Here is a 135,417-nt window from a genome sequence, read left to right as displayed (position 1 = left end):
ATTAGAAGATCGTCTTTTATTGATCCCATTGTCGTCATACTTACTATTTTTAAAACCTTTGGATTTTCCACATTCATTCGAAATAGGATTTGTATGCTCCTGCTGGCCTGTGCAATGAATGCAATTACATTATATTCTGATAAAAAAATATATCACCATATAAAATCCTTACCTCTCTAGTAACTCCATTACATGCCGATATTGCTAAAAATATCATAATGCAAGGAATATTCCAGGTAAAACAAGTGAAGGTTACTATAACAACTGCCAAAATGGATACATTTAGAGGAGGTTTTCGTGATAGTAACGATAGTACATAAAATGGCCCTGAAGCAGCGGTTATGGCTATAAAAGCTATAATGACCAATAGTAGAAAGCCAAAATGTTGATTTATGCCACCATAACAAATTGCCAAAAGTTCAATACGTTTGGTCAATAATCGCTGTAGGGTTTTTATCTCTATCGCTTGGGGATGGATCGACACAATTTCCAATTGCTTATTTAAATACTTCAAAGCTACTTCCATCACTTTGACCACACTAAGATGCATTAAGATGACAATACCAGCTGTCCAAGTAGAAGTGACAAAAACCAAGCTGTATGCTATAGCCGTGAAAAGGGTTTGCTTGAAAAACACCGTCACATAGACACAACTACACAGCAGACATATCGAAAAATACGCACCATAGAGGCCATTATGAGTGGTGTTGATTTTTTTTAGACCCTTGCATTCATGCTGGAACTTCAGAATTGCTTGAATAAATCTCAAATTATCTTCTCGTTTAACATAGCAATAGCCATAGACGAAGAGTTGTAGCAGACAGGAGCATTGAAAATGTATTATGAAAAATTGATCACCCGTTCGATTGTATTCCTCAAAATAGAGCTCATTTGCAAAGATAAAGCCACAAATGGACATATTGATGAACGTAATATACACCAGCACTAATGTGGCTAAAGCCTGTAATCCATGCTTTTTGGTAACGATTAATTTGACTCCTCCATCATTGTGGCTATATGTGCAACACATTAGGCCGAACAATTGCAAAGTTTTAATGTGAAAATGCAGATATCGCACTGAAGACATGTTGAGTAATACTGAAATAATTTTTTGGTTCTTTTTTTCTTTATTTGAACAGCAATAATAATTGTTATTGTTTCACCTTGACTTCTTATTTAATTATTAATTAGTAGAGGTAGATATAATTTATTAATTAATGAACTCATTATGTATGGCTATTGGACAATAACATAAAAGAGGGTCGTTGCAGAAGTTTTGAAAGTTACATGGAATGTTGCCAGTATTTTTGCAGATCTTGTCAGGCAATTCATTAAAAAAAAATCCCTTATTAATAAAAAAAAATTTATGGAAGCGAATCCGATGATCAATTTTTATGACGCAGATATGTCTGCCTTAAAATGAATTTTAAAACAAAACAAGTATATGCGGCCGTAAGTTCGGCCCTTATATACCCTCCACCATGGATTGCGTAGAAATTTCTACGAAAGACTGTCATCCACAATCGAATTACTTGGGTTGTGGTATCTTGAAACTTCTTAACATCGTTTTCTAAATTGTGAGTTAGTCCCTTCGTGGTATATAAAGGGTGGTTAAATTGTAAGGGCCGATGTTAAATGTGAACCACACCTAAACGCCAAGTTTTTTTTTCCGAATTTTATTTGACATTTCTCTATTTCAACGTGTTAAATGGTTCCAAGAAATGGCAACAGTGGATGATCAAGAAGAAAATCATCTTCAGTGATGAGGCACATTTTCACCTCAGTGGATTCGTCAATAAACAGAATTTCCGCATTTGGGCGAATGAGAATCCAAGAGTGATTGTCGAAAAACCAATGCACCCACAAAGAGTGACTGTTTGGTGCGGTTTATGGGCGGGCGGGATCATCGGGCCGTATTTTTTCCAAAATGAGGCCGGTCAGGCAGTTACTGTGAATGGTGTTCGCTATCGTGAGATGATAACGAACTTTTTATGGCCCGAATTGGAAGATATGGATGTGGACGATATGTGGTTTCAGTAGGACGGTGCCACTTGCCACACAGCTAACGAAACAATGGCTCTTTTGCGCAACAAATTCAATGGCCGTGTTATCTCACGTAATGCCGATGTCAATTGGCCGCCAAGATCATGTAATTTACACCGTTGGACTTTTGTCTTCGGAGTTATTTGAAAGAAAAGGTGTACGTCGATAAGCCAGCAACAATTCAAGAGCTAAAGGATGAGATAATTCGGCACATTAACGGCATAGAACCTCCATTATGCCTCAGCGTCATCGAAAATTTGGACCATCGGATGAAGGTGTGCCACCGAGGTCGCGGCGCCCATTTGGCCGATATATCATAATAAAATAAAATTACAATAATTTCCTAAATAGTTTGTGTTTTATTCAAAATCAACAGCGGGCCTTGAAATTTTACGCAACCCTTTATTAGACAAAAAAGTTATGTATAGGTAAGTCTACAAATAATTACGAATCGATATGAACTTTTTGTACGATACGTAGAGAACCAGAATTGAAATATGGGGGTCGCTCATATGGGGGCTATATTCAATTATGAACTTGATATGGACCAATTTTTGTGTGATTGGGGATCGATTTATCTGAGGGCTATATATAACTATAGACCGATATGGACCTAGTTAGGCATGGTTGTTAACGACCATATACTAGCACAATGTACCAAATTTCAACTCACTCGGATGAAATTTGTTCCTCCAAGAGGCTCCAAAACCAAATCTCGGGATCGGTTTATATGGGGCTATATATGATTATGGACTGATATGGACCACTTTTGGCATGGTTGTTAAATATCATATACGATCACCACGTACCAAATTTCAAGCAGATCGGATGAATTTTGCTTCTCCAAAAGGCACCGGAGGTCAAATCTGGGGATCGGTTTATATGGGAGCTATATATATAATTATGGGCTGATAGGAACCAATTCCTGTATGGTTGTTGGATACCATATACTGACATCACGTACCAAATTTCAACCGAATGGGAAGAATTTTGCTCTTCCAAGGGGCTCTGGAGGTCAAATCTGGGGATCGGTTTATATGGGGCCTATATATAATTATGGACCGATTTCGACAATTTTTGCATGGGAGTTTGAGGCCATATATTAACACCACGTACCAAATTTCAACTGAATCAGATGAATTTTGGTCTTCCAAGAGGCTCCGGAAGTCAAATCTGGTGATCGGTTTATATGGGGGCTATATATAATTATGGACCGACGTGGACCAATTTTTGCATGGTTGTTAGAGACCATATACTAACACCATGTACTAAATTTCAGCCGGATCGGATGAAATTTGCATCTCTTAGAGGCTCCGCAAGCCAAATCGGGGGATCGGTTTATATAAGGGCTATATATAATTATGGACCGATATGGACCAATTTTTGCATGGTTGTTAGAGACCATATACTAACACCATGTACCAAATTTCAACCGGATCGGATGAATTTTGCTCCTCCAAGAGGCTCCGCAAGCCAAAACTGAGCGTCTGTTTATATGGGGGCTATACGTAAAAGTGGTCCGATATTGCCCATTTGCAAATCCATCCGACCTACATCAATAACAAGTACTTGTGCCAAGTTCAAATCGTTAGCTTGTTTCGTTCGGAAGTTAGCGTGATTTCAACATACGGACGGACATGCTTAGATCGACTCAGAATTTCACCACGACCCAGAATATATATACTTTATGGGGTCTTAGAGCAATATTTCGATGTGTTACAAACGGAATGACAAAGTTAATATACCCCCCATCCTATGGTGGAGGGTATAAAAAAAAACTATATGGATAACATTTTGGATGTGCTAGGTTAGGTTTTAGAGGGAGACACCAATCCGTAGAAAAGGAATTAGTTTCCACTAACCCCATATTGGTCCTTTTTTGTTGGTCGCTCGTAGTTGTTTCTCTCCTCATCATCAATTTATCTTCCTCCGTCAGGATTGATCCCATCATATTTGCGTTTCCAAACGAATTTTCTAGGTCTTCCATCCAGAAGACTTGATAAAGTCAGGCATATCTTTAAGATTACAATCCCGTACATTGGTAATATCCCGAAATAAAAATGAGCCCAGTATCGTGTTTTTTCTGAATGATAATTGAGGACACTGGCATAGAAAATGGTAAGAGTCTTCCGTTGCCTCCGGTTCCCGACACCATCTATAAATATCATCAGTCATTAATCCCATCTGATGCCTATTATTGGTCTCAAATCCTCTCTATGTATCACCATCAGAAATCCAGAGTTCCTACGAGTGTAACCGTTGTGCGACTTTAGTGGCATTTAGCAACCTTTCGGAGGTCATGCGACTTTTTGTTCGACTTTTTTTAAAACATACAAAATGTGTGACTTTAGTCGCACAAAAGGGAAGTGCAATGTGGAACGCCGTTCGAACTCGGCTATAAAAAGGAAGTCCTTTGTCATTGACATTAACATAGAATCGGGCAGCACTCAGTGATAAGAGAGAAGTTCACCACTGTGGTATCACAATGGATTGAATAGTTTAGGTGAGGCTGAAATATCGGGCTGCCACTATACCTAACCTAACCTAAGAGTTTGCCACTTTGAACTAACCTAAGTATAGCATATGGCCTGAATAAGAATCAGAAGAAGGCAAAAAACAAATGCCTACTTACCAGGAAGACCAGGACGGTCCGATATGTCGAACCCAAGTTTTTGGGCAATATCATATTAGTATCCGATAGGAGTAGCCTTAGACAGAAAACAAAAGAGGAGGCTTATATGCGGTGAATACTATGAAGAAGAGCAGTAAGATCTATATCCTGAACCCAGAAGAACGGTGGGAGTAGCAGCGGATGAAGCAGCAAACTATACTGGTATATTCAATATCACTATGAACGCTAAGTGTAAGTTTCTAGTGCGGGATCAGAGGGAAGTATACTCAAAGTATATATATTTTGGGTCTGTTAAAATCACGTTAACTTTCGGACGACACACGCTATCGCCTTGAAACATGGCACAAGTAGCTCAACAATCAATAACATATATAGTTTATGGAGCCTGAAACCAATATTACAAATGGAATGATAGTTATGATAGATGAAGTTAGTATCCCCCATCTGTGATTGATTTTTGTTTGATTAAAATAAATTAAAATTATTTCTATAGAAATAAAATGATGACAAAATTTTCAATAGAAATAAAATCTTGACAAAATTTTGCATAGTAATAAAATTTTGACAAAATTGTCTATAGAAATAAAATTCTTTATAGATTATTTTTGGGAATCGGCCGATATGGACCAATTTTGGCATGGTTGTTAGCGGCCATATACTAGCACAATGTACCAAATTTCACCACGTACTAAATTTCAACCAGATCGGATGAATTTTGCTCCTCCGAGAACTCCGGAGGTCAAATCTGGGGATCGGTTTATATGGGGGCTACATATAATTATGGACCGATATGGACCAATTCCTGCATGGTTGTTAGGGACCATATACTAACACCACGTACCAAATTTCAAACGAATCGGATGAATTTTGCTCAACCATGAGGCTCCGCAAGCCAAATTTGGGGGTCCGTTTATATGATATCTAACAACCATGCAAAAATTGGTCCACATCGGTCCATACTTATATATAGCCCCCATATAAACCGATCCCCAGATTTGGCTTGCGGAGCCTCTAAGAGAAGCAAATTTCATCCGATCCGGTTGAAATTAGGTACATGGTGTCAGCATATGATCTCTAACAACCACGCAAAAATTGGTCCACATCGGTCCATAATTATATACAGCCCCCATATAAACCGATCCTCTGATTTGGTTTGCGGAGCCTCTAAGACAAGCAAATTTCATCCGATCCGGTTGAAATTTGGTACATGGTGTCAACATATGATCTCTAACAACCACGCAAAAATTGGTCCACCTCGGTCCATAATTATATATAGCCCCCATATAAACCGATCCTCTGATTTGGCTTGCGGAGCCTCTAAGACAAGCAAATTTCATTCGATCCGGCTGAAATTTGATACATGGCGTTGGTATATGGTTTCTAACAACTATGCCAAAATTGGTCCACATCAGTCCATAATTATATATAGCCTCCATATATAAACCGATCCACCGATTTGGCTTGCGGAGCCTCTAAGGGAAGCAAATTTCATCCGATCTGGCTGAAATTTGGTACATGGTGTTAGTATAGGGTCTCTAATGACCATGCAAAAATTGGTCCACATCGGTCCATAATTATATATAGCCTCCATATATAAACCGATCCCCCGATTTGACCTCCGAAGCCTCTTGGAAGACCACAATTCATCGGATTCAAAATTTGGTACGTGGTGTTAATATATGGCCTCAAACACCAATGCAAAAATTGGTCGAAATCGGTCCATAATTATATATAGCCCCCATATAAACCGATCCCCAGATTTGACCTCCGGAGCCCCTTGGAAGAGCAAAATTCATCCGATTCGGTTGAAATTTGGTACGTGATGTTAGTATGTGATATTTAACAACCATGCCAAAAGTGGTCCATATCAATCCATAATCATATCCCGAGATTTGGTTTTGGAGCCACTTGGAGGAGCAGAATTCATCCGAGTCAGTTGAAATTTGGTACATTGTGCTAGTATATGGCCGTTAACAACCATGCCTAATTAGGTCCATATCGGTCTATAGTTATATATAGCCCTCAGATAAATCGATCCTCAATCACACAAAAATTGCTCCATACCAAGTTCATAATTGTATATAGCCCACATATAAGCGACCCCCATATTTCAATTCTGGCTCTTTACGTACCCTGCAAAAGTCCATATCGATTCGTAATTATTTGTAGACTTACCTATACATACATAACTTTTTTGTCTAATATATATCATGTATGGACTAACTCACAATTTAGAAAACGATGTTAAGGAGTTTTAAGATACCACAACCCAATTAATTCGATTGTGGATGACAGTCTTTCGCAGAAGTGTCTACGCAATCCATGGTGGAGGGTACATAAAATTCGGCCTGGCCGAACTTACGGCCGTATATACTTGTCTACAATAAAATTTTCATAGCATCACTTTTAACAATGGACTTTTTCTCTGTGTACTTACTTCAGTACACACTCAAGAGACAAAATCCCATGAAATTTTATTCACTTTCCGCCTAAAATACCACATAGATTTAAATAGCTAAGTAAATTTTTAAAAGATCTCTGAATAACTGTTATTGGTTAAAGTTTAAGTAAAATCGATAAGTTTCTGGTTAAATTATTTGCACATGTGACCTTCAAGAATTACCACAATCGTTTTTTTATAGAAATATCTTAATTATTTATTTTTTGCGCCTCTAAAAACGTGAACAAAACACTTTAAATATTTTAATTAATCATGATAACATGCAGTAGCCAAAATAATGGATGATATCTTTTGTTAAAAATTTGCATGGAAGATTATATTTTATTTTATAATTTATTCAAAGAAAAATTTATAAAACCCCCCCAAAAAAAAAACGGAGAAAATAAACCATTTTATAAATCGAGCAATGATTACTGGCCATAAATAATAGAGTGATTTGGCAAAAACAAAAATACCTCTCCATCAAGATAACTTGGAGGTACTATTCTTGGACTTTATTATTGGACACTTAAGTTAATTACGCATGATAATCTCAGTGCCGACAAGCATATATCAAATTTATTTCACATTAAAACATAAATATAGAACCCAATATAATCTTATCGAATTTCCGTTCCGAAAGGAGTATAAAGTTTCACCATGAAAATTCACTCGCGTGATTTTCTTCAGTAATTTGACATACATACTTCATAGGCGGCTATAAATAAAATAAAAATAACATTCGTATATAGCATGAGCGATATTTGCTTGAAAATAATTCCAAAAGATTGCATATTTTTGATTTGTCATTTTATAAATTCATCACATTGAGTGGCATTCAAGTTTCAGTTGCTTATCTATAAAATCTAGACAAGTGTGTCAACTCATTTTCATGTTAGAGTAGTTGACTGACTATAAGTGTGTTACAATGTCTAGGTAACTATTGGAAAATTTCTTGTGCTAACAATTCATTTGGCGTCGTTAGGAAAAGTGGGATCTTGTTTCTGAACTTTGGACATCATTGTGTTGACATATCTGACAAGTTCTCCCTGCAATCTCAGTATTCTGAAGACAATGTTGTAATTTAATCCATCATTTATTTACAAAATAGCACACGCCTGTATTGTGAAAGAAGGAGTGGACAGTTCTTCGAGTAACTGAGTTATATTTCAAGTTCCGGTACTGCAAATAATTTAAACAATATGCATTGCAATTTAAAATAATGACCATTATCGTTTTTATTTGGCAACAAAGAAATATGGGCCATGGAGAAAGTGTAATTCGATGAAATTTATTTCTTAAAGCTACGAAATCAATAAGGATTTAAAATCAATCTTCGATAAACAGATAATTTATATCTCCGCATACTATGTAAGATAGGGTTATACAAGGGTTGCTCTTTATATTTCGGGACTAAAGAACAAAAGCTAACATTAATCATTGAACATAGCTTTATTGTATTTCAAAATATTCCCCATTTAGATCGATACAATTTTGCATACGTTTAAAAATCACATTTTCCAATCTGATTGAGATATCTCCAAAACATGTATACTGAACGCATCCCAGCAAAAAATGGAGCACTATTCAGCAGGATTGTAAGGCAGAGAAGCAGTACCAACTGCTTACAAAACAACCGAATCAGCGCTGATTTTTGTGGGCGATGTCCCGATTTAGAGCAACTTCTACATAGCGCTGATATAATTGCTCATTTTAATAGAAATATTGCCCAGAAGTGATATATAATCTTGTGTATAGCATTGTTGGCGTGAAGGAAAACAGCATTACCTTTCTTGCACCTATACTGCATGAATTGGTTGCAATAACGTAAGCGAATGATCATAAACTAGTTTGATTACTCGTTTACGGTATTGCCACCGATTCATGCAGTGTGGATGCACTGCCTAATTTATTGTATATCAATAAACGCAACTAAACTCTTACTGCTGAAGTATTTTTTGCTGGAATCAAACGCTCCGTCTGGTGTCGTAAAACGTTGGCCTAAAGGGTGATACGGTCAAAATTTGGTCAAGGGAAAAAAAATCAAATTAAATTTCTTTTTCAAGTTCAATTAGTATAAAATTCAGGAAAAATATTCAGTTAGGCTTTCGCTTTTCGAAATCCGAATTGCCGGGCCTCACGCTTGACACCTGCCGTCAGATTTTGTACAGCCACCTTGTCCACCTTCTTCGCCGCAGAAAGCCAGTTTGCCTTGAACTGCTGCTCGTCCTTAGCAGTTTTTTTGGTCTTCTTTAGGTTCCGCTTGACAATAGCCCAGTATTTCTCAATTGGGCGGAGCTCTGGCGAGTTGGGAGGGTTCTTGTCCTTGGGAACCACCTGCACGTTGTTGGCGGCGTACCACTCCATGGCCTTTTTACCGTAATGGCAAGATGCCAAATCCGGCCAAAACAGTACGGAACAACCGTGTTTCTTCAGAAAAGGCAGCAGACGTTTATTCAAACACTCTTTCACGTAAATTTCTTGGTTGACAGTCCCGGAAGCTATGATTTTCATAGCTGCTTTTCAAGCCACAGGTACAGATGGCTTGCCAAACCAGATATTTCTTGGCGAACTTTGACAGTTTTATGTGCTTGAAAATATCTGCTACCTTTCCCCTTCCTTTTGCCGTATAAAACTCCTGTCCCGGAAACTGCTTGTAGTCGGCTTTGACGTAGGTTTCGTAGTCCATTACCACGCAGTCAAACTTCGTCAGCATCGTCGTGTACAGCCTCCGGGATCGCGCTTTGGCCGTCGTATTTTGTTTATCATCGCGATTTGGAATCACTACCTTCTTGTAAATCGATAGTCCGGCTCGTTTTTTGGCTCGATGCACGGTTGTATACGATACACCCAGCTTATTTGCGGCATCTCGGAGAGAGAGGTTAGGGTTCCGCTTGAAACTACCGGCAACTCTCTTTGTCGTCTCAGCGGCTTCCGGTTTTCGATTTCCCCCCGATCCAGACTTCCTGGCTGTCGACAAACGTTCCCCAAACATTTTAATTACATTTGCAACGGTTGATTTGGCAACTTTTAGCGATTTTGCCAGCTTTGCGTGCGAGTAGCTCGGATTTTCGCGATGCGCGGGCAAAATTTTGATACGCTGCTCTTCTTGCTTGGACGGCATTTTGACAACTGAAGAGTGAATTCCAAAATCAAAATAGGAGCAACATTCTACACACACACACCTTCAAAATGAGGGGTGTTCAGGTTTTTTACATGCAAAATTGAAAGAAATACGTCAAGTTTATATTGACCAAATTTTGACCGTATCACCCTTTGTCATCGGAAGTCATTGGGTGCCAAACCAGGTCTATACGGCGGGCGATACATCAAATCGATGTTTTGAGTACTCAATAATGTAGTTGTTCGAGCCGATGTATGAGACCTCACATTGTCGGGGTGAAGAGTGAATCGCCGTTGGGCGGTTGGATTTCCTGATTTCTAATTGTACGATTGCGATATGTCCAGTTTTCCGAAAAACAGGAGATCATTTGGTTGGAAGTGCTTCGGGCGTGAGTATTATTAGTTTGTTTTTTTTTATTTGGCTCATTTTGCAACACTCATGCTATCGATTGCTTTTACGTTTCATCGCCTGTCACGATGTCATAGTTCTCATATTTGTGGATCATTTCTTTTGACCAATCATGCAATATTGAATGTATGCTGGTCCAACTAATACCTCAGGTCGCCTCAATTTCACGATATGTCACATGACGAACTTGTAATAACAGTTGGCGCGCAGCATCAATGGTTTCTGGAACAACAACTGATTTTGGACGAATTTAAGAAATTCGTCTTGGAGTGAAATACGACCTCGCTTGAATTTACCATACCATCGATAAACACTGATCCTTGACGCAACTTCATCGCCAAAATTGAATAAAGATCATCTCATCATTGTCATTGAGTTAATCCACGTCGAAAGTTGTAATGAATATTCGCACTAAAATGTTCACAATTTAGTTACATTTTTCGGACAAGATGAATCTTCAAAGTTGCTGTAGACAACACAAATAGCGCTCATATGTCAAAATGTTGTAAAACGTTGAGTATGTATAACCTCAAAAGTGTCAAAATTTACCCCAGTTGCGCTTTTTGGTATACAATAAAGTAGGCAGTGCATCCATACTGCATGAATCGGTGACAATAACGTAAACGAGTAAACAAACTAGTTTATGATCATTCGTTTACGTTAGTGCAAGCAATTCATGCAGTAGAGATGCATGAAAGGTAGTACTGTTTTCCTTCACTCCAACAATGCTATACACAAGATTATATATCACTTCTGGGCAATATTTCTATTAAAATGAGCAATTATATCAGCGCTGTGAGATAGATCGTCTTTTGTGAAGCAACTTTTGTTATTGTGAAAAAATGGGAAAAAAGGAATTTCGTGTTTTGATAAAATACTGTTTTCTGAAGGGAAAAAATACGGTGGAAGCAAAAACTTGGCTTGATAATGAGTTTCCGGACTCTGCCCCAGGGAAATCAACAATAATTGATTGGTATACAAAATTCAAGCGTGGTGAAATGAGCACGGAGGACGGTGAACGCAGTGGACTCCCGAAAGAGATGGTTACCGACGAAAATATCAAAAAAATCCACAAAATGATTTTGAATGACCGTAAAATGAAGTTGATCGAGATAGCACAGGCCTTAAAGATATCAAAGGAACGTGTTGGTCATATCATTCATCAATATTTGGATATGCGGAAGCTCTGTGCCGCGTGAGCTCACATTTGACCAAAAACAACAACGTGTTGATTCTGAGCGGTGTTTGCAGCTGTTAACTCGTAATACTCCCGAGTTTTTCCGTCGATATGTGACAATAGATGAAACATGGCTCCATCACTACACTCCTGAGTCCAATCGACAGTCGGCCGGTGAACCGTCTCCGAAGCGTGGAAAGACTCAAAAGTCCGATGGCAAAGTAATGGCCTCTGTTTTTTGGGATGCGCATAGAATAATTTTTATCGATTATCTCGAGAAGGGAAAAACCATCAACAGTGAATAAGAAAAAAGTGTTGTTCCACGAAGACAACGCACCGTGCCACAAGTCATTGAGAACGATGGCAAAAATTCATGAATTGGGCTTCGAATTGCTTCCCCACCCACCGTATTCTCCAGATCTAGCCCCCAGCGACTTTTTCTTGTTCTCAGACCTCAAAAGGATGCTCGCAGGGAAAAAATTTGGCTGCAATGAAGAGGTGATCGCCGAAACTGAGGCCTATTTTGAGGCAAAACCGAAGGAGTACTACCAAAATGGTATCAAAAAATTGGAAGGTCGTTATAATCGTTGTATCGCTCTTGAAGGGAACTATGTTGAATAATAAAACCGAATTTTGACAAAACAAGTAAGGAAAGTCTAAAGTCGGGCGGGGCCAACTATATTATACCCTGCACCACTTTGTAGATCTAAATTTTCGATACCATATCACATCCGTGTTGGGGGCTATATATAAAGGTTTGTCCCAAATACATACATTTAAATTTCACTCGATTTGGACAGAATTTCATAGACTTTTACAAAATCTATAGACTCAAAATTTTAGTTGGCTAATGCACTAGGGTGAAACACAATTTTAGTAAAAAAAATATGGGAAACATTTAAATCTGAAGCAATTTTAAGGAGCTATGTCTAAATCTGAACCGATTTCAACCATATATGGTACGAATAGTAACAATGCTAATTCTACTCCCTGTGCAAAAATTTCAATCAAATCGGAGCAAAACATTGGCCTCTGTGGTCATATGAGTGTAAATCGGGCGAAAGCTATATATGGGAGCTATATCTAAATCTGAACCGATTTCAACCAAATTTGGCACGCATAGCTACAATGCTAATTCTACTCCCTGTGCAAAATTTCAATTAAATCGGAGCACAACATTGGCCTCTGTGGTCACATGGGTGTAAATCGGGCGAAAGCTATATATGGGAGCTATATCTAAATCTGAACCGATTTCAACCAAATTTGGCACGCATAGCTACAATGCTAATTCTACTCCCTGTGCAAAATTAAATCGTGGCTTCTGGGACCGTATTAGTCCATATCGGGCGAAATATATATATGGGAGCTATATCTAAATCTGAAGCGATTTCAATCAAATTTTGCACACTTGACTTTACGACCAAGTGTTATGTTTGTGCAAAATTTCAAGCTAATCAGGGGAAAATTCTGGCTTCTGGGTTCATATAAGTGCATATCGGGCGAAAGATATATATGGAAGCTATATCTAAATCTGAACCGATTTCTTCCAAAATCAATAGGATTCTATTCTGAGTCAAAACACATACTTGTGCCAAGTTTGAAGTCCATTGGACTAAAACTGCGACCTAGACTTTGATTACAAAAATGTGTTCACGGACAGACGGACATGGCTATATCGACTCAAGAGCCCACCCTGAGCATTTTTGCCAAAGACACCATGTGTCTATCTCGTCTCTTTCTGGGTGTTGCAAACATATGAACTAACTTATAATACCCTGTTCCACAGTGTGGAGCAGGGTATAAAAATGTGTTTTTCTTTGTTAGACCGGAGACTTATCAGTCAACCTGTTAGTGCTCCATTTTTGGCTGGGACGATAGAGTTGTCATTTGGCAGATTACAACACATGTAAACCAATTTCATTCGATCCGCTTGGGACGAATCGTGGCAAATAACATTTCCTCGTTAAAGTCAAATGTCTTTGAAGTAATGCAATTTTTTCCTTGGAGTAAAAAATACATTTTGAATTTAAGGAAATATTCTTTAAATGAGCGGATATATTGAATTTTTGGTATAAAATAAAAACCAAATGAAATATGAGCTAATGCGCAGTTCGGACTATACTTAAACTTGTAGGAAAAATTACGTTCCAAAATCGAGAAGTAAAAAATACATTTTGAATTTAAGGAAATATTCTTTAAATGAGCGGATATATTGAATTTTTGGTATAAAATAAAAACCAAATGAAATATGAGCTAATGCGCAATTCGGACTATACTTAAACTTGTAGGAAAAATGACGTTCCAAAATCGAGAACGGATGGTAACGAAATGAAGCAGAAGCGTTAAAGAAAACTCAAAACGGAATACTTTGGGTTTCATCCAAAGACGTTCGCGATTTAATTAATGGCCTTAGTTTTTCTTTGACCATGAAAAGTCTTGAAATAATCGTAAAACGTTTTTATGTCAACTCCTTCGGTTGTGCAAGGTGCTGTATTGCCAACGCCTATGGAGCATAAAACCCAAGTTCGAGTCATGGTAGTAGAAATTATTTTAAATGTATAAATATATTAGAGGCTGATATGTATTGCAACCAATTTCAGATTGATATCATTTCTAAATCGCTCGTGAGCTGAGCATATAGCGAGAACGGAAGCAATACAGGTTGAAAAATTAGTTTGGTCTAAAGCCATTGAAGTTCTAAAAAGTGCGTCAACTCACTGATGTACAAAAACAATCTAGAATGGAAAGAGCCAAGGAGGAAAATTTACACCATTTATTGGCCACCAGAACTCCGATGGTATGGTGTGGGCCGATGGTCGCTCCCCGCTAGTATTCATAGCCCGGGAAGCAAAATATATGCCGAATATTATCGTAAAAATGTCCTAAAGACAGTACTGAAGCCCTGGGCAGACAAACTTTACTTCCACAGACCATGGACATCCCAAAGGAACTCAACACAATCACCAAAGCACCCATTAACCAATAATGGCTTAAAAAGGAGGTTCATCGCTTCATTTCTACCGCACAATCCAAAATCTTCTCATCTCAAGCCGTTGGACTTTTGCGTCTGGGGAATTTTGGAGAGTAATGTTTGTACTAAAAAATACCAAAGTGTCCATCATCTCAAGACGGCTCTTCGCCTGGAATGGTCCAAAATATCACAAAGATTCTTTTGTTCAGCATTAAGAAAGGGTTGTACGGCTACAAAAGAAATACACCAATTACAAATCTATACAGGACATTCATATACATTTCCACGATATTTTAATTATGAACTAGAAAATAACCCTATTTTCACTGAACCAGAAGAACAATAGCGAATGGAATGTGTCACATTTTTTATAAAGACCATTAGTTAGTCAAATAAATCACTTATCCTACAGTACAGGTGGATTTGTTTTCCTTCTGTTATATGTAGACATTTCTACGTTACTTATCACTTCAGATATCTTCTATTAGAATAGTAAACTTAAACGAACAATTTCTTGTTACTTAAGCACAAACAATAGATATTACTGCAAACATATAACAAATATATGATATTTGTAGTTGAATATAGTTGCTAATAAATAATGAATATATAATATTCCGCATTCTGAAAACTAACAAATATTATTCACTAAATATCATAAAAAAGTTACAATCTAATAACAGTAAACGGACATCTGGGAAAACAAACAGTAAGATAGGCGAACAGACAAATCTGTCTGTCTAAATTGATAATTTACAATATCAAAATGTTAAACTAAGTTAAGGTTTATCACTTGATGGGAATCTGTGCACGTAATCATATACGACAACTAACAGATTAGTACACATTTTACAAGTTTACATTTACAGCCATCACTCAAATGTGAAAATGCAATGAATTACAGCCCAGATAAAACTGAAGTTAGTTACTTACATACAATCAAAAATGATCCATCCATTACCATCTTCGCAGTAGAAAAACAAAAACATAAATATCACATTGAATGGAAATTTTCAAGAAAATTATTCATAGCAGAAAATAAACAAATACATAATGACACATTTATGATCGATAGAGACGTATTTAACTATTTGTTTGTTCAATTCTTTATTTGCATAAAATGATAATGAATACGGCTGCGGCTCTTTGTGATTTTGTGACATTTAGATTTTTTCGAGATTGAATTTGCTAAACAATTATCAAATACAAATATAATGAGAATGGAACAAATTCGAAAGGGTCAATTAAGTTCATTTCACATTGCCTAGAAAAAAAATTTTGGGAAAATTTTCTATAGAAATAAAATTTTGGCAACATTCTCTATAGCAATAAAATTTTCTATAGAAATAAAATTTTGACAAAATTTTCTATAGAAATAAAATTTCGACAAAATTTTCTATAGAAATTAAATTTTGATAAATGTTCTATAGAAACAAAATTTGGACACAATTTTCTAAAGAAATAAAATTTTGACAAAATTTTCTACAGACATAAAATTTTGACAAAATATTCTATAGAAATAAAATGTTGACAAAAATTCCTATAGAAATAAAATTTTGACAAAATTTTCTATAGAAATAATATGTTGACGAAATTTTCTATAGAAATACAATTTTGATAAATTTTTCTATAAAAATAAAATTTTGACAAAATTTTTTATGGAAATTAAATCTTGACAAAATTTTCTATAGAAATAAAATTTTGACAAAATTTACTACACAAATAAAATTTTGACAACATTTTATTTTTATAGAAAATTTGGTTATTTTTTTCTAAATTTTATTTTTAAAGAAAAAATTTTCAAAATTTTATTTCTAACGAAAATGTTGTCGAAATCTTATTTCTATAGAAAATGTTATCGAAATTTTACTACTATAGACAAAATTTTCTATAGAAATAAAATGTTGACAAAATTTTCTATAGAAATAAAATTTTGACAAAATTTTCTATAGAAATAAAATTTTGACAAAATTTTCTATAGAAATAAAATTTTGACACAATTTTCTATAGAAATAAAATTTTGACAACATTTTATTTTTATAGAAAATTTGATTAATTTTTTTTTCTAAATTTTATTTTTAAAGAAAAAAATTTCAAATTTTAATCTCTATAGAAAATGTTATCGAAATGTTACTACTATAGACAAAATTTTCTATAGAAATAAAATGTTGACAAAATTTTCTATAGAAATAAAATTTTGACAAAATTTTCTATAGAAATGAAATTTTGACAAAATTTTCTACATAAATAAAATGTTGACAACATTTTATTTTTATAGAAAATTTGGTTAATTTTTTTCTAAATTTTATTTTTAAAGAAAAATTTTTCAAAATTTTATTTCTATAGAAAATGTTGGCCAACTTTTATTTCTGTGGACAAAATTTTCTAAAGATATAAAATTTTGACACAATTTTCTATAGAAATAACATTTTGGCAACATATTCTATTGAAATAAAATTTTGACAAAATTTTCTATAGAAATAAAATTTTGACAAAATTTTCTATAGAAATAAAATGTTGACGAAATTTTCTATAGAAATACAATTTTGACAAATTTTTCTATAGAAGTAAAAATTTGACAAAATTTTTTATAGAAATTAAATCTTGACAAAATTTTCTATAGAAATAAAATTTTGACAAGATTTACTACACAAATAAAATTTTGACATTTTATTTTTATAGAAAATTTGGTTATTTTTTTTCTAAATTTTATTTTTAAAGAAAAAATTTTCAAAATTTTAATTCTAACGAAAATGTTGTCGAAATTTTATTTCTATAGAAAATGTTATCGAAATTTTACTACTATAGACAAAATTTTCTATAGAAATAAAATTTTGACAAAATTTTCTATAGAAATAAAATGTTGACAAAATTTTCTATAGAAATAAAATTTTGACACAATTTTCTATAGAAATAAAATTTTGACAACATTTTATTTTTATAGAAAATTTGATTAATTTTTTTTTCTAAATTTTATTTTTAAAGAAAAAAATTTCAAATTTTAATCTCTATAGAAAATGTTATCGAAATTTTACTACTATAGACAAAATTTTCTATAGAAATAAAATTTTGACAAAATTTTCTACATAAATAAAATGTTGACAACATTTTATTTTTATAGAAAATTTGGTTAATTTTTTTCTAAATTTTATTTTTAAAGAAAAATTTTTCAAAATTTTATTTCTAAAGAAAATGTTGGCCAACTTTTATTTCTGTGGACAAAATTTTCTATAGAAATAAAATGTTGACGAAATTTTCTATAGAAATACAATTTTGACAACATTTTCTGTAGGAATAAAATTTTGACAAAATTTTCTATAGAAATAAAATGTTGAAAAAGTTTTCGTTGAAAATAAAATTTTTGAATAAAAGTTTCTATGAAAAATAAAATTTTGACAAAATTTTCTGTAGAAATAAACTTTTGACAACATTTTCTACAGAAATAAAATTATAAAAAAAAAAATTCTATAGAAATAAAATTTTGACAAAATTTTCTGTAGAAATAACATTTGAACAAAATTTTCTATGGAAATAAAATTTCGCCAAATGTTCTGTAGAAATAAAATGTTAAGAAAATTTTCTATTGAAATAATATTTTGATAAAATTTTCGATAGAAATAAAATCTTTTTACAAAATTTTCTATAGAAATAAAATGTTGACAAAATTTTCTATAGGAATAAAATTTTGAGGAAATTTTCGATTGAAATAAAATTTTGAGGAAATTTTCTATAGAAGCAAAATTTTGATAAAACTTTCTATAGAAATGAAATCTTTACAAAACTTTCTATAGAAATGAAATTTTGACAAAATTTTCTATAGAAATAAAATTTTGACAAAACCCTCTATAGAAATGAAATTTTGACAAAACTTTCTATAGAAATGAAATTTTTACAAATATTTCTATAGAAATAAAATTTTGACAAAATTTTCTATAGAAATAAAATTTTGACAAAATTTTCTATAGAAATAAAATTTTGACAAAATTTTCTATAGAAATAAAATTTGGACAAAATTTTCTATAGAAATAAAATATTGACAAAATTTTCGGAAAAAAAATAAATTTTGATAAAATTTTCGGAAAAAAAAATAAATTTTGATAAAATTTTCGGAAAAAAAAATAAATTTTGATAAAATTTTCTATAGAAATTAAATGTTGACAAAATTTTCTATAGAAATTAAATTTTGACAAAATTTTCTACAGAAATAAAATTTTGACAAAATTATCTATTGAAATAAAATTTTGAAAAAATTTTCTATAGAAATTAAATTTTGACAAAATTTTCTATAGAAATAAAATTTTGACAAAATTTTCAACAGAAATAAAATATTGGAAACATTTCATTTTTATATAAAATTTGGTTAATTTGTTTTCTAAATTTTATTTTTAAAGAATTTTCTATACAGTAATCCCTCGATTTACGTCGTCTCGGTTTACGTTGTTTCGATTTACGTCGTCAAGTTTTTTGTTCCATCCAACTTCGATTTACGTTGCCATTCGATTGACGTCGTCGATTTTTTTGCCAGCTTTATCAGAGACTCCTTCCATTAGTGAAATAAGTACCAACGATGATGACATTGCAACATTTATTACTGAAATTCTTACCGAAATTCGTCAAACTCTGATTGACATTGCATATATACGCAATTGTCGAAGTGACGATGTTTTTTTATATGTATATAACGTAACGTTTTTTCATTTGTTTATGAACTTAAGTTTTAAACCCTGATATTTTGGAATAATGAATTGTTTTTTATGCCTGCTTTATGGATATATATTTAATTATTTATTTTTTATGGATAAAAGACTGAATTACTTTTATTCTTCAAGTTGTTTATTATGTACACCCATATACATACATAATTAAATGGACTCAGGAGTAAGTATGAGCAAGTTTTAATTCGTTTTACGTCGTTTCGATTAACGTCGTCAAATTCCGGAACCAATCACGACGTAAATAGAGGGATTACTGTATAAATAAAATTTTGACAAATTTTATTTTCATAGAAAATTTGGTTAATTTTTTTCTAAATTTTATTTTTAAACAAAAATTTTTCAAAATTTTATTTCTACAGAAAATGTTGACCAAATTTTATTTCTATAGAAAATGTCAAAATTTTATTTCTATAGACAAAATTTTCTATACATACAATACAATTTTGACAACATTTTCTGCAGGAATAAAATTTTGACAAAATTTTCTATAGAAATAAAATGTTGAAAACATTTTCGTTGAAAATAAAATTTTTGAATGAAAGTTTCTTTAAAAATAAAATTTTGACAAAATTTTCTATAGAAATAAAATTTTGACAAAATTTTCTATAGAAATAAAATTATAAAAAAAATTCTATAGAAATAAAATTTTGACAAAATTTTCTGTAGAAATAAAATTTTAACAAAATTTTCTATTGAAATAAAATTTTGAAAAAAATTTCTATAGAAATTAAATTTTGACAAAATTTTCTAGAGAAATAAAATGTTGACAAAATTTTCTATAGAAATAAAATTTTGACAAAATTTTCTATAGAAATAAAATTTTGACAAAATTTTCTATTGAAATAAAATTTTGAAAAAATTTTCTATAGAAATAAAATTTTGAAAAAATTTTCTATAGAAATCAAATTTTGACAAAATTTTCTATAGAAATAAAATTTTGACAAAATTTTCTATAGAAATAAAATTTTGACAAAATTTTCTATTGAAATAAAATTTTGGAAAAATTTTCTATAGAAATTAAATTTTGACAAAATTTTCTACAGAAATAAAATTTTGACAAAATTATCTATTGAAATAAAATTTTGAAAAAAATTTCTATAGAAATAAAATTTTGACAAAATTTTTTATAGAAATTAAAATTTGACAAAATTTTCTACAGAAATAAAATTTTTACTAAATTTTCTAAAGAAATTAAATTTTGACAAATTTTTTTATAGAAATAAAATTTTGACAAAATTTTCTACAGAAATAAAATGTTGGAAACATTTTATTTTTATAGAAAATTTGGTTAATTTTATTTCTAAAGAAAAAATTTTATTTCTATAGAAAATGTTGTAAAAATGTTATTTTTATAGACAAAATTTTCTATAGAAATAAAATGTTGACGAAATTTTCTATAGAAATACAATTTTGACAAACATTTTTATACAAATAAAATTTTGACAATATTTTCTACATAAATAAAATTTTGACAACATTTTATTTTTATAGAAAATCTATTTAGTTAATTTTTTCCTAATTTTTATTTAAAAAAAATTTCAATATTTTATTTCGATAGAAAATGTCAAAATTTTATTTCTATAGACAAAATTTTCTATAGAAATAAAATGTTGACGAAAGTTTCTATAGAAATATAATTTTGACAAAATTTTCTGTAGGAATAAAATTTTGACAACACTTTCTTTAGAAATAAAATTTCGATAAATTTTCTAGAAATTAAATGTTGACAAAATTTTCGTTGAAAATAACATTTTTGAATAAAATTTTCTATAGAAATAAAATGTTGACAAAATTTTTAATAGAAATAAAATTTTGACAACACTTTCTATAGAAATAAAATTTCGCCAAATTTTCTATATAAATAAAATTTCGCCAAATTTTCTAGAAATAAAATGTTGACAAAATTTTCTATAGTAATAAAATTGTGAAAAAAATTTTCTATAGATATAAAATTTTGACAAAATTTGCTATAGAAATAAAATTTTGCCAAATGTTCTGTAGAAATAAAATATTGACAAATTTAGCTATAGAATAAAGTTTTTATGCTTGCAAATATGTTTAGGCAGTAGCCGACTATCAAACCTTTTTCGGAAGGTTCAAGTGTGGTTTACTTTTGGGTTTAGTGAACTGCCTGAATTTATTCTGATAATTGGTTGATAGGTTTGCTGCAAGTAGAGGATGCTGATGAGGAATGTGGCAATTCCGAAACAGCTGTACATCCAACCATCTTGCAGTCTATAGGGCTTTGCCCAAATAAATTTGACAAGCATACTTTTCCTCTGTTGGTTAAGCTACACTTGTAGTTTAGTCAATGCATTTTAAGCTGAGATCAAAAACAACAATAACGATTGAAGAGAAACCAACAATAACAAACAAAACTAATGAAAATTTTCTATAGAAATAATATTTTGACAAATTTTTCGATAGAAATAAAGTTTTTTACAACATTTTCTACAGAAGTAAAATGTTGACAAAATTTTCTATAGAAATAAAATTTTGACAAAATTTTCTATAGAAATTAAATTTTGACAAAATTTTCTAAAAAAAAAAATTGTGACAAAATTTTCTATAGAAATAAAATTTGGACAAAATTTTCTATAGAAATAAAATTTTGATAAAACTTTCTATAGAAATAAAATGTTGACAAAATTTTCTATAGGAATAAAATTTTGAGGAAATTTTCGATAGAAATAAAATTTTTAGAAAATTTTCTATAGAAGTAAAATTTTGACAAAACTTTTTATAGAAATTAAATTTTGACAAAACTTTCTAATGAAATGAAATTTTGATAAAATTTTCTATAGAAATAACATTTTGACAACATTTTTTATAAAAATAAAATTTTGAGAATTTTTTTTTTTATAAATTCAATATCTTTCAAAATTTTAATTTTCGTGTCAGGTCATTTTGTAGAAGTAGTAACTATACCTTCTTGGCGTAATCTTAAAACGTAAAAATTAAAAAATGCATCACGTTTACAATCCATGGGATATTTAAATTTATTTAATATTTAATTTCGGCAGAAAATATTGGCACGATTCCTTTGTGTTTCTAAGAAAATTAGATCCCCATACAGTGTCTACACGAAATTTGCCAAACAATTAGCAATCAATGGCTATGACAATGAAATGTAAAATTTGATCGCATCACACTAAGGGTCAGTGAAACCAAATAAAAATATTTGTATTGCAATTTTTGTCCATTTGAATAAATTAAGCCATCAATTGAATAAAAGACAATTTCGTTTGATATAATCAAGTATTTAAACAATTTCATTTGATAAATCAAATATTTGAAAAAGATGATGATGATGCACCCATTAAAGAGAGCAAAATACTGCAAATCAATGAATTGCATACCATGTGATTTGGTTTTGTAGAACAAAAAAAAAACAAAGTCTAAAATTGTCAAACAACTAGGAAGTTAAGTCGCATAAAATGTCCGATTTTAAAGAATCCTACAATGGAAAATTTTGTTGTTTGCATGCAATCTGCATCTGATTGAGACATATTAGCATATTCGGTTTATAAATATTCAAATTACATTGCAGCTGCATCTTCAGACAGAGGAACCTACCCTAATATTCTCTTTGTACACTGAAAAAAATTTGACCGGTTTCAAAGGTTTTGTCTTTACACTTATGGGTTTGGTATTGATTCCGGGCCAAAGAAGCGAAGAATTCGAGTAAGGTTACATTTAAGACCCAATTCTCTTTTAAATTTGAGTTTCGCGTAGTTGATGCTAGGAAACAAATTTGAATTCATTCGTTTTCTCTGTTCTTTTTTTCATGTGTTAACGACAATAAAATTTTCAGGAAATTTGCTATAGAAATAAAATTATAAAAAAAAATTCTATAGAAAAAAATTTTCTATAGAAATAAAATTTTGACAAAACTTTCTATAGAAATAAAATTTTAACAAAATTTTCGATAGAAATAATTTTTTTTTTGACAAAATTTTCTATTGTGATATGATTAAAGTAAACAACGTATTTAAAATAAAGTGCTGAAAGACATTTCCTATTTTGTAATTCTATTTTGCTTTGTAGTCTAGATGCAAAAAAAACCAATTTGACCTTAGTCAATCAAAATTTTCTTTCATGTAAAGAGGCCTATTTTAAGTCAAATCACCTAATTATAAATACAAAACCAAAAAAGCAAACAACAAGTATATACAGCAGTAAGTTCGGCCGGGCCGAATCTTAAATACCCACCACCATGAATCAAATATAATAGTTTACTTTGAAAACTCTTCGTCGTAGCGGATTACTTGATAATATATAGCATTTCGGGGGCTTGATGACAAATCTTCTCCCAAACAGATCAGTTTAACCAGCCCGCCTCCCGAAGATAAATTTAAAGTTTCTACCTATGAAGACCAGATCAGATTCTGGATTTATGAAAACCAATTTTGTTTGAGTTTTAGAGAAATCATAAACATATCGTGTATTTGATGAAATAACGCCATGATATGAAATCTTAAATCTGTAGATTTTTTCCACCATTATTTAAATGAATACGATGAGTAAAATCTGGAAATTTTAATTTCAGTTTCAAGCAATTTTCATGATCAGTGCGACTGCTATATCCTGAAAGAAGTGTTTTATTTTCTGAGGAACGACATTTTAGACAAGCAAAGTTGGCTTTTGACACACATTTTAGAGACAATCGTTGAATCACTTATCAAAAATTCGGACTAGTTTGCTCTAAACGAAAATACTTTATACGAAAGGCCAATTTCGTTTGTCTAAAATTTCATTCCGGAGGAAAATATTTTTCTTTGGGTGTACTCTCAAGAAGTGAAATCGGCCTATATCGATGCCTTACCAAATGGACCGGTACAAATAAATGCGATACAGATTTTTGAGAGTCTAAAATTCCAGTATATTTAAATTTTTGTGCAAATCGGATAAAAACTACGGTTTCTAGAAGGCCAAGGAGTTAAATCTGGAGATCGGTCTATGTGGAGGCTACACTAAAACATGGGTCGACACACACCATATTCGGCTTACCTGTTTGTAGTCAGCCGGATTCCAGAAGTCCTAGAAATAAATTCGGGAGTTGTGCCTATATGGGGCTATACCAAAATATGGACCAATACTCACCACCTCTTAATGTTCCTCAAATACCAAAACATGGACCGATACGGACCATTTTCGACAGACCTCTTTATGGTCCTAAGATACACACAAAATTTTTTTTTCTGGTTCAATCACGAAATTAATTGATCCAATTAATTTTTTAATTGAAATGTCTTCAATCACAGAAATGATAGTCTCAATTAAAAAATTAATTGAAGGCCAATTAAAAAATTACTTGATCCAATTAAAAAATTAATTGATACTATTAATTTTTGTGAGTGATTTTTGTTTCAATTAAAAAATTTGTTGAATCAATTAAATTTTTAATTGAATATTTTTATACCCTCCACCATAGGATGGGGGTATATTAACTTTGTCATTCCGTTTGTAACACATCGAAATATTGCTCTAAGACCCCATAAAGTATATATATTCTGGGTCGTGGTGAAATTCTGAGTCGATCTGAGCATGTCCGAACGTCCGTCCGTCCGTCTGTTGAAATCACGCTAACTTCCGAACGAAACATGCTATCGACTTAAAACTTGGCACAAGTAGTTGTTATTGATGTAGGTAGGATGGTATTGCAAATGGGCCATATCGGTCCACTTTTACGTATAGCCCCCATATAAAGGAACCCCCAAATTTGGCTTGCAGACCCTCTAAGAGAAGCAAATTTCATCCGATCCGGTTGAAATTTGGTACATGGTGTTTCTATATGGTCTTTAACAACCATGCAAAAATTAGTCTACATCGGTACATAATTATATATAGCCCCCATATAAACCGATCCCCCGATTTGGCTTTCGGAGCCTCAAAGAGAAGCAAATTTCATCCGATCCGGCTAAAATTTGGTACATGGTGTTAGTATATGGTCTCTAATAACTATGCAAAAATTGGTCCACATCGGTCCATAATTATATATAGCCCCCATATAAACCGATCCCTAGATTTGACCTCCGGAGCCCCTTGGAAGAGCAAAATTCATCCGATTTGGTTGAAATTTGGTACGTGATGTTAGTATATGGTATCCAACAACCATGCAGGAATTGGTTCATATCAGTCCATAATTATATATAGCCCCCCTATAAACCCATCCCCAGATTTGGTGGTGTTATTATATGGTATCTAACAACCATGCAGGTATTGGTCCATATCAGTCCATAATTATATATAGCCCCCATATAAACCGATCCCAAGATTTGGTTTTGGAGACTCTTGGAGGAGCAAATTTCATCCGAGTCAGATGAAATTTGGTACATTGTGCTAGTATATGGCCAATATAAGGGGGTTAACAACCATGTCTAACTTGGTCCATATCGGTCTATAGTTATATATAGCCCTCAGATAAATCGATCTTAATCACACATAAATTGGCCCATATCAAGATAATAATTGTAGCCCCCATATAAGCGACCCCCATATTTCAATTCTGGTTCCTCACGTACCGCGCAAAAGTCCATATCGATTCGTAATTATTTGTAGACTTACCTATACATAACTTTTTTTGTCTAATATATACCACGTATGGACTAACTCACAATTTAGAAAACGGTGTTAAGAAGTTTTAAGATACCTTGCCATCGGTAAGTATTACCACAACGCAAATAATTCGTTGTGGATGACAATCTTTCGCAGAAGTTTCTACGCAATCCATGGTGGAGGGTACATAAGATTCGGCCTGGCCGAACTTACGGCCGTATATACTTGTTTAAAACTCAATTAAAATTTTAATTGGAAAAATTTTCGTGAATTTTTTTTCTGTGTACGTTTATATTTCTAATTTCCGGCAAATTGGATAAAAACTACGGATTCTAAACGCCCAAGAAATAAAATCGGTAGATCTGTCTATATGGGGGCTATACCAAAATCTGAACCAATAGGCACCATTTGCGACACACCTATTTGTGATCTTAAAATACCTCTAGATTTTCAATTTCAGGCAAATCGGCTAGAAAATATAGTCTCTAGAAGCCCAAGAGTAAAATCGAGAGATCGGTCAATATGGGGGTTATACCAAAAAATGGACCGATACGCCTCAATTTCGGCACACATATTTGGGGTCCCAAAATACCTTTAGATTTCCAATTTCAGGCAAATCGGGTAATAAATACAGTTTATAGAAACCCAAGAATAAAAATCGGGAGATCTGTCTATATGGAGGCTATACCAAAACATGAACCTATGGGCACTATTTTCGGCACGACTATACCTAAACATGGACCGATACGGACCATTTTCGACACACCTATTCATGGTCCTAAAATACCTCTAGATTTTCAATTTCGGGCAAATCAGATAGTAAATACAGTTTCTACACGTCCAAGAAGCAAAATCGGGAGATCGGTCTATATGGGGGCTATACCAAAATATGGACCAATAGGCACCATTTGCGACACACCTATTTGTGATCTTAAAATACCTCTAGATTTTCAATTTCAGGCAAATCGGATAGAAAATACAGTTTCTAGACGCCCAAGAAGCAAAATCGGGATATCGGTCTATATGTGGGCTATACCAAAACATGGACCGATGGGCACCATTTTCGGCGAACCTTTTTATGGGCCCAAAATACTTCTAGATTTCCAATTTCAGGCAAATCGGACAGTAAATATAGTTTCCAGAAGCCCAAGAAGCAAAATCGGAAGATCGGTCTATATGGGGGCTATACCATAACATGGACCGATGGGCACTATTTTCGGCACACCTTTTTATGGACCTCAAGTACCTCTAGATTTTAATTTCTATGGTTTTTATAAGCCCAAGACCCCAAATCGGGAAGTCGGTTTATAAGGGGAACTATATCAAAACTTGGACGATATAGCCCACCCCCGAACTTTACCTGTCTGCAAACAAAAAACTAATCTGTGCCAAATTTCAGGATGATAGCGCCATTATTGAAGGCTGTAGCGTGATTACAACAGACAGACGGACATGCTTATATCGTCTTAGAATTTCTCTCTGATCAAGAATATATATACTTTATATAGTCGGAAATCGATATTTCGGAATGACAAACTTATTATACCCCCGTCACCATTCTATGGTGGTGGGTATAAAAAAACATATTAGAGATAATTGTTGGGGTAAATCATCATTGAAATCGCTAATTAGAATTTCGTGACTAATTGTTCCAAAAGAATCGTAATCTGTAAGGCATTTGACAAACATGTAGGTCGTATTTTCCCATACGTCAAAAATATAAATACTTAGTTTTTGATAATATAAGAATTTGTACAGTATAAGTTTTTTTAAAACCATTTAGGTCTTACTTTATTTGAGATTGATTTTTCCTTATAAACAAAACATACACGCAAAGAAAAAAAAACATTTGAAAACCCAAAACGTTTTGCTTTTGTTAGATAATCTACTGGGACCATCTCTGAAAAGAACTTCGGGTTGTCTAAAATTTCGTACCGAAGGAAAGCAAGTTTTCTTTGAGTGTTGAGGTTAATGAACTCAAGCTTTTTTTTAATGGTATTTAATCTTTACCTTACTTAACACTACGCTTTCCAGATCTGACATTATACGAAAAAAAATTTAAAAAAAAATCGTTTTCTTTATTTAAATAAATTTATTTTGAAGAAGCAGCACATTTGGCATGGAATCAATACCAAAATGCTTAATCCTAATTTCGATTTTTGGATCGAAATAAACTTTGTGAGTGCAGGGCTGTATCAGCGAAATCAGTTTACCACGACCGCACTTACAGTGTCATATCATTTCATGAAAATTGACATAACCAAAACAAAAAGTGGATTCTTTAGTCCTGTTAACGTATACTTTATCTTCCACTAAAGGAGGAATTGAAGCAGAACATTAAATGGCAAGATGTCGGACGTTTCCCGTAAAGAACCCATTGTTTTTTGATACTATGAATTCGAATTCAATTCTGACCATAAAAAAAATCATTAATCGTCCATTCATTGTAACCTTTCCCAGACAAAAAACGTAGCCAAAAAATTAGTGAAAATGTGCTTTTTGGATCCGGAAGTGGTGCAAAATTGGCGCAGAAGCGATGCATTTAACATGGGCTTGTCATAGGAAGGATGTCCACCATTTCCACAGCCGTTCCACTGAATTTAAATAATTTGTACCATTTTATTAATCCTTACTTTGTTTTTAACATATTTGAAACAAAAAAAGTTAAACTTACCCTATAAAAATATGAAAAGAACTAGTTATAAACAATTGAATTAAAAGAACTTCCTGAGTGGTTAAAATAAAGAACATCTTTGGAGGACATATTTTGGAAATGCTTTTAAAGTTGTGCTCTTAGAAGTACTTCCAAATTTTTTTTACTGGGTTTCTACCTTACCTTCGTAAAAGTAAGGTCCAAAGTAGCGAGCCATCGTGGTGCAATGGTTAACATGCCCGCCTTGTTCAACGCAGACACCAAAAAGTTTTTCAGCAGTGGATCATCCCACCTCAGTAATGCTGGTGACATTTCTGAGTGTTTCAAAGCTTCTCTAAGTGGTTTCACTGCAATGGGTAACGCCGTTCGGACTCAGCTCTAAAAAGGAGGTCCCTTGTCATTGAGCTAAACATACACAGCAAAAAAAAGAGCTTCGAAAAAAGTAGTTTGGTTTCCCAATTTGTGATCCAGAAGTAGTGCAAACTTGGATTATCTCCAATGAATTCGACATGGGCTTGTCATAAAATGGAAGGACTCCATTTTTTGGATCCTTTGCATTGCTTTAGAAGTTTTGCCTTGGAAGTTCATTTGTATGAAGAAATTATAAAAAAACAAGTACATACGACCGTAAGTTCGGCCAGGCCGAAGGTTATGTACCCTCCACCATGGATTGACTGAAGACTGTCATCCAAAATCGAATTACTTGGGTTGCGGTAACACTCGCCGATGGCAAGGTATCTTAACACTTCCTAACACCGTCTTCTAAATTGCAAGCTAGTCCATCCGTGGTATACATTAAAATAAAAAAGGCCTTTAAATACGTATATAATTAAGTTTGACAGAATTGTTTACAGAAATAAAATTTTGACAAAAGTTTCTATAGAAATAAAATTTCGACAACATTTTCTATAGAAGTACAATTTGGACAAAACTTTCTATAGAAATAAAATGTTGACAAAATTTTCTATAGAAATAAAATTTTGACAAAATTTTCTATAGAAATACAATTTTGACAAAATTTTCTATAGAAATAAAATTTTGACAAAATTTTCTATAGAAATAAAATTTTGACAAAATTTTCTATAGAAATAAAATTTTGGTAGATTATTTTTGGCTCGAGTGGCAACCATGATTACGAACCGATATGGACCAATTTTTGTGAGGATTGAGGATCGGCTATATATAACTATAGACAGATATGGATCAATTTTGGCATGGTTATTAGTGACAATATACTAACACCACGTTCCAAATTTCAACCGGATCGGATGAATTTTGCTTCTCCAAGAGGCTCCGGAGATCAAATCTGGGGAACGGTTTATATAGGGGCTATATAAAATTATGGACCGATATTGGTCCAATTTTTGCATCGTTGTTAGAGACCATATAATAACACCACGTACACTCAAAAAAAAGTGAACTCTCTATTTCACTAAAGCCAATTTAGCTTTATTTTAGTTCATGCAATTATTATGTTTGGAGAAAGTTTCCTTTACTCTAATAACTTTTTGTGTAAGTTAGTTAAATTAACTAAAACCGATGAAAAAAATACACTCAAATGAAGCATAAAGATAAACCAAATTCGTGTCTTCCACAAAATAGTTCAGAATTTCTTTAAATTTGTAAATTTTACGAAAAATGCGTCAATCATGAACTTCGTATGTCACTAAAGACATTCTTGAAATTTTGAACTCCACATTTTTCCTTCCAACTACAAAATGTTATTTATCAAGTGAAAAAACTTAGTTATGTCTAATAAATTTTCTTGAATTTGTCGAAAAATATTTACTTATTTTTATGACATCAGCGTGATGCCAACATTTGTAATACTGTTTAGTTGAATTTTTCTACAAATATTCAAAATTTTCTAAAATTAACCGAAAGTTTTCTTCCTGGTGGGTTCACTGTTTTTTCAGCGTACCAAATTTCAACCGGGTCGGATGAATTTTGCTCCTCCAAAAGGTTCCGGAGGACAAATCTGGGGATCGGTTTATATGGGGTATATATATAAATATGGACCGATGTGAACCAATTTTTGCAAAGTTATTAGAAACCCTGTACCAAATTTCAGCCGGATCGGATGAATTTGCTTCTCTTAGAGGCTCCGCCAGCCAAATCTGGGGATCGGTTTATATGGGGGCTATATATAATTTTGGCCCGATGTGGACTAATTTTCGCACAGTGGTTAGAGATCATATACTTACACCACGTACCAAATTTCAGCCGGATCGGATGAATTTTACTTCTCTTAGAGGCTCCGCAAGCCAAATCTGGGGATCGGTCTATATGGGGGCTATATATATATATATATAATTATGGACCAATGTGGACCAATTTTTGCATGTTTGTTGAAGACCATATACTAGTACTATGTACCAAATTTCAGCCAGATCGGATAAAATTTGCTTCTCTTAGAGGCTCCGTAAGCCAAAGCTGGGGATCAGTTTATATGGGGGCTATATATAATTATGGACCGATTTGGACCAATTTTTGCATGGTTGTGAGAGACCATGTACAAAACACCATGTACCAAATTTCAACTGGATCGGATGAATTTTGCTCCTCCAAGAGGCTCCGCAAGCCAAATCTGAGCGTCGGTTTATATAGGGGGCTATACGTAAAAGTGGTTGGATATGGCCCATTTTCAATACCATCCGACCTACATCAATAACAACTACTTGTGCCAAGTTTCAAGTCGATAGCTTGTTTCGTTCGAAAGTTAGCGTGATTTCAACAGACGGACGGACGGACATGCTTAGATCGACTCAGAATTTCACCACGACCCAGAATATATATACTTTATGGGGTCTTAGAGCAATATTTCGATGTGTTACAAACGGAATGAGAAAGTTAATATACCCCCCAGCCTATGGTGGAGGGTATCAACTCAGGGACCCGTCCTGAGCAATATTGCCAAAGACACCACAATGGGGCACAGGGTATAAAAATTTGTTTTCCAATTTCACTTTTTATTTTTATCAGTATTTTTTGTTACACTCTTATTTTCTTATTATCTAATTTTTACAAATTGAAAAACTTCTTCGCTTCCACCGGGGGTTGAACCTGGGTCTGTTGGCACCATAACAGAACGCCTTAGCACACTCAGCCACAAACGCCATTGAACACGATGCATCAAAACGTCTATTCAAATGTTTGTGGTATGAACCTAATATGACACTACGACATGACATTCTAACTACTTCCTGAGTTGTTCCATGGCTGAATAAGAAGATTAAATCATGGGCCCATATGATAACAATTTTTTTATTTCGACAAAATTTTAAGTCGCCAAAATCATATATTTATGGTGGTTGCAGCTCTAGCAAATGCATCTAGCTGGAGAATTATTCGAAGACGACTTTAGTATCTTGATAACATATCCCAGTCCCAAAATACCATGCACATCAGTTTTTAAACTGCATCATGAACAGTTTTTGTTAATAGCTGGCGAACTTTGGTCGGTAATATAGTCTTATTTGTCTCATATCGGCGTTCCCCGGATGAATTATTGACTTCACAAGAACTCATTGGTGACGCAATTAAATTTGAACCTTCACTTTTCTCTGGATTTGAAGTATTTTTTTTTCAGGACAATTGAAAGAATAAATAATTGCCACTTTTATCAATACCATACGATTCTTTTATCAGCTGATTTTGACTTCTTAAAATTGTAAACACAACATATTGACATTTTTGTTTTCGTAATCGTGATTCAAACTCTTTATTCAGCCATGAGTTGTTCCTTATTATTATTATTATTATTTATTTTTATACCCTCCACCATAGGATGGGGGTATATTAACTTTGTCATTCCGTTTGTAACACATCGAAATATTGCTCTAAGACCCCATAAAGTATAGATATTCTGGGTCGTGGTGAAATTCTGAGTCGATCTAAGCATGTCCGTCCGTCTGTTGAAATCATGCTAACTTCCGAACGAAACAAGCTATCGACTTGAAACTTCGCACAGGTAGTTGCTATCGTTGTAGGTCGGATGGTATTGAAAATGGGCAATATTGGTCCACTTTTACGTATAGCCCTCATATAAAGGGACCTTCAGATTTGGCTTGTGGAGCCTCTAATAGAAGCATATTTCATCCGATCCGGCTGAAATTTGGTATATGGTGTTGGTATATGGTCTCTAACAACCATGCAAAAATTGGACCACGTCGGTCCATAATTATATATAGCCCCTATATAACCGATCCCCAGATTTGGCTTGCGGAGCCTCAAAGAGAAGAAAATTTCAATTCAAAGAGAAGCAAATTTCATCCGATCCGCCTGAAATTTGGTACATGATATTGGTATAGTAGTAGTAGTAGTAGTAGTAGTATTCTTTATTTATGAAAATGTAACAGTTAACGAACTATTGATTTTAAACAATTAAATACATATCGTTTTTGGACTTATGTGTTTTTTCAAGCTAAAAAAGAATATATATATATACGGCTCTGACAAGTGTGTCGTCGGCCGTTACCAATTCTTTTGCAATAAAACATTATAGTATATGTTTTTACCAATTAAAGTTACATACATTATTAATAAAATTCATTAATTATAGCTGCTCTGTACTTCATTGCTAGTTTTAAGTAGATTAAAAGATCTTTCCAGCCGTTTGCTTCTTGTCCATTTAATATATTAAGAATTTCATTTTGGGATAATAGATCTGTCCCGAATATTTGCCGTCTAATCTCTACAAAGATTGGACATCTCCCAAGGAAGTGTTGTATGGATTCCGTTTCCCGAAGATTGCAAATCGTACATAGTTTTATCTCTTCATTTGATGTGAACTTGTTGCCATTTAAGTAAAGCATATCAGCTCGTGCTCTCATTATCAATGTTATTTCTTTCTGATTGTAAGATCCGTTTAAGTATGAACTTCCCTTGCTAAAATCAAGGAATCTGTAAATTCTTGTACTACTTCCCATTGCGTTCTCAATTTTATTCAATCTATTAACCCAGCTATGCGTTTGGACCAGTCTGGAACAAATGTGGCGCCACATCAAGTTGGTTGTATTAAGTTCTAGGTTTCCTTCCCCAAGATGTGATAACAGTTCATTTATCGTTTTTGCCCATGATAAATTCTTCTGCAAAAGGATTTTACTGAAGAAATTCGGTAATCTATCTGCCTTGTATTCAAACAATGTTCTGTAAATGTATTGCAGATGGAGTTGAAGTGTGTACATGTGAGCATCTTCAATATTTGTTTCAAGATCTATTACATAGTTTGGTGTATTTTCTGGGAGTTTAAGTACACGTTTTATGAAAAATCGCTGCAATTTATCGACTTCCTCGAAATGTGTATAACCCCAGACCTGTGCAGAATATGCTTGAATTGATCTGCAGACTGCAAGGTAGATTTCCCATTTCATTTGCAAATCAATACTATCTATTTTTAAAAAGTTCTTCCATGTGGAGTTTATTGCGCTTTTTGACTGGCTAGTTCGGTTATCAACGTGACTCTGAAAGCTTAGCCTTGACGTGAGTACCACTCCGAGGTATACGTATGATTTTACAATCTCAATTTCCTGTCCATTGAAATACCACTTTTCTTGGTTTGATAGTCGTCCCCCATTTCTGAAAATCATAATTTTGGATTTGTCGGTATTGACTTCCATGTTCCACATTGTACAGTATTCTTCAAGTTTTAGGATCATGTTTTGCAACTTTTGTATCTCATCGGCCATGATAACAATGTCGTCTGCATACATTAAAATTCGAATATTTTTACCTCCTACGAATATCCCATCCTCCAAATATTCGTGTAGGTCATTTATATACAAGGCGAAGAGTAAAAGTGACAAAAGACATCCTTGCTTGACGCCCGAGTTTGTGTCGAAATATGTAGATAACTCCTCCCCATTCCAGACGGCAGATCTTGTGTATTGATATATGCTTTCTATCATTCTGACAAATTTATATGAGATACCCAATGAGTAGAGTTTGTATATGAGTGCTTTCCTCGATACTTTGTCGAATGCGGCTCTGAAATCGACAAAAAATGCGTATAGCTTTTTCTTCTCTGCTAGTTTTATAGCTGCTATGGCGGTCAAATTATATATATTGTCTACCGTTGAATAGAATTTTCTGAACCCCGCCTGGTATTCTACCATAACTCTATTTTCCTCCACCCAGTTGATTAGTCTATTGTTCAATATTCCCATGAAGATTTTGGCTGCAGCATTCATAAAAGATATCGCCCTGTAGTTTGCAGGATCATCGACATTTCCCTTTTTATGAATTGGAAATATTGTTGTCTTTACCATAGATTCCTCTACATAATTCCTTCTATATGTACTCGTATATACCTTGGATAGTTGTAGTAAGAACTCATCTGTAGCGTTTATATAAAATTCATAAGGTACTCTATCCTCTCCAGGGGCCTTATTGAGCTTGACTTTTGACAGCATGTCCTTGACTTCTTCTAGTTCTATATCTCTATCCAACTGGTCGTTATGGATCATAACAGGGGCATAATGAAAATCTGAGGAAGCTTTTGCAGGGTTTAACAATTTAATGAAATGGTCTCTAAACAATTCCGCGGTTATTGCTTTACCAACTCGAAATTCTTGGTTGTTAATTTCTTTTACTAACTTCCACCATTCTTTTGTGTTGCTGATACTATTTATCTTTTGGTTTAGATATGCGAGGTATTTCTTCTTAGCAGATTGACATATTTCCTTGTATTGACTCCTGTACTTCAGATAAGTTTCTTTACATTTTTCATTTTTAGTTGTTCGATATTTATTTAAAGACTTGAATACCTTTTTTCGAGCCCAGTGGCATTTTGTATCGAACCATTTGTGTTTGGGAGAGAATCCTGGAATATATGATGACTCCGTAGAAGACACTATAATATCTGTAAGCTCTTTTATTTCAGTATATTCATTTTGCTTTGAGAGGTTTATATTTAAGAGTCTCTGGTAATCAGATTTATTAGATGTTTTCCAAGAGAGTTTCGGCAACAGACTAAGTTTGTTGTATTTTTCATTATTTCCAATCTTTATTTCCAATATTACAGGCAAGTGGTCTGACCATATTTGTTCATCTACCTTAAACGACTGTACTAAGTCCAACAACTCTAGCGATGCTGCACAGATATCATTTACGGAAGAGCCTATTGTACTGATATATGTGAATTGTCCATCTTCATCGCCATTTGTCTGTCCATTTAAAATTCTAAGATTGAAATTATTACAGAAATCCATATATTTTTTCCCTCTAACATTAACTTCCTTATCCATAGATTTCCTTTCTTTAGTGCAAGCGGACCAACTATCTTCACATATTGGTGCAAAGCACTGCTGTAATTCTCCCAGTCTGACATTCACATCTCCCACCAGTACGGCATTATCGACTTCGAATTCACACATATTTTTGTTTAGGGTCGAAAATTCATTGTCCCAATCCGCACTTCGAATGTAAAGAGGTACAATTGCCAGTTCTTGTCTACCACAATACAAGTTAATTATCAACAATGTATCCATTTCCTTGAATTCATACTTAATATCTCTTTCCTTTACTTTTTTATTTACTGCCACCATGATTCCACCAGATGCTCTTCCAAATTGACTAACCTTCTTTGCGTAAATCCATGATATATCAAAACCCTGTATATATTTCTCAACTCTAGAGTGTTTTCCTTCTATTATATGTGTTTCTATTAATATGATTATATCAAAGCTCATTATGTATTGGAAAAAATTAGGTTACAAAAATTTATTTTCAAGCCCATTTACATTATATGATATGATTGTTAAAGGTTTTAGATTGATTTCTTCGTTAGATGGACTAAAGTATTTTAAAAGTTTTTTGAATTTACTTTCTCAATAATTGTATTTAAAATCTCTGTTTGAATTTCTCCACCGTATAACAGCCTCAAAACCGTTTCAGCTTTTTCTTTGCCACAAACTAATTCGTTTTGGGAATTCCAAGTGAACCATTTATCATTGATTTTCAACCTGTCATCCCTAACCATTATCTTCAGTTTTTTACATTCATTCCATATTAGTTTTTTGATGGACAGATTATTTATTTTGTTACGCTGACGCCTTGGGTTTAAGTCTCGGCTTATTGATATTTTGGATCCTGCTAAATTTCCGGTAGATCCTAGAATACGGGACACCGTTGTGTCTGAATCGAACTCAGCAATCACTGTACAGGTTTCATCCGATTTTGATAGCACCCGCGCTGAGACCGTGTGGGCAATCACCTTTAATGTCTCCGAACAAATTTTTTTCACAGACTCCTCTGCGCTTTTCTCAAAGTAAATCCCTTTAAATATTAGTTTAGTGCTTTTAATTTGATTTTCAAGCCATTTTATTTCATCTTCAGATTGTTTATGATTGCTTCTAAGTAAGTGAAGTTCTTCTTTCAACTTTTTATTTTCTTCTCGAAGTTCTTCCAATTCAGCAGTAGTTGAAGCTATGCCAGCTTTTACTTCCTCTATATCTGCCTTAGTAGGCAGGGCTTCTAGCTTTTCTTCCAACAAACTGTTCATCGTAGCCTTCATTAGATTCATCAACTCCGCCACTTCCATATTGCCAACAGGTTTCTTCGCCATTTTTTCAAAATCTGGAGAAGTTTCTACCAACTTTCGTTTTGATTGCTGGGATACAGGCGTAACGGACATATTTTGTATTTATGAGGGGATAAATTACTGCTGGCAACACCAACAGCACGACGATCGTTTCCAACGTATCGTACGTAACGTATTCTTACAGTAATCAGTTTATTTGTTTCGTTGGCAACACTTGTCAACTAATATGTCAATTTTGTTTTGTTTACCTTTTTATAGATTGAATCGGGTAACATTGAGTGATTTTGTAGATTTCCAACGAGAATTATTATTTTATGTTATAAATGACGCCAAAATTATAAATATTGTTATCAAAATAACTCGAAAATTCTGCCGCGCACACTCTGTACTCCTTTTGCCTCTCCAGTATGTACCACGGACTATATTTGCCAAAGGATTTCAATAGCCGAAAAGGCCCAAATTGGGGAAAAATCCAAAAGTTATCGCAGCCGCAAAAAAAACGTGTATGTACTCAAGAATGACTATATATATATTGGTATATGGTCTCTAACAACCATGCAAAAATTTGTCTACATCGGTTCATAATTATATATAGCCCCCATATAAACCCATCCCCAGATTTGGCTTGCGCAGTCTCCAAGAGAAGCAAATTTCATCCAATCCGGTTGTAATTTGGAACATGGTTTTAGTATATGATTTTTAACAACCGTGCCAGAATTGGTCCATATCGGTCCATAATTATATATAGCCCCCATATAAAACGTTCTCCAGATTTGACCTCCGGAGCCTCTTGGAGGAGCAAAATTCATACGATCCGGTTCAAATTAGGAACGTGGTGTTAGTATATGGTCGCTAACAACCATACCAAAATTGGTCCAATCACACAAAAATTGGTCCATATCTGTCCATAATCATGGTTGCCACTAGAGCCAAAAATAATCTACCAAATTTTATTTCTATAGAAAATTTTGTCAAAATTTTATTTCTAGAGAAAATTTTGTTAAAATTTTATTCGGTTCATAATAAAATTTTCATCATTGTCAAAATTTTATTTCTATAGAAAATTTTGTCAAAATTTTATTTCTATAGAAAATTTTGTTCAAATTTTATTCGGTTCATAATCATGGTTACCACTCGAGCCAAAAATAATCTACCAAGATTTTATTTCTATAGAAAATATTGTGAAAGGATTATTTCTATAGAAAATTTTGTTAAAATTTTCTTTCTATAGAAAATTTTGTCAAAATTTTTATTTCTATAGAAAATCTTGTGAAAATTTTATTTTTTTTAAATTATATTTCTGTAGAAAATTTTGTCAAAATTTTATGTCTACTTTGTCAAACTGAATTATATACGTATTGGATCGATCTTTTTTGATTTAATATATACCACGTATGGACTTACATAAAATTTAGAAAATGTGGTTTAGGAGGTTTTAAGATACCTTGCCATCGGCAAGCGTTGCCGCAACTTAAGTAATTCGATTGTGGATGGCAGTGTTTAGAAGAAGTTTCTACGCAATCCATGATGGAGGGTACATAAGCCTCGACCTGGCCGAACTTACGGCCGTATATACTTGTTTTTTTTTTTTGTTGGGCATTTATTTTTGTATAAATATATTTTTCCATTCAAAAACAACAAAAAATTACAAAAAAAATACAAATTAGGACAATAATTTGCAAAACCATCCCAAAAGAACTTCAAAAAAAAGAACTTGAAAAAGTCAAATGGCAAAGGTTCAAATCCCAGCGGGTATGTATTTTTATACCCTCCACCATAGGATGGGGGGTATATTAACTTTGTCATTCCGTTTGTAACACATCGAAATATTAATCTAAGACCCCATAAAGTATATATATTCTGTGTCGTGGTGAAATTCTGAGTCGATCTGAGCATGTCCGTCCGTCCGTCTGTTGAAATCACGCTAACTTCCGAACGAAACAAGCTATCGACTTGAAACTTGGCACAAGTAGTTGCTATTGATGTAGGTCGGATGGTATTGAAAATGGGCCATATCCAACCACTTTTACGTATAGCCCCCAATCCGGTTTTCATCCGATCCGGCTGAAATTTGGTACATGGTGTTAGTATATGGTCTCTAACATCTAAGCAAAAATTGGTCCACATCGGTGCATAATTATATATAGATCCTATATAAACCGATCACCAGATTTGACCTCCGGAGCCCCTTGGAAGAGCAAAATTCATCGGATTCGGTTGAAATTTGGTACGTGATGTTAGTATGTGGTATCCAACAACCATGCATGAATTGGTTCATATCAGTCCATAATTATATATAGCCCCCGTATAAACCGATCCCCAGATTTGACCTCCGGTGCCTTTTAGAGAAGCAAAATTCATCCGATCTGGTTGAAATTTGGTACGTGGTGGTAGTATATGATATTTAACAACCATGCCAAAAGTGATCTATATCAGTCCATAATCATATATAGCCCCCATATAAACCGATCCCGAGATTTAGTTTTGGAGCCTCTTGAAGGAGTAAATTTCATACGAGTCAGTTGAAATTTGGTACATTGTGCTAGTATATGAACGGTAACAACCATGCCTAACTAGGTCCATATCGGTCTATACGAGTAGTTTTAACAGGTTGGCTGACAAGTCCCCGGTCTGACACATAGATGGCGTCGCTAGTATTAAATGCATATTATTTTTATATAGTACCAACCTTCAAATGATTCGTGTCAAAATTTGACGTCTGTAAGACAATTAGTTTGTGTCTTTTGTGAAGCAACTTTTGTTATTGTGGAAAAAATGGAAAAAAGAAATTTCGTGTTTTGATAAAATATTGTTTTCTGAAGGGAAAAAATACGGTGGAAGTAAAAACTTGGCTTGATAATGATTTTCCGGACTCTGTCCCAGGAAAATCAACAATAATTGATTGGTATGCAAAATACAAGCGTGGTGAAATGAGCACGGGGGACGGTGAACGCAGTGGACGCCCGAAAGAGGTGGTCACCGACGAAAACATCAAAAAAATCTACAAAATGATTTTGAATGACCGTAAAATGAAGTTGATCGAGATAGCAGAGGCCTTAAAGATATCAAAGGAACGTGTTGGTCATATCATTCATCAATATTTGGATATGCGGAAGCTCTGTGCAAAATGGGTGCCGCGCGAGCTCACATTTGACCAAAAACAACAACGAGTTGATGATTCTGAGCGGTGTTTGCAGCTGTTAACTCGTAATACTCCCGAGTTTTCCGTCGATATGTGACAATGGATGAAACATGGCTCCATCACTACACTCCTGAGTCCAATCGACAGTCGGCTGAGTGGACAGCGACCGGTGAACCGTTTCCGAAGCGTGGAAAGGCTCAAAAGTCCGCTGGCAAAGTAATGTCCTCTGTTTTTTGGGATGCGCACGGAATAATTTTTATCGATTATCTTTGAGAAGGAAACAACCATCAACAGTGACTATTATTTGGCGTTATTGGACCGTTTGAAGGTCGAAATCGCGGCAAAACGGTCCCATATGAAGAAGAAAAAAGTGTTGTTCCACCAAGACAACGCACCGTGCCACAAGTCATTGAGAACGATGGCAAAAATTCATGAATTGGGCTTCGAATTGCGACTTTTTCTTGTTCTCAGACCTCATAAGGATGCTCGCAGGGAAAAAATTTGGCTGCAATGAAGAAGTGATCGCCGAAACTGAGGCCCATTTTGAGGCAAAACCGAAGGAGTACTACCAAAATGGTATCAAAAAATTGGAAGGTCGTTATAATCGTTGTATCGCTCTTGAAGGGAACTATGTTGAATAATAAAAACGAATTTTGACAAAAAATGTGTTTTTCTTTGTTAGACCGGGGACTTATAAGGCAACCTGTTATATAGCCCTCAGATAAATCTATCCCCACTCACATAAAAATTGGTCCATATAAAGTTCATAATTGTATATAGCCCCCATATAAGCGACCCCCATATTTCAATTCTTGCTGCCTACGTACCGTGCAAATTCCATTTCGATTCGTAATTATTTGTAGACTTACCTACACATACCTTTTTTGTCTATATATTAGACGTATGGACTAACTCACAATTTAGAAAACGATGTTAAGAAGTTTCAAGATACCAAAACCCAAGTAATTCGATTGTGGATGACTGTCTTTCGTAGAAGTTTCTACACAATCCATGATGGAGGGTACATAAGATTCGGCCTGGCCGAACTTACGGCCATATATACTTGTTTATTATTTTTTACCTTTTTAATGATTTTTTTATTCTTTTTTGGCGAAATTTAATTGTCCAAAACTTAAATTTTCACTTAAAACGCTCTAATTCCGTATTTTCTAAGACTGCATCGGAAGTGAAAGAAAAATCGATAGCGTATCCCGGAATGCGCTTTAAAAGAAATGTTTGTGGACTTGTCCAAAAGGACTGCATCGAACGTGGAAACAAATTGATGGGGGATTTCGGGATGCGCTTTAAAAGAAATGTTTGTGAAACAACTTCCGATTTTTGTGCTGGGTAATCCAAAAGCCCTACATTCAGAGTAAGAATTTGCATAGTTCCTACATAACAAATGTCAATTAAAAAAGCTTAAAAAGTGACATTTAACGAGATACCGGGTGATTCAAAATAACATATCATGTTGGAAACCCCTTGTTATAGATCCCAGGAAGATACTCGACCTTAATATTCCCAAAAAATATAATTTTTCTTTTCTTACGTCGTTGTACCGTACAACACATCTCCTTTATTATATCTATTAAAAGATATGAACTATACGCCAAAATTGTGAATTTGCCAAAAAGATTTTGTGCGAGATTTAACTATAATACTTTCACCGAAAATTCTTGTACCTGTCGTCTTGTCCAGCGTCACAGCTTGCTACGAAATAAAATCAAAAATATATTTTATTATGGTGGCGTACAATGTCTACCCGCCTAAGAAATTTAAAATCAATTGCCTGTATGAGATTTGTCTGTATTTCGCGGTGTGTGACCCACTCAGAAATTCTATTGTACAATTTTTGTTTTATTTATTTTTTTTTCTCTTTAATCACTTTGTCGACAAAAATATTATGAGATATTTTAATTGCTTTTTTTTTGGGTATAAGAACTCATGAGTATTGTAAGATCATTTGTCTCATTTCTCTTTTAATTTGCCTGTGTGGTATCAGTGGGCAATGTTAGCCGGGCCCCTGTTGTGCTCTCTCTCTCTTTCTAAATAGTTTGGTTTGTAATACTGCTATCAACAAATTCTAATGTTCAAATGATGATAATGAATGGATACAAACTATGGAATTTTCCATTGATACTTTGAAAAGTAAATTTAGTTATATTTAGTAGAAAAAATATCAATACGATTGATACTTTAGGTTCGCTTAGACAATCACTTCATTGTGATGTTACATTAGCCATAAAACTACCGACTATATTTAGGCTTATTCGTTTATGCCGTTGAGACCTTACTGGCAAATGATCACACGATTGTTCCAAATTCAAAAATAGGCTAATAATTACTTTGAAGATTTTGCTTTGAAATATCTGTTACAATAGAATACCTTTTTTGATTTATCACAAAAAGAAACCGAAAATTCGATTAAAGTGATCTTGGGATACAGATCACTTTTATCGAATTTTTATTATTAGAATCTAGATTTTTAAGCTATTTCCCTAAGAAAGGTATTAATTTTAAAGAAGCAGAATCTTTGGCCCGAAATCAATATCAAAATCTTTCAAGGGAAATAAACTTAGTAGAATAGCCTAATATCAGAAATCCTTCATCATTCTACCTGCACTCACTATTACACTATGCCAAGTTCCAAACTTGATAACTTGTTTCGGAAGTTTCCGTAATTTCAACAGATGGACGGTCGACTAAATTTCGCATACACAAGGTGGCTGATGTATATTGCAACCATCTTCAGATTGGTAGTGTTTCTAAACCGCTCGTCTCATTGATATCAGATTTATTCCTGCGACTGTCCATATTATTATTTACGAGAAAACCACAAAAGGCTGTCGTTAGAACCCTCCAGCATTTAAATGTGAATAAATCGGTTCTCATACCGTTGCTCGTTACCTGCATAGCGTCCAAAAAGCAGACGAAACAAGTAAGAAAAGTCTAAAATCGGGCGGGGCCGACTATATTAAACCCTGCACCACTTTGTAGATCTAAATTTTCGATACCATATCACATCCGTCAAATGTGTTTGGGGCTATATATAAAAGGTTTGTCCCAAATACATACATTTTAATATCTCTCGATCTGGACAGAATTTGATAGACTTTTACAAAATCTTTAGACTCAAAATTTAAGTTGGCTAATGCACTAGGGTGGAACACAATTTTAGTAAAAAAATATGGGAAACATTTAAATCTGAAGCAATTTTAAGGAAACTTCGCAAAAGTTTATTTATGATTTATCGCTCGATATATATGTATTAGAAGTTTAGGAAAATTAGAGTAATTTGTACAACTTTTCGACTAAGCAGTGGCGATTTTACAAGGAAAATGTTGGTATTTTGACCATTTTTTTCTAAATCAGAAAAACATATATATAGGAGCTATATCTAAATCTGAACCGATGTCAACCAAATTTGGCACGCATAGCTACAATGCTAATTCTACTCCCTGTTCAAAATTTCAATTAAATAGGAGTAAAATATTGGCCTCTGTGGTCATTTGAGTGTAAATCGGGCGAAAGCTATATATGGGAGCTATATCTAAATCTGAACCGATTTCAACCGAATTTGACACGCATAGCTATAATGCTAATTCTACTCCCTGTGCAAAATGTCAACTAAATTGGAGCAAAAAATTGGCCTCTGTGGTCTTTTGAGTGTAAATCGGGCGAAAGCTATATATGGGAGCTATATCTAAATCTGAACCGATTTCAACCAAATATGACACGCATAGCTATAATGCTAATTCTACTCCCTGTGCAAAATTTCAACTTAATTGGAGCAAAAAATTGGCCTCTGTGGTCTTTTGAGTGTAAATCGGGCGAAAGCTATATATGGGAGCTATATCTAAATCTGAACCGATTTCAACCGAATTTGACACGCATAGCTATAATGCTAATTCTACTCCCTGTGCAAAATTTCAACTAAATCGGAGTTAAAAATTGGCCTCTGTGGTCATATGAGTGTAAATCGGGCGAAAGCTATATATGGGAGCTATATCTAAATCTGAACCGATTTCAACCAAATTTGACACGCATAGCTATAATGCTAATTCTACTCCCTGTGCAAAATGTCAACTAAATTGGAGCAACAAATTGGCCTCTGTGGTCATATGAGTGTAAATCGGGCGAAAGCTATATATGGGAGATATATCCAAAATCTGAACCGATTTCAACCAAATTTGGCACGCATAGTTACTATGCTAATTCTTCTCCCTATGCAAAATTTCAACTAAATCGGAGCATAAAATTGGCCTATGTGGGCAAATGAGTGTAAATCGGGTGGCTTCGCCCGATTTACACTCAAAAGACCAGTGTAAATCTAAATCTGAACCGATTTGGCTGATATTTTGCAAGTTTTTCGAGACTCATAAAATATTCGGATGTATGGAATTGGAGGAAGATCGGTTGATATACACGCCACTTATGACCAGATCGGTGAAAAATATATATGGCAGCTATATCTAAATCTGTACCGATTTTTTCCAAAATCAATAGGGATGGTCTTTGAGCCGAAACAGGACCTTATACCAAATTTTAGGACAATCGGACTAAAACTGCGAGCTGTACTTTGCACACAAAAATACACCAACAGACAGACAGACAGACGGACATCGCTAAATCGACTCAGAATTTAATTCTAAGACGATGGGTCTCAGACTTTTCCTTCTTGGCGTTACATACAAATGCACAAACTTATTATACCCTGTACCACAGTAGTGGTGAAGGGTATAAAGAGCTTGGGCTAAAGCCATTGAAGTTCCAAAAAATGCCAGAAATCACCGATGAACAAAACTGTTAATCTGGTAAGAGCAAAGGAGTTAGGTTAGGTTTGGTTAGGTAAGATATAGTGGTAGCCCATTATGTCAGGATCACATAGACTATTCAGTCCATTGTGATACCATAGTGGTGAACTTCTCTTTTATCTCTGAGTGCTGCCCGATTCTATGTTTAGCTCAATGACAATGGATTTCCTTTTTATAGTTAGGTTAGGTGACAGCCCGAAGTATTAGGCTCACTTAGACTATTCAGTCCATTGTGATACCACATTGGTGAACTTCTCTCTTATCACTGAGTGCTGCCCGATTCCATGTTAAGCTCAATGACAAGGGACCTCCTTTTTATAGCCGAGTCCGAACGGCGTTCCACATTGCAGTGAAACCACTTTGAAACCCTCAGAAATGTCACCAGCATTACTAAGGTGGTATAATCCACCGCTGAAAAACTTTTTGGTGTTCGGTCGAATCAGGAATCGAACCCACGACCTTGTGTATGCAAGGCGGGCATGCTAACCATTGCACCACGGTGGCTCCCAATGATTTTATAGTTAAGTCCCAACGGAATTTCATTTTGAGGTGGTGGAATGCCAACCGTGGTGCAACGGTGGATCCAGAATTTGATTTCTGTCGATCAGAAGCCATTACAAATTGAGCAATTTGTGAACAAATAAAATGATGAGATTACTTGGCAAAGAGAACTCAACCGCCGCCAATGGTAGTGGCGTGGGCCGTCATAACGGTCGATGGTCGCACCCAGTTTGTATTCATCGATCGTGGGAGTCAAGTTAATGCCGAATATTATCCTAAAGACAATATTGAACCCTGGGCAGATGAAAATTTCGAACGCAGACTACAGAGATTATATTAGGACTCAGCACCATCGCACTTAGCACAAGCGAACACAGAATGATTTAAAAAGGAGGTCCCTCGCTTCATTTCTACGGTGCAATGACGACCAAAATCGGGTATGGGCCAAAATACCGCAGAGCCATTTTCGTGCATCATGTAATAGCTTTCTTGGACTTTTGAAGGCAATTCTCAATAATTTCTCAATTCTCACGGCAATAAGTTGGAAGACCCTTACCCATGATATTATCAGGCCCTACTCATTGACAAGAACGAGTTTCACCACCATGATACCACAATAGACAATATAGTCCAATACCTCATCTATCCAAGCCCAACTTGGAGTTGATATTTGAACATTTTAAAATTCCATAATTCTTACATTATAATTTGTATACCCACCACCATAGAATGGTGACGGGGGTATAATAAGTTTGTCATTCCGTTTGTAACACATCGAAATATCGATTTCCGACTATATAAAGTATATATATTCTTGATCAAGGAGAAATTCTAAGGCGATATAACCATGTCCGTCTGTCTGTCTGTTGTAATCACGCTACAGTCTTCAATAATGAAGAAATCATGCTGAAATTTTGCACAAGCTCGTCTTTTGTCTGCAGGAAGGTCAAGTTCGAAGATGGGCTATATCGGTCCGGGTTTTAATATAGTCCTCATATAAACCGACCTCCCGAAATCGTAGTTTTTATCCAATTTACCTGAAATTTGAAATCTAGAGGTATTTTATGACCATAAAGAGGTGTGCCAAAAATGGTGAGTAGTGGTCCATGTTTTGGTATAGCCCCCATATAGACCGATGTCGCGATTTTACTTCTTGGACTACTAGAATCCGCAGTTTTTATTCAATATACCAGAAATTGGAAATCTAGAGGTATTTTAGAACCAATGCTCACCAAAAAATGGTGAGCATTGGCCAATGTTTTGGTATGGTCCCCATATAAACCGACATCCCGATTTCGGGTCTTGGACTTATAGAAACCGTGGTTTTTATACAATTTGCCTGAAATTGGAAATCTAGGCTTCTAGAATCCGAAGTTTTTATCTAATTTGCCTGAAATTGAAAATCTGGAGGTATTTTTGGACCATAAAGAGGTGTGCCGCAAATGGTGAGTATCGGTCCATGTTTTGGTATATCCCCCATATAGACCAATCTCCCGATTTTACTTCTTGGACTTATAGAAACTATACTTTTTATCCAATTTGACTGAAGTTGGAAATCTAGAAGTATTTTATGACAATAAAGTGGTGTGCCGAAATAATGACCCATATCCGGATTTTATTTCTTGGGATTATAAAAACTATAGTTTTTATCCAATTTGTATATATTTATTGGATCATAAAGAGATACGCCGAAAATGGTGAGTATCGGTCAAGAACGAGTTCCCGATTTAACTCCTTGGGTTTCTAGAAACCGTAGTTTTTATCCGATTTGCTTGAAATTTCACTTCTTGAGGGTATAGAAGGTGCACCGATCATGAAAATTGCTTGAAACTCAACGTAAAATTTCCAGATTTTATTTCTAGGGTGAACATCTACAGATTTAAGATTTCAAATCAAGACGTTATTTCATAATTTTCTTGCACACTTACAAGAGATGTTAATGATTCCTCTAAAACAAAAATGGTTCTTACAAATCCAGAATCTGATATAGTCTTCATATGTAAAATCTTTAAATATATTTCCGGAAAGTGTATTGGTTGAACTGCTCTGCTCGATTTGTCCTCAAACCCCCCTGAAATTTCAAAGGAAACCCTAATATTTGATTCATGGTGGTGGGTATTTAAGATTCGGCCTGGCCGAACTTACGGCCGTATATACTTGTTTTTATATATTCCATATTGCAATAATGCGCTTTACAGACTATCAGTTATTCCGGACGACAGTGCTCGTGTCGAACATATCCCATATATTGTGCACATTATAAGTTAAGTCCGAAGGCATAATCGATACTGCTGCATGTTTATGGGATCGATAACACATTTACCAATTATTTAGTCATCGCCGACAAGTCGTATCGATCCGACACACTGTAAGATTCTTTACAAACACCGACATTCCGTCCGGAATAACTGATAGTCTGTAAAGTGCATAATAGACATAACAATGTTATATTGATTTCCATATTCGTTTTGTATTTTAATTAAAACGACTTTCGATATTTACAAAGTATATGATTTCAATATACTCAAATGGTGATATCATACTGAACTGGCAATATAGAACCTCAAATCATCACTGATACCCAAGATAATTTTATAAATTTTCATAGTATCTGTTGCAGGGATGTGTGAAGGCAATTTCAGTCAAGTGCTCTATCAAAGACTTATACTTGCATAGTGTCCAGTCATTATAGCATTGCATTAAATATTGCTATCTATAGCACAGTATGTGATGGTCGCTACCATTTTCTGTTATCAACCAACAGTTATGATAAGTCAGCTAATAGATGAGCCACGAATGAAAAATACCCTAATTACTAAACCTCAAAATACTATCTAAGAAATTTCAGTTTTGTCCTGCTGAGTGTACCTCTCATGTTTTTGGCTCCTTTTGTCCGATATATCTAGAGGGTGATTTCTTATACTGACGCACTTTTCGTGTTTTGTTTCACTTGTTAAACAGCTTCCGTTTGGTCTATAATTTAACCACGAATCGTTTTACATATGAAGGCCTTCAAATTATTGGATTTTATTATTGTGCTCTATAAGGAAAGTTCCACGCGCGCTTCTTCCATTTTGTGTCAGTTTAATAAATTGTGACTAAATTTCACCCCAAACCAGTACCAACCAGCTGTATCGCCCAGGGTTAATGATGACCATCAATTATCGATTCGTAGCCTTTACCACAAAATGGGCCTCTGTTACTGAACAACGACAGGATTTAGGTGTGAAGCCTGTCAAAATACAGCTGGCACCGAACGAGTTATCGCAAAGCAGATGTTTTGGTGAATGGACTCTTGGAAAGTTGGCCGAAAATTTACTTTGTTATCAAAAAATTGTGTTCAGCGAAGATTTTTTTCTCATTGGGTACGTAAAAAAGTAGAATTGTCGATTTTGGAGTGAAGATTAGCCAGAAGCATTGCAAAAGCTACAATGCATCCTGAAAATGTAACAGTTTGGCGCGGTTTATGGGCTGGTGGCATCAATGGACCGTTCTTCTTCAAAGATGATGCAAATCGTAACTGTAAATGATTAGCTCCCTGCCAACATTTTTATACCCTCCACCATAGGATAGGGGGGTATATTAACTTAGTCATTCCGTTTGTAACACATGGAAATATTGCTCTAAGACTCCATAGAGTATAGATATTCTGGGTCGTGGTGAAATTCTGAGTCGATCTAAGCATGTCCGTCCGTCTGTTGAAATCACGCTAACTTCCGATTCGATCCGGTTGAAATTTGGTACATGGTGTTAGTATATGGTCTCTAACAACCATGCAAAAATTGATCCAAATCGGTTCATAATTATATATAGCCCCCATATAAACCGATCCCCAGATTTGGCTTGCGGAGCCTCTAAGAGAAGCAAATTTTATCCGACACGGTTGAATCTTAGTACGTGGTGTTAGTATATGGTCTCTAACAACCACGCCAGAATAGGTCCATATCGGTCCGTAATTATATATAGCCCTTATATAAACCGATCCCAGATTTGACCTACGGAGCATCATGGAGGAGCAATATTCATCCGATCCGGTTGAATCTTAGTACGTGGTGTTGGTATATGGTCTCTAACAACCATGCAAAAAATGGTCCATATCGGTTCATAATTATATATAGCCCCCATATAAATTGATCTCCAGATTTGGCTTGCGGAGCCTCAAAGAGAAGAAAATTTCATCCGATCCGGCTGAAATTTGGTACATGAAGTTGGTATATGGTCCCTAACAACCATGCCAGAATTGGTCCATATCGGTCCATAATTATATATAGCCCTTATGTAAACCGATCCCCATGTTTGACCTCCGGAGCCTCTTGAAGGAGCAAAATTCATCCGATCCGGTTGAATCTTAGTACGTGGTGTTAGTATGTGGTCTCTAACAATCATGCAAAACTTGGTCCATATCGGTTCATAATTATATAGCCCCCATACAAACCGATGCCCAGATTTGACCTCCAAAGCCTCTTGAAGGAGCAAAATTCATCCGATCCGGTTGAAATTTGGTACATTTCGCTAGTGTATGGCCGATAACAACCATTACGTATCGATCTATATTATATATAGCCCCCAAATAAACCGATCCCCAATCACAGAAAAATCACGATTGCAAAACGAGCCAAAAGTAATCTACCAAAATTTTATTGCCATATAAAATTTTGTCAAAATTTTATATTTCTATAGAAAATTTTGTCAACATTTTATGTCTTTAGGATTTTTTTTTTCGAAATATAATTTCTATGAAACATTTCGTCAAAAATTTATTTCTATAGAAAATTTTGTCATAATTTTAATTTTATAGAATATTTTGTCAGAATTTTATTTCTGTAGAAAATTTTGTCAGAATTTTATTTCTGTAGAAAAATTTGTCAGAATGTTATTTCTATAGAAAATTTATGAAGCATTTCATAGTTGGAGAGTAATATTTTGCGAATTTTTCCAAAACATCAAGAATTCTATAAATCTACCAAACATGCCATTTTTGGTAGACTCGTGTTCATAATTGTATATAGCCCCCGTATAAAGCGACCCCCACATTTCAATTCTGGCTATATAATTACCGCACAAAAGTTCATATCGGTTCGTAATTATTTCCTCCCCATATACGAGTGTACTGGTCAAGAACTGAATATATACGTATTTAATCGACCTTTCTTTTGTCTACTATATATCCCGCATGGGCTAACTTGCAATTTAGAAGATGATGTTAAGATGTCTTGCCATAGGCCGCAACCCAAGTGACCGTCTGTAGTAGTAGTTTCTACTCAATCCATGGTGGAGGGTATATAAGATTCGGCCTGGCCGTATATAACAGGTTGGCTGATAAGTCCCCGGTCTAACAAAGAAAAACACATTTTTTGTCAAAATTCGTTTTTATTATTCAACATAGTTCCCTTCAAGAGCGATACAACGATTATAACGACCTTCCAATTTTTTGAAACCATTTTGGTAGTAACATACTCCTTCGGTTTTGCCTCAAAATAGGCCTCAGTTTCGGCGTTCACCTCTTCAGTGCAGCCAATTTTTTTCCCTGCGAGCATCCTTTTGAGGTCTGAGAACAAGAAAAAGTCGTTGGGGGCCAGATCTGGAGAATACGGTGGGTGGGGAAGCAATTCGAAGCCCAAACTAATATAAATTTAATACTAGCGATGCCATCTATGTGTCAGACCGGGGACTTATCAGCCAACCTGATACTTGTAGTTTTTTTTTTGTTTATTTATTATTTATTTCAGTCTTTAGAAAATTCCTTACAGACTATGATGAATAAAATGTTTAGGTAATCTTCTGAGTTAGGTATTAACTGAATTTTTTTAGCAGTACAATTTAAAATCATTTTTCGAAGTTCTAAACTCTACATTTTGTTCCAATTGTTTTTTTTTTTTTTTTTTGAAATTTGAACTTCTTTCTTATCACTGAGTGCTGCCCGTTTCCATGTTAAGTTCAATGACAAGGGACCTCCTTTTTATAGCCGAGTCCGAACGGCGTTCCACATTGCAGTGAAACCACTTAGAGATGCTTTGAAACCCTCAAAAATGTCACCAGCATTACTGAGGTGGGATAATCCACCGCTGAAAAACTTTTTGGTGTTCGATCGAAGCAAGAATCGAACCTACGACCTTGTGTATGCAAGGCGGGCATGCTAACCATTACACCACAGTGGCTTCCATCCCAAACAGTTAAAGCTATTCAACTCTAGGTCTAACAAAGGCTCTATACACAATTTTCCAAGTATTAGGGTCTGAAAATCACATTTTCTTTTAATAAACTCAAGAATTTTATAAACTATTGGATGGATAAAATCAATATGTGACATGCGTGAATCAAAAAATAATCCAAAATCGCGAATTTGTTTCCTAGTATTTAAAAGAGAATTGTGTCTTCAATATAACCTTATTTCAATTCTCTGCTTCTCTGGCTCGGAATCAATACCAAAATCTTCAGAACCGGGCATGCTTTTTGTCAGTGTAGATTCAAATAAAGATTTCATGAATTTTTCTGAATTTTATATGTTTTTGGTTTTTGAAAAAAAATTTCTATAGCTGTTAAAAATTACACTTTAGTATAGTTGAGAAAAAAAAATGTTTACTTAAAGGTACAAATTTCACAAAATGCAGCTTTGACAATTCCACACATCCCAAGAAACTATACTAGGTTTTTGCTCAATTGTGCAAAAAGGTGGCACAAAAAAAAAAGTGTCATCGCTTTAAAAATAATAGCAGAACAGTAGCATCGGTCCTCACCATACACACCAACAATAAAATTTAGGAGTTTTTATGAGTTTAGATAAATAAATCTTTGATCAGTGCGAGTATAGTTCGGAGTAGTTACAATTATCTATTTTTCTTGTTCAAAACCCTACATTCACAAAAATGAGGATATTTCCCATCAACATTGTAAAATGTAGGGTATATTTTGACACAAGAAATATGTTCGCGTATTATTTTTATTGTTATTATTCGTGTCTGTTCTGGTACACACATGTACAATTTTCGTGTGGTGTCACACTTAAAAGGTGTTCTGGCCAACACTATACACCGTCATAGACCTGAAAAATGTACACGAACATTTCTTTTGTGTAGGCTTAGTGTACAGCCATCGTATGCAAAGTTAGAAGTTTTAATAACAAATAAATAACAGATTCTGAAACTTTAATATGTTTTTTATAAATATTTTCAAATATTATTGGGAAAGTCACTTATATATGGCAGAAACCACGATTTTAAAAATCCACCTAAAATTTGAACCGAAATTTCGTCTGATTGGTGTATAAATTTTGGGGTTGTTTTAATCAGCTGATTTTCAGTGTGTTCGAAAGTATAATGTTGCCACAATTCTTAAAAGTTAACACAAAAAAGTTTTAAGCAAAATTATCTTTGATTTTTGTGAATACTATCCGCTTTCCTAAACAAATGAAAGGTCTTTTTGAAAATATAAGGTAATTAAATTATAACTTTTACAAAATCAATGGGCTAAGAAAAGTGAATTTTACCAAATTTATTGCATGAAAAATATGGCATCTTCAATTCTGCAAAGTGTTCTTGGTGCACAATTCACTGAGCAAATTAAAAAAAAACTAACGCCGCCAATATCTTTCTGCACATGGAGGCCGCCACGATAGAGCATTTGTTTGCAACATTATTGTAAATATTTAAGCAATACAAATGAGAAAAACCTTAACAGAATAGTTAATTATGCCCACTATAATTAAATTTCCTTTAATGTATGGATGTTAAAAACTGTTTGACCAAAACCAAAATAAAAACTTCTCCGCCGTCAAAAACAAAAACGAGAACGACACGGCGATCGTTTGTTCATGAGTAACATAGAGGAGGGATAGAAAAAAACAAATCAAAACAGATTTGAAGCATCACGCAATTGTCTCCTTTTTCTTGATAAATTGCTCTTGTCCTTACATTATTCACTGCTAACAAAAATCCGGCAGGCATTTTATGGCTTTGAGTTACGCACTTACTTTTAATTTTTTATGTTTATACCGGCAAAATATGTTTTGTTTATAATTTCTGTCTGCAAATAATATGGCTTGCAGAAAAAATCAGCTGTCACATTTTTCGATTAAAAGTCCGAAAAAATCGTTCACACGTGTGACTCAGAACAACTAACTTTGTGTGTGGTGTGTAGAAAGTGTATAGTGTGGTGCACAATGCGGTGTGACCCAGAACAGACATGATTATTATTACATGTATGCTATGTACACATTACAGATTGACACGGACTGACAGCGCGTCGTCTGTTGAACACATATGCAAGTGTGTTCTTGATTATTTATGTCCACACACATATTCAAGTATGCAGGCGTCAGATTGTGTCTGTCCATAGTGTTCAACAACCCGAAAGAAGAGCTACGTTATCAGTAATCAATGTAAAGGAAAACAATTACTAACAGAGGTATACAGTTGTCCCTCACATATCACGGCAAGAAATATCAAGAATGAATCTTAATTATATACGACATCTTTAAAAGAGGAGAAACTTATGATTAGGGAATAGCCATATGTACACATGCTCTTAATGTCATATTGTATCTATAGTTTTTACTGTCAAAACGAGAACAGTAAGAATACAATAGCTATACCAATGGTCGAAAAAAAAAACGAAAGGGATTTGATCAGTACTGCGAATAATGAAATGAAAATTGAAATTTACTCAAAAATTATATATGTTATCTGATCATTGTAGCGTATTCACGGGCACTTAAACTTAACTTGGAAGTTGACTAATATATAATATATCAACAAGTCGATAATGGTCATCTTGTCTAACAAATCAAAATATCCTAGCGATACAACTTAACTTAACACTTAATACCACACCGTGGTGCAATGGTTAGCATGCCCGCCTTGCATACACAAGGTCGTGGGTTCGATTCCTGCTTCGATCGCACACCAAAAAGTTTTTCAGCGGTGGATTATGCCACCTCAGTAATGCTGGTAACATTTCTGAGGGTTTCAAAACTTCTCTAAGTGGTTTTACTGCAATGTGGAACGCCGTTCGGACTCGGCTATAAAAAGGAGGTCCCTTGTCATTGAGCTTAACATGGAATCGGGCAGCACTCAGTGATAAGAGAGAAGTTCACAAATGTGGTATCACAATGGACTGAATAGTCTAAGTGAGACTGATACATCGGGCTGCCACCTAACCTAACCTATCCTAACCTAATACCACACTCACATAAGACGTCCAAAATCCATTTTAATTACATGTCAACTGTCATTTGCTATATAAAAAAGGGATTTCAAATCCACTTTTACTAGATTTCGAACCTAATGTGAATGGACGATAAGGAAAGACTTCTTGAATATTTTCTGCATAATTTGTTAAACACAAGAAATGCAGTGTCTGCGATGGTTACCAATACATAATGACACAGGGAGAACAGAACTATAATCTACCTCTACTGGTTGAGTCCAGAGTGAAGTAGATGTCACGTCTGTTGGTTTCGCGGGACACGTGAAGAGATGCCTCGAGATGTGAGGCGATTGTCCTTATTCCCGCATCACTGTCAACACCGACCAAGTGGTCAATTGACGGTGTATCCTTTCTGAAATCGAACCCAATGGGCTTGGCACCTTCAGTTGATACCCTTCTGGATGTGACGTGGCTTGGGTGGTTTAGCCCTCTGCACTTTATCAGGTGCTTGTGGGTTAGGAAGTCGCAGTGTTTCCTCACCGAGGGCATTTTGGACTCATGTTGCAGATGCTGTTCTAATGTTTTGGAGTAATATCCAATGGCAATTCGCAAAGCAGTATTTTGCACCGCTTAAAGCCTCTCCAATAATAGCCTCTCTAATACTTGGAGTCCAAAGAGCAGCCGCATTATCTATAAGTTTCTGCTCCAAAAGTTTTTAGCTAATATTTCCGCATGCTTACCAACCAGGAACAAACTATCGAAAGCCACACCAAGAACCTTTGCAGTTCTTGCATGTGGGGATACTCTGGCCACGGATGAGGATATCGAGTTTCAGGTTCACTTCCTTGGTCCACGATGTAAAAGTTATTGCCGTCGATTTAGGAGCAGAAAGTTCGAGATCCCTGTTGGACTGAATAGTCTAAGTGAGGGCTGCCACCTGATGTATCAGACTCACTTAGACTATTCAGTCCATTGTGATACCACAGTGGTGAACTTCTCTCTTATCATTGAGTGCTACCCGATTCCATAATAAGCTCAATGACAAGGGACCTCCTTTTTATAGCCGAGTCCGAACAGGGTTCCACATTACAGTGAAACCACTTAGAGAAGCTTTGGAACACTCAGAAATGTTACCAGCATTACTGAGGTGGGATAATCCACCGCTGAAAAACTTTTGTGTTCGGTCGTAGCAGGAATCGAACCCACGACCTTGTGTATGTAAGGCGGGCATGCTAACCATTGCACCACGGTGGCTCCCAGAAGTCCCTAAGTGTAGGGAGGTAGTCATTGACCTTCACCTTCTAGACGAAGATGTCTTTCCTCAGAATTCCACATAGGACCGTTTTTGTTGTTTTAGGCCCTCGTAATTAATTTATGAAACAAACAAATAAAGACATATAATCTTCTACATACAGTTCGAGGCAGAAGACTGCATCTATTGGATGAGTCAAGAGTGAAGTGGATGTCAGGTCCACAATTCGGGCAGGCATCTTGAATTCTGAGAGGTAACTAACAGGTTGGCTGATAAGTCCCCGTTCTGACACATGGATGGCGTCGCTAGTATTAAATGCATATTATTTTTAAATATATAGTACCAACCTTCAAATGATATGTGTCAAAATTGGACGTCTGTAAGTCAATTAGTTTGTGAGATAGAGCGTCTTTTGTGAAGCAACTTTGGTTATTGTGAAAAAATGGAAAAAAAAGAATTTTGTGTTTTGATAAAATACTGTTTTCTGAAGGGAAAAAATACGGTGGAAGCAAAAACTTGGCTTGATAATGAGTTTCCGGACTCTGCCCCAGGGAAATCAACAATACTTGATTGGTATGCAAAATTCAAGCGTGGTGAAATGAGCACGGAGGACGGTGAACGCAGTGGACGCCCGAAAGAGGTGGTTACCGACGAAAACATCAAAAAAATCCACAAATGATTTTGAATGACCGTAAAATGAAGTTGATCAATATAGCAGAGGACTAAAGATATCAAAGGAACGTGTTGGTCATATCATTCATCATATATTTGGACATGCAAAATTCAACAATGGTGAAATGAGCACGGAGGACGGTGTACGAAAGAGGTGGTTACCGACGAAAACATCAAAAAAATCCACAAAATGATTTTGAATGACCGTAAAATGAGGTTGATCGAGATAGCAGACGCCTTAAAGATATCAAAGGAACGTGTTGGTCACATCATTCATCAATATTTGGATATGCGGAAGCTCTGTGCAAAATGGGTGCCGCGCGAGCTCACATTTGACCAAAAACAACAACGTGTTGATGATTCTGAGCGGTGTTTGCAGCTGTTAACTCGTAATACACCCGAGTTTTTCCGTCGATATGTGACAATGGATGAAACGTGGCTCCATCACTACACTCCTGAGTCCAATCGACAGTCGGCTGAGTGGACAGCGACCGGTGAACCGTCTCCGAAGCGTGGAAAGACTCAAAAGTCCGCTGGCAAAGTAATGGCTTCTTTTTTTTGGGTTGCGCATGGAATATTTTTTATCGAGTATCTTGAGAAGAGAAAAACCATCAACAGTGACTATTATATTGCGTTATTGGAGCGTTTGAAGGTCGAAATCGCGGCAAAACGGTCCCATATGAAGAAGAAAAAAGTCTTGTTCCACCAAGACAACGCACCGTGCCACAAGTCATTGAGAACGATGGCAAAAATTCATGAATTGGGCTTCGAATTGCTTTCCCACCCACCGTATTCTCCAGATCTGGCTCGCAGGGAAAAAAATTGGCTGCAATGAAGAGGTGATCGCCGAAACTGAGGCCTATTTTGAGGCAAAACCGAAGGAGTATTACCAAAATGGTATCAAAAAATTGGAAGGTCGTTATGATCGTTGTATCGCTCTTGAAGGGAACTATGCTGAATAATAAAAACGAATTTTGACAAAAAATGTGTTTTTCTTTGTTAGACCGGGGACTTATCAGACAAACTGTTATTGCTACAGACTACTTCGATGTAGTCTGTAGCAATCGATTTAGATGGCTGCGTAGAGCATCTCTCAATTTAGATGGCTGCGTACAGCATCTCTCGCCATCGCTAAAAGGTTGTGGTGCAGCATAACGCTGCACTGGTAGAAAGAACCGTAGACGTGTGCGCGGCTTCTAATACCGCCCTTATACTTTCATCGGTGTCATCGTCAATTAGGTGATTAAGTGAATGTTGGCCGAAATGCCGAGGTTTTCATTCGAATTACAAACCCTAGTTTCCAACTCTTTCTTTAAAACAAAGAAAAAGTCTATAATCTTTGTTTTATTGTTTTTTTTTTTTTCATTAAATTTCGTAGAATACTCAGAAGTCATCCTCTTTGTGTTAGAGCCAATGACAAACCATTGCTCCACACTGTCTCCAATGCCTTCAGTAGGCCGATAACACAGAGGTTAAAGTCCATTACACGAGAGTCCCACTACCATGAAATGTAGGCTTGATTACAAGTGTTTGGATAAAAAAGAAATAATTATGTTTGTATCGGAATTTGAAAAACTTCTCTAACCTTGACAACTCCAGAGTGTTCTTAGTATTTGCTCTTTTTTTCTAGTTCTGCTCTTCTTCTACTCTCTTTCACTCTCGATATGTTCGGCATTAGCTGCATGTGTGTTTTATGAAAATTCTAGTGTGTACTACTAGCCGGCATTTTGTATGGAATATTCAAGAGACAACTTTTTACTCGTCTAGTTTTTCGTGGATACTTGCTATATGCAGTGTATCTATGAGATACTTTTTGATTATTTCTAGATTTTTGTTGTAAGTTATTTATCAACGAAGCCGTTACTATCTCATTTTATGCTTTTCCATAATGACTACGGTGCTCTTCCAAATTTTTTTGGATAGCAGTGGGCTATCTTGTAGGCACACATAAAAAACTATTTACAATGGACATTTACGAGTACATCTACATGTCCAATTTTTGGAATGGAAATAGGATATAGAATCGAATTGTGTTGCTAAAGATTAAAAAAAATTGTAACTGACTGATCAAAGTATTGTACATTCCTAGCCAGCTTTCTGGATTAAGTCTTCTTTTGACTTAATCTGTGAATCCACCCACTATTTAGTATCCTCAACGAACGGGTGATCAGCCAGGTTATGCTACATGGATTGGGTCAAGTACTAATCAGAAAATGCAATGTATGGGCTATACGTCGTGTGAGAGAAAACTGCACGTTGGAATGTTTTTAAATAATTACGGACTTTTCGTTATGGTACTGCAAAATCACCTTATCCCCACCTTTCCGAATATTGCGGACGTCTATCATGCAATACTAGGCTCAAACGCAACGTTTGAGTTCATTACAAAGCTCCTGTGATCGATTTAGACGATTGTAGCCGCTCATAGTACACCATACCCAGTTGGTCCCACGAAATACACAGCATAAGCTTCTCTCCAAAGGTTAGGTTAAAGGGCCAGCCTGATTTATTTTCAGGCTTAGACGATTCAGTCCATTGTGATACCACATTAACTAAAAATGTATACTGCGTACAGGTACTTGGACCATTTTGTTCCATTTTCCAGGTCCGCCAGTAATCTAAAGCTGTATGCCTCTAAAATTGGCTTACGCCTTACCTTACGCCTTGCCTTTGTAGAAGCTGTTCGCAAGCTTCCCGCAAATGTGTGAATATTGAGAATCAAACAACAAACAAAAAATTCGGACAAATCATACATACTGAAAATGAGGTTATGGCATGAATAAAATTTCAGTATTGCTTGATGCGTATATCCCAAACTACGAACTTCTGTTGTCAATCCCGCATTACCAATTTGCGTGCCCAATACTATACACTCTGATTCTTGTTTTATTTCAAAAATTCTTGAATTTGCATACTCCCATACATGAAGAATTACAATAATGCAACTGGGAAGAACTAAAGGGTGATAGGTCAAAATTTGGTCAAGGGAAAACGCGTGTAAACCGGTGAAATCGTTTATATAAAAAATCAAAGTAAATTTCTTTTTCAAGTTCAATTAGTATAAAATTCAGGAAAAATATTCAGTTAGGCTTTCGCTTTTCCAAATCCGAATTGCCGGGCCTCACGCTTGACACCTGCCATCAGATTTTGTACAGCCACCTTGTCCACCTTCTTCGCCTCCTAAAGCCAGTTTGCCTTGAACTGCTGCTCGTCCTTAACAGTTTTTTTGGTCTTCTTTAGGTTCCGCTTGACAATAGCCCAGTATTTCTCAATTGGGCGGAGCTCTGGCGTGCTGGGAGGGTTCGTGTCCTTGGGAACCACCTGCACGTTGTTGGCGGCGTACCACTCCATGGCCTTTTTACTGTAATGGCAAGATGCCAAATCCGGCCAAAACAGTACGGAACATCCGTGTTTCTTCAGGAAAGGCAGCAGACGTTTATTCAAACACTCTTTCACGTAAATTTCTTGGTTGACAGTCCCGGAAGCTATGAAAATGCTGCTTTTCAAGCCACAGGTACAGATGGCTTGCCAAACCAGATATTTCGTTGCGAACTTTGACAGTTTTATGTGCTTGAAAATATCTGCTACCTTTCCCCTTCCTTTTGCCGTATAAAACTCCTGTCCCGGAAGCTGCTTGTAGTCGGCTTTGACGTAGGTTTCGTCGTCCATTACCACGCAGTCAAATTTCGTCAGCATCGTCGTGTACAGCCTCCGGGATCGCGCTTTGGCCGTCGTATTTTGTTTATCATCGCGATTTGGAGTCACTACCTTCTTGGAAGTCGATAGTCCGGATCGTTTTTTGGCTCGATGCACGGTTGTAGACGATACACCCAGCTTATATGCGGCATCTCGGAGAGAGAGGTTAGGGTTTCGCTTGAAACTACCGGCAACTCTCTTTGTCGTCTCGGCGGCTTCCGGTTTTCGATTTCCCCCCGAGCCAGACTTCCTGGCTGTAGACAAACTTTCCCCAAACACTTTAATTACATTTGTAACGGTTGATTTGGCAACTTTTAGCGATTTTGCCAGCTTTGCGTGCGAGTAGCTCGGATTTTCGCGATGCGCGAACAAAATTTTGATACACTGCTCTTCTTGCTTGGACGGCATTTTGACAACTGAAGAGTGAATTCCAAAATCAAAATAGGAGCAACATTCTACACACACACCTTCAAAATGAGGCATGTTCAGGATTTTTAAATGCAAAATTGAAAGAAATACGTCAAGTTTATATTGACCAAATTTTGACCGTATCACCCTTTATAGTACAATCACATACGCCGCGAACCCAAGAGTCGATATTTTGGGTTATTTTATATAAATAATGTCTTACAGACAAATCAGAACATTCTCAAGATGCTTGATTATTTCCTTCTCTTTTCCATGCTTTTTCGTAAATTCCCCTATGGTCCAACGACCCATAACTTACTTCTTGAGACATTAATAAGTTTTAGATATGACCAATGGTGCCATCATGATGTTTTTTTTTAGCTTTCCAACACCTGAAGTATGAACTTAATGATTGCACGTTCCTCTGGAATACCTAAGGTAGTTCCTAAGTCTCACGAAGATAATTTGCTGCTCCTGGTATGTACGTGTAGCACCCGTATTAGGTAACCATTTGTCTGCTCAGTCACATCTTTCAAGTGTTTTAGGATGATTTCTAATCGATTTAATTTTCTTACCAGTTATTGGCCTGAGCCTGTATGCACGGATGAAAAAGACTGTTTTTCATATGTTTGGCTATAAACATTATATGTTTGGAACACAAATTTTTAAACACAATATTTTTGAGTGCAAGCATATAATGTTCATAAACTAGCATAACATGTTTGGGACATATATGTTAATATGTTAGAACATATTATGTTTGGGACATAAAATGTTTGTAAATATAATATGCTTGGATGCAAACATATATTAATTTAGAAATAGCCTATAAACATATATGTGTTTAGTAGCTTGGAGCGCTATTTAACAGGGAGCGATATTGAATTAAGTTGGTGGTTGTTGCTTGTTATTACAAAATTAACATTTTATTTTTCCTTGGGCAATTGATCAGCTACTTCTTTGATCCTTACAAACTGTGTGGTCCGCTGTTCGAATCCCCGTCCGGCAAAAGGTAAAATTAAAATAAAAAAAATCATACAATTGAATAATTTCTTCTACAATGTTTGTATTACAGAAACAGGTGATAAGAACTAAAAATCTCGTGGAAGTGAGAAAGATGTGGGGGAATATACAATTGGGCAGAAACAAAATTTTGAGCATTCAGGTCGAAAACCTATGTTGTTAGCACCTATATTACCTGTTTATTTTCATAATTCATTATGATTGTAAATATATAAATAAATAAATAAAATTTTGAGCACAATATTGTTTGGGAGAATTTTTTTTAAGCATATAATATTTTTGGGTGCAAAATGCTTCCAAACATATTATATGTTCACATAATAACATATTGTTTTTTGGAAGACAACATTATTGAATTTGGATGCAAAAATACAAAATGTTTGGAACTTAGACTACCCAAACATATATTGTTTAGACCAATATGCTTTCAAACATATTATATATTGGAAGAGATCAAACATATAAATGTTTGGGCAATACCCAAAAATGTATATGCTTGAAGCAAAATATGTTTGGGAGTATATGTTACAGAAGCGATTTTTTGTGAGCGTGTGCAGACATCCATTTTAAATGAATATTGAACTACTCAGTCTTCTTGTTGAGAGATTTTTGATGTCTGTGATTAACATGCTTCAGTACTGTTGGACAAACCACATCGGCTGGTTAACACCAATTACAAATTCACTTCAGGTTCAGAAGAAGCTAGACTATGTTTAGCCCATACTAAAGCGAACAGCCAGTACGTTTCAGGACTTGCTGCACTTTATACCATTTGTGAATTCAAGAACACGGATTTTTTGCTATCGTCGAAAGTATTCAATTGAATTTTTGTATCTTGCCAACTGTAGCAGATTTAGACGTTCTTATCGAAAATATAACACAGCTAAATACTAGCAGCTCTAAGTTAGGTTAAAAAGAAGATTCAGGTTGCCTTATATCGGATGGTATACACCTAAGTCAGTATTCGGCTTGTTGTGTCCTCTAACTTCTTTCCATCGTACCCTTTTTTATTCCCGGAAATCTGTCTCTGACGAATTCCCTAATTGGTTGCCAGCCCCTGTTTCCCAACTGGGTCACGTCCCGAATCACCTTTTCGGGACCGTCAGTGCAATAGTCAGCAGAAACTGTACCCGTAACTTCCATGGGATCTTCTTGATTTGAGTTTTTATTAATGATTAATGCTAAAAACCGCAACGATATCAAATAAGCAGATTTCTTCAGACATTGCAAATTACGCATATATATTTGCAGGTGAAGCATGCTATTCCTATTATTTCACCACAGCGATTAAGAAAATTTTTACAAGATCCAATAACATGTAATTTTGTCATCATAAGAGCTCAACTTATAGTAGGTAGATTTAATGATAGGATTTTATGGCTACTTTCAAAAGAAGTGGCACACCTTTATCAGCACATTTTTGTTAAGGATGAAATGGAGATTTACTTTTGTCATTGCAATTTGCGATGTATACATGGTTTTTATGGCCCTTATTATATAGGTAGGATTGCTCACCTCTGGATTATTCGACAATATTCAACTTAACCACTGATACCAAATAATTCACGCGATAATTTCGTGCATGAAGCAATACCACCAACAAAACACACATCACACCATCAAAGAAACGAGCAAGACTTGAAACAACAACAATAACATGCGTCGCATAAGGCACCAAAAGTCAACATGCATAATGACGATGGACGAACGTAATGAAACAATGAAGAGGGAATACCACACGAGGCATGCTCTCACTTAGCCGAAAGAGACAATCGTCAGCAACAAGTGAAGCAATAAAATGAAGAGAGTGCGTGTGTACATAAAAAAACAACCTATAAACAAAAACAAATAGGGGCATAGAGTTGCCAGATTCTTCATAGGTTAAAATCCAGAAATTGCGTTGAAGGAATTTCTTTTATTCAATAAAAAAAATTTTTTTGAAAATATACTTTTCGTGGTGGTATGATATTGACATAAGCGATTTGCATCCAGTGCTTGATTCTCATTTTATTTTGAACAGAGAAAATTAAGAAATTTCCTTGAGTCACTGAAGATGTCAGATACCAATTTATACACGCCTAGTTATAAATGTTTCAACATTGGAGAAAGTACATTTCTTTAAATACAAATCTTTTAAGGTACAAGATTAAGATCATCCGGCCGCATATTGACATCGGCCAATCTTCAGCCACACTATTCACTACATAGTTAGCAGAATTATGCAGGCACTTGAATGTCAGAGTCGTTGACGTAAGTATCTCAACAACAAACTACCCCAAAATTCTGGGATTAACATTTGACAGTCCATCTGTTCAATCTGCAATAAGCTTCGTTGTACAAACAAGATCGTCAAGTCACTTGCCGACAGCACATGAGTTGCGGACCAAGAAACTTTATTGACCAATTTAATAACTATAGTTATTAAATAAACCGGTCATTCGCCTTATATATAAGGCGATTGACCGGTCAGTGGTAAATCTTACATATCCAGTGTGGATACCCCAAACAAGCGACAGTCTGTACACACAGGCCTTTCGGAACCGAGGCAGGATGACTCTGTAACCCTCCCCTGGATCATCTTCATATGGAGATGGCTTTAAATTACTGGCGGACCTGCTAAGGTTTTTGAACAATCTGGTTGGTTCAGCACAAGATAATCAAGTAGGTTCCGCGGTTAAAACTAGTAGTGTCCATGTAATAGGTACTTTTAGTTAATATGTAATAAGTACTTTTAGTTAATGTGTTATCACAATGGACTGAATAGTCTAAGTGAGCCTGAAAATAAATCGGGCTGCCACTTTAACCTAACCTATGGAGACCAATAACGGCTGTGTGTAAAAAGAAGTACATGGCTTCAAAGCAGTATATCCTGGGTGGTTATCGCATTAACCATCCAAATCAATATCTTGAGGATACGCAAAAACTGCTAAGAAAACTCAGGGTCTATCTCTATTTTCTGTAGCGCGAGCTCTAGCGATACAAAAAATTCTTTGGATCAGGCAGCTTATTATACATATCTGAGAAGGATTCACGAGAACACTGTAGCGGAAGTGATGAGAAGCTACAAGGATATGATTTCTTACATCTTTTCTTGAGTCTAATATTCAAAAACCATCCGTCTAAGATCTTGCTATGCCATACATCTCCTCCTTTTTATTGCGACATCCACTATTGGTTCGTGGCGAAATTCTAAGTCGATCTAACGATGTCCGATAGTCCGTCTTTTGAAATCACGCTAACTTCCGAACAGGAAAAGACACAAATGCTGAGTGTCTGTTAGAACGGAAATATTCTCCCCAGTATCTGTAGGAAATTTTAAATGAACTTGCGACTTTTTTGACGACCCCCTAAAACTCATCACCTTAGAAGAGGAGCCGCCTATATTGTTACTGCAGAGCTTATGATAACAACAAAGAACCGATGATGTAAGGGATTAGCTGCGATTTCGTGGAGGGCAGCGAGATTTCCTTAGAGTTTGGAGCTGCAGATCCGTTGAATTCGCATAAATTTTATGACAATTTAATGCATTTTTTTCTCTACCTCCATACTGGAACTAATAGAGCTAATATCATCCGACTGGTCGTAGACCTTATTCGCCATCAAGGTAAGTTTTTCAATTCAGTGCTTTCTTACGTAATGTATTGTTTTTGTAGTTGAGGGAAGACGTTATAAGGCGTTCCTAGCAAATCTACAGAAAGTATAATGCTAGCCAACGCTGGAATTTCTCTTAGCAGTACCGACAATTTATTATTGCCAATACATTTTTCAAAAATTTTCGCTTCTCCCCAGATTTCATTAATTCATTCAACAATTCCATTTTTTCTACAAACGGCTTACTTGGTATCATCTATGTAATTCCGATTGCCGGAACTAAAAGCGGCTCATATTGTCTATAGCACATATTAACCAATCTCCAGGTTTGACTCCTTGATCTTCTTGCAGGAACAAACTTTAACCGATCCGGTAGAAATTCGCTGTGCGATATCAATATACGCCCTCTACCAAGCAAAAATTGGTCCATATCGGTTCATAATAATATAGAGAACCCATATTACCCTGATGCTCCCGTGGTGCAATGGTTAGCATGCCCGCCTTGCATAACAGGTTGTATGATAAGTCCCCGGTCTGACACATAGATCGAGTCGCTAGTATTAAATGCATATTATTTTTATATAGTACCAACCTTCAAATGATTCGTGTCAAAATTTGACGTCTGTAAGTCAATTAGTTTGTGAGATAGAGCGTCTATTGTGGAGCAACTTTTGTTATTGTGAAAAAAAATGAAAAAAAGGAATTTCGTGTTTTGATAAAATACTGTTTTCTGAAGGGAAAAAATACGATGGAAGCAAAAACTTGGCTTGATAATGAGTTTCCGGACTCTGCCCCAGGGAAATCAACAATAATTGATTGGTATGCAAAATTCAACCATGGTGAAATGAGCACGGAGGACGGTGAACGCAGTGGACGCCCGAAAGAGGTGGTTACCGACGAAAACATCAAAAAAAAATCCACAAAATGATTTTGAATGACCGTAAAATGAAGTTGATCGAGATAGCAGAGGCCTTAAAGATATCAAGGGCACGTGTTGGTCATATCATTCATCAATATTTGGGTATGCGGAAGCTCTGTGCAAAATGGGTGCAGCGCGAGCTCACATTTGACCAAAAATAACAACGTGTTGATGATTCTGAGCGGTGTTTGCAGCTGTTAACTCGTAATACGCCCGAGTTTTTCCGTCGATATGTGACAATGGATGAAACATGGCTCCATCACTACACTCCTGAGTCCAATCGACATTCGGCTGAGTGGACAGCGACCGGTGAACCGTCTCCGAAGCGTGGAAAGACTCAAAAGTCCGCTGGCAAAGTAATGGCCTCTGTTTTTTGGGATGAGCATGGAATAATTTTTATCGATTATCTTGAGAACGGAAAAAACATCAACAGTGACTATTATATGGCGTTATTGGAGCGTTTGAAGGTCGAAATCGCGCCAAAACGGTCCCATGTGAAGAAGAAAAAAGTGTTGTTCCACCAAGACAACGCACCGTGCCACAAGTCATTGAGAACGATGGCAAAAATTCATGAATTGGGCTTCGGATTGCTTCCCCACCCACCGTATTCTCCAGATCTGGCCCCCAGCGACTTTTTCTTGTTCTCAGACCTCAAAAGGATGCTCGCAGGGAAAAAATTTGGCTGCAATGAAGAGGTGATCGCCGAAACTGAGGCCTATTTTCGGCAAAACCGAAGGAGTACTACCAAAATGGTATCAACAAATTGGAAGGTCGTTATAATCGTTGTATGGCTCTTGAAGGGAACTATGTTGAATAATAAAAACGAATTTTGACACAAAAAAATTTGTTTTTCTGTGTTAGACCGGGAACTTATCAGCCAACCTGTTACATAGGTTTCGACCGAACACCAAAAAGTTTTCAGGTGGATTATCCCCTCTCAGTAATACTGGTGACATTTCGGAGTATTTCAAAGCTTCTATAAGTGGTTTCATTGCAATGTGGAACGCCGTTCGGACTCGGCTATAAAAAATAGGCCCCTTGTTATTGAGCTAAGAAAAGAATCGGGCAGCATTCAGTGATACGAGAGAAGTTCAAAATGGACTGATTAGTCCAAGAGAGCCTGAAATATTGGGCTGCTACTATACCTAACCTAGACCCCATATGAACCAGGGTACACTTATAAGTTAGAATCAGTAAAACAAAAATAATATTCGCTTGTTTGCATGTGTGCTTGGCCGTAAATCCTTCCGTCTAATTCTGTTGATCTTATTGGTTGGTTTGATTGTGTGTGTGTGCTTGGCCGTAATCCTTCTCTCAAATTCCGTCTGTGATACAATAGAAAAAAATAAATCAGCTGGCTTATACTTCTACCTTATAAGGGCACACTGATATGAACCAATACCCTGGATTGATTATTTCGTGTAAATGTATTTTTGTCAGATTTTTGTTTATTTTAATGGGCTGTTTAGGTCAATGTATATAAATACAAATAAAACAAGTTTATTTCATCTTTTTTTCTCGACGTTTCGTCGGCTTTTTTCCGACCTTTTCCAGAGAATTTTTTATTTGAAATATCTGTAGAGGAAAATTCTATTTAGATTTCATTAATTGTAGATTTTAATTTGTTTTTTTTTAGGCAGCCCATTACCACTTATTAATTTGGAATTGAAAATTGTGACAAATCTGGCAACCCTCGAAAGCGGTGAGAGAGTGAGTTGTATGGTAAAAGAGTAAAACAAACACCCAATAGTAAAGGCTCTTCGTAATCAGCAAAAATACATTGGCAAGCAGTAAATACAGCACCCAATACCGCACATTTAGTGATAATGGTGGTATTAGTGAATGGTAAAATGTTGTTGGCTAGCGGGTAGTAGTGGGCTCCTATCAAGAAATCATATGAAGTAGACGACTGCAGGGAAATCCACAAGACTAGTGCTACCAGTGAGCGTGTGAGTGAGACGTAAACGGATCACAGATCACATTTATAAAAGCATTGTGACCGCCTGCGATACAAATCAGTCTGCCTAAGAACGTTTCTGCAACGAGAACCGTAGTCCCCGTTGTAAAACGAATACATATATATACGTCCGGTCATCATCTTACATACGTCACACGCACTTTTTTTATTTAGAATAGAACAAGAAGCAAGTTTTTCTCTCGATTTGGAGATTTTCTAAGTCTTTTTCTTTCGGTTATTCGTACGGATCAAGAAAAGTTTCCAAAAAAACGAAACAAAAATTGTGATTTGAAGATTATACAAATATTTAAAAAAAATAGAATATATATAGAGAAATATTTTATATTACTTGTGGTGTAATCCCGTTGTCCTCCCCCAACAACCTTCGCTATATTTTTTATTTTGGACGAGAAAAGAGCGTGAAATTTTTGTAGCGACCACAGAATTTCGGATAATAGCAAACAAAAATTTAGAAAGATATTTTCTATTGTGTTAAAAATAAAGTGCGTGATTTTATTTTAATTTACTAAAAGAAAACAAAAAACCAACAAAATCTTCAAGAGTCATTAATAAGAAAAATAAAAGTGGGAAAAAGTGTATCTCAAAAATACACACGCACTCTTAGTATACACCTCAAAAAAGTGGAATTATTGTGGTGAGGAATATTTTAACCTACTGTGGTCATAATTTGCAATAAAAATTCTTTCCAAAAAAAGAACTACTAACAATTTTGTTAGCAAGCTATACAATAGAATTATGAAAAATTAAAGAGAACCTAAAGAAATTAATTCGCCGCATATACGACGAATTTATAAGCACCTCCTATAATCCCCCAACCATCCAACTCTAAAACTACTGCTAGTCTTTAACCACCCGCCTAACGTTACATCAGCCATCAAAATGTCGCAACCAAAGACTAATTTAGTCAAAAATCGTCGTTATGATCAGGGTAAGTAACCATCTCGCCAACATATCAAAAAAAAAGTAATCCAATTAGATTTTTTAGTCGGGTCAGTTAGTAAATCAATTCAATTTGCCTGTTCCATTGTCATCGATCCATTTGACTTTGTCATTTATGTTTATAAAATAAAACACGTGTTTTCTTCTCGTCTGTTCAAAATTCAAATCCATTGGAATGACGACAACGAATAATAAAACAACGTCGACGACTACTTCTCATTTCACTCAGAGTTTCGAGGGAGAGAGCAAGTCATTTGTGCTGGTATTAGGGTACTGTTGTTGCGTTTTGAATTTGAATATTTGAAATATCAACATGTGGTTGTTGGTGAGGTCGCGAGATGGAGGAGAAGAAAATAATGCCAGTGCCCATAGTGTTAGTTGTCTCCGATGAAAGATATTAATTACCATGATATAAACCAGAAAATCTAATCAATTATACAATATTCCACGCTTATTTACCGCATCGGTTAAAAAACTTCCACACTTAATTGCACAGATTTCTGAATGTTCGGTTTTTATTTTTATAATATAAAAATGCACGGTTAATTAACTTGCCAAGAAGACAATTTTAAAGTTCTTCCCAAGTCATTACTTTTAATGAACACCCAAGAATGTTCTTCCAGAGATGCGCTTATTTTTTACTTCACAGGAAGGTTATTTGAGATGATATATAAAAAAAACATTTATGCCATTTAAGGCCATTTTAATGCAGCTCCGTTAGGCTTTAACTGCCAGTTAACAGAAAGAAAAATGAAAATATCTTTTCTCCTGTTAACTTTAAATGAAAAAATTTCAGCAGTTAAGTTTCTAACTGGCATTTGGAATATATACGCAAGATGACAGATATGTAGATATCACGGTTTAAAAGTTCGTTAGCTATCGTAGCACTAACGGAGCTTCATGAAAATGGGGGTTAATATAATAAATTTCAATTTTAAAATTAAACGTAAATTTTACTGGGTATAAGAAATTGTAAGCACAAATAGAAAACTGTACATTTCAATAAAATTTTTTGAAAACTGTGCATAAACATTTTATTAAAAGTGGCATATTTTCCAGTAAAGTTTCACATTTTTGCCATTTTTTCAAGCGGTGCCACTTTTGTAGTTATACCACTTTATATCATAAATACCATTTTACACAGCGAATTAATATAAATTCCATAAAACAAATAATACACCAAAATTTTATTTCTGAAGAAAATTTTTGTCAAAATTTTATTTCTAAAGAAAATTTTTGTCAAAATTTTATTTCTAAAGAAAATTTTTGTCAAAATTTTATTTCTAAAGAAAATTTTTGTCAAAATTTTATTTCTAAAGAAAATTTTTGTCAAAATTTTATTTCTAAAGAAAATTTTTGTCAACATTTTATTTCTATAGAAAATTTTATCAAAATTTTATTTCTATAGTAAATTTTTGACATTTTATTTCTATAGAAAATTTTTATCAAAATTTTATTTCTACAGAAAATTTTTGTAAACATTTTATTTCTATAGAAAATTTTATCAAAATTTTATTTCTATACAAGATTTTGCCAAAAATTTATTTCTATAGATTTTGTCAAAATTTTATTTCTATGGAAAATTTTCTCATAATTTTATTTCTATAAAAAATTTTGTCAAAATTTTATTTCTATAGAAAAATTTTTTGCCAAAATTTTAAATTTCAAAATTATATTTCTATAGAAAATTTTTGTCAAAATTATATTTCTATAGAAAATTTTGTCAAAATTTTAGTTTTATAGAAAATTTTGTCAAAATTTTATTTCTATAGAAAATTTTTGTCGAAATTTTATTTATTTAGAAAATTTTGCAAAATTGTATTTCTATAGGAAATTTTGTCAAAATTTTATTTCTATAGAATATTTAGTTAAACTTTTATTTCTTTAGAAAATTTTGTCAAAATTTTATTCCTATAGAAAATTTTGTCAAACTTTTATTTCTTTACAAAATTTTGTCAAAATTTAATGTCTATAGAAAATTTTGTCAAAATTTTATTTCTATAGAAAATTTTTGTCAACATTTTATTTCTATAGAAAATTTTATCAAAATTTTATTTCTATAGTAAATTTTTGACATTTTATTTCTATAGAAAATTTTATCAAAATTTTATTTCTACAGAAAATTTTTGTAAACATTTTATTTCTATAGAAAATTTTATCAAAATTTATTTCTATACAAGATTTTGCCAAAAATTTATTTCTATAGATTTTGTCAAAATTTTATTTCTATGGAAAATTTTCTCATAATTTTATTTCTATAAAAAATTTTGTCAAAATTTTATTTCTATAGAAAATTTTTTTGCCAAAATTTTATATCTATAGAAAATTTTTTGTCAACATTTTATTTCTATAGAAAACTTTATCAATATTTTATTTCTATAGAAAATTTTTGTAAACATTTTATTTCTATAGAAAATTTTAACACAATTTTATTTCTATAGAAAAATTTGTAAAAAATTTATTTCTATAGAAAATTTTGTTAAAATTTTATTTCTTAGAAAATTTTCTCAAAATTTTATTCCTATAGAAATTTTTGTCAAAATTGTATTTCTACAGATAATTTTGTCAAAATTGTATTTCTATAGAAAATATTGCCAAAATTTTATTTCTATAGAAAATTTTCTCAAAATTTTATTTCTATAGAAAATTTTCTCAAAATTTTATTTCTATAAAAAATTTTCTCAAATTTTTTTCTATAGAAAATTTTGTCAAAATTTTATTTCTATAGTAAATTTTGTCAAAATTTTATATCTATAGAAAATTTTGTCAAAATTTTATTTCTATAGAAAATTTTGTCAAGATTTTATTTTTTAGTCAAACTTTTATTTCTATAGAACATTTAGTCAAACTTTTATTTCTTTAGAAAATTTTGTCAAAATTTTATTTTTATAGAAAATATTGCCAAAATTTTATTTCTATACAAAATTTTCTCAAAATATTATTTCTATAGAAAATTTTCTCAAAATTTTATTTCTATAAAAAATTTTCTCAAATTTTTTTCTATAGAAAATTTTGTCTATAAATTTTGTCAAAATTTTATTTCTATAGAAAATTTTGTCAAGATTTTATTTCTATAGAAAATTTAGCCAAACCTTTATTTATATAAAAAAATTTTATCAAAACTTTATTTTTATAAAAAATTTTATCAAAATTTTATTTTTTAGACAATTTTGTCAATATTTTATTTCTATAGAAAATTTTATCAAAATTTTATTTCTATAGAAAATATTGCCAAAATTTTATTTCTATAGAAAATTTTGTCAAAATTTTATTTTTATAGAAAATATTGCCAAAATTTTATTTCTATAGAAAATTTTCTCAAAATATTATTTCTATAGAAAATTTTCTCAAAATTTTATTTCTATAGAAAATTTTCTAAAATTTTTTTCTAGAGAAAATTTTTGTCAACATTTTATTTCTATAGAAAATTTAATCAAAATTTTATTTCTATAGAAAATTTTGTCAAAATTTTATTTCTATAGAAAATTTTATCAAAATTTTACTTCTATAAAAAATTTAGCCAAACCTTTATTTATATAAAAAAATTTTATCAAAACTTTATTTTTATAAAAAATTTTATCAAAATTTTATTTTTTAGACAATTTTGTCAATATTTTATTTCTATAGAAAATTTTGTCAAAATTTTATTTTTATAGAAAATATTGCCAAAATTTTATTTCTATAGAAAATTTTGTCTAAATTTTATTTCTATAGGAAATATTGCCAAAATTTTATTTCTACAGATAATTTTCTCAAAATTTTATTTCTATTTAAAATTATAATTCTATAGAAATTTTTGTCAAAAATATAAATTTTTGTCAAAAATTTCTTTCTATAGAAAATTTTGTCAAAGTTTTATTTCTGTTGTTTTTGATCTCAGCTTAAAACCACACTCAAAAAAAGTTTACTTGGATCCAAAATTTTTTGGATCCTCAAATTTTTTTCTATAGAAAATTTTGTCAAAATTTTATTTCTATAGTAAATTTTCTCAAAATTTTATTTCTATAGAAAATTTTGTCAAAATTTTATTTCTATAGAAAATTTTGTCAAAATTTTATTTCTATAGAAAATTTTGTCAAAATTTTATTTCTATAGAACATTTGTCAAACTTTTATTTCTTTAGAAAATTTTGTCAAAATTTTATTTTTATAGAAAATGTTGTCAAAATTTTATTTCTAGAGAAAATTTTTGTCAACATTTTATTTCTATAGAAAATTTTATCAAAATCTTATTTCTATAGAAAATTTTGTCAAAATTTTATTTCTATAGAAAATTTTATCAAAATTTTATTTCTATAAAAAATTTAGCCAAACCTCTATTTATATAAACAAAATTTTATCAAAACTTTATTTTTATAAAAAAATTTTATCACAATTTTATTTTTTAGACAATTTTTTCAATATTTTATTTCTATAGAAAATTTTATCAAAATTTTATTTCTATAGAAAATTTTGTCAAAATTTTATTTCTATAGAAAATTTTGTCAAAATTTTATTTCTATAGAAAATTTTATCAAAATTTTATTTCTATAGAAAATTTTGTCTAAATTTTATTTCTATAGGAAATATTGCCAAAATTTTATTTCTACAGATAATTTTCTCAAAATTTTATTTCTGTAGAAAATTTTTGTTAAAATAATTCTATAGAAATTTTTGTCAAAAATTTCTTTCTATAGAAAATTTTGTCAAAATTTCATTTCTGTTGTTATTGATCTCAGCTTAAAACCACACTCAAAAAAAAGTTTACTTGGATCCAAAGATCCAGTGTAGCTTAACCAACAGAGGAAAAGTATGCTTGTCACATTTATTTGGGCAAAGCCCTGTAGACTGCAAGATGGTTGGATGTACAGCAGTCTATAGTGCTTTGCCCAAATAAATTTGACAAGCATACTTTTCCTCTGTTGGTTAAGCTACACTTGTAGTTTAGTCAATGCATGGTTTTAAGCTGAGATCAAAAACAACAATAATGATTGAAGAAAAACCAACAATAACAAACAAAACGAAAATTTTATTTCTATAGAAAAGTTTGCCAACATTTCAATTCTATAGAAAATTTTGTCAAAATTTTAGTTCTATAGAAAAGTTTGCCTACGTTTTAGTTCTATAGATAATTTTGTCAAAATTTTATTTCTGTATAAAATTTTATCCAAATTTAGTAAAAGTCTACCAATTGTTATTTAAAAGCTTTTTAGAACGTGTTGGGGATATGTAAAAAAAACGAAATTTAGTAGAGAAATTTTAACTTTCCATCACCAATCGATTTACTAGAGATTTAATAACATTCAATTACTTCTATAGAACATTTAGTCAAACTCTTATTTCTTTAGAAAATTTTGTCAAAATTTTAGTTCTATAGAAAATTTTGTAAAAATGTTATTTCTATACATAATTTTGTCAAAATTTTATTTCTGTATAAAATTTTATCAAAATTTGGTAAAAGTGTAAAAAAACGAAATTTAGTAAAGAAATTTTAACTTTCCATCACCAAACAATTTACTAGAGATTTAATGACATTCAATAACTTCGGGATTAATAAGAGCATTAAATGGCTTAATTCAAGAATCTTTTAGAATATCTTTATCGCTCTCAAAAGAATGTACTTTCAATTCTTCAATTAATCATCATAACCCCCTACATCCCTATTCATGAAATCTTCAAATTGGTACCATCGACTCATCTTTCTTTTTCACAACACTGTGCACGTATATGATGCTTATACATGTTCTGGGGGAGCGGCAATAGATATGTTAATTTGGTGGACTTTGAATTTGTTGAAATTAAAATTGTGATCAGAATTAAATTGTTTGCTAATTTTTGAAGAATCTATAAATGTGATATGTATGCCGATTTTTTCAATACAAGAAATTTAAATAAAACTGGATGACTTAGTGGATCGCTTATCACAATGATTGTGCAGATTTGTCTATAGCAAAATATATAGAGATTAAGATTTAACTTAACAGCAATTTATAAAAATTTAAAATGTATTGACACTATTGAAAATTATTAGCAGTAGCTTAAACCTTAAAGCCGAAAAGTAATATAAAATTGTCTTTATTAGCAGTGATGTGATGATATTTCAATTTTTAGTGAATTGTGGTATTTTATATACCCTAAGTGGTAATTTGCCAAAATTTCTTTAAAAAACAGTATCGACAATTATCGCAATTTTCACGTTACTCTTTCAAAACAAAGGACCTTAATTGATGCAAAAAAAAATACGAAAAAAATAAAACTTTTACGCCAATCTTTCGAACAAAGAAAATACTACTTAAGAATTATCATATATTGCTAAAAACAGAAATAAATTGAAATAAAATACAAAATGTTCAAAAAGATTCCATTTCCTTAAATATATAGCAAAATAAATGAAGCATCAATGAAACAATTTATGAGCTGATGGCAAACTAAACGAAATGCCTTTTGGAGGTTACAATGTTTTCGTAATTGTAGCGTAACACTTACAACGCTGCGTACAGTATTTTACCGCATAGCATAGAGGTATTTAATATTTGGTAAATTGTCATTTTGTTGAAAAGCGGAAGTAAAATATTTCAAATGTCAAACACAAATGGCGGTAAAAACTAAAATACAATACAGCAAACGAACCGACAGACGGACAAATTAGCTGACAGACAGATAAAAAGAAGTGAACATCCAGTAAAAAAACTAAGCATTCTTTATATAGATTAATAAACATTATGTTTATATATAGAGATGCTAGTTTAAGTGTAGTATAATTAAAAAAAAAAATAAATATAAAATGGGGGACGTAAATCGTTGATAATAAATCGTAATGTTCTCTAAAAAAACATACACAAAAACAATCATATCATCTGAAATAGTTTTTTTTGTGTAAATATTAATATATGTTAACACCGTTGATAATTTGGTGAAATTTCAATGAAACTCTATGACACAATATGAAATTGTTTAAAATTTAAATAAGTATTTAAATTTGGTTAAAAAATTGGGTTAGTCACAGGAAACGAGCCGACAGACGGACAAATCAGCTAACAGACAGACAGACAAAAAGTAAGCCAGAACTAAGGATTCTTTATATAGACTAATAAACAATATGCTTATATACCCAGATATGGTAGTTTTAGTATAGGATAATTTTAAAAATATATATAAAAAGGGGGGGGCATAAATCGTTGATAATAATAAAAAAAGTCATTTAAAAAATGATCCCTAAAAACACAAAGTAAATGAAGAAAAACACAATAATTTCATCTGTAAAAAATAATTTTTGTTTTGTGTAAATATTAATATTTATTAACACCTTTGAGTATTTTGGTGAAATTAAAATGAAATTTTATCACACCATATGAAATTATTTAAAATTTAAACAAGTATTTAAATTTGGTTAAAAAATTGGGTTAGTCACAACTCAATTGTTTGTTATAATCATATTCGCGTGATAAACTTTTGATGCACCCACCTTGATGAATAATCATACTACAATGCGGAATATCAACCCTCCCTCTCAGCTCCTTTCAGTCTGTATAGTACCGGAAGGTTAAATGTATTCGAATGGTTCAAAAACAGAAGAGCGTATTTAAAAATAATTTACCTACAAACGTTCACATGGGCATTTCGTTGTTTCCCGGCGTTTGTGATAAGAGGAAACTGTTTCATTATTTGTATAATTTAGAAAGAAAAGAAAAAACAACTAAATGGGTGAAATTTCATTGGTTTAGATTAAAGGAACTTTTAATGAAACAAGTACATATGGACATAAGTTCGGTGGGGCCGATTTTTAGATACCCACCACCGTGGATTACATATAGAAATTTGACAATATATAGAACTTCAGGTGGATTTCATAAGACATACTCTCGTAAAAAGATAGGTTAAAATTTAATGGCTTAAATTTAAAACTCCCGCTATATAGTCTACATCGGATTCTGGATTTATATGAACCATTTTTCTATAGTTCTAGAGGAATCTTAAATATATTGTCTATGCTTGCAAAAAAATCGGATGAAATAACAACTTTCAGATGACTTGATGACAATTTTGACATAAATCTTTATGGACCTAACTTGGGGGAGATCGGTCTATACCAAACCATAAACCGATACGCAATATATTGGGCACTCTAATTAGTGAATCTAGATTCCAGTTTCAGACAAAATACATAATCATTATAAGGGGCGGATTCGGGTTCTAAATATTCTTGTAATTATATTTCATGTTAGCCTGATACCGAAACAGGCAATTGACGTCCAAATGCATTATATCTAATTATACAATTATTTTCGAGCTTTATGGACAGATATAGATTAAGGAACATGGTTAATAGAGCTATTGAAAAGAAAACGCCAGATACAAATCTATATACGCCTGGACTGTACATGTTTCGGTTCGGGCAAATGAACCTTTCCACAGCCTTTAGTATAGTTCTGGCTGGGAGAGATAACTCAATTTTGAGCCCTTTATGCTAACTCCTTATGGAGAAAACATTTGGGAATTTTCCTCTTACAAATTGAATCATCTTTTCTCCCACTGTACATCACCTTTTCATATAACTTACAAGTCCCTTAATCTTATTTTTATTTCGTTTTAGTACATAGTAATGCAACAACACGAAATTTATTTTTAGAAAGCTAATTTGTTAGAATTCACCTAAGTGGTGAACAGTCGAACAATGCTTATTGTTTCTACAGTCAACTACAACAACATGTGACAACTCACAGAAACTGGTTTCCAGGATACAACAACAATTCTAACGCGTACATTAGTCGTGTTTTTTCCTAGTTTTACGACGGGCTCATCGTTGCTTATTATATTTCATGTTAGCCTGATACCGAAACAGGCAATTGACGTCCAAATGCATTATATCTAATTATACAATTATTTTTCGAGCTTTATGGACAGATATAGATTAAGGAACATGGTTAATAGAGCCATTGAAAAGAAAACGCCAGATACAAATCTATACACGCCTGGACTGTACATGTTTCGGTTCGGGTGAATGAACCTTTCCGCAGCCTTTAGTATAGATCTGGCTGGGAGAGATAACTCAATTTTGGGCCCTTTATGCTAACTCCTTATGGAGAAAACATGTGGGAATGATGCGATCTAAGTTCTATCGATTTTTCCCACATTACTCGAAAGAGTGCAAAAAGTAAAATTGGGAAATTTCACTTCTAGGTTTGGAAAATTTGAATCAATGCGCCTTCTATTCCTCCAAGAAGTTGAATCTAGAGACCGATATAAACCAAATTTGCCATCTCTCTATATGGACCTAAAATATGGGAGATCGGTTATACGAAGCCATGCACCGATACACACCATATTGGATACACCTATTTATGAACCTAAAATACCTATAGATTTTCCATTTCAAGAAAATCGTATAAAAATTGCCGTACCTATAAGCTTAAAACCAAAAACAAAGTAGGGCAGGTCGGTTTTTATGGGGCTATATTAAAACCTAGACCGACATAACCCATCTTTAACTGCAAACAGAATTCAGTTTTTGCATCTCTTCGAAACGTTCAAACTTTTGTTATCAAAGAAATTTGGTTTTTACAAAATTTTAATTTTTTATATTTTCCCATTGTTGTTCTCCCCAAACGTGGTATAGGGGGATCATCAAACGTTTGCTACTAAATTTGTTTTTTTGTTTTTTTTTAATAAAGATTTTTTTTAGGTGCGCTTGTATGAGCACGCCGGTCTATAAATATACATGTTTTGCTGCATGCGTTAGTTGTATGCTGGGAGCCACCGTGGTGCAATGGTTTGCATGCCCGCCTTGTATACACAAGGTCGTGGTTTCGATTCCTGCTTCGACCGAACACCAAAAAAGTTTTTCAGCGGTTGATTATCCCACCTCAGTAATGCTGGTGACATTTCTGAGGGTTTCAAAGCTTCTCTAAGTGGTTTCACTGCAATGTGGAACGCCGTTCGGACTCGGCTATAAAAAGGAGGTCCCTTGTCATTGAGCTTAACATGGAATCGGACAGCACTCAGTGATAAGAGAAAAGTTCACCAATGTGGTATCACAATGGATTGAATAGTCTAACAGGTTGGCTGATAAGTCCCCGGTCCGACACATAGATGGCGTCGCTAGTATTAAATGCATATTATTTTTATATAGTACCAACCTTCAAATGATTCGTGTCAAAATTTGACGGTGAACGCAGTGGACGCCCGAAAGAGGTGGTTACCGACGAAAACATCAAAAAAAAATCCAAAAATGATTTTGAATTACCGTAAAATTAAGTTGATCGAGATAGCAGAGGCCTTAAAGATATCAAAGGAACGTATTGGTCATATCATTCATTAATATTTGGATATGCGGATTTGGATCAATGAAGAGGTGATCGCCGAAACTGAGGCCGATTTTGAGACAAAACCGAAGGAGTACTATCAAAATGGTATCAAAAAATTGGAAGGTCGTTATAATCGTTGTATCGCTCTTGAAAGGAACTATGTTGAATAATAAAAACGAATTTTGACAAAAAATGTGTTTTTCTTTATTTAGACCGGAGACTTATCAGCGAACCGGTTATGTCCCAAACATGTTATGCTAGTTAATGAACATTATATGCTTGCACTTAAAAATATAGTGTGTTAAAAAATTTGAGTTCCAAAACATATAATTTTTAAACCCAAATATATGAAAAGCAGTCTTTTTCGTCCGTGTGAAGACAATCGTTGTATCACTTCCCAGCAAAAAAAGCGTCGCCAAAAAAGTAATGAAAATGTTCTTTTTGGATCCGGAAATGGTGCAAAATTGACGCAGAAGCGATGAATTTAACATGGGCTTGTCCTCCATTTCAACAGCCGGTTCACTGAATTTACATCACTTCTTTAGGTGTGATCCGAATTCAATGTTTTGGATGTAAATTAAAAAATTCTGTGATATTTTGGCGAATAAATAATTTTTATAATTTTTAATGGAATCTAACTCTTGTCTTAAACGTTTGACCTCAAATATTTTCAAAAATTCACAATTTTTTCAGATTGGATTTAGCATTTTTTTTTGACAAAATTTAAATAATTTGTACTATTTTATGAATTCTTAAACTTGTTTTAACCAATTTGAAACAAAAAAAGTTAAAATTACCCATTAAAAATATGAAAAAAGCATGTTATAAAAAATTGAATGAAAAGAACTTCATGTGTAGTTAAAATAAAGAACATTATTGGGAGTACATCTTCTGAAAGTGCTTTTAAAGTTGTGCTTTTGGAGCAAATTTTTTTGCTGGGTTATCATAAATTTGGGTTTATTTGCTCTAAAAGAAATTAATTTATAAGAAAGGGGGATTTTCTTTGTTTAACATTTCGTTTCGAAGGAAAATATTTTTTCTTTGCGAGTACGTAAAACAAAATGCTTCTAGAAAATCATATACGAACCTTGACTTTCAACAGTTCGACAAAAATGTAGTCGTTTGTGGTCAAAACCTGAGTCTTAGCTAGAAATTTGACTTCTGAAATATATTTACGTTTCTATTTCAACAAGTAAAAATCAACACTTACCTTAAGAACTCCTTTCATCTGCAATATAAATAAAAGTTTGAGCGAATATTGAAAATCATAGGTATTCAATATGAACAGAAACTTAAGATTCCTAAGGTGTAACATTACTAGCCAACTGGGCCATTAACTGTCCACAGATTGACTTTAATGCCTCAAAGACGAAAAGTGGCCAGTATAAGGCCAACTTTTCGATTTCATTAAGCTTCCTCTGTAGTTCATTTGGAAATTTAAACATACTCACGTTTTACAATCGTTATTATCACGCATCAGTGACAGTACGAAAGAAAATTCATTTTTATAGATTCTTTTTGGTATTAATACCTTGGAGAGTAGAGGTGTGCGCGTCAGTGAAATTTCACTTAGATTCACGAAGCAAAATGTTTATTCACACACGATACGTGTGGTAGCTGATCACACTCACGCCCATTTACGAAACGAAAACGCACGCTCACGCACGAACTACTTTTAAAGACGCACACTCACGAACGATTCACGACAATTCACGAGACTCACGACATTTTCCAACCGGGAATGAGCAAAGGTAACACAATTCATGAATAGAATATAGTTCGACAGCTAAATTAATTTCAGTTAATATACGAGTAAGGATTAAATCTTGATTTTTTTCGTGAAGGTGATTTTGCCGAAATTTTATTCACGCACATTCACGTACCGGACGCTTACGCGCGACATATTTGTTTTAGTCTTATTAACGCACATTCACGAGAGCTGTTTCCGATTTTTGAGTCACGACTCACGTGATTCACACGTGTCCCGACAATTTCTTGTCATGCACACACCTCTATTAGCGAGTTCTTCATATTGCCTTAGGTGCTAATCAAACTTAGATTTGGATTGGATTTCTGAAAGATAGAAAAAAGTAAAAAAAAGAAAACATTAATTCAATCTGAAATTATAAATTATATTACTCACAGTTTTTCCAATTATTGAAAAGTTTGCAGTAATGTTTTAAAATGTTTTACAAGCATTAGCTCATGAATATAATGATTTTTTTTTACTCAATACAGTTGAATGTCCACATATATATATGTGGAAAAAAATGGGCAGGCCTGTCTGGCAGCGGGACGGACAGTTCGAAATACTAAAAACTCGATGATTGTGTATAAATACAAAATTCAAGATAAAAATTTATTATAATATTTCACTTTGTGAGGAAGTTGAGAGGAGATCGAGGTAAGAGAAATGGGAACTCATGTATACATATGTATGTAAACGGATGAGTAATGATGTGCACCCGTTGTGTTGTCTTTTCTTTTTTATGTGGGGGCCAACATCATGACGCACGCACGTGCTTCATTTCTTTTGTTTCACTTGTTGCGGCTACAATTTGTTTCATTTTTGTTTTTATTTTATTTTTTTCGACCCACACACTCTCTTCACAAAAGTTTTCAACAAGTCTCTTGCTCTATCTCTCTCTCTCTGTAGACAAAGTCTCTTAACATACACAGCCGAACAATGTGATGATATTGGCAAATTTACAAAAACATAAGCAAATATACAATTGGCAAACATTACTTTTCCGTTTATTGCCTTTACAAGAGAGAGAATATTTTTCGAAATGGCTTTCTGCTATTTATTTATTTTTTTTTATTTGCCACCACTATTCGAAAATGTGACAATAAACTTTTATATATGGCTGTATTTTAAAATATTGATGTTATTTTTCAACGTTTTCCTTTGTGTAAAATTACTACCAAAGTTTACAAAAATTCACAAACCGCATAGAGAAACCGAGAGAAATATATAGTTGCAGAAACAAAACGAAGGTCATTTTCAAGACATTTGTTTTTTGTTTGATAGAAAATTTCAAAGCTTTTATTGATATCTGTATAGAAATGTAAATAAAAGAATATAATGCTTGGTGTTTTTTTTAAATTAAAATGCGTTCTAACTGTACCCACTGCATAATACATTGATTGTGAGAAGCTTTAATAGATAAAAATTTATGTAGTTTACATTATTTTAGTTCACTCACTCTGTCTCTCTCTCTATCTCTCGCTCTCTTCTGTCTTAAGCTCATTTGGCCAATTGTGCGTATGAGTATTAGAAATTGTTGCCTGCCATTGAAGAACTTTATCAATGAATTTATGTATATATTAAATAGAACAACAATACTATATAAGACCTTAAATACCTCTACCACAACTGCAGCTATTAGTAATGTAGAGTATTTATTTAATATGTAGATAATAAAAAAACAAAAACAAATTTGTTACTAATGGAAAACCTGTCAATTTGTCACGTATGTGAATGAAAAAAATATTGCATCATAATTTTATATTGTGTAATATCAAAGGGAAAGATTTTTTTAGGAATTTCTTATTTTCAAAATAATGAATATTAGATAAGATTATGAAAATTTTGATTTTTGATCATGCACATTGTCCATGATTGGTTCAATACCAATCAGTGTTACCGTTTTGACACATTAGTGGCAAATTTACTACGGTGATCCTAAGGTGTCATACTTTTTAGATTTTAATGCCACCTTTATGTCTTATTGTGCCACTAATTATTAAATTAACGTTTTTGAACATTTCATCAAAGTTTTGATTTCGGCTTATGTTGAGCAAACTACAAGAGTGCCCTAACCAACAGAGGAATCCGAATCCGGTTAAGATCGGTATGGCCGGTGTCCAAACAAATAAACGAGTTTACAGATCAAATAACATACTATAGTTGTGAGTGAGAAAATTTTCCTTTTTTTCGCCTAATAGTATGCAATTAAATTTTTCTATAGTTGATAAACCGGGTTAATTTTTCGAATATTAAATTCCAAGGAATGGGTTTTGCATTATCCCCCGGTGGATTATTCCCTCTCACTAAGTCTGCTGACATTTCTCAGAATTTCAAACTTTCTCTAAGTGATTTCTTCGTAATGTGAAAAGCAGTTCGGACCAGAGAACTGCAACCGGTGGCTTTTTTTGTTTTGTTTTTTTGTATTGCAATCTTACCCACAAAATGTCGGTGGCAATGAATGAGACACCAATTACCGTGCGATCTCTTACATTCATACAAATGTAAGAAAAAACAAGTAAGGAAAGTCTAAAGTCGGGCGGGGCCGACTATATTATACCCTGTACCACTTTGTAGATCTAAATTTTCGATACCACATCACATCCATCAAATGTGTTGGGGGCTATATATAAAGGTTTGTCCCAAATACATACATTTAAATATCACTCGATATGGACAGAATTTGATAGACTTCCACAAAATCTATAGACTCAAAATTTAAGTCGGCTCAAAAGACTCAAAATTTAAGTCCACTAGGGTGGAACACAATGTTAGTAAAAAAAGAAATATGGGAAACATTTAAATCTGAAGCAATTTTAAGGAAACTTAGCAAAAGTTTATTTATGATTTATCGCTCGATATATATGTACTAGAAGTTTAGGAAAATTAGAGTCATTTTTACAACTTTTCGACTAAGCAGCGGCGGTTTTACAATGAAAATGTTGGTATTTTGACCATTTTTGTCGAAATCAGAAAAACATATATATGGGAACTATATCTAAATCTGAACCGATTTCAACCAAAATTGGCACTCATAGCTACAATGCTAATTCTACTCCCTGTGCAAAATTCCAACTAAATCGGAGCAAAAAATTGGCCTCTGTGGTCATATTTGTGTAAATCGGGCGAAAGCTATATATGGGAGCTATATCTAAATCTGAACCGATTTTAACCAAATTTGGCACGCACAGCTACAATGCTAATTCCACTCCCTGTGCAAAATTTCAATTAAATCGGAGTAACAGATTGGCCTCTGTGGTCATACGAGTGTAAATCTGGCGAACGATATATATGGAAGCTATATCTAAATCTGAACCGATTTCAATACAATTTGGCACTCTTGACTACACTACTAATTGTACTCCTAGTGCAAAATTTTAAGCAAATTGGGGTAAAACTCTGGCTTCTGGGACCGTATTAGTCCATATCGGGCGAAAGATATATATGGGAGCAATATCTAAATCTGAACCGATTTCAATAAAATTTGGCACACTTGACTATAGTACTAATTGTTCTTCTTGTGCAAAATTTTAAGCAAATTAGGGTAAAACTCTGGCTTCTGGGGCCATATAAGTCCATATCGGGCGAAATATATATATGGGAGCTATATCTAAATCTGAACCAATTTCTTCCAAAATCAATAGGGTTCTATTCTGAGCCAAAACACATACTTGTGCCAAATTTGAAGTCGATTGGACTAAAACTGCGACCTAGACTTTGATTACAAAAATGTGTTCATGGACAGACGGGCATGGCTATATCGACTCAGGATCCCACTCTGAGCATTTTTGCCAAAGACACCATGTGTCCATCTCGTCTCCTTCTGAGTGTTGCAAACATATGCACTAACTCATAATGGGAGCCACCGCGGTGCAATGGTTAGCATGCCCGCCTTGCATACACAAGGTCGTGGGTTCGAACACCAAAAAGTTTTTCAGCGGTGGATTATCCCACCTCAGTAATGCTGGTGACATTTCTGAGGGTTTCGAAGCTTCTCTAAGTGGTTTCACTGGAATGTGGAACGCCGTTCGGACTCGGCTATAAAAAGGAGGTCCCTTGTCATTGAGCTTAACATGGAATCGGGCAGCACTCAGTGATAAGAGAGAAGTTCACCACTGTGGTATCACAATGGACTGAATAGTCTAAGTGAGCCTGATACATCGGGCTGCCACATAACCTAACCTAACTCATAATACCCTGTTCCACAGTGTGGCGCAGGGTATAAAAAAATACACCACCAGTATATACCCTCATTCGTTTGCAGTGTTTTGCGGAGTTAAACCAATTGGCATCGTAGCAATAAAACAAACGAGTGTGGCAGTATACTTACAGTATATATACAACATAGACCTTTTAATACATAGATGAGCCATGGGTGTCAAACTATGTTTGACAGTTCCGAAGATTAAGAATTAACGAGAAAAATAAGAGCACGATTACAATCTCTTTCGTTTTCCTTTTTGTAGTTTGCCAATTTTACATAAAATTAGACTGTTTATGATGCACCAGAGGATTTGTAAATAAATTGATATATTAAAAGTTCATATTTGAACAAAAAATTGTGACCAAAACCGCGAAAATACGAAATTTAATTTTGAGCAGCATTGCTCTTTACGAACAACACAAAAGCAAATGCACGAAAATTAATATTTGGGACTGACTCTTTACGAAAAAATCGAAACGAAATGTCAGAAAAATTTTTGGAACTGACACATTTTTTTTAAAGAGAATAGTGGATCATCTATGTATTATAAGGTCTATGGCTTAAGAGAATTGAGAGAGTACTAAAGAAGAGAATACAAAACTGCTGAGATATGAGGTAAGCAATTTAAGTGATTGTTTTATTACGTTGTTTTCGAGAGACCAACACTCATACTAACAACCACCGACAGTCGTTGGTTGCATTGGATATTGGTGGTTGAAATTCATTTTACGGTTGCGGTAGATCGCAACCGTTCTTTGGTTCGAACTATATTATAATGGAGGTATAAAAAGGAGGTCCCTCCTCACTAAACATAGCATCGGACAGTATTCCTTGATAAGAGAGAAGTTTACCATCTGCGGTACGTACCACAATGGACTGAACAGTCTGAGAGAGTCTAAACTAACGGCAAAGATCAACACAACCACTTGTAATGCGAAACGACGTTCGGACTCCCCTATAAAAATGAGGTCCTTTCCATAGAATCGGTCACTATTCAATGATAAGAGATATCCAATGACAGGTTTTTAATGCACTAAATCAACGAAAGCACCTAGAGCTCTGAAATTTAATACATATAACATTGGGGATACCAAAAAAAGTATGACTACACATTTTGGACCGATACGCCCACTGCCACGCCTACTGGCTTACGAAAGGTGCATCTCATATTTACACAGTTTTACCATATACGATATTAAATATACCGATATTTAGTCATATTGAGGGTATGAAGTCTGGCGTGCCATTCAAAGGGTAATGGTTTCAATCCCCGTTTCGACCACTCATTGATATGAGCGAATTTCACCACCTGTGCTATCACAATGAACAGAATGGTCTAAGTGAGCCGAAATTAACGGGATGTCACTATAGCTAACCTAACCGTACAGTACTCTATGCGGAACTCTGCTACTAAGATGAGATGTGTCCAGAGTGACCTGGTAGTGAAGCCAGTAGGTTAGGCTGAACAAGCGAAAAGATGACGCGTGTCATGTAGCCCTTATGTAATGGACACACGTCAACTCTGCTGCTATCAATCACTTATAGGTAGGACTTGAGGCGATCTTAGTTGGGCCAAAACCACCCTAATCTGCCGCGTGAAATCTATGGGCGGTGGTCGGACAAGGTTACTTTGTCTGCACCCAAAGTGCTGCCGGTAAGCAATTGGAGGACCTTGTTTCTACCGCGGAGCTTATAACAAATTGCAGTGGCATGGGCAGACGACTTGAAAAGGCTGCCGAATTTAACCCCGAGGATCTTTGGATTATTTATAGTCCGAATTGTTTCGCCATCGACTCTTACATTCAACTGCCTGCGTAATTTTGCCATCGATATAGTGAATACTAAGGCTGATGATTTGTTGGCAGATATCTTCAACTTTCTAGCAGTGAATCAACTGTGGCTCCATTCGAAGTCAACTTTTTATGGTAGCTTTGACTTATCACTCACAGGCGTGATCACAGTTCACGTTTCAAATATGCTACACATCATGATGCAACTATGGCTACGTTTAGATACATAAACATTAACAATTTTGATCTTTGATCTTCTATTCGTATATTCAAATTCCTACACACAAATTTTTTTTTTCTGATTCAATCACGAAATTAATTGATCCAATTAATTTTTAATTGAAATGTCTTCAATCACAGAAATGATAGTATCAATTAAAAAATTAATTGAAGGTCAATTAAAAAGTTAATTGATCCAATTAAAAAATTAATTGATACTATTATTTTTGTGATTGATTTTTGTTTCAATTAAAAAATTTGTTGAATCAATTAAATTTTTAATTGAATATTTTTCAGAACTCAATTAAAATTTTAATTGGAAAAATTTTCGTGAATTTTTTTTTTGTGTATTTAACACTTGTTTTGACCTTAATCGGTTGGCATAAGTGCAAATGGATATACTGTAAATGATAGGACCTGGAGCCTGCAGGCACCAAACTCAATAAAAATGCAAATTTAAATTCAACTGAAGAATGTTTCGAATTCAAAGTCCCGAATTCGAAGGAAGGACGCAGAATACATGTTTCCCTCATATTCAACCATCATTTAAAATATTTGTCTTACAACAAATAAAAAACTGTCCATTCAAAACCACGTGGTTCTAATATTCCAAACACCACTAAATTCAATGTCAGACATTAAACAATCAGCCCATAAAAAAAATATTTCATTTAATTAAAGTTCATTAACATTTGCGATCACAGAATACAAACAAGTATCTACCAAACTTTCACGTGTCAATCTTTTTCCAAATTATCCAAAAGCGAGCTGAAAAACTCAGTTAAAGTTTTTTTGTGTCTTTGCACTTGATAATGTCTAAGTTCCTTGTCTCGTTTTATTTATCTTTCTTATACTCGTATGTATATAGAAAGTAAACGTCCCAATTCGCAACTTACTCTTGTTCCTCCACTTTATAACCACAATTCAATTAAATTGACATCAATTAAGAGCCACGGCGCTTCATTTGAATGAATATTTTGTCATATCTTAAGTGTGTCTCTTTCATATGAAATTGAAACCTCATGGATTGTTTGGTTGTCGTAAATTGATATTTGTCCAAAAAATGCCAACAAATTCATAATTGGATATGTAGCAAATTCCTTGGAGAAAACGTATATCATGAATGAAGGCATACATTTGATTTCCACAAGAATTTCTGAGAATTCTTTTGTACAGTATAAGGTCCCTACAAAAACCAATGTTTACAAGTTACAGTTCGCAACGCAATGTAGTGGTCAATAAATTTGTTTAAAAAAAAAGATTTCTATTGTTACATTATCCAAAAAAAAATTCAAAAATGATTTATGCCCATTAGAATTCCGGTAATTCATTAATTCTAATTGTTACAAGAAATAAAGATGGTACCAGTGTTACCGCGGAAAATTAAAAAAAAAATATCACGAAAAATTCCTTTTTAATTAAGAGGTAATTTATTTTAACAATTGCGCCCTAAAGACAATGCATAGCACCTTTTCGGAAGCAAGAGAAAGATTTTTAGGAATATGTGTAAATTTACATTATTTCCGTTCCCGCACTATTGTTTATATATTTGTACCACTTTTTTACCCATTTCTGTCACTTTCTAAATAATCCATTTATAGAATAATATCCATCTCATAAGAAATGACGGAGGGAAGGATGTAGGATGAAACTATTTCCTCATATATAGAAAAACATTTAGTTTAAGGAAGAAATACGATTTTAACGGAGGGACGCACAGTGCATCCAATTCGCTTTTTATACCCTGCGCCACACTGTGGAACAGGGTATTATAAGTTAGTACATATGTTTGCAACACCCAGAAGGAGAAGAGATAGACATATGGTGTCTTTGGCAGAAATGCTCAGGGTGGGCTCCTGAATCGATGTAGCCATGTCCGTCTGTCCTTGAACACATTTTTGTAATTAAAGTCTAGGTCGCAGTTTTAGTCCAATCGACTTCAAATTTGGCACAAGTATGTGTTTTGACTCAGATTAGAACCCTATTGATTTTGGAAGAAATCAGTTCAGATTTAGATATAGCTCCCATATATATATTTCGCCCGATATGGACTTATATGGCCCCAGAAGCCAGAGTTTTATCCTAATTTGCTTAACATTTTGCACAAGAAGAACAATTAGTGCTATAGTCGAGTGTGCCAAATTTTATTGAAATCGGTTCAGATTTAGATATAGCTCCCATATATATATATCTTTCGCCCGATATGGACTAATACGGTCCCAGAAGCCAGAGTTTTACCCCAATTTGCTTGAAATTTTGCACTAGGAGTACAATTAGTAGTGTAATCAAGTGTGCCAAATTTTATTGAAATCGGTTCAGATTTAGATATATCTCCCATATATAGCTTTCGCCCGATTTACACTCATATGACCATAGAGGCCAATTTTTTGCTCCAATTTAGTTGAAATTTTGCATAGGGAGTAGAATTAGCATTGTAGCTATGCGTGCCAAATTTGGTTGAAATCGGTTCAGATATATATATTTTTCTGATTTCGACAAAAATGGTGAAAATATTAACATTTTCCTTGTAAAATCGCCACTGCTGAGTCGAAAAGTTGTAAAAATGACTCTAATTTTCCTAAACTTCTAGTACATATATATCGAGCGATAAATCATAAATAAACTTTTGCGAAGTTTCCTTAAAATTGCTTCAGATTTAAATGTTTCCCATTTTTTTACTAACATTGTGCTCCACCCCAGTGCATTAGCCGACTTAAATTTTGAGTCTATAGATTTTGTGGAAGTCTATCAAATTCTGTCCAGACCGAGTGATATTTAAATGTATGTATTTGTAACAAACCTTTATATATAGCACTCAACACATTTGACGGATGTGATATAGTATCGAAAATTTAGATCTACACGGTGGTGCAGGATATTTTGAATGGATAAAGATATCAACATAAGTCCTTTGTGTGAAAGCTGAGGTGTTTTCCTCTAAGCTTGCATTTTTGTGGGTCTCTAGCTGGCAGCGTTAAAAGTGGCAGCCCGATTAAGATTCAGGCTCACTTAGACTATTCAGTCCATTGTGATAAAGCGGGCAGCGTTGCCACAATGAATTTTTTTTGGACCAACATTTTTCCAAAATTGGACCAAAATTCGTACCAGCGGACCATTTTTCCAAACTAAATTGATACATTTTAAAAGTTAAAATTTTTCCAAAATTTTACTTTAATAGAAAATTTTGTCACATATTTTTTTTAATTAATAATGTTTATTTCTATAGAAAATTTTGTCAATTTTTTTTTCTACAGAAAATGTTCTCCAAATCTTATTTCTACAGACGATTTTGTTAAAATTTTATTTCTATAGAAAATTTTGTCAAAATTGTATTTCTATAAAAAATTTTGTCAAAATTGTATTTCTATAGAAAATTTTGTCGAAATTGTATTTCTATAAAATATTTGTCAAAATTTTATTTCTATAGCAAATTTTGTCCAAATTTTATTTCTATAAAAAATTTTGTTCAAATTTTATTTCTATAGCAAATTTTATCCAAATTTTATTTCTATAAAAAATTTTGTCGAAATTGTATTTCTATAGAAAATTTTGCTAAAATTTTATTTCAACAAAAAATTTTGTCAATATTTTATTTCTATAGAAATTTTATTTCTATAGAAAATTTTTTCAAAATTTTATGTCTATAGAAAATGTTGTCCAAATTTTATTTCTATAGAAAATTATGTCAAAATTTTATTTCTATAGAAAATTTGGTTCAAATTTTATTTCTATAGAAAATTTTGTCCAAATTTTATTTCTATAGAAAATTTTGCTCAAATTTTATTTGTCAAAAAATTTGTCAAAATTTCATTTCTTTAGGAAATTTTGTCAAAATTCCATTTCTATAGAAAATTTAGCCAAAAATTTATTGCTATAGAAAATGTAGCAAATATTTGGTTTCTATAGAAATTTTTGTCAAATTTGTATACCCTTCACCACTACTGTGGTGCAGGGTATAATAAGTTTGTGCATTTGTATGTAACGCCAAGAAGGAAAAGTCTGAGACCCATCGTTTACCGATCGTCTTAGAATTAAATTCTGAGTCCGTCTGTCCGTATATGTAATTTTGTGTGCAAAGTACAGCTCGCAGTTTAAGTCCGATCATCCTCAAATGTGGTACAGAATTTTAGATTGGCTCAAAGACAATCGCTATTGATTTTGAAAAAAAAATCGGTTCAGATTTAGCTATAGCTGCCATATATATTTATCACCGATCTGGTCATAATCATTAGCGTAGCTAGACAATTTTCCTAGGGGGGGCTATAGCCCCCCCCCAGCTAAAAATTTATAGACTGAACTTATAGGTTCAATTATTGTTTTATTTCATAAAAAAGAATAAAAAATAGACATCAAAATAATATATAATAAAGCAACTAAAAGTAGTTCCACACTTTTCCCAGCAAAAAAATTGGGATTTGTTTTAAAGGCACAACTTTAAAAGCACTTCCAAAAATGTCCTGACAAAGCAGTTAATTATATTAACTACACAGGAAGTATTTTACTTCAGTTTTTTCATATTTTAATGCGTAATTTTTGGTTTTCTTTAGAAGTTCCTATTACATTCATCGCTTCTCCGCCAATTTTGCACCACTTCCGGACTCAAAAAGAACATTTTCACTTTTTTTGGCGACGCTTTTTTGCAGCATTATTAAGATATTAATTTATGAAAGAATAGTTTTAATACCAGTTACTATTTTTTAATTAAGATGACTAAACCAGACTAAACAATATAATAAAGGAGCTTTACAGCCTGTTTCTGTATGTCGAATGAGCTCTGTCGATCGACTAAAATGGAAACAAACAGCTGAATTTATAACCAAAAAGCAGCTGTTTCTATGCATTTCAGTCGATCGATTGAACTCGTTCGACATACAGAAACAGGCTGTTAGTTATTCAACTAAACCATAAGTTCAATCACAGCTCTATTTCATAAATATCAGTCTTCAAACATTGCCATCGGCAACTGCTACCACAACCCAAGTAATTCGATTGTGCATGAAAGTCTTTAGCGGAACTTTGTGCGGTTGTATATACTTGTCTAATTTTTATAAAAATGTAAAATCGTAAATAGGTTTTCAAATTCTGGGGGGGGGGCTAAATTTTTTCTGCGGGGGGTCTAAGCCCCCTCCCCAGAGGCCTTCCTACGCTTATGGTCATAATTGACGTATTTATCAACGTATTTTCTCAAAATTTCGGGCAGCCAAATATTTTGGGGCTTTCGTAAGATATGCAAAATATCAGCCAAATCGGTTCAGATATATATATAGAGTCCATATATATCTTTCGTCCGATTTCGACTAATATGGCCTCAAAAGCCAGATTTTTGCCCTGATTTCTTCAAACTTTGCACAAGAAGTACGTTTAAGAGTATCACTCAGTGTGCTAAATTTGATTAAAATCAGTTCAGATTTAGATATAGCTCCCATATATATCTTTCGCCCGATTTAGACTCATATGGCCTCAAAAGCCAGAAGTTTGCCCTGATTTGCTTCAAATTTTGCACAAGGAGTACGTTCAATAGTAACGTTAAGCGTGCCAAATTTGGTTCAAATCGGTTCAGATTTTGATACAGCTGCAATATATATCTTCCGTCCGATTTGTACTATATGGCTTCAAAAGCCAGAGTTATGCCCTGAGTTGCTTCAAATTTTGCATAAGGAGTACGTTTAATAGTATATCGTATCGTATTCATATCCTACACACTGTAATGCCAAACTTTCCACAGAATGGTCAAATTTTAAATAAAGCTCCGACTTGTGGAAATATCGCCCGAATTGTCCAAATTATATATTACAACCCACAATTGACCATAAATCTTGACTAGATTTATGCAATATCCTTGTAAAATCGACACTGCTGAGTAGCAAAACTTGTAAATATTACTCAAATTGTCCTATATCTCGAATACATATGTATCGCCTGATAAATCATAAATGCTCTTTTGTACAATTGCATCAAAATTGCTCCAGCTTTATATTTCCCAAATTTTTTTACTAACATTGTGTTTAACCCAGGGTGTTAGCCGATTTATTTTTTAATTATAATTCTAGCGAAGTACAAAAAATATGGGAATATAAACCTTGATAATAACTCCCAATAAATTTAAGAAGTTGAGATGGTAACACAAATTTTGGTCTGCATAATGGTGAAGGGTATAATATAGTCGGCCCCGCCCGACTTTAAACTTTACTTAATTGTAAATTCTATAGAAGGTTATCGCAAAATTTTATTTGTATATTAAATTTTACCAATTTTTGGCATAATTTTGTATCTATACATTTTTTAAGATTATTTCTGTACAAAATTTTGGCAAAATTTTATTTCTACAGAAAATTTTTGTAAAATTTTATTTCAAATTTTTAACAAATTGTCAAAATTTTAAAAATCTTGAAAAAATACGAATTTAACGAAAATGGACCAAAATCAACCAAATTCCATTTGGTCCGACCACCGGATCAAATTTAAAATTTAATAATTTTTTGGACCAATTTTGGTCCGATCGGACCAAAATGGCAATCCTGCTAGCGGGTCCACGAGCTGGCCTATATATATTTTCTTCTGTATGACGATACATATATATCGTCTTTATATCGTGCTAATAACTGTGATATTCGTGTATTTACTATTCATAATATCGTAAGTAAATATATCGAATAGTATGGCCATTAAACAGTAAAGTACTCTAATTTAATTTATTTATCTTTTTATTAGCATTTGAAATTTTCTCTAAGAGAGCATATCAAAAGTGTGCTTTGAAAATATTCTGCGGTATCCATGTGGTAACACAGCAATAAATGATTGAATGTGTACATTAACGATAAAAAATTAACTTTTATAGTTTGACTCTAACAAATTAAATACCATTGTGAGAGAAAACATATGTTAATTTTTATTTTAAATTTAATTTTAATATAAACGACAAATTTTGAAACTCTGATATACACATATATGTTATACTGGAAAAACGAATCAAGTTTTTCAAACCCAAATTTCAGTGGGCAAATCAAACTTTTCCAAAATGTTTGTTGGGATATTATTCAGTCACTATTAAACACATAAGTTTGTAATATGATTCAATTATATAATTATGACCTTTGCGGCAACAAGAGTGGAAAGCATAAAACTACCATAAATTGAATAGTAAAATTTCAATGTCAAATTGTTTTTTTTTTATTCTTTTTCAATTCTATAAATAAATTGTTTTTCTTAGTTATGAATATTCATCAACCCAATTGTTTTTTGCTTGAATTGATGATTGATTTCTACCAATTATAAAAATTTTTTATGAAAAATTGCATTTCATTGATGTGGAAACAAAAAAAAATCTATCATTAATCAATTTATCATATTATATTTGTTTGTTTTTTTATACCCTCCACCACAGGATGGGGGGTATATTAACTTTGTCATTCCGTTTGTAACACATCGAAATATTGCTCTAAGACCCCATAAAGTAAATATATTCTGGGTCGTGGTGAAATTCTGAGTCGACCTGAGCATGTCCGTCCGTCCGTCCGTCCGTCTGTTGAAATAACGCTAACTTCCGAACGAAACAATCTATCGACTTGAAACTTGGCACAAGTAGTTGTTATTGATGTATGTCGGATGGTATTGAAAATGGGCCATATCAGTCCACTTTTACGTATAGCCCCCATATAAACGGACCCCCAAATTTAGCTTGCGAGGCCTCTAAGAGAAGCAAATTTCATCCGATCCGGCTGAAATTTGGTACATGGTGTTAGTATATGGTCTCTAACAACCATGCAAAAATTGGTCCACATCGGTCCATAATTATATATAGCCCCCATATAAACCGATCCCCCGATTTGGCTTGCGAGGCCTCTAAGAGAAGCAAATTTCATCCGATCAGGCTGAAATTTGGTACATGGTGTTAGTATATGGTCTCTAACAACCATGCAAAAATTGGTCCCCATCGGTCCATAATTATATATAGCCCCCATATAAACCGATCCCCCGATTTGGCTTGCGAGGCCTTTAAGAGAAGCAATTTTCATCCGATCCGGCTGAAATTTGGTACATGGTGTTAGTATATGGTCTCTAACAACCATGCACAAATTGGTCCACATCGGTCCATAATTATATATAGCCCCCATATAAACCGATCACCAGATTTGACCTCCGGAGCCTCTTGGAAGACCAAAATTCATCTGATTCAGTTGAAATTTGGTACGTGGTGTTAATATATGGCCTCAAACTCCCATGTAAAAATTGGTCGAAATCGGTACATAATTATATATAGGCCCCATATAAACCGATCCCCAGATTTGACCTCCAGAACCCCTTGGAAGAGCAAAATTCTTCCCATTCGGTTGAAATTTGGTACGTGATGTTAGTATATGGTATCCAACAACCATGCAATTATTGGTTCCTATCAGCCCATAATTATATAGCTCCCATATAAACCGATCCCCAGATTTGACCTCCGGTGCCTTTTGGAGAAGCAAAATTCATCCGATCTGCTTGAAATTTTGGTACGTGGTGATCGTATATGATATTTAACAACCATGCCGATCCCGAGATTTGGTTTTGGAGCCACTTGGAGGAGCAAATTTCATCCGAGTGAGTTGAAATTTGGTACATTGTGCTAGTATATGGTCGTTAAAAACCATGCGTAACTAGGTCCATATCGGTCTATAGTTATATATATCCCTCAGATAAATCGATTTCCAATCACACAAAAAGTGGTCCATATCAAGTTCATCATTCTATATAGCCCCCATATAAGCGACCTCCATATTTCAATTCTGGATCTCTACGTACCGTGCAAAAAGTCCATATCGATTCGTAATTATTTGTAGACTTAACTATACATAACTTTTTTGTCTAATATATACCACGTATGGACTAACTCACAATTTAGAAAACGATGTTAAGAAGTTTTAAGATACCACAACCTAAGTATTTCGATTGTGGATGAGAGTCTTTCGTAGAAGTTTCTACGCAATCCATGGTGGAGGGTACATAAGATTCGGCCTGGCCGAACTTACGGCCGTATATACTTGTTTTTTCTTTTTATGGCAATAGAGGGTGAAAGCAAATAATTTAGATTTTTGTAAATTTCACTAACTAACACCGAACGAAATGTTAGATCTTTGGTAAAGGAATATTAGTTCGATGGAATTTGGAAATAAATGCAAAAATCAAATTTGTGAACATTTTAATAATGGCAAATTCATTTAAATTTCAAGTAAGTAATAAAAAAATCTTTACCCACAAATAAATTTTAAACCCACCAAAATTAATTGGAATAGTAAATTTTCGTAATCTTTTATGCCTTTTACATCCTGCACTGACCAAAAATATTGTCGTGAGACCAAATATTGTCTGTCCTTAAAATACGATTGCGATTTTTACTTAGCATAGAGGACGCATTTGTCTCTATAAAGTTTTTTACTTGTCCAAAAATTGATAAACTTTTCAATGAAGTCGTTCTGCCCTTATTGTTAAGTGATTTGACTTAAAAATGGGTATCTTCATATGAAAGAAAATTTTTGGACTAAGCTCAACTTGACTTCTACAATACAAGAAAATTCTAATGAAATCGTCCTTTAATTTGTACACGCAGAGAAGGAATATGATCACCTCAAACATGTTTCAAGAGCAAAATGTTATTTTTGTATGGTGACCATGTAACATGTTTGTCACTAAAATGTTATTTTGTCGTCAAATATAACCTGCTTGCCGAAATCAGATACATGATTTCCAAGAAAATAACATGGTTGCGAAAACCATGTTACATGGTCACCACCCAAAAATAACATTTTGCTCTTAAAACATGTTTGAGGTGATCATATTCCTTCTCTGGGTGTAGATCTTGACTACGAAGCAAAAAAAAAACGTTCGAAAATATGAGATGTTTCTCAATACTTCAACAGGTTGGCTGATAAGTCCCCGGTCTAACAAAGAAAAACACATTTTTTTGTCAAGAGCGATACAACGATTATAACGACCTTCCAATATTTTGATACCATTTTGGTAATACTCCTTCGGTTTTGCCTCAGTTTCGGCGATCACCAAAGCTCATGCTATATGCATCCAAATTTTTTCCCTGCGAGCATCCTTTTGAGGTCTGAGAACAAGAAAAAGTCGCTGGGGGCCAGTTCTGGAGAATACGGTGGGTGGGGAGGAATTCGAAGCCCACTTCATGCATTTTTTCCATCTTTCTCAATGACTTGTTGCACGGTGCGTTGTATTGGTGGAACAACACTTTTTTCTTCTTCATATGGGGCCGTTTTGCAGCGATTTCGACCGTCAAACGCTCCAATAACACCATATAATAGTCACTGTTGATGGTTTGTCCCTTCTCAAGATAATCGATAAAAATTATTCCATGCGCATCCCAAAAAACAGAAGCCATTACTTTGCCAGCCGACTTTTGAGTCTTTCCACGCTTCGGAGACGGTTCACCGGTCGCTGTCCACTCAGCCGACTGTCGATTGGACTCAGGAGTGTAGTGATGGAGCCATGTTTCATCCATTGTCACATATCGACGGAAAAACTCGGGTGTATTACGAGTTAACAGCTGCAAACACCGCTCAGAATCATCAACACGTTGTTGTTTTTGGTCAAATGTGAGCTCGCGCGGCACCCATTTTGCACCCACAGAACTTCCGCATGTCCAAATATTGATAAATGATATGACCAACACGTTCCTTTGATATCTTTAGGCCTCTGCTATATCGATCAACTTCATTTTACGGTCATTCAAAATCATTTTGTGGATTTTTTGATGTTTTCGTCGGTAACCACCTCTTTCGGGCGTCCACTGCGTTCACCGTCCTCCGTGCTCATTTCACCACGCTTGAATTTTGCATACCAATCAATTATTGTTGATTTCCCTGGGGCAGAGTCCGGAAACTCATTATCAAGCCAAGTTTTTGCTTCCACCGTATTTTTTCCCTTCAGAAAACAGTATTTTATCAAAACACGAAATTCCTTTTTTTCCATTTTTTTCACAATAACAAAAGTTGCTTCACAAAAGACGCTCTATCTCACAAACTAATTGACTTACAGACGTCAAATTTCGGCACGAATCATTTGAAAGTCGGTACTATATAAAACTAATATGCATTTAATACTAGCGACGCCATATATGTGTCAGACCGGAGACTTATCAGCCAACCTGTTATATGGGGACTTTGTACATTACCCGCCTGCAAACAAAAAAACGAATATGTGCCAAATTTCAAAACGATAGCGTCATTATTGAAAGCTACAGCGTAATTACAACAGACAGACAGACGGACATGGTTAAGAATTTCTCCCTGATCAAAAACATATATATTTTATATAGTAGGAAATCGACAGTTTGATGTGTTACAAAAGGAAAGACAAACTTTTTATACCACCATCACCATTCTATGGTGGTAGGTATAAAAATTAATCCCAATAACAAGTAATACAACTTAAATAAATAAATACGTAAATTTGAAAAAAACGAATAATTTAAAATAAAATAAGCGGAAAACAAGTAAGCACACATTGGTTAAAAAAAAATAAAAAAAATAATAAATTAAACCAAATCCACAGCAAAAGAAGTCAAATAGAACCAAAATCGAGCCTAGCCGAATATGCAGCCCTACACAAACTCCATTGAATAAGTCTGTCTGAACTACTTAGGCTAATAAAAAAATAGTCTTGGTATAGTTAGTTTATCTACAGAGATTTTTCTAATCTCATATTCTTTTCTCAAGTACCTTTATATGTGTGCTACTTCCACTTTGTCACAACAAAAACTATGGAAGTAAACATATTTCATTCATTCTTATGTTATTACCGTTACTCATAACTAAACTAAAATAATTCATAGTAGGTCATAACTGAATGGATTATAAAACAATTCATTGATTTCCTTTTGTTGTCGTAATTACATTACGATAAGATTATCAATCAAGTCTGTGTCGTTTATCAAATGAAGAGGGAGCCCATTCACCTCAAGAACCGGTAAAAATAACCAAGTTTTATTTTTACGACAAAGATTGGTATGAACACCAATATCGATCGAATAAAATAAATTTATGTTGGTCATATAAATTCCATAGAAAATTTTGGAATGGAACAGAAAATTTTGGAATGGAATAGAAAATTTTTGATGATATTTTCGAAATGGAGAAAAGTAAGGAGATGTGCTTTTTGGATCCGGAAATTTGGTACATGGTGTTAGTCTATGGTCTCTAATGACCATGCAAAAATTGGTCCACATCGGTCCCCCATATAAACCGATCACCAGATTTGACCTCCGGAGCCTCTTGGAAGACCAAAATTCATCTGATTCAGTTGATATTTGGTACGTGATGTTAGTATATCGTATCCAACAACCATGCAGGAATTGGTTCATATAAGTCCATAATTATTTGATCTCCGGTGCCTTTCGGAGAAGCAAAATTCATTCGATCTGGTTGAAATTTGATACGTGGTGGTAGTATATGATATTTAACAACCATGCCAAAAGTGGCCCATATCAGTCCATATATAGCCCCTAAATAAACCGATCCCGAGATTTGGTTTTGGAGCCTCTGGGAGGAGCAAATTTCATCCGAGTCAGTTGAAATTTGGTACATTTACTAGTATATGGCCGTTAATAACCATGCCTAACTAGGTCCATATCGGTCTATAGTTATATATAGCCCTCAGATAAATCGATCTCCAATCACACAAAAATTGGTCCATATCAAGTTCATAATTCTATATAGTCCCCATATAAGCGACCCCATATTTCAATTCTGGCTTTCTACGTATCGTGCAAAAAGTCTATATCGATTCGTAATTATTTGTAGACTTACCTATACATAACTTTTTTGTCTAATATGTACCACGTATGGACTAATTCACAATTTAGAAAACGATGTTAAGAAGTTTTAAGATACCACAACCCATGTAATTCGATTGTGTATAACAGTCTTTCGTAGAAGTTTCTACGCAATCCATGGTGGAGGGTACATAAGATTCGGCCTGGCCGAACTTACGGCTTTATATACTTGTTTATAACTGAGTCCGAACGGCATTGCACATTGCAGTGAAACCGCTTAGAGAAGCTTTGAAACCCTCAGAAATGTCACCAGCATTACTGAGATGGGATAATCCACCGCACGCAGAGAAGGAATATGATCACCTCAAACCTGTTTCAAGAGCAAAATGTTATTTTTGTATGGTGAACATGTAACATATTTGTTACTAAAATGTTATTTTCTCGTCAAATATAACCTGCTTGCCGAAATCAGATACATGATTTCCGAGAAAATAACATGGTTGCGAAGACCATGTTACATGATCACCGCCCAAAAATAACATTTTGATCTTAAAACATGTTTGAGGTGATCATATTCCTTCTCTGGGTGCGCTGAAAATCTTTTTGGTGTTCGGTCGAAGCAGGAATCGAACCCAAGACCTTGTATAAATTTATTAGGAAAACTACTTCAGACAAAGGATTTTACATATCACCTCAAGAGAAATTCTTGAGAAGTGAAAATTATGCCAATCTCAAGAAAAGCATTTTTGCTGGCATACTACACGATATACAAAAAGTAATGAATTTCGAATATTTTTTCCAATTGAACAAAAAATAGCCGTTTCATTTTTAATCTGGGAAGATCTCTGAATTGACTTACTCTTTATAATTGTTACCAATGAAATAGATCTCTCTGTATATTCCATATCAAAATATAGGATAGCAAATCTTTGTACAGAACTAGTTAACTTAACTACCATACTTGCATCATTGAATAGTTATTACACGAGACTTGTTTAATCTATTTTTATAAGCCTATACAATATTTTTAGAAATACAGACAAATGTTCTTCTACTCCCTTCTGCATACATCACAACTGGTATTCATTAGATTTGCAAAAGAATTTTTTAATCAATTTTGATGTTTACAACACACAAATTGCCACAACAAATTACGCAGCACCCAACGCTAAAATGGATTATAACAAGCCAATAATAGTTTCACTACCATTTAAGTGTATGGCATACAGTGATGGTAAAAAGTGACGATCAAGTGAAAAAAATTAATGAGCAACAAAAAACAATCTCAGTGATTCGAAACTTCGATTTACTTACACACAAAGAAAATTTCATTAAAATTGAGCCAACGAAAATTTTTCATTGATACAATGAAACATTTTCATTCATACAATGAAAATATTCGTTGATAGAACGAAACGTTTCGTTGACTAACAGAAATTTCGTTATAATAACGAAAAATTTCGTTATATCAATGAATTTGTTTCATTGGCTCAATTTTAATGACACATTTCATTAATATAACGAAACTTTTTCTACCAGTGTAGATCAGATAAATATATCGAAATATTTGAAAAGTCTACTATGTGGATTTCCTGTGGTAGGATTATGTTGAATATTGTAATTTAACAAACAGTGAACCACCAGGAAGGAAGTTTTGGCTAATTTTAGAAAATTTTGATTAATTTTAGAAAATTTTGAATGAACTGTAGCACAAACGAAATACATATACTCTTTGATGGATTCAAGAAAATTTATTATACTTTATTATTTTTTTTTTCACTTAAAAAATTTCGTAATTTAAAAAAAAAAATTGAGTTCAAAATTACGAAAAGTGCCACATGAAGTTCAAGATGGACGCATTATTGGCAAAATTTACAAATTTTAAGGAATCCTGAACTATTTGTGGGAGACATGAATTTTGTAAATCTTTATGCTTAATATGTGTATATATTCCCGCTTTTTAGTTCATGTAACCACCGTTCGCAAAGCATTTTTAAGGTCACGGAAAATTTCTGCAAACATAATAATTCCATGACCTAAAATAGAGTTAATTTGGCTTTAGTGCCATACAGGGTTAACTTTTTGTTTAAGTGTAATGATATTCAAAAAGTTGATTTTTCGACTTTAGAAAATTGTACAAAATTCGTATTTTTGATTTTTTTTTTTTTTAATTGACTTTCGCCAATCGACTTTTCCCCAAATTTATAAGTTAATTGTTTTTTGATATTAAAATTTAAAAAAAAAACTAACTTCCAACTTTTACCATTACCGACTTTTAGGGACGCGACTTTTGACTTTTTGGTGAATGTCGACAAGTCGATTTTAAAGAGAAAAACGACTTGGAAGAGATAAACACTTCGCTTCGACTTTTTTGACAAAAGTCGATTTTTGCATTTTGTACCATATTCTTAAATAGAGTGAACAATTGTTTAGAACCCTCACACAGTTATTTAGAGAATATGGTCAGCTTTACTAGTAACATTTCCTTCGAAAAATCTCTTCTGTAGAATTTTATGTCGCTGTTGCCAAAACGCTACTAAGAATTGTCTCTGAACACCACCATCATCTGAAAATTAATTTTTTAGAAGGCTAAACGTTTATGGCGAAGCACATCAGCACATAAGTCTTCAGCAATTTCCCCACCACACATGTTCTGAAAATCCTCTGGAAAAGTTTTATTTAATCCACAAAGGTGGAATATACAGACCTTTAATGTGGCCATTATACAACGGGTATACAAGTAGTCGTAGGGGGCTTATAATCCCTAACTAAAGTATGGTAATAATATGTAGTAGGAACTCGTAAATAGGGTTTCTGGAGGGGGAGTAATGGCTATAATTTTTCTGGAGTGGAATAAGACCTCACCCATACTTTCCTAAGCTGGTATACGTTCCAAGCAAAAAATAAATCGGAGTTGTTCCACAAACACTTCTGTTGAAGCGTATTCCCGGAACTGCTAGCAATTGTTTTCCACTTCCAATGTAGTAAAAAAGAAATGATAAAATAAAAAGTGAAATTGGTGGAATTTTTTTGAAATGAATTTTCAATGCACAACTTCCAAAGCAATGCAAGGATCCGAAAATGGTTTACTTCCGTCCTATGGCTAGCTCATGTAAAATTCATTGGATATTAACCAAATATGCATTACTTTCGGATCACAAGTTAATTTTTTGGAAGCTCTTTTTCTACTCGATATAATTATTCTTACAACATTTCTTATAATCATTAATGATGAGAGAATGAATGAACAAATATTGACAAGTCAACGCCGCTGCCGATTATTTGATCTAATATCGACAAAAATTTAACCTCAATTTGATCAACATATATTTATTTTAATATAATAATCATGCACAGCAGAGATGAATAAAATGTAAATTGCATTGTACAACTAATCTCATGGGGGTTCTGATTCCATTAATAACAAGTATATACGGCCGTAAGTTCGGCCAGGCCGAATCTTATGTACTCTCCACCATGGATTGCGCAGAAACTTCTACGAAAGACTGTCATCCACAATCGAATTACTTGGTTTGTGGTATCTTAAAACTTCTTAACATCGTTTTCTTAATTGTGAGTTAGTTCATACGTGGTATATACTAGACAAAAAATGTATGTATAGGTAAGTCTACAAATAATTACGAATCGATATGGACTTTTTGCACGATACCTAGAGAGCCAGAATTGAAATATGGGGGTCGCTTATATGGGGGCTATATAGAATTGTTTATGAACTTCATATGGGCCAATTTTTGTGTAATTGGGGATCGATTTATCTGAGGGCTATATTTAACTATAGACCGATATGGACCTAGTTAGGCATGGTTGTTAACGGCCATATACTAGCACAATGTACCAAAATTTCAACTGACTCGGATGAAATTTGCTCCTCCAAGAGGCTCCAAAACCAAATCTCGGGATCGGTTTATATGGGGGCTATATGTGATTATGGACTGATGGTTGTTTTTGGTATGGTTGTTAAATATGATATACTACTACACGTACCAAATTTCAACCAGATCGGATGAATTTTGCTTCTCCAAAAGGTACCAGAGGTCAAACCTAGGGATCGGTTTATATGGGGGCTATATATAATTATGGATTGATATGAACCAATTCCTGCATGGTTGTTGGATACCATATACTAACATCACGTACCAAATTTCAACCGAATCGGATGAATTTTGCTGTACCAAGTGGCTCCGGAGGTCAAATCTGGGGATCGATTTATATGGGGCCTATATATAATTATTGACCGATTTCGACCAATTTTTGCATGGGTGTTTGAGGCCATATATTAACACCACGAACCAAATTTCAACTGAATCAGATGAATTTTGGTCTTACAAGAGGTTCCGCAAGCCAAATCGGGGGATCGGTTTATATTGGGGCTATATATAATTATGGACCGATATGGACCAATTTTTGCATGGTCAGTAGAGACCATATACTAACATCATGTACCAAATTTCAGCCGGATCGGATTAAATTTGTTTCTCTTAGAGACTCTGCAAGCCAAATCGGGGGATCGGTTTATATGGGGGCTATATATAATTATGGACCGATGTGGACCAATTTTTGCATGGTTGTTAGAGACCATATGCTAACACCATGTACCAAATTTCAGCCAGATCGGATGAAATTTGCTTCTCTTAGAGCAATCGCAAGCCAAATTTGGGGGGTCCGTTTGTATGGGGGCTATACGTAAAAGTGGACCGATATGGCCCATTTACAATACCATCCGACCTACATCAATAACAACTACTTGCGCCAAGTTTCAAGTCGATAGCTTGTTTCGTTCGGAAGTTAGCGAGATTTCAACAGACAGACGGGCGAACGGACAGGCTCAGATCGACTCAGAATTCCACCACGACCCAGAATATATACACTTTATGGGGCCTTAGAGCAATATTTCGATGTGTTACAAACGGAATGACAAAGTTAATATACCGCCCCATCCTATAGTGGAGGGTATAATAATATACAGGCGACGAATAAATCGGCTCAGCAGTGGATTGGGTTCATCCTCAGTTCGTAATTCTTTTAATCAAAATGTTCCCTGCCACTGGGTACATACATTTCTATTAGATCAGGCATGGATCAAACAGGACTGCAATAATCCCCTCAAAAACATACAACGATAAATACTTTTCTCCACCACTGTAACTTTTTAACTGACCATCATCAGACGCCTGATGCCATTGATTACAATGACTACACCACAATGCTTGACCATACCTGTGTACGAATACAATACAACTAGTTCGCATAAGTAATTGGCGCCTAAAGCGTTAAGCAGAAATAATCAAAGCCTGATTTAAAAATAGACAGAGAGACACACTCAGGCCACAAAAGGCAAACACTTAAATGTCTGTCTCACCGGTTAGACAGACACAACCATTATTGTCATTTATGGAAGTCACTGTTGTGTATAAAACAATATGTTACCTGGCGGCTGTCACTGATTGTTTGTGTGCCTGAGTGGCACTAACAACAATATAGCAAATTTGTGGTTATGTGCAAAACGAGCCATCACCGGCAACACAAACAACAACAATTGAAGATTTTTTGCTTTTTGTGATCATTTAAAGTGCTCACGTGCAAAGAAGAAAACAATGTTGATAGGTTGGCGTTGATGATGTTAGTAGGTATTCCAAAGAATCGAATCACATGCACATAACTTGTCCACGCAACTTTGAAGAAAACAAAAAAAAAAACAAAAGGCAAAATATGTGAGTGAAGTAAAAGTTGCTGGAGATCAATAGAGTCATTGAAAAAGAAAGAGAAATAGATGGAGAGAGGGCTGGAGAGTAAATATTACAGATAGTTAAAGAGTTACCATCATTGGTAATAGAAAAGGAAGATGTGGATTAACATAAAGTATGTTTGTGTTAGCAGTATTGCTGATATTGGATTTTTTTTCGGTGGAGAATTTCCATAAATTTGGGGATTTCTTTAAAAATAGTTTCAGTGTAATAAGGTTTACACGAAATTCTATTTATTTCAATATTATTAAAACAGAAACAGGGAATCGTCAAAATGTAAAACATAAAACTTTGCTCGCATTTGTCCAACGGCAAATAGAGCATTTGTGCTAGAAGCGGATACAGGATTTTATTTTTAGGGACCCATGCTCTAATTTATAATTTTACTCAGCTTGGCTAAGACATTATTCTACAAATGTGAAATTATTTCGTGAGTATTCAACACTCAAAAAAAGTGAACTCTCTATTTCACTAAAGCCATATTAACTTTATATTAGTTCATAGAATCATTATGTTTGGAAAAAGTTTATTTTAGTCAAATAATTTTTTGTGTATGTTAGTTAAATGAACTAAAAAACGGGAAAAAGTTATACACAAATAAAGCATAAAGATTTCCTAATTTCGTATTTCTTACAAAATAGTTCATTATTTCTTTAAATTTGTAAATTTTACCAAAAATGTGTCCATCATGAACTTCGTATGTCACTAAAGACATTCTTGCAATTTTGAACTCCAAGATTTCTCTTAAAACTACAAAATTTTCTTTAACTACTGAAAAAATTTAGTTATGTCTAATAAATTTTCTTGAATTTGTCGAAAAATATTTACTTATTTTTGCCATATCGGAGTGATGCCAGCGCTTGTAATACCGTTTAGTTAAAATTTTCTAAAAAAGTTCCAAATTTTCTAAAATTAATCGAAAGTTATCTTTTCTGGTGGGTTCACTGTTTTTTCAGTGAAGCTTAAATTTTGATGCCTATTGAAGTTCCTCATTGATTTGGACAATATATCCCATAATTATAGAAATAGTGAAGATGGTTCACCTTCATATGGATCTACCACCCAATTTTATTACTTCTCTAATAAAAAACACGATCCAAAATCGTGAACAGATGGTAACAAAATGCAACTCAACCGTTCACAAAAATTTTTCACCGTTTCGTCCACGGGCGTTCACGATTTCAGGAACGGCTTTCGTTTGTCTTTGGCCACAAAAAATCTTAAAATATTCGTTAGACGTTATTTTGGCAACTCCGTCAGTGGTGATATGTGCTAAGTCAACTATTAACGCATATGGTGCAGACAATACAGGTTCGAGTCACAGTAACAACGCTGGTTGTTGTTTTAAAAACGCATGGTGTCATTTGATCGTTGGCCGATTGACATCGTCTGTTTTCCGTTTGACACCACATGTGTGTTGATTCACTTTCATGAACGGATCGTTTTGAAATGTGAACGCCGTTCATGATTTTGTCTATGGCACAGAAAAAAATTTCACGAAAATTTTTCCAATTCAAATTTTAATTGAGTTTTAAAAAAATATTCAATTTAAAAGTGTAATTGATTCAACAAATTTTTTAATTGAAACAAAAATCAATCTCAAAAATTAATATTATCAATTAATTTTTTAATTGTCCTTCAATTAATTTTTTAATTGTCCTTCAATTAATTTTTTAATTGATACTATCATTTCTGTGATTGAAGACATTTCAATTAAAAAACAAGTATATACGGCCGTAAGTTCGGCCAGGCCGAAGCTTATGTACCCTCCATCATGGATTGCGTAGAAACTTCATCTAAACACTGCCATCCACAATCGAATGCCGATGGCAAGGTATCTTAAAACCTCCTAACACCATCTTCTAAATTGTATGTAAGTACATACGTGGTATATATTAAATCAAAAAAGATCGATCCAATACGTATATAATTCAGTTTGACAAAGTAGACATAAAATTTTGACAAAATTTTCTACAGAAATAAAATTTTAACAAAATTTTCTATAGAAATAAAATTTTCACAAAATTTTCTATAGAAATAAAAATTTTGACAAAATTTTCTATAGAAAGAAAATTTTGACAAAAATTTCTACAGAAATAAAATTTTGACAAAATTTTCTATAGAAATAAAATTTTAACAAAATTTTCTATAGAAATAAAAGTTTGGTAGATTATTTTTGGCTCTAGTGGCAACCATGATTATGAACCGATATCGACCAATTTTTGTGTGATTGGACCAATTTTGGTATGGTTGTTAGCGACCATATACTAACACCACGTGCCTAATTTGAACCGGATCGGATGAATTTTGTTCCTCCAAGAGGCTCCGGAGGTCAAATCTGGAGAATGTTTTATATGGGGGCTATATATAATTATGGACCGATATGGACCAATGTTCCAAATTACAACCGGATTGGATGAAAATTGCTTCTCTTGGAGACTTCGCAAGCCAAATCTGGGGATCGCTTTATATGGGGACTATATATAATTATGAACCGATATGGACCAATTTTTGCATGGTTGTTAGAGACCATATACCAATATCATGTACCAAATTTCAGGCGGATCGGTTGAAATTTGCTTCTCTTTGAGGCTCCGCAACCCAAATCTGGGGATCGGTTTTTATGGGCACCATATATAATTATGGACCGATGTGGACCAATTTTTGCATGGTTGTTAGAGACCATATACCAATACCATGTTCCAAATTTCAGCCGGATCGGATGCAATTTGCTCCTCTTTGAGGCTTCGCAAGCCAAATCTGGAGATCGGTTTATATGGGGTCTATATATAATTATGGACCGATGTGGACCAATTTTTGCATGGTTGTTAGAGACCATATACCAACACCATGTACCAAATTTCAGCCAGATCGGATGAAATATGCTTCTCTTAGATGCTCCACAAGCCAAATCTGGGGATCGGTTTATATGGGGGCTATATATAATTAAGGACCGATATGGACCAATTTTTGCATGGTTGTTAGAGACAATATACCAACACCATGTACCAAATTTCAGCCGGATCGGATGAAATTTGCTTCTCTTTTAGGCTCCGCAAGCCAAATCTGGAGATCGGTTTATATGGGGGCTATATATAATTATGGACCGATGTGGACCAATTTTTGCATGGTTGTTAGAGACTATATACCAACACCATATACCAAATTTCAGCCGGATCGGATGAAATATGCTTCTGTTAGAGGCTCCACAAGCCAAATCTGAGGGTCCCTTTATATGGGGGCTATACGTAAAAGTGGACCGATATGGCCCATTTTCAATACCATCCGACCTACATCGATAACAACTACTTGTGCCAAGTTTCAAGTCGATAGCTTGTTTCGTTCGGAAGTTAGCGTGATTTCAACAGACGGACGGACGGACATGCTTAGATCGACTCAGAATTTCACCACGACCCAGAATATATATACTTTATGGGGTCTTAGAGCAATATTTCGATGTGTTACAAACGGAATGACAAAGTTAATATACCCCCATCCTATTGTGGAGGGTATAACAAGTAAGGAAAGTCTAAAGTCGGGCGGTGCCGATTATATTATACCCTGCACCATTTTGTAGATCTAAATTTTCGATACCATATCACATCCGTCAAATGTGTTGGGGGCTATATATAAAGGTTTGTCCCGAATACATACATTTAAATATCACTTGATCTGGAAGAATTTGATAGACTTCTACAAAATCTATAGACTCAAAATTTAAGTCGGCTAATGCACTAGGGTGGAACACAATGTTAGTAAAAAAATATGGGAAACGTTTAAATCTGAAGCAATTTTAAGGAAACTTCGAAAAAGTTTGTTTATGATTTATCGCTCGATATATATGTATTAGAAGTTTAGGAAAATTTGTCATTTTTACAACTTTTCGACTAGGCAGTGGCAATTTTACAAGGAAAATGTTAGTATTTTGACCATTTTTTTTCGAAATAAGAAAAACATATATATGGGAGCTATATCAACATCTGAACCAATTTCAACCAAATTTGGCACGCATTACAACAATGCTAATTCTACTCCCTGTGCAAAATTTCAACTAAATCGGAGTTAAAAATTGGCCTCTTTGGTCATATGAGTGTAAATCGGGCGAAAGCTATATATGGGAGATATATCTAAATCTGAACCGATTTCAACCAAATTTGGCACGCAAAGCTACAATGCTAATTCTACTCCCTGTGCAAAATTTCAACCAAATTGGGGTAAAACTCTGGCTGCTGGGACCATATAAGTCCATATCGGGCGAAATATATATATGGGAGCTATATCTAAATCTGAACCGATTTCTTCCAAAATCAATAGGGATCTATTCTGAGTCAAAACACATACTTGTGCCAAATTTGAAGTCGATTGGACTAAAACTGCTACCTAGACTTTGATTACAAAAATGTGTTCACGGACAGACGAACATCGCTATATCGACTCAAGAGCCCACCCTGAGCATTTTTGCCAAAGACACCATATGTCTATCTCGTCTCCTTCTGGGTGTTGCAAACATATGCACTAACTTATAATACCCAGTTCCCCAGTGTGGAGCAGGGTATAATTAATTGGATCAATTAATTTCGTGATTGAACCAGAAGTAAAGTTTCGTAATTAACTACATGGTGATCGAACTCTCATTGTCATTTCTCGAGCATGATTTTTTTATTTTCTATAGCTGAGAATATTTGCTTGTTTTTTTTTTCACAAAAACTCACAAAAAATTCTCAGTAATTTATTGGGGATTTTTGTGAGGAAATTTAATTTAAATTGGGAATTTTTGAGGACGAAAACGTCAGGATTTTTGCGATAAGAGCCAGAAAAATACTGGCAACTCTGTGTGTTAGTATCAGAACCTAGAGATTGGTACCACACTTGTAGTAATACCGCACCGAACTATTTCCTTGAAAGTCATTAACAAAATGCTCCCCGAATTGTCCCTTATTTTTCTAGAAAAAGAAGAAGAGCAAACTCAGTTCATATCTTCAATGTCTTTGGTTGACATTTTCATATTTATATACAACTTCTGCACTATCAACGACAGCAATCTATTGCTTCAAATTGCTGTATTTGCTACTTCCGCAGACCCCCATAAAGTACCCCCATAACGCAAATCGATTGGCCCCATTAAGCTTTATTGCCTCTACACCCAGAGAAGGAATATGATCACCTCAACCATGTTTCGAGAGCAAAATGTTATTTTTGGACGGAGAACATGTAACATGTTTGCGGCAACCATGTTATTTTCTCAAAAAGCATATGTCTGACTTCGGCAACCATGTATATGTTTGCCGAGAAAACAACATTTTTGCGACAAAAATGTTCCATGGTCACCGTCCAAAAATAACATTTTGCTCTCAAAACATGGTTGAGGTGATCATATTCCTTCTCTGCGTGTAATTGCATTTTTGTTTATCCGGATTTGGACCTTAATTTCCGTCCGAAAGGTCTGTTTACTGACCTTTCGAATGCTAACCATTGCCACCGTGATGCAATGGTTAGCATGCCCGCCTTGCATACACAAGGTCGTGGGTTCGATTCCTGCTTCGACCGAACACCAAACAGTTGTTCAGCGGTGGATTGTCCCACCTCAGTAATGCTGGTGACATTTCTGAGGGTTTCAAAGCTTCTCTAAGTGGTTTCATTGCAATGTGGAACGCCGTTCGGACTCGGCTATAAAAAGGAGGTCCCTTGTCATTGAGCTTAACATAGAATCGGGCAGCACGCAGTGATAAGAGAGAAATTCACCAATGTGGTATCACAATGGACTGAATAGTCTAAGTGAGCCTGATACATCGGGCTGCCACCTAACCTAACCTAACCTACTGAGTATTTACAAGATTTCTACAAGATTTACAAGATTTCTCTCTAAGAAATATTTATATTAGAAAACTGATCACGTTCATCTCACACTAAATTCTCGAAAAAATGTTTACAAATCAATTTCGTGTCCTTTGGCAACTCTATTAAAGAGAGAAACTATTAATCTCTCTACCTATCCAACAAATGTTATCGAATCGTTTGGATAAACCACACGCATACTTTCACGTTTATAGACCCTCATAAGATCGTAGCCATACTTGGGTACTCCCTACTGCTTGCTGCCAACAAAACCTGCTGGCTCATTACTCAGCAGCCGTTACACACACACGCAATCGCCGGCAACGACCTCGTAACAGAATTACGTTATTTGCCCAACTTCACTACCCGACTTTTAGCTATAATTCAAGGCTGAAGAGAAAACGATAGGAGAAAGGGGTTACGGCGTACCAGGCAAAACTTAAAACGAACACTGATAATGAAAAAGTCAATATATCTTCCTTTGCCTCACATTTGTAGCCGCTTATAGGTTTGGGAGGTTAGGAAGGGAGAATTTAAAAAAATGTAAATATTTCTCATTTACATATATGTGGTATCTGAGTAAATTTGTACTCAATTCAGATCGTAAGAAGGTAAAGAAACTCTATGTGAGAGCTAATATTTAGTAATGGTTCAGTGTATATTTTGTGGGCCACATATACTGTTGTAAAATTCTGTCCTTTAGATTCCGGTATATAATAGCACGAGCATTTAAAATGTCAACAAGTGGTGAACTGGAACATAAGGCCAAATATTGTAAGAGACCTCGAAGGGCATTGTCATAAAATTTTCGTAGATACTTGTATGCGTTTGTGGAAATACAACTGCAAGTTTGGATATTGGAAGATAAAGCACCATGGTCAGTATAGTTCTTCAAGAACAAGAAGACCTTGGGGATGTAGCACTAAGTTGAGATAAAACTTCTGCGATAGGGCATCCAAATAAGTCGTTCTGTTTTTGTTTGAAATTTCATAAGGGCTTTCTAACGTTTGTGCAACTTCAAGCTTTGATGTTCGAAGACAAAGTGTCATGATCAGTACATTTCTTCAAAACCAAAAAAACCTGGGAAATGGAGAGAAAGACCTGGGACATCAAGCTCCCTTTACACATTAAGAAAATTTCACTAAAATCGAGCCAACGAAAATTGTTCATTGCTATAACAAAACATTTGCAGTAATACAATGAAAATATTCGTTAATAGTACGAAACGTTACGTTGACTAACACAAAATTTGTCATAATAACGAAAAATTTCGTTGCATTAAAAATTTGTTTCATAGGCTCACTTTTAATGACGCATTTCGTTAATATAACGAAACTTTTCCTATTAGTGTAGAAAATCGCTATGAGGTAGAAATTCTACCTTTCGTCAAACACGATTTGAACGTCTACCGACATTCGAATCGGGGGAAATGAGGTGCAATAGGCTTATGTGGCATAATAGCCATCAAAAAAGCCAGAATGGTAGAGTACTGCGCTGCAAGTTACTGGAGACAGATTTCGACTTACAGTTCCCTTGTACACACAAAAAACATTTTTCCTATTAAAATTTTAATTGGATTTTAAAAATGCTTCAATTAAAAACAAATTCAACAAAATCAACAAATTTTTTAATTGAAAAAAAAAGAAATAATTTAAAAATCAATCACGGAAATTAATAGTACCAATTAAATTGTTTAATTGGATCAATTAATTATTTAATTGACGTTGGTGATTGATACTTTCATTTCTGTAATTAATGCAATTTCAATTAAAAATTAATTGGATTAATTAATTTCATGATTGAAGACAAAAAATATTTGTTTCTATGCCTTTAGCTAAGCAAGCTCATTAGGTGTAAAGGGTGGTTGATATGTAGTGCAACAAAGTAAAGTGATATATTTTTCAATTTTTTTTATTTTATTTTTTAAAATCACCAATGTCGGAAAATGCATCTAATTTTAGAATCTCTTTAGATTTATTAGAATTGGCTTCCTTTGACACGAATTATACGGTATTATCGCTCATTCCCGGCGAAGCACCCTCTTGAAATGATCGACAGTTTGGTGTTCTTTAGTGTCAACGTTTCTCTGCAAAATACCCCAGTCGGTAAAGTTCAAGTTTAAGAGGCCTGAGACCAATACTTCGATGCGTTTGAGACCAATATTTCGATTTACAGTTTGACAGTTCTTTAGTGTAAACGTTAAACTCCAAAATACCCCAGATGCGTTACACATGGAGTGAGAAAGTTAGTGTACGGTCTATCCAATGGTGGACCAATCCTACACTGAAAAAAATATTTACGTGATATTAAAGATTACGCAACCTAAATTTTAGGATGCGAAATTTACAAAATATTAAGGACAACTTTCTTTAAAATAATGACATTTTAATTAAAATAAAGTTTATAATCTTTGCTGCAAATTTTTTTTTCATTAAATTTAGGACACAAATTGTGTAAATTTGCGCCCCTCCGTTAAAGTCGCAAGTCTTTGAACTAATGCTAATTTTACTTAAGGTAAAGAAGCACATTTTTGATTAAAAGAAATTGTCCTTAAATTAACTGAAATATTGAAACTTTAAATTAAATATATAAACACTTCAAATATAGGAGGAGGATTTAGCGTCTTTGGTTTAAAGTTTTTTTTTTTGGAATTATGAAAACATTTTTTAGTTTGAAGTATCCGTTATAATTTGGATTTTTAAACGGGTGTTTGTTTGTACGTGCACAGAAAAAAATATCACCAAAATATTTCCAATTAAAAAGTTAATTGAAGTTGAAAATTTTTTCCATTAATAAATTAATTGATACAATTAACTTTTTAATCATGATAGAAACATTAAGTTAATTAAGTCAATGATTGAAAATTTTAAAATTTTTAATTAAAAAATTAATTGATACAATTAACTTTTTAATCATGATAGAAACATTAAGTTAATTAAGTCAATGATTGAAAATTTTAAAATTTTTAATTAAAAAATTAATTGATACAATTAACTTTTTAATCAAATTCGGAAGACTAATTCAGTTAAAAAAGTGCTGATTTTTTTAAATTAAAAATGTATTGCAAACAATCATTTGTTAATCCAAATAAAAACTCTAAGCCAATTCAGAAAGTAATTAAAAATAGTTACCTTTTTCAATTAATAAATTAATTGAGTTTTGCAATCAACATCAATTAAATTTTTAATTGAATCAATTAAAAAATTAATCGAAATTTGCTGAAAAAATCAATTAATTTTTTAATCAAGAAATTTTTCTATGCCCAATTAAAACTGTGATTGATACTATCATTTTCGTGATTGAAGACATTTCAATTAAAAAATTAATTGGATCAATTAATTTGGTGATTGAATCAGAAAAAAAATTTTTTGTGTGTGGGTACCTTTATTAATAAACCGCGAAAAGAAAATGAAAATTTGATAAATGAGATCTGTATCCTAATTTTAATTTTATTGGTCCTAGCATTAAAGCCAGATAGTTCGCTAAAAAATTTCTTTATTTTAAAGAAGCCGCATCTTTGGCTCGAAATCAATACCAAAATCCTTAAGGGAAGGTCAAAATCTTTGGATCCAAGTAAAATTTTTTTTTGAGTGTATAATAGGTCAGTCAGTGGCAATCCATCAGGGTAGTAACTGCTCCAAGAAAATGCATCAATCCTAGGACCAGTAGAGGACTAGCCCTTGGTGCAATGGACCGATCATATTAACTTTGGAGGGGAACAATTCACACTTTAAGACATGACTTGGACTCATTGTAAAGGATACGTGTTAAGACTAATGCTATGTTCCCACTGACTCGTTTTCCTCATTTGTTTTTTCCAAAACATTTCACCGTTCACACCTAGTTGAGATGTTTTAGTTCGACGGTTCCCATGGATACCTGAAATTCTCATTTACTCTAAATTCAAATATATGCACTAAATTCAAATATACATATACAGTGACTCACAAAAGTATTCGTTTTTTGATTTCTTGAAATCAAATGCATTTTTTTGTAAGTGTTTTTTTTTGTGAGTCACTGTATATCCCTACACACAAAAAAATTTTTTTCTGATTCAATCACCAAATTAATTGATCCAATTAATTTTTTAATTGAAATGTCTTCAATCACGAAAATGATAGTATCAATCACAGTTTTAATTGGGCATAGAAAAAATTCTTGATTAAAAAATTAATTGATTTTTTAGCAAATTTCAATTAATTTTTTAATTGATTCAATTAAAAATTTAATTGATGTTGATTGCAAAACTCAATTAATTTATTTTAAAAAAGGTAACTATTTTTAATTACTTTCTGAATTGGCTTAGAGTTTTTATTTGGATTAACAAATGTTTGTTTGAAATACATTTTTAGTTAAAAAAAAATCAGCACTTTTTAACTGAATTAGTCTTCCGAATTTGATTAAAAAGTTAATTGTATCAATTAATTTTTTAATTAAAATTTTTAAAATTTTCAATCATTGACTTAATTAACTTAATGTTTCTATCATGATTAAAAAGTTAATTGTATCAATTAATTTATTAATTAAAAAAATTTTCAACTTCAATTAACTTTTTAATTGGAAATATTTTGGTGATATTTTTTTCTGTGTATGTTTAGCATATAGTTTGAAAAGAGTATGTTCAGTCAGAGCATATTCCATATTAGGGGCGTTTAGGTTAGGTGGCAGCCCGATGTATCAAGCTCACTTAGACTATTCAGTCCATTGTGATGCCACATTGGTGAACTTCTCTCTTATCACTGAGTGCTGCCCGATTCCATGTTAAGCTCAACGACAAGTGACCTCCTTTTTATAGCCGAGTCCGAACGGCTATAAAAATGAGTGAAACCACTTAGAGATTAGAGCTTTGAAACCCTCAGAAATGTCACCAGCATTACTGAGGCGGGATAATCCTCCGCTGAAAAACTTTTTGGGGTTCGGTCGAAGCAGGAATCGAACCCATGAGCTTGTGTATGCAAGGCGGGCATGCTAACCATTGCACCACGGTGGCTCCCAGGGCTTATGGGCGTTTACATTATAAAATTGGCGTATTTTGAACTTGATTTTTTTGTATTGGGAAAATGGCTCGTTTTGATATGCTTATAAAGGGAAAACATTTCAAACTCCAAAACATGCTTGGTGAGAACGCCACATAAGACTACGCCGTGAATATGTCCTCATGAATCAGTCCGGGACAAAATCTTAGGCACTTTTCCATTTAGACTATCGGAATTGCATCAGAAAGGAATATCAAGAGATTACTTTCTCTTAAAGATTGCGAAAAACTGTATCTGGTACCAATCTTGTGATATGTCTGTGTCAATTTCCCGTAGGGTAATATATGGGAGTTAATATTTCAAAATTGCATAATGATCCTCTAACGCTGAAGTGAAAGTAAAATCATGATTAGAAATAAATCATTAACAAACATATATATAGCCCAGATTGACATACTTCCAAATCATATGCATTTGGAATGCCCTTAGTCACCGTATTTATATTCATCCACACAACGGGGAATACTCCATTGACCTTTGCTTTAAGCACACAGTGGGGTTTATACCAAAAAGTTACCTACCCACGATCACCAAATGAATAGCAGCATGTGACTTTCCCCTTTCATGTCAATTATTGTTTTTTTTTTTTTTTTTTTTAAGCTAAATATTTTCGGATACATTCAGATAAATGCAACACCAACAACGATCGCTTGTTGTACTTATTCTCATAGGTCAATACGAACGCCAACATACAACTCTTTACTATATCTATACCATATAATACATAAAGCAACTTCTTCTCGTTCATCTTCGGCTATTCTTTTGGATTTGTGTTTATTCACGTTTATTTATAGCACAGTTGCGTTTATTTTTTTTTTAACAACTCACGAGTTTATCGCGCGAGTTTTTAATACATATCGAAAATGGAATACATTCACACAAATATAGGGAATTTTATCATAATGCAGTATTGAGTGACACATACCCAGTATATGTACGTATGTAGTACACGTTTGTTTAAAAAGAAACACGGACAGTTAATACCCACGATTTTATGTCATATATGAATGTGCTTTAGTATGCGTTCTCTTCAGTTGTAGTGTTGCTCTCTTGCCATGTTAAGAGAATATATAGAAGATGAGACTCTTAGTTTTGGTTCTTATGCATAGTAAAAATATTGTTTAGAAGAGTGCGTATTTATCACAATGGACTGAATAGTCTAAGTGAGCCTGACAATACATTGGGCTGCCGCTTTAAGCTAAGAATGAGTAAAGACGTAGGTGTATAATTTAACCCTAGACAGTCATCATTCGTCAAAATGACGACACGTAATATCATTTTCGATTTAAAATGCATTTTAATCTATTGGGAAATGGTAAATTTAAGTTATACTAATTCGACCGTTTTATGAATTTTCTTATTCAATTTGGTTTTAAGTAGTACCAAATTGAATAAGAAAATAAATTCAAGTTTTGTTCACTTTTTCGCTCACGATGAAAATTATAGCGTCCTGAAATGAGCCGTAGTCAAAATGACGAAGGATGACGTTAATGTACAAAAAATAAGGATGACTGTACAGGGTTAATTGAGATGGATCTTATGATACATACACACAAACAAATTTTTTTCTTATTCAATCACGAAATTAATTGATTCAATTAATTTTTTAATTGAAATGTCTTCAATCACAGAAATGATAGTATCAATTAAAAAATTAATTGAAGGTCACTTAAAAAATTAATTGATCCAATTAAAAAATTATTGATACTATTAATTGTTGTGATTGATTTTTGTTTCAATTAAAAAAATTGTTGATTCAATTAAATTTTTAATTGAATATTTTTTCAAACTCAATTAAAATTTTAATCGGAAAATTTTTCGTGAAATTTTTTTTCTGTGTATTAGGATGTATATATTTATTTGAAGTAAAGATGAATACAGTGAAACCTCCTTTGTATTAAATTCACAAAAGCACGCACAAATGAAATAACAGGTTGGCTGATAAGTTCCCGGTCTGACACATAGATGGCGTCGCTAGTATTAAATGCGTATTATTTTTATATAGTACCAACTCTCAAATGATTCGTGTCAAAATTTGACGGCTGTAAGTCAATTAGTTTGTGAGATAGAGCGTCTTTTGTGAAGCAACTTTTGTTATTGTGAAAAAACTGGAAAAAAAGAAATTTCTTGTTTTGATAAAATACTGTTTTCTTGAGGGAAAAAATACGGTGGAAGCAAAAACTTGGCTTGATAATGAGTTTCCAGACTCTGCCCCAGGGAAATCAACAATAATTGATTGGTATGCAAAATTCAAGCATGGTGAAATGAGCACGGAGGACAGTGAACGCAGTGGACGCCCGAAAGAGGTGGTTACCGACGAAAACATCAAAAAAATCCACAAAATGATTTTGAATGACCGTAAAATGAAGTTGATCGAGATAGCAGAGGCCTTAAAGATATCAAAGGAACGTGTTGGTCATATCATTCACCAATATTTGGATATGCGGAAGCTCTGTGCAAAATGGGTGCCGCGCGAGCTCACATTTGACCAACAACGTGTTGATGATTCTGAGCGATGTTTGCAGCTGTTAACTCGTAATACACCCGAGTTTTTCCGTCGATATGTAGCATGGCCCCATCACTACACTCCTGAGTCCAATCGACAGTCGGCTGAGTGGACAGCGACCGGTGAACCGTCTCCGAAGCGTGGAAAGACTCAAAAGTCCGCTGGCAAAGTAATGGCCTCTGTTTTTTGGGATGCGCATGGAATATTTTTTATCGATTATCTTGAGAAGGGAAAAACTATCAATAGTGACTATTATATGGCGTTATTGGAGCGTTTGAAGGTCGAAATCGCGGCAAAACGGCCCCATATGAAGAAGAAAAAAGTGTTGTTCCACCAAGACAACGAACCGTGCCACAAGTCATTGAGAACGATGGCAAAAATTCATGAATTGGGCTTCGTATTGCTTCCCCACCAACCGTATTCTCCAGATCTGGCCCCCAGCGACTTTTTCTTGTTCTCAGACCTCAAAAGGATGCTCGCAGGGAAAAAAATTGGCTGCAATGAAGAGATCGCCGAAACAGAGGCCTATTTTGAGGCAAAACCGAAGGAGTACTTCCAAAATGGTATCAATAAATTGGGAGGTCGTTATAATCGTTGTATCGCTCTTGAAGGGAACTATGTTGAATAATAAAAACGAATTGTGACAAAAAAATGTGTTTTTCTTTGTTAGACCGGGGACTTATCAGCCAACCTGTTAAGCAATAGACTCCTTTAAAGTTGAAAGACATTACTGATCAAGATGAATCGAATGAAAGCATTCAAACTGATCAAGGTGTATACTTGAATAGCGGTTCATAACTTCATAAAATTACAAATTCCATACACAAAATTCTATAATACATATGTATTTATTCGGAAGTTATTTTTTGTTTTTTAGTAGAGCATTTAATTTTCGATTTTGTGGTGGGAAGTTGTAGGTTAGAATTTATAATATATTTTTGGTGCTTTTTGGTCTAGGGGAGTTGGCAACACTGGTTGCCTAAATTTTGTCAACATTTGGGAGGTGTCCAGCCATGAGAGGAGTCCGCTTTTCAGAGTGTCCAAGTTTTTAAGGTTTCACTGTATTCCTATTAAGAGGTGGGAATTATAGTTCATTTAAGTGATCGCTCCGCAATAGAATCCAGTCTTATTTTTCAATTTCGTTCCCCATGTCAATGACGCTCATTTGTTCAGGGTATACGAGGGTTGGCTTTTATATTTCGGGATTGGAGAACAAAAATCATTGAAAATTCCTTTATTGATTTTCCAAATATTCCCCATTAAGATCTATACAATCTTGCATGCCATTGAACCAATTATCGAAGTACTTTTGAATTCTGAACGCATCTACCGCTTCTTCAGTTGCCGAAAAACGTTGATCTCTCATTTTATTTCTTACGTAAAGGTGAGTATTAAGTTCGAGTTTAGCCGCTAAAATCGCCATTTTTTCACGATTACTTTTCTTTAATAATACTTTTTAAGGAATACAAACTTTGTGAAAACTTGCTTTGGGCTATTCCCTATCCAGTTATTATAAAATCTGCAACAAATATGTATAATTTTATACCTTTTTTTACTGTTTTAGTTTTCACTTTAGTGAAAAAACTCGAACTTAATACCCACCTTAAGAAACAAAAAACAAGATATTCCGTGCCAAGTCAGGACTATACGACAGATGACCCAACAAATCCATATTTTGGATGTTCAAAAATGTAGTTCTTTGAACTGTGGTATGAGGGCTCGCATTGTCGTGATCGTGATCCGTCTTCCGCGGTTGGTTTTCCCGATTTCTTGGAAGACAACTGGCTGTGTACCACTCAGAATTTTTTGTTCTACGTGGTTCTAGTGGTACGATTGCGACATGTCCAGCAACTTTTGTTGAATTTGGCTCATCTTGAAACACGCATACAACCGACTGCTGTTTATTTTCGGAACATTTCTTTCGACCAAACGACACGAGCCTATTTTTGATCGATCGACAAATTTTTCATGCAATATTGAATGCATGCTGGTTTCACTAATGGTGGCTCCCATTTCTAAAGTGTAACACGAAAGTCTAATTCCCGCAGTTACTTAAAGCGATTAGTTCGAAGGAACTAAGTCCATCCGGAGCTACCCAAATTGAATACCTAATAGGAGCAAAGAAGTCCATAAACATATGGAAGTAGGCATAAATCTTCAACTCGAACTCATTGATGTTCCGAACTAATACAGTCATTAAACAGGCGTCCACAATGGACAGAACTCGAATTTAAATGACGTCTTATTTGTTCCTCCACGTCCACAATGAAGAGAACTCCAATTTAAATGACGTATTATTTGTTCCCCCACGTCCACAATGAACAGAACTCCAATTTAAATGACGTATTATTTGTTCCTCCATGTTGTTGGTCTTTCGTATGGGAATTTCAAGTGGAATATATGATTTCCAAGTATTGTACAGATATGTAAAAGTTGGTACAATTATACTAAAGTTGGTACAATTCTTATGTCAAAAGTACAATTGTACTACATGACCTACTTAGTACAACTTGAAATATTCAATTCGTTTATGCAACTCTCACGATGTCATGAGGGCCCAATATGTTATATGTGCATGTGTGCACTACAAACGAAATGTGGATGTGCCGCTATCGCTTGGTGATAGTGAGGATCCGTTTCGTTATCCATAGCCTCTGAGACCGTGGACGAACCCTTCAGGAGCTTACATCAATTTTCTTTTTAGTGGCCGGATTCTGTGCCGATCCCATCACCCCGCCCACCCTGATATCTTTGAAGAGGTTCTACTCGTTGATGAAGTAGCTTGGCGAAGCTGAATCCACGTAATTCATTTTGCCGTTCTGGCATAATTGCAACCGATTTTAATCACCGCTTATGTTGTTCGGATTTGTATCAATTGCAAATGTAATTAATGGCCAGGAATGGATATTAATTTGCTTTTTGGCCGGAAATCACATCATGAAAGAATAACGCATTCCATTCCCGTGCTATCAAATTTCTTTGTTTAAGTCTTCAGGAAGTTAACACAAGTAGATTTTAGCAAAACGAAAACTTTCATTAATCATTCACAGTTTTTTGGAATAATACTCTTCTATACTAATAAATCTGAATATAAGCTACAGATAATTTATTTACTTACTGCAGAACAATAAAATTTAAAAAATAAAATTCTCCATTTCTCTGACTGATCTTATAATCGTGTTAAAATTTATGACAGTATAAGATTATATTCTTAAAACCTACACCCTAAAGATGATGGATGATAATTGCGTTCTCATGTACTTTCCATTTATCATTATTTGAGACTTTCAGGTAAACCGAAAAGTTTTCCTTTTATGTAAATGATGACGTTTCGAAAAAAGTTTATAAACTTTATCTTAAATAAGCAAATTCCTTACGTAACTACTGTTGATGTTTGTCAGTTCGTATATAGATACGATAATACGGTAGATAAAAGTTTTTTAATTAGATTCTTAATCTGCCTTCTGTTGTACTATAACAGATATTATTAGTCATTCTATAAATATTTGTTAACAAATTATCATAATCATAATTGTTTATCAACTAAAAGGGGAGAATCCATATTAAATCAAATGTCTTTGTTATTTTTGTCTTTAAGCGCATCATACACTAAACGATTTTCTTTTCTAAGGAGCTAAATTTTAGACAGATAGAAATTTCTTTCAACGCTAAAAATTGTCTTTAAAAACAAATCAAAAGTATTAGAGACCATTTTTGTATAGTTTGCCATACATTCGGGTTTATCTACTATAACAGAAAATACTTTACATTAAAGAGGAATTTCGTTCCTCTAAAATTTCGTTCCGGAGGAAAGTATTTTTTCTTTGGGTGTACACATACTAAAAAATATGACGTAATTTTTTTTAATAGAAGAAATTTCAAATAAACTAAATATTATAACGACTACTTTTGAGAAGTAAAAAACGACTTTAGCGTAGGGATCCCAAAGCCGAAATCGATTTTTTGTCGAAGCCGAAATAATAAATTTTCTGTATTTTTGAAAATCACCTAAAAATGGCTAATAGGCTTTTATGTTGGCCAAATTAGATTAACCGATTTTTCTTTAAGCTCATCATAGACATTTTTTTAATTTAAAAAAGAATAAAAAATAAATAAAAATCAAAATGGCGACTTTTGAGAAATCAAAAAGATCAAAAAGCGGTCTTGGACCTAGGGAATTTTCGTAAAAAAATTGACATTCTAGATTCTTCAAGTTTTTTAAAAGAAAGTCGAAGTGATTTTTGAGGACATTTTTTTAATTAAAAAAAATAAATAAAAATCAAAATGGCGACTATTGAGAAATCAAAAAGATCAGATAAAAAATCGGTCTTGCATCTAGGGAATTTTCGTAAAAAATCGACATTCTAGATTCTTCAAGTTTTTTAAAAGAAAGTCGAAGTCGACTTTTCATAATTTTTAAATACAATTAACTTACTTTCGATCATTTTAAGAACCAAAGCATAGCTTTTCTCTATCTGTGAACTGTAACTGATTATAGGCACCTGAATTTTTAATTATACTCGCATAAAGACTTCATCAATGACCCCAATAATATATGAGAATGACATGAATTGCTGACAAAAATAAAGTACTCATATGCAGTGTCAATGACCATTGATGAAAATCTCTGTAAACCACTCTGTTCATAATTGAAAATTAATTTGAAAAAATTTTCTTTGTCCAGTCACCAACGTCATTAAATTCCGTATAATATTGTTTGGTGATAAAATTGAATATTAATTTAATAAACAATATTTAACGACCCACGCTTATCCGTCATAAATAAAAACCAATATTTTTTTAATGCCAACTTATACTCAATTTAATTTATATTAAACTAACAGTGATAACAATGATTAAGGAGAAATGTTAAAATTAAGTATTACACAAAATCAAGGAAATACTTTTTAGCTCTATAGTCGAATGGTCCAGCAATGCCGTTCTTATCATGACACGATTTTTTTACGTTCCTCAGAATGATTTGCGTAAACATATTTCTACTTCACTTAATTTTCTGTTCAGTTTACACAGACTTACAGAAATCGGCCAATGTGTTTTTTTTTGCATAATGTAAGTTAAGAAATAAAATTTCGAGAACATTTTCTATAGAAATAAAATTTTGAGAAAATTTTCTATAGAAATAAAATTTTGATAAAATTTTCGATAGAAATAAAATTTTGACAAAATTTTCTATAAGAATAAAATTTTGACAAAATTTTCTATAGATATAAAATTTTGACAAAATTTTCTATAGATATAAAATTTTGACAAAATTTTCTATAGAAATAAAATTTTGACAAAATTTTCTATAGAAATAAAATTTTGACAAAATTTTCTATATAAATAAAATTTTGACAAAATTTTCTATAAAAATAAAATTTTGAGAAAATTTCGATATAGAAATAAAATTTTGACAAAATTGTCTATAAAATTAAAATTTTGAGAAAATTTTCTATAGATATAAAATTTTGACAAAATTTTCTATAGATATAAAATTTTGACAAACTTTTCTATATAAATAAAATGTTGATTAAATATTCTATACAAATAAAATTTTGACAAAATATTCTACAGAAATAAAATTTTTACAAAATTTTCTGTAGAAATAAAATTTTGATTAACTATTCTAAAGAAATAAAATTTTGACAAAATTTTTTATAGAAATAAAATTTTGAGAAATTTTTCTTTCTATAGAAATAAAATTTTGATAAAATTTCTTATAGAAACAAAATTTTGAGAAAATTTTCTATAGAAAGAAAAATGTTCTATAGAAATAAAATTTTGACAAAATTTTCTGTAAAAATAAAATTTTGGCAAAATTTTCTATAGTAATAAAATTTTGAGAAAATTTTCTATAGAAATTAAATTTTGAGAAAATTTCTTATAGAAATAAAATGTTTACAAAATTTTCTATAGAAATAAAATTTTGATTAAATATTCGATAGAAAAAAAATGTTGACAACATTTTTTATAGAAATGAAATTTTTACAAAATTTTGATAAAATGTCCTATAGAAATAAAATTTTGATAAAATTTTCTATAGAAATAAAATTTTGAGAAAATTTTCTATAGAAATTAAATTTTGAGAAAATTTCTTATAGAAATAAAATTTTTACAAAATTTTCTATAGAAATAAAATTTTGATTAAATATTCGATAGAAAAAAAATGTTGACAACATTTTTTATAGAAATGAAATTTTTACAAAATTTTGATAAAATGTCCTATAGAAATAAAATTTTGATAAAATTTTCTATAGAAATAAAATGTTGACAACATTTTCTATAGAAATAAAATTTTGACAGAATTTTATATAGAAATAAAATTTTGAGGAAATTTTATAGAGAAATAAAATTTTGAGGAAATTTTCTATAGAAATAAAATTTTGATAAAATATTCGATAGAAATAAAATTTTGACAAAATATTCTATAGAAATAAAATGTTGATAAAATATTCTATAGAAATAAATTGTTGACAAAATTTTTATAGAAATTAAATTTTGAGAAAATTTCCTATAGAAATAAAATTTTGACAAAATTTTCTATAGATATAAAATTGTGACAAAATTTTCTATATAAATAAAATTTTGATTAAATATTCTATACAAATAAAATTTTGACAAAATATTCTACAGAAAAAAAAAATTTACAAAATTTTCTATAGAAATAAAATTTTGATTAAATATTCTATAGAAATAAAATTTTGACATTATTTTTTAAAGAAATAAAATTTTGAGAAAATTTTCTTTCTATAGAAATAAAATTTTGATAAAATTTCCTATAGAAATAAAATTTTGAAAAAATTTTCTATAGAAATAAAATTTTGAGGAAATTTTATAGAGAAACAAAAGTTTGAGGAAATTTTCTATAGAAATAAAATTTTGAAAATATATTCGATAGAAATAAAAGTTTGACAAAATATTCTATAGAAATTAAATGTTGATAAAATATTCTATAGAACTAAAATTTTGACAAAATTTTTATAGAAATTAAATTTTGAGAAAATTTCCCATAGAAATAAAATTCCGACTAAATTTTCTATAGATAGAAAATTTTGACAAAATTTTCTATATAATTAAAATTTTGATTAAAAATTCTATACAACTAAAATTTTGACAAAATATTCTTAAGAAATAAAATTTTTACAAAATTTTCTATAGAAATAAAATTTTTATTAAATATTCGATAGAAATAAAATTTTGACAACATTTTTTATAGAAATAAAATGTTTAGAAGATTTTCTTTCTATAGAAATAAAATTTTGATAAAATTTCCTATAGAAATAAAATTTTGGCAAAATTTTCTATAGAAAGAAAAATGTTCTATAGAAATCAAATTTTGAGAAAATTTTCTATAGAAATTAAATTTTGAGAAAATTTCCTATAGAAATAAAATTTTGAAAAATATTCTACAGAAATAAAATGTTGATAAAATATTCTATAGAAATAAAATTTTGACAAAATTTTTTATAGAAATTAAATTTTTTAAAAATTTGCTATAGAAATAAAATTTTTTAAAAATTTTCTATAGAATAAAATTTTGACAAAATTTTCTATAGAAATAAAATTTTGAGAAAATTTTCTATAGAAATTAAATTTTGAGAAAATTCCCTATAGAAATAAAATGTTGATGAAATTTTTTATAGAAATAAAATTTTGGCAAAATTTTCTATAGGAATAAAATTTTGACAAAATTTTCTATAGAAATAAAATTTTGATAAAATTTCATAGAGAAATAAAATTTTGACAAAATATTCTACAGAAAAAAAATTGGCAAAATTTTGCAAACTTTTCTTTAGAAATAAAATTTTGACAAAATTTTCTATAGAAATAAAATTTTGACAAATGTTTCTATAGAAATAAAATTTTGACAAAATTTTCTATAGAAATAAAATTTTTAAGAATTTTCTATAGAAATAAAATTTTGACAGAATTTTCTATAGAAGTAACATTTTGACAAAGGTGTCTATAGAAAAGAAAATCTTCTATAAAAATAATTGTTTAGCTAATTTTTAACCAATTTCTTTCATTCTCCTTTCCATTCAAAGTCGACTTTTTTGTTTAGTCGTTATAAATTTCAATTAGTCCTTCAACTCGATTTACAGAATCGAGTCAAACAGCAAAATATGCGAAATTTTTGTAATGCCTATATTAGATAAAAAAAAATGCAAATGAAATGCATTTTTTATCTAATATAGGCTCCATATTGACTAACTTGCAATTTAGAAGACAATGTTAAGAAGGTTTAAGATACCCTGCTATCGGCAAGCGTTAGGACAATCCAATTAATTCAATTGTGGTTCACAGTATTTAGTAGAACTTTGGCGAAGGGTACATAAGATTCAGTTTGCCATATTTACAGCTAATGATAAGAAATCATTCGTTTCCTCATCCCACCTAAATACGATATCCAATCCTTATGTTTTTCAATATATGCACATTTTAATATTAAACCCACCTGGTTTGTCTATTTCTAGGACCCCTTATCGGCAGTCGTCACATACAATGCTTCCTGTGCTTTTGTTGTCTCTCGCTATGCTATGCACTGAGAGTAAATCTGAGTGTAGCCATTGTGGCAATGACAGATCAAAATTCAACTTCAGTTTATGATTTCGAGGTAAGAGGAAATCAAATTATATTGAGTGAACTTTAAATTTGATTATCTGTTTTATTTTTTCTCCTTGTAGACTTTCGAATGGGATACTGCTACCCGCTCAATGCTATTGAGTAGTTTCTTTTGGGGCTATATTATAACGCAAATACCTGGTGGTCATATTGCCCAGAAATATGGTGCTAAAACTTTGTTATTAATTGGTGTTACCCTATGCTCGTTACTTACCCTATTAACACCTTTGGCAGCTGATATTGGTGGTTGGCAATTATTGTTTGCATTGCGTGTCGTCCAAGGTCTTTTACAAGGTGCTGTTCATCCTGCCACTCATGCCATGTTAGCCAAATGGTCTCCTGTGGAAGAACGTGGAACTTTGGGTACATTCTGTTATTCGGGATCACAATTTGGAACTGTTGTCATGTTGGCTGTGAGTGGTTACATTGCCGATTCAGCAGCAGGATGGCCTGGTATTTTCTATATCTCGGGAGCTATGGGTTTTGTATGGGCCATTTGTTGGTTCTTCTTTGCGGCAAGTACACCGGCAGAGCACAAGAGTATTTCACCAGAAGAAAAGAAAATGATTGAAAACTCTTTGGGTCAAGTGGATAGTACACCCAAGGTTAATGCACCCACACCATGGGGAAAGATCTTCACATCGCCTCCGTTCATTTCGTTGATCATTGTACATTGCACCCATATGTGGGGCTTTTGGACTCTGCTAACTCAAATTCCCAGTTACATGAAAGATATTATGGGTGTTGACATCAAGAATAGTGCTTTGCTATCCTCGCTGCCTTATGCTGTTATGTTATTGCTGTCGTTCTTCTTCATCTATCTTTCGAAATTGTTGGCCAAAAAGGAGAACATTTCGTTATCGTTTAGTCGTAAATTCTTCAATTCCATTGGTCATTGGATTCCCATGATTTCATTAATAGCTTTGGGCTATGTCACCAAGGATCATGCTACATTGGCTGTGATTTTATTAACCCTGACCGTGGGTATTAGTGCGGCCACTTATTTGGGTTTCCAGGTGAATCATATTGATTTGTCGCCCAATTATGCGGGTACCTTAATGGGCATTACAAATGGTTCGGCGAATGTGATGAGTGCATTGGCACCATTGGCTGTGGGAATGGTGGTAACGGATGTGGTGAGTACTATAGATGAAAAATTAAAACATTAAAAAGAATTATTTATGTATTTATGATTATTTCTTGATAAGAGGAATTACTTATTTACTTTCTTTTTTACCGCGTCTCCTTTCAGACCAATGTCATGCAATGGCGTATGGTATTCTTCATTGCCGCCGGTTTCTATTTCTTTGGAAATCTTCTATTTGTGATACTGGGTAAGACCAATGTACAAAGTTGGAATTCACCCGAAGATGCTTTGGCCAATCGCCTAAGCCATGTTGATCCTGAAACACCTGCCCTTCTAACGAATGGTGAATTGAAAACACCAGCCATTATAATTAAAGAGAATGGTACACAATAACATCCCATCGAAGGGAATTATGAATCCCTAGCACTCCAAGAACTCATTCTCAACCATCGGACGACATTAACGTCATCACCAATGCATCATCAAAATTATGACCCACAAATATCCATATTGTATATGAATAAGCGTACTGAAGACCTCCTTAAACGATAAGTTTAGTTAAAGTCATTTAATTAATTTTAGTAATTAAATTTAATTTAACAATTTATATATAAAGATACATAGAAAAAAAGAAGAAACACTAGTCTATAAGCATTGAATAGTTTTGTAAGAATACAAGAAAAAGATGAAAATTACAATATAAAAATGCAAATATATCTATAATTTTTTTTTTATGAATGCTATGCTAATTTGCATTTAAACATCACGATCATAGAATTTGTTGTTATTTTATAAAAAAAAAAAAAAACAATTAAAAACAAAAGTCAAAAGTCAGAAACAAACATTAAGAAAGGGCATTTATAAATTTCTATTATTACAAAATATTATTATTATTATGTTGCAAAACATTTTGTTGTTTATATTTATTATTTTTTTTTTTATAAAAAAAAAGAGAAATTGAGCTTCCATTAGTTGTAACAAATAAGCAAATACACCCAGTACACAAACACACACATTTTTTAATCATTTTCTATTTTTTTTTTTGTAATTATCATTTTGCTTAACAAAAATTTTGAGAAGAAAAACAAATGTCCTTTAACAGTATTTTAAAATGATTGAAAGAAGATAAATGAAGATTATGATAGTAATAACACTATGCAATAGGATATGTAAAATATACTGAAAAAAATATTGACCTTATATACAACCTAAATTTTAGGAAACGCAATTTACAAAATTTTTAAGAAAAAATTTCTTTAAAATAAAGAAGTTTTAATTAGAAGAAAGTTATGAACCTTTGCTCTAAATTTTTTTATTAATCTTAGGACACAAATCTTTGAAATTAGCTTCCCAACATTAAAAGTTCTATGTCTTTTTTAAGTAAAACAAATTTTCATTAAAGTAAAAAACAGATAATTTTGATATAAAGAAATAGCCTTAAATATTAAATTAATTGTAAAACATCGTCAAATATGGCCTAAGATTAATTTTGAGGATTTTATTTCTTTTGTGTTTTTTCTTTAATTGAGAAAAAAAGTACATTGAAGTATTTGCTATAATTTAGGGTTTTAAACTGAAATTTTGTTTTTACTTCAAGATGTTTTTTCATCTATCGCAGAGAATAAAAAGTCAATAACTGAGATCCGTATTCTAATTTTAGTGTGTAAACATAACCATAAAGGGTGATACGGTCAAAATTTGGTCAAGGGAAAACGCGTGTAAATCGGTGAAATCGTTTATTTAAAAAATCAAATTAAATTTCTTTTTCAAGTTCAATTAGTATAAAATTCAGGAAAAATATTCAGTTAGGCTTTCGCTTTTCCAAATCCAAATTGCCGGGCCTCACGCTTGACACCTGCCATCAGATTTTGTACACCCACCTTGTCCACCTTCTTCGCCGCAGAAAGCCAGTTTGCCTTGAACTGCTGCTCGTCCTTAGCAGTTTTTTGGTCTTCTTTAGGTTCCGCTTGACAATAGCCCAGTATTTCTCAATTGGGCGGGGCTCTGGCGTGTTGGGAGGGTTCTTGTCCTTGGGAACCACCTGCACGTTGTTGGCGGCGTACCACTCCATGGACTTTTTACCGTAATGGCAAGATGCCAAATCCGGCCAAAACAGTACGGAACAACCGTGTTTCTTCAGGAAAGGCAGCAGACGTTTATTCAAACACTCTTTCACGTAAATTTCTTGGTTGACAGTCCCGGAAGCTATGAAACTGCTATCTTTCCGCTTCCTTTTGCCGTATAAAACTCCTGTCCCGGAAGCTGCTTGTAGTCGCCTTTGACGTAGGTTTCGTCGTCCATTACCACGCAGTCAAACTTCGTCAGCATCGTCGTGTACAGCCTCCGGGATCGCGCTTTGGCCGTCGTATTTTGTTTATCATCGCGATTTGGAGTCACTACCTTCTTGTTAGTCGATAGTCCGGCTCGTTTTTTGGCTCGATGCACGGTTGTAGACGATACACCCAGCTTATTTGCGGCATATCGGAGAGAGAGGTTAGGGTTTCGCTTGAAACTACCGGCAACTCTCTTTGTCGTCTCAGCGGCTTCCGGTTTTCGATTTCCCCCCGATCCAGACTTCCTGGCTGTCGACAAACGTTCCCCAAACACTATAATTACATTTGTAACGGTTGATTTGGCAACTTTTAGCGATTTTGCCAGCATTGCGTGCGAGTAGCTCGGATTTTCGCGATGCGCGAGCAAAATTTTGATACGCTGCTCTTCTTGCTTGGACGGCATTTTGACAACTGAAGAGTGAATTCCAAAATCAAAATAGGAGCAACATTCTACACACACACACACCTTCAAAATGAGGGGTGTTCAGGTTTTTTAAATGCAATGGAATTATCGCTGTCTTTAGCAAAATGTTTTTATTTAAAATATGTGCTCCCCATGTTTCGAGGTAGAGGTATACTCGCAGACTTCAATCAAATTCTTATGTGATCTTCTCAGTAAAAAGGAATAAGAAAATATCGCCTAACGAAAATTTTACGATTTGCGATTCCAAATATCGGAGTTCAGTTTTAAGCGGAATTTGTTAAAAAAAATCCCCTTATAGGATCAAATCACCGAGGTGCAAAGGTTAAGTTTAGAGAGCTCTGGTCTAGGTCAAATATGTTGATTGCTTTATTATAATACGACAAGTGATCAGCTTCTCTCTTATCCCAAAGATTAAGGACTTCCATCTTATACCTTTCGGGCCCTTTCAGTAGCATCGCAAACATTACAGAACTAACAGTGAAAAATATTTTTCTCCTCAGCCGGTAGTGAAATAGCTATTGAAAATCTAGCCTAGTTTTAATATTTGCCAAAATCGACTATTCGACTTTTAAGTAAAAAATTAAAAGAAAAAAAATCAAATCCAATTGTGACTTTAGAAATTGAGTTTTAAATTTAAAAAAAGATCCAATAGTTGAGTTGTCAACTTTTCCAAATTTCAAAAAGGTCGCGAGCAAACTTTTTCATATTTTGGAAAATCAATAAATTTTTTTTTAATTTGGAAAAACATGATGATAAGTCGAAAAACGATTTTTCCCGTTACAACCCCTTCTTCTATCCGTTCATTTTCCTGACCAGTTGTTAAATATGATTTTAAGGGTCAATGATACCGAAAACTTTTCCAAATTTTTTAATTTAGAAAAACTTGATGAAAAGTCGAAAATTTTTTTCCAGTTACAACACCTTCTTCTATAAGTTCATTTTCCTGACTAGTTGTTAAATATGATTTTAAGGCTCAATGATACCGAGAACTTTTCCAAATTTGAAAAAGGTCGCGAGCCAACTTTTTCATATTTTGGAAAATTGAGAAATCAATTTTTCTCTTTAATTTGGAAAAACATGATGATAAGTCGAAAATCGATTTTTCCCCCGTTACAACCCCTTCTTCTATAAGTTAATTTTCCTGACCAGTTGTTAAATGTGATTTTAAGGCTCAATAGTACCGAGGACGTTGTAGGTATTTGAGCCTTCTAAAGATTAGAATAGAAATGAGCTTGACTTATGGAAATCAGAAAATTTCAATTTATTCACTTAAGGACATCGGTCTAACAACAGAACTTTTTCTGAAACGGCGGTATATACTCCTAGTTAAATTTATATCGTATATTTTCTTGTGATATTGTATTTGCAGTGATGATTAGAAAGTTCAATTTTTTTTCCATATAGAGAGTTTTACACCTATTAGCTGGAAACACACCAAAAAATCTATACAAATTCGACGCATTGTCTCAAAATTTTAAATGAAGTCAGTGTCTTTGAGACAAAAATAGAATTGGCCTGGACTTAAGGAAATCAAGAAAATTTAAATTTATTCCCTTAGGGATGTCCGTCAAACAATATAACTTCTCACATTCTCACATTATTATTCTGTTATTACATTCAAATTCGACGCATTGTCACAAAAGCTAAATTAAATCGTTAAGATAAAATCGACTAATCGACACCTAATATCGCCTTGAAAAATCAATTTACCAATGTCACTCATATTTGATTTCTTTCTATGGTTGTCAAAACAAAAACTATTTTCGGTTATTTAAGTTTGGGTTCATTTAGATAAATTAGGTCATTACTTTATAATGAGGAAAATTGCTGTTCTTAATAATTTGTTATTTCGTTTAGGTATTCAGAGCATAAACCCAATGGATTTGTGTATTTCAATCCGCTTGCATAGTGTTATCATAAAATTGCAAATAAAAATCTATATATCACTTAACAAACTATAGTGCCTCAAATCGACTTATCAAGTTTTCGATGAGTAATCATTTTCACAAAATTCCAACCTTATGGTATGAAAATACTAATAATTAAAGATACCCATGGAAACCTATGATTTTTCGATTTAAAATATTTTAGTTGAAAAATATCGATACATAATTGAAATTGTTATAATGCCCTTAAATGATATTTTGTTCTCTTTGGATTGCAAAAAGAGACAACAACAAAAACATTCGCCTCACAAAATTGAAAAAAAAGAAAACATTATGTTATTATTTGCGTTTGTACTTTAATTATTGTATAATTTATGTATATATATACACACGCATTAAATGTTAAGTAAATTATTATTTAAAATATGAAAATCTATAATACGAAAATATCATTGAAAATAGATCCTACTCTTTTGTCGTTTAACATCACCAACCATCCTCATAATTTCATGCAAAATAAGAAAATATCGTAATTACAATATTTACTAAATAAATTTAAATGTGCCTTAAAACAGTAGTTATATATAAACGTTTTTATGTTTAGTTTAAGTCAATATTTGAAATACAAATAACCCACACACTGGACTACAGTAATTGCTTTGAAGAAAGTGCAAATTTTAAGAAGAAAACAAATAACGAAAAAGAAGAAATAAAACAAACAAAGTGCCAATATTTGAAATAAATCTTTTGTTATGATTGAAGAAAAGACAGACAATATGTGTAGTTTCAATTTGTATTTCTATGGATGAATTTCTTTTTATGACACATACAATGGATGTGGGAAATCCACTAAGGGGGCAGCAAAAAAATCTAATTTCGAATTTTTCAGCGGTGGATTATCCCACCTCAGTAATGCTGGTGACATTTCTGAGGGTTTCAAAGCTTCTTGTTTTACTGCAATATGGAACGCCGGTCGGACTCGGCTATAAAAAGGAGGTCCCTTGTCATTGAGCTTAACATGGAATGGGGCATCACTCAGTGATAAGAGAGAAGTTCACCAATGAGGTATCACAATGGAATGAATAGTCTAAGTGAGTCTGATACATCGGGTTGTCACCTAACTTAACCTAACCTAAGCGTTGAATCAAATCCTCGTATACAAAAAGTAATGGGTTATCAAAAACTACCCGAGCCATATTAAGTTCCTGTATAATGCAGATAGCACAGCAGAGAGTACTGCTTTCACTTTATCTACAGATTTAAACAAGGTAAGTTTCCTTACAATATAAAATTACACTTGGAGTGTATCTTTATACACTCCAAGTGATATACATTGCAACATAGAAAATCTTTTCATTTTTATACCGTCCACCATAGGATGGGGGTATATTAACTTTGTCATTCCGTTTGTAACACATCGAAATATTGCTCTAAGACCCCGTAAAGTATATATATTCTGGGTCGTGGTGAAATTCTGAGTCGATCTAAGCATGTCCGTCCGTCCGTCCGTCTGTTGAAATCACGCTAACTTCCGAACGAAACAAGCTATCGACTTGAAACTTTTCACAAGTAA

The 135,417-nt window shown here is 33.5% G+C and overlaps 2 protein-coding genes across 2 annotated transcripts in view; one reads left to right on the top strand and one right to left on the bottom strand.

Annotated features, from left to right (window-relative positions):
* Positions 1-1,087, bottom strand: part of LOC142240019 (gustatory and pheromone receptor 39a-like) — a 12,770-nt gene extending 11,683 nt beyond the window's left edge. The window contains exons 1-2 of the mRNA XM_075311738.1: positions 173-1,087; positions 1-107 (exon numbers count right to left, since the gene is read on the bottom strand). The exon at positions 1-107 is cut by the window's left edge and continues 71 nt beyond it. Of these exons, the coding sequence (XP_075167853.1) occupies positions 1-107; positions 173-1,087 (1,022 nt within the window). The remainder of the gene's footprint in view (positions 108-172) is intronic.
* A 67,302-nt stretch (positions 1,088-68,389) lies between these two features.
* LOC142237605 (putative inorganic phosphate cotransporter) lies at positions 68,390-134,619 on the top strand. The gene is made up of 4 exons (XM_075308966.1): positions 68,390-69,328; positions 127,967-128,106; positions 128,177-129,250; positions 129,367-134,619. Exons 1-4 carry the CDS (start codon positions 69,280-69,282, stop codon positions 129,592-129,594), a joined length of 1,491 nt encoding a protein of 496 aa, XP_075165081.1. The 5' UTR covers positions 68,390-69,279; the 3' UTR covers positions 129,595-134,619.
* Positions 134,620-135,417: the final 798 nt, after the last annotated feature.

Source organism: Haematobia irritans, chromosome 5 (assembly GCF_050003625.1).
Source record: "Haematobia irritans isolate KBUSLIRL chromosome 5, ASM5000362v1, whole genome shotgun sequence".
Taxonomy (NCBI): Eukaryota; Metazoa; Arthropoda; class Insecta; order Diptera; family Muscidae; genus Haematobia; species Haematobia irritans.
This window is presented reverse-complemented; position numbering and strand designations above follow the sequence as displayed.

Coding starts and splice junctions, on each gene's coding strand:
- LOC142237605 (XM_075308966.1), top strand. CDS start 69,280: ATGTCGCAACCAAAGACTAATTTAGTCAAAAATCGTCGTTATGATCAG. Junction 69,329..127,966: donor AAATCGTCGTTATGATCAGG/GTAAGTAACCAT, acceptor GTCTATTTCTAG/GACCCCTTATCGGCAGTCGT. Junction 128,107..128,176: donor CTTCAGTTTATGATTTCGAG/GTAAGAGGAAAT, acceptor TTCTCCTTGTAG/ACTTTCGAATGGGATACTGC.